Source organism: Apteryx mantelli, chromosome 8 (assembly GCF_036417845.1).
Source record: "Apteryx mantelli isolate bAptMan1 chromosome 8, bAptMan1.hap1, whole genome shotgun sequence".
In the NCBI taxonomy this organism is placed as follows: domain Eukaryota; kingdom Metazoa; phylum Chordata; class Aves; order Apterygiformes; family Apterygidae; genus Apteryx; species Apteryx mantelli.
The window spans coordinates 16,562,695-16,684,590 of record NC_089985.1 but is presented as its reverse complement, the minus strand read 5'-3'; the positions used below and the strand labels follow the sequence as shown (position 1 = coordinate 16,684,590).

General features: G+C 38.0%; 1 protein-coding gene across 1 annotated transcript; it reads right to left on the bottom strand.

The window, feature by feature from the left end:
• Positions 1–5,338: 5,338 nt before the first annotated feature.
• Positions 5,339–86,065, bottom strand: CRB1 (crumbs cell polarity complex component 1). The gene is made up of 12 exons (XM_013961197.2): positions 86,050–86,065; positions 85,255–85,839; positions 77,574–77,769; positions 74,755–74,894; positions 73,299–73,481; positions 45,902–46,855; positions 41,773–42,314; positions 41,244–41,409; positions 36,395–37,301; positions 33,315–33,443; positions 30,767–30,893; positions 5,339–5,690 (listed from the first exon to the last, which is right to left on the bottom strand). Exons 1-12 carry the CDS (start codon positions 86,063–86,065, stop codon positions 5,475–5,477), a joined length of 4,161 nt encoding a protein of 1,386 aa, XP_013816651.2. The 3' UTR covers positions 5,339–5,474.
• Positions 86,066–121,896: the final 35,831 nt, after the last annotated feature.

The window sequence follows — 121,896 nt, the reverse complement described above, 5'->3', positions numbered from 1 at the left end:
TATTTAAACTTCTGGAAAACAGAAAATTAGACAATTACGTATAAACAGCTAATGATCTCTAATACAGCCTGTGGGAGTTCCTCTCTGTGAATATGTGATAGGGTAATTTTGATTGATATATACCTAGAAAAAGAAGAGAGAATAATTCCTAGATGTGGTGTGTTTGGATTCAACGAAATGTATCCTCCCATTTTTGGTGGGGGTTGGAAATGCCGCGCTGGGTTTGGAATGGCTGTACTAGGTGGATCATGGGCTACCCGTAGTGGAGTCCTGTAGGTCACGTTGCAACATGCAAAGGTCTTCATTTGTCCCCAAAAGGATCATGTCTTGCTGTCCCACTAAGCTGTATCATTTGTGCACAATTAACTATTTTTGCTGAGAGGATTTGTAGCAGTCTGGTTATCTTTGTGGCAGCCTCGCAGGGCTGAGGGGATGCACAGATGACCCTCCCCAGAGGGTCAGAGAAAACAGGTTGGATGATGGCAACTCTTCTGCAGGGTATGTGGAGTGAGCAGAAGTGAGAGGGCTAGCTGGCATTCCTTGGCTCAAAGCACCTTCTTACTGCTGCTAATGCTTCTTCTGACTGCTGCCTTTTCAATGCTTTATATTGTTTAGAGGAATCAGGTGCTAAGATAGCCATTGGGGCAGGGGTGGGCGTTGCTTAAAGGCAAATGAAAGTGAAGAACAGTATTTGTGCATGTCTTAATTCTGTCTTTCCCAGAAGTGCCGTGGGAAATGCAGCTATTGCAAGCTGGGCTGGAGGGGAGTCTTGGTTTCCAAGGTTATTGATTTTTATTATAAGCAACAGAGAGACTATCGGGGCGAGCAGAATGCCCGTTGTGAGAATTGGACTTGTATGAGGTGAAGAAAACTCTTAGTGCTCTGCCATTTTTCTGCCTGAACCAGAGCATTTGAGTCTGTCCAGTTCTGTGCTAAATCCAAGCAGGAAATGGTCATCCACAGTGCTGGAAAGACCCTGGTAATTTAAGAAATAGAGCATGAGATTCTTGGCTTGTATAAATTAGCTCTAGTGAAGCTGTGTTGATTCATGCCACCTTAGGACCTGGCACAAAACATCTGCCTTTGATAAGCACAGCGCAGTCAGTCAACATGGATGTAGTCAGGGAATGCTGCAAATTAAAAAGCTGAGGCTGACAGCCTTGGACCATAGCAGAAAGCACTTTCATCTCATAGCCATATATGGAAAATGTTTCTTGATCACTTGATTCCAAACAGCAAATATGTTGACTTTTTAAAGTGCAAATATAGATCTCGCCTGGGGATAATTTTCTTTGTAAATGCCTGATCAAATAATCCTATAAAGCAAAAATATAGGTTGCATATAATTTGATCTAATTCCTATTTATTGGTCATTTTGATGCTGTACAGCTAAATAGTAATCTGAACGTACCATCTAATCTATTAACATACTATGCACATATAGATAGGGAACAGGTAATTTTATATAAGACAGAGAAGGCACATAGTGTAATGATACACTGTAATCCTTTGGGGCTGGAATAATTATATTCTCTCTAGTCTAAATCTTCCTGGAATTGTGTCTGAATGTACTCCTTGTTGTTTAACAGATGCTGGATTTCACTTCTTTCCAAGGGGAAAGTGGGGAATGGAAAAGGTAATAGGTTGTTTCGTACTTGCCATGCTTCTGAGTATCTTCAGAGGGATCTGGTACAGAACAGGTAGTGTGCTCTGACTGAACACCTTCTCTTTCTTTGTAGAAGAAGGCTGTTAGAGATGAAGAGAAAGTCCAGATGTTCATGGTTTGGGAGCATACCGTGCATTTATTTTTTGAACAGATAGGCTGCAAGTGGTCCTTAACAAATTGTTCTACTTTTGGCTTTTGAGAAATAGCGAAACAGATTTAGCAGATGTTATATTTTCAAGTACTTTATATATTTTCAAGTACTTTAAGTCTTCTGCATGTCCATATTGTCATCAATGCTTTTGGGGAAACCAGAAGTTCTCTCTCTCCTTTCTCTATAGCCTCGGTGTTATGAAAACCCAGCTTCACCCTTACTGCCATTTGAAAGAAGCGATCCAGATTTTACCTCCACATCTGTCAAGAGTGTCATCTACTTTCATTTCCTTATTTCCTCTGACTTTCACATGAATTTTCACCACTATTATTTTCACCATTTCCTCTCCACTGATACCAGTCACTTATGACCTATTCTAATCTTAGTTTAAAGATCTTTCCCCTGCCTTCAGTGTTCTTGACTTGTCTTCTTTACAAACCACACTCATATTTTATTGTGAGTTTTTCCATTTCTTGTGCTTTTATGGGTGTCTTTTTAATTCTTTAGAACCTTTAGTAGTATATTCCTTGAGAGTTCTCTTTGGTTGCTATCAGCACTCTTCAGGTTTTCATCCTCTCCGTCTCCTCCTGTCTCTATACATTTTCCTGGCTGTCTGGCCCAGCCCTATAGATTTCCTTGTGTGACAACACCTTCTCAAGTATTTTACTACCTATGTACAAATTTTTTCTATTGTCTCTAAAATTTTGTCTAGAAATCCAAATCACTGAGCAGAACAAAATGACCTTTCAGCCGCTTCCTTATTCTTGCTTTATCTTTCACTGTGGTCAATAATACTTTCCTTCAGGTTAGTTGTCTGTGCAAACTGACCTCCAGCTGCTTTCTCTCTTTTGTCCTTTGCATCTTTATCTTAGGTTCATATAATAATTTAGGTTGGAAGGAACCTTTTGAGGTCATTTAGTCCAGCCTCCTGCTCAAAGTACAGTTAACTTCAAAGTTAGATCTTTATTATATCCTTCTACTTCTTTTTCTGAAATGACTTCATTTCTGTTTTTCTTTCTCCATCTCTGCTATTCACTAAAATCTCTATCAATTTCATTTCTCTTTTTAGTTCATGCAATGATTATCATATCATTGACCTGAAATCCAAGAACATAAAGCAGTTGTGTAGAAGCATTTTCCTTGCTTCTGCTTTACTAGTTCAGTGCCACTCTACTCCTTGCTCCCAATTCCTGCTTCTAGATTTCCCCTCATTTTCAAAGTTCTCTTACCCAAGGCTATCCTAGCCTGCATCATTCCAGCTTTTTTGTCTACTTACTCCTTGCTTGTCCTCTTATTCTCACAGATTACTGAGCATCTTTGCCCACTTTGCCATCTATTCCTAGAAAGTGGCATGGTCTTTAGGTCTTCACAGCTGTTTTCAGTGAACCTTAACAAAAATATGCAAGAATCTGTACAAATCACTCATGCTTCACTTACAATCTCTCTTCTCACACACCGTTCTTTGCTGTCTTTTGCTAAGCAGTATCTACCTCAGACTGTACGCTCTTTGAATCAATTTCTTCTTTCTCAAATATATGTGTATCTTTCCGGAAATAATCATGACTAACAAACTTCAGTGTATCTTTATTACCCATAGCAGTGTGTCATAAGACAAATGCTAGGCTAAACTAAGAGTTTCAATTATAAGTTACTACATCTGTTATTACATGATGCTATAATTCACAAAGATCTTCCCTAAATCTCTGAATCTTACTGTCATGTTTTTGGTAACTTTTTCTTTCTGTCCTTAGTTGCTCTTTGAACTCTCTACATTTAAACTGCAACTGTAAAATAACGATTAAATTCAAAATAATAAGCTTCAGTAGGAGAGCTGTAAGTTGGGCTGGAATAAAATCTGTTGTGCATTTATTCTGCTTTTTTAACATTCTGCTCTTTTAACTCAGTTTGAATCCTACCATCCACTCATATTTATTATAGTGCCTTGTTTCGAAAGATATCTGTAAGGACTGTAAAAAAAACAAAATGTGGTGGTTATCGTAGTTACTGCCTAATCATCTAATAAGGAAATAAATGTGAGTGAAACTGATCTTCAGTAGTCCCCTAAGGAGTTCTATCAAAATGAATTATGAATTGATCATTAATTAAAATGATCCATTAAATTCTTGGATACTTAGTGTATGTACCTTATTATGCTACTCCAGGAATAACCATCTGAGGTTTGATGCATATATATCTGGGATGTTACACAACTGGAGGAACATATAGTCTGAACTGCAGGAAAAATAAAATATCATCAACTTTCCACTGTGTTGCCTCTGTTCTGTGGGAACAATGCTTATGCTTTAATTTCTTGACTGCATGTGAAAATTAGATGGGTTACTGCCTGCAATTTGCCTCTACAATTGAAAAAAACCGTGACCTGGGTGTATTTTTGGCACATCCTTTTCTACTGTAAGTATAATTGTTAAGTCCTCATGATTTTCAAAAGTCTACTTCATTATAAGATTTCTTCCAAATTTTCCCTGTTATTCCTTTATCTTTTATAAAATTGTATCTTTTTGAAAAACTAATTGCAACCTTTTTAGAAAATAATGAGGATTATGAGGTAGTTAAACAGAATTATCCCTGTTTTAAAAGAGGAAAACTGAGGCACAAAAAATTATTTGCCCATGATCATGAGAAGTCTGATCTCCAGAAACAGCACCAACTCTGTTGTCAGTGTTGAGACACTTTCTCATTATTTCCAAGCCTGTGCTTTACCTGCATGCCACCTCTTCCTCTTCCCTGGTATTTTACATGGACTTTGGGAAACACATTTATGAGTATGATTGCTGGTTTGGCAGCCAATATATATTTGCAACGTAAGAAGCAATAGTTACATAAAATGGACCATCAGGTAATACTGTAATGAGGAAATGGCAGTAATGTAGGTGCTTGGAATTTGTTTAGGATGTTTAGATTTCAGACCTTTTGAGAGGTCAGGTTGTGTCCACTGGGCATTTTGGAACGTAGTCTTTTATACATGGAGAAATGTGTCTCTCTTGTCAGAGGTGGAAACTGAAATTCTTTTCAGTAAAAAGTGGTGGAGCAGTAGGTAAAATGAGAGAACTGGAGGAAAGAAAACCAATTAAATTTGAAACATTTATTTTGCTTCATGGAGAGTTTTTTCATAGCTTCCTTTTAATCCCTGATTAAAGAATGAAAGTAGATATGCTGAGACACAGCTCTACTGCTAAACCCTTTTGTAACAGAATTAAATTGTCTTTAATGTACAGGCTTATTTGATTTATCTTCATTGTCTACAGCAGTGATTGCTACGCAGTCAAAGGAAAACACAAATGAGAAGCTGTTATTCATGTTGCATCTGACAGGCAGGCACTTACATGTATCCCAGAAGCCACTACTGTTTGTAATGCCTACTGCTCATTACCAAGGCTGAAATTTCCAGTGCAAATAAAATTGTCCTTGGACGTGTTGGTCCAAAACAGTGATAACTGGCATTGCTTCACTTAAATACCAAGAGAATTCAAATGTTGAACTTAAAATGAAAATGCTGAACTTAAAAAAATATTGGAAGTCCAAAGTCATTGCAATCTTTAAATGAGTATTCCTGGTATCAGAATCAAAATGAACATATCTAACATATATACACTGTCCTTGCTTTAGCCATCTTCCAGGATGGAGGAATGCTTCCTCCTAAATCAGTCTTTCCATTGGTGGAGGCTGCACCATGTTCCACATCTCTACACGGGATCCCTCCTTCTCCTGCCGGCTGGGGCTGTAGGTCCCTTGAGTCGCCCGTTTATTGGCAGCGATGACTGAAACCACAACTGCCAAGAAGAGGATCAATAACAAGGCCAGTGTTACTGAGCCAATGGAGGTGAATATGTTCGAGATCAAGTCAGTTGTCAACTAGAAGGATTGAAATAATTGCAATTTATTTCATGTTAAAAGAATACTGAAACACACTTGAGGTACCATGATAGGAAAACAAAAATCATTCTAGGACTATGCATGAAAAAGCTACTGTTGAAGCACCATTTATTGGAAGTAAATTAGCCCTTCCAGATTTTATACTTTGGACTCTGCTCTAGTGCTGTTTAACACACAAGGCAGAGCTGGATGAATTTCATGTAATGACTCATTTCATTTGACAACTTCCTTTCTGTCTGAAAATCATCTGTGAGCTAATATGTCTGTAGACCATTGTAGTAATTCAGCATTTACTTGCTTAATCATTTTAATAATAACTCATTGTCTATGGTTTGCTGGGGAACAGGTTATTGCTAGTCTTTACTACTGCAAGTCAAACAAGCTGTTTTGACTGGATTTTAGTCAGTCAAATTTTGTTTCTCTTGCTGGAGGACTCAAGTTTCTGGGAATACTTTTACTTACATATTCAAAATTTGCTTTCTGTAAATATTTTTGTAAAACATACTATTTCTGCAGACATTCCTGACAGTAAATATTTGCCTGACTGCAACTGAAATCCATTTAGTGAGAAATCAGTATATTCTTATGAATATGTTTTAAGATATTCATCCAGCTCTTCTTCTATCTGTAGACTTTGTACCTTAATCTGCAGAAGCACACCCAGTACAGAATGAACGTAAGGATGCTTTTGTCATGTAGTAGTGGAAAATGTGATGATGTCAGAAGTCATGATGTATAAACAAATCTTCCATTAAAAAAAACTTTAGACCAGAGAAATCTTATAGTTAGTAGATGATTGCTTTGTACATATCTATACATGTGCTTTTATATGCAAAAAATGTTTCAGGTGATGGAAGCCAGATGGAAGTGATGTGGTTACTGTGGAAAAGTGGTCACTACAGACAGAATGACCCTGGAAGGAATTGAACTTCTGGGCAGATTCTGCCATCATCTTTTGATTTGTATTACAAGTGACAACTGAACTGCCATAGATGAATATGTGCTTGAGGCTGAACTTTTAAATACCCAAATATTTAGAAACGGGAAACAGCAGCTCAAACCCCATTTCCTGGTTAGATACATGTTACAGAATATTTAAGTGACCTGCTTACTTGACATTTCTAAGAAAGTGCAGGTACAGTCCTGAAAATTATGATGATTTTGCATACAGCAATAATGTACTATAAGTGGACTTTATTTCTGTGGAATTGCCCTGTGTATGTTGTTTGGACACACACTGCTCAGATTCTTTTCTGGTAGAATGACAGTGCCAGAGGAAAAACATTAAAATGATACTTCCTCTTTTTTTTTTTTTTTTTTTTCACTCCACCTCCCCACTGATGTAAAAGGTCCTGCTGTAATATTAAAAGCAAGTTTGGCTCAGGGATTCTCTCTAGGGGATGCATGACCGGCTATGGTATTTTCATCTGTCCTTGATGGCTGAATATATGGTTCCTCTGATATTTTTAAATATTTTTTTCTAATAGAAATAATCTGTGCCAGGTGACATGACTCTAACTCTCAAACAAGGTGACATGAAACATGTTGGTCTATTAAATTGTATTGGATTGGGAAGGTCATTTCATCCTGAGATAGTGTTACAAGCTATATTTGAGATACAAGTTTCTTTCTACATATTCTGTTAGACTTTAGGACCCTTTTTCCAGTTGTCTCAGACAAACTGAAAATCTTTAACGGAAATTTTATTCCTAGAAGCTGTATATTATTTTTGTCGTATACTTTGGGAAACTGAGGAACAAGATAGTCTAAGCTAGCTGTTCCAAGAGTTGAGTAGAACTTTTGTGAACAAAATGTCCTTCTACAGGCAAAGGAATGATATTTCAGAGTCTCTTATTTATGAACTTTTTGAACTTATCCTTCCTTTCTTTCAGTCCATACTCTTGTAATTCTGTTGTAAGTATATCTGTATCTATGAAGACATTTTCATTTATAGTATCTTTCAAATTCATTTTATTTTATTGTTAAAGAGAAGTTTTATGCAAAGGAGATGGGGAGAAAAAACAAAAACCTCTGAACTTTTGAAAATGCAATTACATATCTGAGCCTCATTCTCAAGTTAAAAATCACCATAGCAGGAAAAATTGTTGTTCTGCATTAATTACTTATTATTGAAATCTTATCTGTAGTCATCAGTAGTAATCCAGTAAACATTTTGTTGCAGTTCCCATTTCCGTTTAATAACTATTATGGAGGAGAAAACTTCCTTGCATTTGCTTTGGTCAGCCAGTGACCTGAACTTGAGAAAATCATTGAAAATTGAACATATTGCCTGTGTCTGCATTGGATAAAATATTTCCTCTTGAGCCTAGTGTATCAAAAAACTACACTTCTGATTAAAAACTACAAATTTTTTTTTTAACTATAATCAGATGCATGATGAACTTTGTTTCTGTGTTCACCTTGCTTCTAATTTCTAAATATGAAAAAATTGGTCCTTACACAGTCCTTTGGGGTGGGCTTTATTGATCCAAAAGAGCTACCCTTCATGTGCCGTCTCCCTAGTGTGTCAGCTCCCAGATTGCTGCCCAAATTTACAGTAGATGTAGCCCCTCAGCAGGAGCAGCGAACGCCTATAGAATTGCCAGCAGGCTCTGCAGTCTGGTCCCATCAAAAGCAACTGTTTCTTAAGTAACTGATTGTTGAACAGTTAATTTGGAAAATGAATTGGCTGATCTGGAGAAAGAATCTCAGAAGTTCCATCCCTTGTCATCTGTTCATCATCATATTTGGTGAGGATGGCAGACTGAAATAAAAATAACTGGTGATCCTGAAAACAGAAGACACTGAACAGCATTTTCAGAAACATATTGCTGCTGCTTAAGACATTGGGAAAAAAATTTTTTATTAGTGATCCTATGGTCACTATTTCTATTAGGGATCCTATCTTGCATAATGGTAGGGAGTGGACTTCTTGAATTCTGTTTGCATTTAGTGACTAGCTTCATCTGCAAAGGCAGGAGGAAATGCAAGAAAAATGTTTTGTCTTTTTATAAATCAAAGTTTTTTGGCTTGGGTAGTTTTGTTTCAAAGCTTTTTTAAAAAAAGTTTTAAAATTGTTAAATAAAAACAGATTAAAATTTTTAGATTAGGTTAAGTAAACCATTGGATAAAGTGAAAATTCATTGTAGGGCTTGGTTTTGCTTTTCATTTGGCTATTGAACTAGATGATTAATTATTTAGCCTTGATTCCTTGATTTGTTTTGTAGATAAACAGATGTTTGGATAAGAAGGGCCCAGTTCACAAATCAAAGCTCAGCAGCATTTATCAATCTTTCATATATGTTTCTTTTTCTGTGAACAAACCTTCTTCCAAACAGTAAATTTATGACAAGAGAATATTAGGGATTTGCCATATACAAACATTTCCACGAGTTCCAAATGTCAAAGGCAAGCAGAATAGTACGATGGAGCCAGCAAGATACAAGGGCAGGTATTATATGGCTCTTCCTCGTGTGTGTTTTACATCAACATGACTTTGCTGATCTAATCCTGCTTTGTGCCAGTATGAGGGATGAGAATTATGGCCCCAGGCACCAAGTACTGAGCCAGAGTTAAGGAGACTGAACAGGAGCTGTAGTGCCAGAGCAGCAATTGCTGTACGCGTGAGAGAGAAGTAACACGCACTTCCTCTGGACACTGCTACCCTGGCACTAGCTTTGCATGGGAGTGTGGCTTGGACCCAGGGCATGTGTCTCTGGGATGTGAAAGGAATTGTGTATTGCACTCTGAAAGCAGAAGCATGCCTCTGTTCCTGGGCACTAAGAATTAATCAGTCTTCATTTCAGCACTCCCATAGAAATATCCCTGATTCTGGATGTTTAGCAAGACAGAGACATCAACATGAGCTTTAAAATACAGGAAATTGCCAAGCCCTGGAGAATTCCCTTCTCTGTCACTCGGATGCTGTCTGTGAGTTTGGCAGCTGCTTGTGCGCACGAGAGCTTTAGCTGGCGAAGTCTCTGGATCCTGAGTCCTGACACCATTCATGAGGTTATCACTTCATTCACAGTAAGAAAATCTGATCCATGCCATCCAGATTTACTGCCCCCAAATCAAAACCTTTTGCTAAAGTAATGAGGGACGATTGGCTTGAGCGGTCGTAATCCATGTCAGAATTACTTTGAAAGGTTTGGGGACATATAGGGATAATTTGAGCAGCCGAAGAAAAGCCATTAACTTGATTAAAAGGCCTCTAGATACAGTGAGCATATTTCATTGAGGATTTACAACTGTCTTGTCAGAAAATTATTCTGTTAAAGTTTGAATTCAAATAAGAATCTCAGTTCAAGAAGAAATCCAGTCAGTCACACAAGTCTATTATAGTAAGATGCATTGGTAACCCTAGCTTGTGGGTCTACAGTTTATTTTCAACAGCAGTAAAGTGGCCATAAATCTATAGACTGGTTTTGTTCCAATACAGGTACCTTAAATTAGCAGCACATTAAGTTCCTTTTTCTGTGATTTTTTTTTTTCACCTTCTCAAGCAAGCACCTATTCACGTCCCTCACATCATCTGTAAAAAGTAGCTGCTCTGCGTGCATTAAACACCAGCCATCCGGTCCCAGGAGTCATATTGATTTAGCTGTCAGGCTTCTTATTTGGAACAATAATCCAGTTTGGACGCATTTGAACTGAGCAGATTCTTGTCCAGATGAGCCAAATACTGCACAGGCCTTTGGAAATTAGAAGCTGATTTTCTAATTCTGTATATATTAGCTAATTCCATTAACTGCTCACTTTTTATGCTTTTTATGCTTTATCCTGGTTTCAGTCTTCATATTTTTGTCCATGTGGGCACTTACATGATGAGTGTACTTTTACACAGTTATTGTTCAGGCAATTTTCTTTTATCTATACCAGTATGTACAACAGAGTATATGAATTATTTATTATATTATTATTATTTTATTTTATATTTAAATTATTTTATTATTATTATTATATGAATTATTTATTCTCTTCCACTTTGGTACTTGTGGTTGTTTGTACCTGGTACAAAGGAAGCAGTGCTTATGGGGTTTGTGGTGCACCATAGCTGATTTTCCACTGTTTGTCACTAGTGAGACCCCTGCTCCCAACTCTTTTTCCTTCTGTCCACCTTATATGTCTTCAGTGTATCTTGTGGGCTTTAAAAGTGCATTTTCTATGGCACTCACATTGGATAGTCATTCTTGCTGTGTCTTTGCCTGAAGGAAGTCATATTCCTGGAAAGTGTGATATTTGCTGTACTTTAAACCTCATGCCTAACAAGCTTTGGGATTATCTGAAAAAATAAATATTTGCGTTCTCTGAAATTGAGAAGCAGAGAGAGAAAAACCTGATCTATAAAGACAGCTGCAGGGTTGCTCTCTAGTTTTACCTTCTTAGTGAAGAAGAGCAAGAAGTTCAGCTCGTACAAGGACGAAATTCAGATTTGGAGCCAATATCTGATCAAAACCCTGGAGGCCTATATAATATAATATATATAATTGTCCTGATAAGGAATCCCTGTCTCACTGTCTGGTGATGCCCTCGAGTGGCTTGAGAGACCTGACATGGTCTTCTGCAGACCACAACCTGCCCGTCAGCGTGCTGGAGCTTCAAGCAGTCAGAAAACCATGGAAGGCTGTTGCAGCTGAACATGTGGGATCGCTACAGCCCAGCTATGACAGCCAGCCACGATCACCTTATCTAGAGCAACAAAGTGGTGCAAGATCCACCACCAGCTTTGCTGGGTATTGTTTTCCTTTGGACATAATGTACCAGACATATATTTCTGTTAATGAAATAGATCCCTAAATGTATTGGCAAATGGAATTATTTCATGCATACAAACTATGAGTGGAAGATTGAAGATGTTGTTTTACAGATCCTCTTTCAGTGGTGGGTATTTTCTGATTCTGATGTGTGCAGTAGATCCACAGTATAATGCATACATAGATGACACCCCTTGAAGAATGTTTTAGATAATTAATCCTTTTTTTTTTTTTATTATTTTTGATGAATATTTTTGCCCGAGTATTTTCTTAAAATGTCTCAGAAGAAACTATATTCACTACTGCCTCTATCTAGTATACATTTAATTATAAAATGTAGTGTGAATAGTTTGTGTTAGTTGAAATGTGACGGTTTGAATGAATTAATTCCTGGAAAACATCAACACTTAGCTTTCGTAAAATTGTTTTTGAAACCAAAGCATAAATACAGAGAGAATTATTGTTAGCAGATGAAGTGATAAATTGATCTGCATTGACCAGAAAAATGCAATTTGTCATGTCAAGGAGGAATTACTTTCATCTGTAGTGTCCTGTGAGAAAATGAAGAAGTCAGAGATGACTGAAATCTAGGATTAACTGGGCTTGCATGGAAAGGAGTGCTGCTTAAGAAATTCTGACAGCTTTCCTTCTTATATTTGAAATCACCCTATTGTGACACTGTAGAAGTTAATGAGGAAGTTTGCTCTAATAATAGTGGAGCAAGAAACTGGAAATTGAGGCTGGAGCTCTCTAAAATGTTGCAACTAATTGTAAAGCAGACTTCAGTTAAAACAAGGTCGTTATCCACATTGGCCTTGATCTTCTAATCAGATCAGCATACATAGACCTCCTTTTTTTCAAATTAGACTGCAAGATCACTCCTGGATCATTTGGAAACAGTGCAATGTGTGAATCAAAACAATTTACTCCATCAGGTGCTACTTGCAGTAGCAACTGCACTGCAAATTACTGCAAATTAATTGCAATAATATTCAGCTCAGGTAGCCTTCTGTTTACAGTATTAGTGTTTTGGATGTAGCTTTTCAAACTGAGAAGCTCACTGTTAGGAATTCATCTCTAAAGAACAGGCTGCATAGAGTAACTGTAATTTCTGTAACTACTTGTAATGTTGTTGTCTGGCTTATATAAACTGTTTAATGGAAGTGGTCCAGCCATGAGAACAGTGGTATTCAGCGGGTCTGAGATGGTCTGTCTTAGCAGAAGAAATAGTACTTTGTCTTTGGCTACTGAACTGAACTTGAGCTTAGCCATGGACATGAGAAAGCCCTTAGCTACATGCTTCATTGTAAACAGTCCCTTACACTCACCATTAGCTATTTTACTGGATCAGTATCTCATAGGACAGAATGAAATGCCTTTTCTCTGAGACGACTGTGGGATGGTTATCCACAGAGAAATGATTCGGCTGGCAGTTTGGGAGGTAAGCCGTCATTAAGCTGGGGGCTTTTAGAAGACTCCTTGATAACGTTTCTGCAACAACTGCCAGTGCTAATTTTGTAAGTGTGCTCCAGGTCTTTTTAAGATCATCATGCTGGTGCAGCACAGATTAAGTGTACAGCTCCAATGTGTTGTTATGAGATGCCTTTTAAAATTCTATTGACAGCCTCTGGTGTAAAAACTTAACCATCTGCTGCAATCTGAAAGGATAAGAGGGAAAATCTATAACTGGTGTAAACCCAGGCAAATCATGCTGAGGAGGAATTTGTCCCAAAGTTGCTAAGTCACAGACAAAACAAATAATATGACAGTGTTTTAGTAATGGTGTTAGTCTCCAGGGTGTATCATCCCTTTTCAGTCTGGGAAAAGCTTTGGGGTATCATATATAGCTATTGTTTGTACGTGGGTAACAGTATATCAGGTGTTGTCTCTCCATAGGGTATACCTGCATTACAGGTTTGAAACATGAGACTCTGTGAGTAAATCCTGGGGATGGTTTAAAGCCTTGCCAGGCAAACATTTTGGGAGGAAGGGCTGGATAATATTTAAAATCAAAAGATTATTGCTGTAAACAGTAACTTTCTATCACTGCCCTGTGTCTAGCTGTTTTGAGTTTACTACTTTCATATAGTTGCCATAATAGAAACGACTCCTGGAAAGGGGCTTGGAAGCACTCACAGCAGTGGCCTTTGAGGAGGAGTGTTCCTGTTGTCATGGGAAGAGAGAAGCGGGTGGAGGGTGTCAATGGATTAAACCCAAAAGCAGGAGGAGAAGAACAGGAAAAGATGCTACAGTGCTGAAGATTAGGGCAGACGGTTCCTGAGGAAAAGAGGTGAAAAGAAATTCAGTAGACAGAGTGAAATAGCTAAAATGATGAGAAAGAAGAGTGAATTTAAAAACTGCTTTCTTAATTGACTGTATAGGTGTTGACTAGACTGCTGTGTGAAGGATGATGCTGTAACATTGAAGACAGGGCTGATGAGAATGACGGCATTTGGATGTAAGAACTGGGCAGGGAATGATAACACATGCTATCAGTGTTATGCTAGGGGCGATACTAAGCCATTTCCAGTGCAAACTTTTGACTTTCTGGATTTTACACGTATTTTCTCTGTGATTCTAGATTCTGACCTTTTCTGTATTAGGGAAAAATATGAGAAAGTTTGCTGAGGTGTTTGCATCCTGTTGCTTAAGTGAATACCTGCATATTGTTTCCCCTCCGTACTGTGTATCCACATGCATTGTTTTCACCAGGCATGATTCGCTCGTTTTCTATTATGCATTTCGATTGACTTAAACGGAGTTGCACAATCTGAATTGAGGGCACAGACTTGGTTGCTCAGTTCAGAAAATTTCCAGTACTCAACACTTGAGCTAAAAGATCTCTTCTTTAATTAATGCTGTTAGTGGTAAAAGTTCTTTTATTTCCAAAATCAGATCTTTGAAAAAGCACTAAATATCTGTCAAAGACTAGCATCACATGCAGAAGCAGCCACCTTCTGTGGGCTGTGGTCCCCGAGTGTGGCAGTGTGAAGCCAGGTTGTCGATCTCCCCCTAATTTCTGCTTCTCTGTAACGAACTGGTGAAACTGTCAGTCCTGCCTCTTCCTGCTTTCTGTAGGAATAAGAAGCTGCTGTGTCCAACAGCACACAATAAGGGGGTCAGTGGTGCACAGTGTAGCTGGATCTGAGTTATGATTCCTGTTTTATTTCATAACTGCAACATACTTTGCATCCCTACTTCTCTGCTCATCAGCTAAGCTGACAATTTCCGAGCCGTTCCATGAAATCCTTCTTCCTATTTGGTGCTAAGCTTCTGCAAAACAGCCATGTGTTGCTACCTAGCATTAATATGATGCTGTCAAGTGGTGAATGAAGTAAGTAGCTATTTGGCTGTTTCACACTGTCAGACAACAAGGTATCACATCAACAGCTAGCCTTTGCTGGGTGCAGCACTTAGATTGCAGCCATCTCTTGCTTGCAACTAAATATTAATGGTGCAAGAAAGACCTTTATTGGCTACATGATACTTGCCTTAGCACAGTACATGACACTGTCACATTATTTAGCTAATTATATTCCTTGATAACAACTTTGGGTATGTTTTTATCCTGCTGGCTTTTTTCTAGTAGAAAGTTGATGAGAGAGCTATTATTACATTTAAGCTTCAGTAGAGACTTTGGAAGAAATGTGTACCTGAGAAGTATAAATGAAATTCTTAAAGAAACATATATATAACTCTACACCCATAACTATTCTTTGAAGCCCTATTTTAATCTTGAATCAGGATTTTGATTTGCCAGTGAACTTACTGAGCTTTGTTTGTCTGATTGTTTGTTTGATTGTTTGTTTAGTGTACCTCCATCTTGTTGATAGGAACATGTGGGTCTGTCTCTACCTGTGAACCTTAACTCTGTGCTTATGGATTCTCAGATCAAGAACTGTATACCCACTGTAGTATCTAGTCGTTGATTAACATTACCGGAATTCAACAGATTTGTGTCTGAATGTGATCTGGATGAAGCCTAATCTAATAATCCTCTTTGGATATCTGCTGAAGATGAAAGTAGTTTATGGGGTCTATTTATATGTTATAGCTGGCACGGTACATGAGGAAAAGGACTCAAAATGCTTTAGAGTAGTCTCAACTTTCTACTCCATGCTTTTACCTTACTGCCACCTAAAGATAAATATCAGAAAACACATTGTAATTCAGATTAGAGAGGTTTATTCTAATGTGCTAGGAAGTAATTGCAGCCTTGTCAATGTCTGCCTTTTAAGAGGATTTCCTGCGCTTTCAGAAGATTTTCATGAAGATTGTACTTCTTAAAGATAGGAAAAAAATCTTCTAGTTCAGCTAACTGGGCTTATCTCTGGTCCTCTAAGACAAGGCATATTGAGTAGGAGTGCGCCTCAGCTGTGATTCTAGCCAGATGATTAATTTAGATCTGTAGACTCCTCAGTACAGGAGGAACACTGAAACTAAGCATTTCTTACAGTGCGTGGAGTCAAGTCAAAATCCGCCGTTATCTGTGGATGTAAGCTATTTCTGCTACATCTCACCCTTTCAGTTCTGCCTCTCTCAGATGTCAGAATTATTGCCTGCTTAAAAAAGGCAGTCTAAACATTCTTCCTGCTAAGCTCTGTTCTTAATAGCTTCAGTCTTAAATAGCAGCTTTCAGTCTGGAGATCCCTTTTACAGCACGTTAATGTCCTTTGGTCAGGAAGAGAAACTGAAGCACACAATAGAGACGTGATGAGCTTATGATCAGTTAGGCAGCGAGTGGCGGAAATGGTAATTGGTTTTGTATCACACTGTCTCCATAAATACCTGCAGTCAGTCCCCAGTAATCATATCAGAGCAGTCTGGACCTACCCAGGGTCTAACACTCCCATTACGAATGAGAAAGCAGCAATGTCTGGCTTATGATTTATCCCCGAGTCTCAGTCTCTGGCAGCCTGTCATTTGCCTGATGCTGGTGCAGCAGCAGCTAGGACACTGAGGCCTGCCTGAGGCCCTGAGCAAGAAAACCTGAATCTGGTGCTCTTGCAACTGAGCATTTTTACTATACAAGATTTCTCTTTGAAGTGAAGTATCATCTTCTCTGTCATTTAAACTGCAAGAATATTGCACTTACTAATAAATTACTCATATGTACATATTATGAATTTACAGTCTGAACTTATTCTTAATCTCCCATTTCTGCAACAACTGAACTGTTATTTATTTTCTAAGCAACAGGACCTGTGCTCTGTCTGAGGCTGAACCAGTTGGTCACTGCTCTGAGGGCAAATGCCGTGGAGGAGAACAGTACTGCCTCCACTGGGCTGGTGCCTGAGGGCCCAGCTCCACACTCAGTGGGAATACTGCTGAGTAAAGAATGCTGAAGGGCCTTGCTTTGATTTTAAATAGTCTGAGATATTGAAATGATTTGTGTCCATCATTCTCATCATCTGTAATTGCCTCAAACCAATGACGACCCATTTCTTCTAAGTCAGTGTGTGCCTGCTTTCGAATCCTCAGGCAGTGGGGGCAGAGCAGGTGCCACTGTCCATCCTCGTGCACCTAAGATCATTTTGAAGTCTCCAATATTTTTGTTTTAAGGAGAATAATTAACCATGCACATATATAAACAAAAGGCATCTGACAGCTAGCAAGCTAAAAAGAGTGTGAAATTAAATTGAAACTAAAGGCTTCCCCAGACTGTAGCACAACTTGCTCATAGGGTTTATTGGATTTGTCTTGAGCACTGGAATAACTAGGAGTTTGTATAAATAGGGGACTTGTGAGTTTATTTGTGAACATCATGATACATGCCAAGAAATTACATGTTAACTAATCAAGCATTCAACATGAGGAATTAATTTTTGTGTACTTTTTGCAAACAGTGAAGTTAATTTTCCATGTTAAATTATTACATGATTAAAATCATTTGTAATTTAATGTATACTCAGATAAAATGGGTGTCAAGTTCATTCTCATTTGGAAATTAATAGAATAAAATTAGTTACTCTTTTTACTGAAAATCATAGTTTTAAGGGAGTCGAGATGCTGAAACTAGATTAAATCTAGCAACACTGAGCAGTTATGGAAAGATAGAGAGCTTCCAGATAACACACAAACTTTATTTAAAAGTGTCCATTATATTATGTCTGAGAAAGGCAGAACATATTGCCAATCAAATAGATGATCGTTCTGGTTATTCCAGACATAGAGAGCACTGGAAGAGCACTAGGAGAGCACTGAAAGGTACAATACCAATGTATGGTAAATAATTTTTAGTATTCATAGAAGTTTTCTTGATTGCTCCAACTTGAGAATGAGTTAATTTTTCACTTAAAGCAATAATCCTTTTATATATGAAGAACATCAAGATATGCCCACAAAATTAAAAGTGTGAGTGTCTGACTTATGATGTGGGAGAACCACAGCGTTGCCCGGGCCAAGAACTGTACAATGCAAACAGGGGTTGAGTGTGTTGAGCCCTGGCCAACAGGACAGTGCAAACAAGAACTGAGTGTAGAGAGCCTTGATGTGGACCATGGATCAAAGCATATCCATACAAAGAGTTCACATCATTTAAACTCATTCCTTCATGACAATTCCACAACGATCAAAAACTGAGATAATTGTGAGCTACTCAGGCACTGCAGTGAGCTGTATGGGCACCTGGGTGGAAATGTGTTATAATGGTTGGAGATAATCCATCCCTGCCATCCATAATCTCATACTGAAGTCCCACAGAGCTGAAGCTTTGCGCATTCTATTACTCTACTTTTTATACCAGAAATAAACTATTTAATTCAACTAATTAGTTATTCAGTGATTCCAAGATTCTTCCATATAGCACTGAGGAGCTCTTTGGATTTATACCCAAGTGCTTTCTTAAAATATTTCTGATCTCATATTTATTGCAAGATCAGTAAGATAACTATGTAATCAAGCAAGTTATATATAATTTTGGTGTAAGTGTCATACAGTAGCATTTCTTTCTGGAACAATACTTCTGGTTTCTCTCTTACAAGTGGTTTTGGAAGAAGATAAAGTTGTCATGAGCTAGGAAGTTTGGATTCAGAACTTTCTCAAGGTGAAATATGTTCTTTCAGGTTTCTGAGTCAGGCCAGTTATACTCAGATCAGGAAGCGTGCATGCAGATGTGGAGTCTTCTCCAGTGGCGTGGAGGTAGTTGAGTACTGAATAGAAACATTGGTTCCATGCTAATTCCATTTGGAGAAGTTTACCATGTCAGAGACTATTGCTTAGCAGCAGGTTATACCAGTAATGGTTTGTTTATTTTTTGAAGTGTCATGGTTAAAATATCCTGGGGTAATCTTTGGCAGATTGTGGTCTCTCTTCTCTCTCTGTATAGCTCCCGGTGGAGGACAACATAATAACACTTCTGTACCTTACAGATGTGCCATAAGCATTCACTTAAAATGATTAAGTCATTCTTACTGAGCTAAGATACAGTCCAGGTGTTCAGTACTGTCCTAATCTGTGTGATTTTTACAAATCCATTATGCTTAATTTTCCTACTTGCCTCATTTCATTTCCCTCAGCATCACTGTCTACATTCCTCTGCTGCCTTTAACTTTGTGCCTCCAGGATCCCCTCAGAAACCACCTTTTCTGGTGCCTTCAAGGAATGTTATGCAACACTGACAGTATTAAGGTTTTCTTTGGGAATCATCTCTGCTCTGGATTATTCAGAGATGTCTTCATGTATTACTGAGCTTCTCTGGCAGTATCACATACTGAAAATATGGGCAAAGAATTGTATGAAGATTATAATTTTCAAATGTGTAGGAAGTGACAAAATAGGCCAGCTTTTACTGGTGGTTTTAGGCCTATCATGAAAAGTATGTTTCATTTTCATGTGTATAAAAAGCAAGCATTTTCTTTTAGTCTGAATAAGTTTTACGTTTGATTAAAGGAAACAATAAAATAAGAAAGAACCAAATGGAAATTTCCGTGAGACACAGCACAGTGTGACTTGTGTGACCCTCCTGTGTAATGTGCTGCACCAACTCACAAAACGGTCATCTTTGAGATAAAAAAGTTACGACAGTTACATCACTATCTAAACTCTGTGGAGGAGGACTATACCTACATTTTCATTTCAGTGAGGGATTTGAGTCAGCCCAGATCAGAGGGCCAAACGTTTGGCTTTGACTTTTGTGAATACAAGCAAAAATTAGCCATGGAGAAGACGCAATGTTGCCAGGGCCTCTCGATGCCTACCCTTACTACTTCATTTATCCTAATTGTGAGATTTTTCTCTTTCTTTCCAGGTTTAGCAGCTGTGACTCAACAAGTGTCAGCCAGGTTTATTGTGTTCAGATCATACATCCTTTTCCTGGATAACTAGGAAAAAGCAACCGGGGAGAAAAAGGCTTGTCATAGGACTATCAGCAGGGCAACTGCACATTTAATTTTGCCCACAAACCATTACTACTTGGACAAGACAGAGCAGAGAGTCCTGTCCCTTGGAGGGATAAGAGCTATGCAGCACGTAAATGTTACAAACGTTATATCAGACAGCGCAGTTGTCCCTTAGGCTCTGAGCTTGTTTCTCTGAGTTACACTCTACAGAGCCTGCTGGGTTCAGAACTGGCTTAGCAAGTGTAAGTCCAATAGCCAAGATCCTGGTCCAGTACCCCCTGGAATAAAGAGGAATCTTTCCATTTATTTAAGTAACAGATAAATTAGACTGTAAACTATTGATGTGCTTGAGAATCTCCACAATTCCTATCCTAGCATTTCACAGTGTCTAGCAAGAGCCAAATGTGTCTACAGCAGTGCAAAATCTGCTCAAGCTAAATAATTACAAAGATTTTTAAAGGGCACAGCTGCTGATTCTCTTGTCCTTTCCATTAAATTACAGCAGTGTCACACTTTTTATTTCAGTGCTCTCATTCTTCTTGAAAAGAGAATAATCTGTTCTCCCAAATATTGTTTGAATAAATTTGAGGACTTGTTTTTGATGCACATTTAAGTACAAAGAAGCTTAGACATGTACGTAACAAGCTCTGCCTCTCATTTAATTGCTTCTGTGTATCAAACCAGATAAATATTCCTGATCATTTGAAACCAAAATATTTTTTAGATCCTCAAGAAAAGGAAATTCTTTTTATTGCTTTTTTAATGGAAAAATATTCTAGAAGCTCAGTAAAGTGTGCAAAATTTTTCAGACATTGTTAGGAATGAAATTTCTTAGTGAGAACTGAAAAAGGCTCTGCACAAGAACATGCTTTGCAGGTACAGTTCATCAAGAGATACATAGGCAGATGAACATGACAGCCTTGTTTTATATGGAAATATTGTAGTTTCATGGACCTTGGAGATAGTAATCTTAAGTATGTGATTATTTTCTGAGGTATTAATACTATCCTACAAGATGTATTTGTTATCCTGAGCTAATATGTTGATGGTATTAATGAGCTATAGAGCTAACACGGTATAAATAAAATAGTGGTTGGATTTTAGCATCATGGTTTCCATTTAGGCACCTGAATAAAAGTGGGTAGGTTTTCTGAAGAGCTTAAACTGCAGTACCTAGGAAATTTCCTTCTACCCTTACCTGGCATTCTTTATATAAAAACAGATCTAAGGTGCAGGAAACTGTTTGTCTTTCTAATTGTGATGGCAGTGAATAAGCTTACTCTGAAGCTACTTTGATCGTAATCCTCCAGGAAGCTCCATGTAAAGCCTCACCTGCATCTGAATTCTGGTAGTTCTGGTGAACAGGACAAGCATCGAATCCCAAGAGATTGCTGCCATCATGGTCTCACTATGAGTAAGTTACCTTTTTCTTTCATTCAGGTGAAAACCTGGGCCATATTTTTCAGTTTGCAGGTGAGGTTGCATTTTTCTTTTCTTTAGAAACTTTTGGTCAGTTAAGCTATTTGTGATTTATGGAATTAGAACAAATTTATAGTCTGGTTTCAGTCAGTGTTTAGTCAAGTTGTCCAGAAAATAAAGAGCATAGTGTTATGTAAAAGTGAAAGCACACAGGTGATTAGTGCTTGCTGTTGCGGGAGCACTATGTTTTGGTATTTTCAGGATAAACATCCATATTCATGAAAAAGTTCTGAAAATTCACCACTGAACATCACCTCACTGGAAAATACAAATAAAAGACTTTTTAATACTTGCAGCAAAATAATTTTCTCCCATATTGTATTTTAAAAAGCAATGTAAATGCAAACGTGAAGTTTGGGCATTAGATCACAGCAAAAGCCAGAAATGCCAGAATTACCAAATGTTGGTTCATGTTTGGATAGTCCTTAGGAAGAGGTCAGAAGTATACTTTTCATCTACAAAGATAACTGGAAGACAGAAGTATTTGTGCCTTCTCTTACCAAAAAAAAAAAAAAAAAAAGTAAAAATAGAGCATTGTTTTTATATTTGAGTTAATTGTTTTAAAGCAACTTCCAGAATCTTTTCCCATAGTTGCTAAGCCTGCCGCGTTACTGGAAAATAGAAAAAATAGATAAAAAAAGAATGTTAATTCTCATGAACTCTATGAGAAAAAGATGTAAAATTTAGCATCTGAACAATGCAGGCTTGGAGTACATGAATTTGTTATAAAGTGAGCAATGACTGAAGTAAATGCCCATGTGATGTGAATGTGAGCCTACAGGGAAAACATCAGAAGGTGAGAAAAAGGAAAACAATGCCATTGCAACATAAAGGATGGTGTACAGACAAAATGTGTTAGTCTGAATACTAAATGTGTTATGTGAATACTGCACTTGAGCTGATTCCTACACTGCAGAGTGTTATGCTGTCATATGTCATCTGGGCTCCCTTTTCTGCTTATTTTTACCATGCACATTAAATATTCAACTGCTTTTCACTGATGCGTGCAGTAATGCGGGCCTTGTGAGGAGCCTTCTTGTCTTTTCCTGCTAAGACATATTAGATAACCTTTTTGTCTTTGCATCCTAATGTTTTGACACATTAAATATGTTTCTTGCAATATCCATTTAAAATTTTTGGTTAGGTCCTGTGTTTAGAATAGAAGCTAATAGAAAATAGCAAAGGATAAAAAGGGGCTGTTCTGCTTTGAAAAACAACTGTAAAAATGGCATTGTGACATTTCCAATGACTTCCAGAGCAGAACTGCTCATTTTACAAATCTAAAAATGTTTCTTCTTGCTCCGCATTTGACCTGGCACAGGAATAAAGCTGGGTTCTTTCTGGCTCATGCCATCAGCGGTAAAGATTCTGCCATGATGTGTGATCTACAGTTATGTGAATGACATGAAAACAATAAATTCCAGGCTTTCTCCCACTCAGTTGTGCTGACTCTGCTAGGCTAATAAAAATAGGAAAAACTTATTTCACTCAATGAAATAAGATTATTTCAATAAACTATCATTGGACTGTAATAAGTCCATCTATGCTGAATAGTGCTTTTCCCCCCAAAGTTCCATTGACATTGTGAGAGTTTTCTTGTAGGAAGGTACTGCTGAGGATAAAACCAGAAGTATCAGAGAATACCCTTATATGCGGATGAAGCTGCCTGCTTCCTTCCCGCAGCCTCGCCCCTCGCTCAGTCTTTGGAGCATCAGGAAAGCTGATAGGCGAGAGCAGACTTCTGCTCCCTGGCAGCTCTTCTGACCCATGTCCCACACCTCGTTTGGGAGAGAAAAGTGGCAGGAATGCATCGTGGGCTGGAGGCACTATCATGATTGCTGAAGGTTGAGAGTGTCAGTTTTAAACAACAAGGATTCACTCCTCTCTTCTTTGGTCCTAAAGTACCACTGGCTTCAGTATAAGTACATAAACAAGAGTGCTTTTAAACATTTCTGATTCCATGAGGTTGTTCCATGAGGTTGTTATGGAGAGGCAAGAACCTCACTCCCAATGGAGTTAGCTGTGCAAGACAGCAAATTCTAGAATAATAGTTCTAATTCTGAAAATATTTTACAGTTTGTGTTAGTCTTTCTCAACAGGCTGCAGAGCACAGGAGAAGAAAAAAAAGTCATAGTAGATCCAAATGTGCTCATCCCTAAGACATCAACGGGATGCTGGCCGGTGGCTTGACTGCATCTGGCTGTCTGGAATCACAGACTGTTCAGCCACAGCTTTCACTAGGGGAAACTTGGAGCTGAGCTCTGCATGCGGCAAGACTCACTATTCATGCTGCAGACTGTAATAGCTGGGATAAGCTTTTCAGTGACCTGGGGCACCCACAGCTCCTTAGCTGGGGCAAGAAGAGCTGGGACAGTAGGTGAATGGCTGGTCTGAAAATCAGGACTCTAGTGCTTTTCAGCTTCAGTTGTCTTACCCACCTTTACTTCATCATTTTACGACACTCCCTGAGGCTGGCAGCTGAATATTATGGTGTTAAGGGTGTTCCCAACATTAAGCATTCAAACTCAGACTAAGAAGAAAAATCATTACATTGCCTTAAAACAATTATATTTGAATATGAAAAATATATTTTTAAAAATGTATGTTTGTTTTTGGTCTTCTATAGCTTTTTGATTCTTCTTCAAACTAGGGAGGGCACGCAATTTATCCTTTTAAATGATGGCTGAAATTGATGTGGTGGAGGACAAAACCCATCTTGGGCAGAATTGTTTGATCAGATTAAAGGTGTTGACAATATTGCTATCCTAGTTTCACAAATGAACAAACTCTGATAAAGTATTGAAATGCTCTAACCATACACAGCAGGAAAGAGTGTAAAATTCAGGACAGGAACAAATCTACACTGAACAATCACAAAGAGAACAAAGTTCTTTCACCAAATGCTTTCCCTTACAAATGTGTAAATTTCTTTGGGAATTTTTGTTTTTTTGCATTTGAAGAAACAGAACACAAATACTGCTCTTGCATGGCACCTATCAATATTGGAAATGTTTTCTGTTGGAGAGAAAAGGCTGGGCATGTTTTTTTCTTTTCAAAGAATATCCTAAAATTCTGCACAATTGTTTTGTACCCTCAAGACATAAATTCATGTAAGTACTGGTTCAGAACTGGTGCAGTGTGAAAACTAACCAGCTTGACTATATTTATCATTACATTGTTCTATATCTCTTGGAAAAAAAAATAGTTTTCATCTCTGTGTACATTAGCAAAACAGCCATATACAAGAGCAAGACATAAACAGAGATAAAGCCACAGTGAGGCTGGGAAAAAATGATGTAGTTATATAGCTGATGTCCACATCTTTCAGTCAAAATTATAATTATCCATTAATAGCCTCATAAGTATGAATATGTAAATAGTTAGAGAATGCATTATTCATGAGCCACCAGGCATTAATTATTGTAATTAAGTATCATTTGCTACATTCATATTACTAACCCTTGCAGTTAATGAATACATTAGCTAATCACTGTAGAGCAGATTCAATCAAAATTCTAAATGTCTCTGCTATGGAAGCCTGAGAGAGTTTTATTGAATTTAGATTCAATATTGAACATATTTTACATGCTTGTCAGTGTATTTTTAATAACATTAAATGTGAATCGTAACCTCCAGTGCATGATGCTTGTCCATGCACCCAAGAGGATGAAACGGTACCAGCTGGAAGAGGCTATGCAAGCAACATCAGTGCACATCAGAGAGTGTAGCAGCAGCTACCTTAAAGCAGAACTTTAATTCTGGGACATGAAATCTGCCTCCACTTTCAAGTGTCATGTGTATTTGCAGCTACAATAGGGGAGGGTGTGCTTTGTGAGGGAGTGCTGTCCCAAAGGCGCAGTTGAGGATAATGCTCAAGAAACAATTTGAAAGCCCAGCCTGAGCTGTTCGCCAGCCGGTGCGGGGCCTGGCTGCGCCTTTTGCTGTGCGCAGCACTGGCAGAACTGCTCTGAGCTTAATGGGGCCTCGGGGCGCTCTTGAAACACAAAGTAAAATGAACAACCAAACTGCGTTATTTTTGTTCTCTGGAGACCTATTACAGATAATAGTTATCTAAGTACCACAGACAGCAGACTTGCTGGAGATTTGGAGGGAGAGGCCTTTTTTTTTTTTTCTTCTTTTTTAGGCTGTAGTAGTTCATGGTTCTTGAAGTAGAAATTTTGAAGAATTTTTCACTGCAAACAACAAAAGTTTCCTCAGTTTTAGGGAAAAGTCACTAAATCAGAATATAAGAATGTGATTTCAAGTGCTAAAAATTAATACATAAGGTGAAGTGCCTTCTGTATTGAACTTTTGGCTGGCAAGCCAGGAAAAAAATTTACAGCTAAAAAATCTGGTTTCATCATTCTGGATTTGAAGCAGATTTTTTCCTTTTTTTTAGTTTCACCAACATACTGTAGTCACATGCTTTAAGTATATCAAGTATTAGATCTAGTTTCTTAAAAATTAAATGTTCTGGAGGCAAAGGAATGCACATAAGTATATAATATTCAAGATGATTTCAAATTCACGAACATATAAGCTCTTCGTAACTAAAATCATGGTACGATACTGCTGGCAGAGTCTGAGTTGCATTGGAGCTTCAGTAGGGGAGGGTCGCTCAGAACCTGTTTTTCAAGGGTCAGCAGTAGGAGCTGTTGTCAGTAGACCAATCCTGTCTTTTCCATTCTCATGTATAGTTCCTCAGTGAAATACCTATCTTTTCTTTGCCAACTCATTTAAAGAATACCTGTTCATTTTTCCCACAGCTGATGTAAATTCCTTTGCTTTCCCTTGCCGTACCTCCACTGCTGCTCTTTCCCCTCTTTTCAGAAATCTTACTTTTCCCTCAAGCCTTAACGCTGTTCCCTCTCATTACCAGTATTTCTGTGGCAGTTAGTCACTGGCATCTGAAGAACTATTTGAATCTTAAGTTCAAAATATAAAAATGGAGAGATCCATTTCTGATAGTATCAGTATTCAGAATCATAAGCCATACTTCCAAAAATCATGAACTTGCTTGTTTGCTTTCTTTTATTTGTCTGTCTCATATCCTTCTAATTCTGAGCATAGTGAGATCACAGTTTTCTAAGCTGTTCTCAACACCCCAAATCATATGATCCTGGTGTTTTGTTTGTTTTTGGTTTTGTTTTTAATTAATACTGAGGTTCTCACAAAATCATTTGCCTCTGGGAGCTGCTTTTTTAAATAAAAAGCAAATATCAAAAGATTACAATGGAATTACAAAAAGTGGCAACACTGGAGATGTATGGATGTCTTACTGTCGTACCTTTATTTTAAACCTGAATGAAGGCCTTTTGAACCCTTTAAATCCTAAAACAAACAAACAAAAAAACCTTTGAGATCAGATGTATTTGCATTTATTTCCTTCCATAACTGTATACTTTTAAATGACCTGCAACTGCATTTCTTTTGAAAAAATATTTTCAAAAAACTTATTTTGATTAATCTGGCTTCTGTTTCTTTACTTTTTAAATCAGAAACATCGAGTCAATTCTTCACTGGCTTGTTTGAAGACCTGTTCATGGGACAGTTCCAGCCTGTGGGCTGTGATAGCTCAATGGAAACAGATGACCTGTCAAAATGTTAACAGAGACCTCCTAACGCTCACCAACTTTGTAAGCGTTGACAGTAAATAAAGAAGAACAAAGAAATAAGAGTCACTTTAAACCATGTGGCTAAAATCCCTTTCTCTCTGAATTGTTGATTTTGGGACTTGTTTATTTAGTTATGCTGTGTGAGACACCAAGAGCTACCCGGGGGGGGGGGGGGGGGTGGTGGTGGTGGTGGTAATTAACCTTGATAGAGTGACACAGTATTGCAGCTAAAAGGGTTCCAGTGGCTGAACTGCTTCTTTTGGAGCTACATGCCTGGCCCTGCACTGTCAATAGGCCTGTAGAATAAATAAGGATGATGCAGCCTTAGCAGCCTTAATTTTTGTGTGGTGCAATTATAAAGTGCAAGCCTTCAGAAGTCATGGCACGCTTAAAGCAAATGAATATAGTCATTAGCAGAAAATGAGAAGTAGACATAAAGAGACAAAGGCAGAATGTTTATTTTGTGTATAAAGATAGGAAAGTTATGTACACATGCACAATGTAGTTGAGAATACAGATGTACAAAGAGGAAAGGAACAGCATTTCTGGAGTTAGAAGATGTTCATAATGACAAGGCATTAGCGGAAGGAAAGAATTCAGTTCAGTAACAGAGACTATTTTTTGTGGTGTGTATTCTGAAAAAAGAAAGCCTGAACGGCTGCGCTACTATGAATATATTCTAGATGAATAACATATATACCTTCAAATCCCTGTAAAACCTGTTTCATATTGTATGTACATTCTTATATCAAGTTTCTAGTATTGAAGGGAAGGAATTTTGGAAACTCTATACACATATATTCTTTGTTTTTTGTCTTTTCATATAGCTACAGCATGTCAGACACTATTACATGTATTGCTTCCTAGCTTTCTTCAATATTGATATCAGAATGCAATTTTTGTTTATTGCAGTATATCAGTCATAGACCTAATTCTGTTGTCTATCCATATTCTATAAACTACTTAAAATGTTTAATTTATGTAGCTGGGAGTTGAGCTAAAACCAGTAAGAAAAACCTCAAAATTTTATTTGTGAAATTTTGATTTTAAAAAGTCTTGGTTTGAACAGCTTTGGTTAAAAGTATCAGCTTTTGCATTAGAATTTTCAAAATTTGTTATTTCTTTGCTTTTAGTTAGCATTCTGAAATGGTAGATAGTTTTCATTTCAAATTATTCTGATGATGTTTTACTTTTTCATTTCAATAATACTGAACAAGTAACTTTTTAATAAAGAATGAAGTGGAAATTACAGTTTAGAATAAAATTTCCAAAATAATATGTTGTTTATTATTTTTAAATTTCTCTTTTAAATGAAGGCAAAATGACATTTTAACTCCAAACAAGGTGAATATTTTCTTTTAGGTTTGATTTACCTTGGTGTTTTATATCAAAAAACAAACATTTCACGCTAAAATATTGACTTGATTTAAAAAAAAAAAAAAGCTTTCCTCATATGAAATAACAAGTTTTGTCACACTACTTTTTCTAGAAGAAAAAAAAAACATTTTTCAAAAATTGTATTTTCATTGAAAGAAATTTGAAAATGCTGTTTGGTTTAGAGATATTGTGGTCTTGACCTGTGTTATGTTATTCAAATTATTATATGTGATTTCAGGTAAGATAACTAAATGCTACATCTAATAGGATACGCAGTTTTATTTCTGATACTGCTCCATTAATTTCATCCCCAGTAGTGGAACATACATTCCCATGCTGTATTTACTGCTTACTTACAAAGGAGAAAGGAGCTTTCAGCTGGGTAACAATTTTTATAAGAAATCAATAAGAAAATTATCCCAATCACTTCTCTGGTAAGATAAAGATAGCAAAGAAATTATCCTGGTGTAATACACTTATAACAAGTAAATGCGTTGCACTTAGGTTTCCATACCAAGACAGGTGCTTGAAACAGGAATATGTGACATATCACAGGAATGAATAATGGCATTTTCCAAAAATGTACAAAACTGATTTTTTTGTATGCTTTTTAATGATACTGGTGTTGCTGCAGTTATGCTCTGAATGGTTTTCACACAAATAACTGACTTTAGGACATTTCTGAAAGGAGGGAAATAAAAATAGAAGCTTGATTCTCAGGCAGTGACTTCTGCTGTATCCTACTGAGGCAAAATGGGAACCTTAACATGTCCATTATACCCATTTTAAGGTGTCTGAATGCAACTGCAGAAGTAAAGGTGGGATTTGCTCTTTATGAAAACTCAAAGTCCAATCCACAGAAAGTTGAGTAGGACTGAAGAAGCAGGGTCAGGTTTGAGGCAGGGGAATCTGTAACATCAAGGGGCTCAAGAATTTGTGCGAAAGATAAGCTGTTCTCTTGGGAGTCATAAAACCTCAGTGTATAATGTTAGCTTCTCTTTCCTGTAACTCTGCTACATGCCATATCACTTAATAACAACACATTGTCTTACACACGCTTACTCTTTTTTTTTTTTGAATCGCCAATACTTAAATGACTAAAAGGAGTACAGAATCTATACTAATATAATATGATCATGAATGCTGAAAGAAATGGTTGCATAGTTCATGAACGCTTTTTGTGTTAAAGCATTGTTCGGAAAAACAAAAACTCACTTTTTATGGTACTGTTTTGTATTTAACAACGTACTTCAGTTGCGTCTACACTCTCAAAGGCAAATACACATTCAGATATTTTCCTAATTTGAGTCTGGTTTTCCTAATTTTCATGCCCCTAATTTTCATTCTTTAAAGAATCCATGTACAACCAATCAACTGAACTACCTTGATTGCTTCCTGTGAAGAACTGCCCCCTGTGTTTTGTCTGATGGTACTCATATCTATTTATGGATAATGTAGATTTACTTCAAGTTGTAGAAATCTTTTGAGAAACATACAACAAATCTATGATTTTAAAATCTGATGTGCCTACTAGGCCTTTACTGAAAGAGGAATCATGCTGAAAGTGCCCTTGTAAGACAGCTGACTTTTTTTTCAATAAAATATATTGAAGGTGTACAGGCTACTAATGTACTGGTACAGGACTGGTATCAGTGCAGGATTGCCTCTAATTTAGATGAGTGTAAGAGTGCACTCAGTATGTTGCCAATTGTTAGTCCAAGCCATTATCTAATTATCTAGAATTATCATATGTTGTTTCACAAGCACGAGACCAAACTGCCAAAAAATAGTAATGAGTATGGTATGTGATACAAGGATAGTGATATCTGTAACATTTAATGGTAAAATTAGCCTCGCTAAAGCCAATGGATCTTTGCCACTCATTGCTGGGCTTGAATGCCACCATCAGTATATCTTACTGTTCTCTTTAATGTATATTGTGTCTTACCAGTGTGTTCCACTGTTGCATGCTGGCTGCGTTTATGTGGCAAAATGTTCTGGTGGAATGAGATGAAACATTTTTTAAGATCTGCTAGCATTTGTTCCAAAATTAAGGAAAAGAACCAGATCCAAAGTGATAAATGAAATAGGTAAGAACTTGGTCCTGAACATTTGCGTTACAAAGTTTTCACCGTTCACTTTGTTATATTATGTTGAAAGGAACATGCTGTTACCTAAAAGGTTTGCTCCCACATTTAAAGCCAGCGTTGAAGAATGATTATATAAAATTAAGCATTTCACATATGTTCAAAAAAAGTAGAAAATAATTTTTAACTCTGATATTTGTATTGCTCTTCTAAGCTCTTTGGTCAAGGCATCTTCTGTTGTTTCAATGGCTTTAAAATACAACATTTTAAAGACTGCTGCTAATCTTCCTGTTCACCCCATTCGACTGCTGGATCATCATCCATTCGTAGAATAAGATAGGAGAGAAGCTGAAAGAGATTCTGCCACAACAGTAAAGAGACAAAAAAGGAGAGGTCGCTTACATCTATCTCACAGCGGTGTCCAGCATAGTTTACATCACAGAGGCAGTGGAATTTGTTGAGAAGATTTTGGCAGAGGCCCCCATTCAGACATGGGTCGGAGCTGCATTCATCAATGTCCTTCTCACACCTAGAGGAAAGATTCCAAATAGTGAGCATCTGAAATTGCAAATAAAATGTATAAAACAGGCACATTTTAGTGGGGGGAGAATGTTATATTTGAATTCTATAGTATATTTCCACACATGCTTATGATTTTATTAACTACTTATCAGCCACATTTAAATCTTGAACTTCCTGTATTACTTTCGAGCACAGGTACTTAAGTGGGAGTTTCATTTCTGTAAAGCGTTTCATGCTAAATGATGCTTAGCAATGTAAAATGAAAGTCTGTGTATGATTTAGAGCCAGATCCAGTGCAAGTTCTGCTGAAAGCCTGTTTATCCATTTTGATTGTTACTGGGAGCTGAGGACACATTTTCCTTCTCAGTAACTTGGAACTAAGTCAAGCAAATATGTGCTTTCACAGCTGAGTGCCACTGGGAATGCTCACCTTCTTTTTTTCTCAATTAGAAATGCCAAAAGATGACCAGCAGAATCTGCTATCTGGTCTATGTGAGGAGAATTATAAGAATGTCAGGTGCAGAGTAGTAGTATTTTAGAAGCTTAAATAGATATCATTAAATGTTTTTGAATTAATTTTTATGAGAAAGGAAAGTTGAATTTTTGCAATTTCAAGAGAACCAATTTAAGAATGTGTGAAATTGCTTGAAAGCTAGAGTAATGATTTAGTGATTTTCTGTGATAAAGTTTCCCCTTAATTCTTGTCTCTTTTCTTTTTAAGTTATGCTAATGGTTAATCCTAATTTTGCCAAATAATTAGATCTGACTTGCTTTTGAAGAAGAATGTGAAAAAATCCATTAGAATTGTAAAGAATTGCTTTGTTTGAGAGTTTTGTTTTGAATTTTCTTATTAACTGATATATTTGAATTTATTCTAGAAAAAGAAGTCTCGTGTAGGGAGAAACTTTTTCATTTCATTTACTAAGATCTGCAAACACAGAAACACTACTAGTTTACAGTTTGGCAGCCTGGAGGAAAAGAGGATAAATAGTCAATTTTAGACAATAGAGAAGAATGCCTCACTGTGATGGTAAGTTAAAGTGCAATATGCATAAGGCAAAACTGCTTTTTAATATGAGAATCATGGGATCCATAAAATAAAGATTATTGCTGCCAGTGGGATGGATGTAAGGACGGCTCATTCCCAAAGCTGTAGTTAGCAAGTTGCCTGGCAGTGGAAGGAAGAAGGAAAACGTACTTTTCTCCTACCTTGAAGCCCGAAGAAAAATCACACCAAAGAACTGCTTGAGACTATGCTTTTATTTATTTATTTTTTAACCTTTTTTGAATAATGTGAGTTGGTATGAGGACTTTTGGGCTGAGTTAACCAGTACAACCCAGACATTTCTGCCAACTACACTGTGCATTCAGTGGGTGGAAATTTTCATTTCATCTATTACTTGCAGCTTACTGTACTGGTTCCATAAAGTCAGTAGGTTAATAAGTTTTTGAGAGAATGAAAATGTTTGTTGAAAATTGCTTTGTTTTTGCAGTGCCAGCATAGCTTAGTCCTGCTGAACTTTTGCATATTATACTCTTATGCAATGTTAATTTCACTTCGGGCAAAATCATTAGTTTTCTGTTTATGTACTGTATTTCCTTTCTTCTTATCCAGAAAGTTGCCGTACCTATTCAGACTAACCTATTAGGACTGGGACAATGTCTTCCTGTATTCCTGCAGCACCTAACACTGAGGCCATCAAGCCTCCCTACTCAGGAGCTGTTTGTAGAGAACTGATAAATGTTAAGTGTGAACTGTGACAATATACTACAAGATTCAGATTTGTCTGTGAGGAGGGATGATGGACCCTTCTGTTTCAGGCTAAACTATAACATGTAAAAAGTATTGCTCAACTTGTTTTTTAAATACTCATTCCATTTTCATATTTGGGCATTCAGTAAGAAAGTAACAAGCTACAATGCCACTGGGTATTTCATATAATACCATCCCTGTAGGATAATAGATTGTATAGTCACAATGGATTTGAGTTAAAATGAAACAGCTTTGCATATTCATGTATGAAGGTGTTATAACTGACTTATACGTGTGAGTGGAATGTGTATGACTATGTATGGCCATGCATAAAATGATAAATTTCTACCTTGCCATATATAAAAATAGTATGGAATCCATAAAATAGGCATGTATGCTGTCTAAGAAAAAATATCTTGCACTGGAGTTAGAGGTTTTATATTGGAATGAATTTTTCTGCATTAATTAGTGATTTTTGTCCAAGTAAAACACTATACTTTCAGACCCTCAAAGTCACTTAAGCAAGGAACTGCTGAACTTAAAAACTGCTTTGTCTCTGTTACTGTAGGAGGTGATACCCCTGTAGATGTTACGCTCTAGACCATTCTGGAACTGCTTTTCCAGGAAGACATTGCAGTATTGCACTACAAAGATCTGCTGGGCAAAGCATCTCACCGTTCTCCAGTAAATCCTGGCAGGCACACGCATCTCAACTCTCCGCTGAGATCGGTACAGTTGCCATAATTGTAACATGTAAGATTTCTCTCTTCATTCCCACAAATTGTATATGGTAATCTTCTGTATCTAGATAAACAGTAAGGCAATGGCAGTGGTTAATAACACTTTCCTTGTTCATTTCTGAAAGTCTCATACTCTCTCAGCTTTTTGTTTAACACTGGTCTGTTATTTTAGTGGCAAATATTTAGCCTTTCTATCTTGTAAATATTGTTTGAATAAGGGCAGAATCTAGACTGGGAATACAGTGAGCAGTGTTCCTGCTGCCAAACGCTATTCCATACAAGCAGGAAGAGCATCACGTCTTGCCTGTAAATGAACACACAGTTTCAGCAGCTGCGCGGGGATGCAGCACATACTTAGTGCCTCTCCTTGGTTCCCCCTCCGGGAGGAAAGCCGTGCACCACTGTGCCTTTACACACCAGGGCCTGGAATATGTGGGCAGTTCGCTGCTGCCTGCTTAATTAAGGAAAGGCAGCAACTGAACAGAGGGAGCACTGGAGGCACTCACTGGTGTATTGCCCAAAGGAAAGAAAGCAGGAGCTGAAGTTTAAGACCCACAGACAGCAGCAAACCTGAAGGATATGTTTTGTTTAATTTATTTGTTGAATTTGGTTTTGCTTTTCCAAGCATTTACTGGCAATTTAATGATTCATTTCTGAGCAAAACCCAAAAGGGACAACCCTGAGGCTAGGTTAGTGATCCTAGATCTATATGATACCTGGACAGCTTAGTAAAAGAGCTCAAAAGAGAGAATTAGAGCACAAGCTAGACCATGTTGGTCTTGTCATATAAGGTATCTTCAAACCACAGGACATTCCGACTACTCTCAGAACACTCAACAAAAATCAACAAATGACAACTGATAAATTTCAACACTAAAAGCCCATATGTCCTCCCACAGCCCCTTTGAGCAGCTCTGTGCCTGGTTTTGCAGTTCCCCACATTGCCCCTCTTCCTACTCCACGTGCTGCTCTCTAGTCCTCTTCCTTCAGGGTGAGACTGTTTTACCAGCAGGAAAGGCAGTGTCAGTACACTCAGGTCCATTACCAGCCCTGAGATCACAGCAGCTTGAGCCCTATCACAGTGCATGACTGGAGAGAGTATAGTCTAAAGATATTAAAAAAGGATTTTTTTTATAACCTACTTTCTATAAGAAAAATAAAAGTCTTTATAATCAGACTAGCATGATTGTGCAGTGAAAACAACCCTCTCTTGGTAATGGATCAAACTTCATTGTTTTTAAGGGCTTTTGTTTAAAAATGAAATTAGGGGACAGATTCTTAGCTGCAGAGAAGTCAGTGGAATTTAACTCCTTGTGGCCTATTCTGAATATCAATTTCAAGAGGAAATCTGAGCCAAACTGAGGCCTTCCAAGTATCTCAATTTTTGCAATTATCAGAGCATTTAGGAGATGATTAGTATGCGGTATATTTCTTTTTGGTGTAGGCAATACTCCTACTGAAGTCAACATTTGCTATGTAACAGAGCCATTTATGGGGCTGGAATAAAGTCAAAATCTAGTTTCCCTGTAGTTTTTAGTTCTGGATCATGACAATTCAAGAGAAAAACCTCTCTGAAATTATTTTAGCCCCATTGATCATTTGCCAGGAAACTAAAAACCTGTGTAAAACATCACTGATATATTTTCCCAAACCATCCAAGTGATTCAGGTATTCGACAATGTTAATTTTCAGTGTGACGTGGGTTCCTAACATTGTAGACAAACATTCAGTTCTAGTCAGAGCAGTTTAAATTGTTACTGCCTCTACAGCTGTTCATATTGTCCGCAGCACTCCCATGGTGGAAGGTTTGAGGGTTCGCTCTCCAATCCACATCATGCAAAAATCAGCCAGAGAGTTCAACTTACAAATTGAAATTGCATAAACTAAACCAACTGATTTTAACAGAGTTGATTTGGGGTCTGTGAGAGACAGGCCCTATTTTTTCTGTTCACAAAGAATTTGAGTTATTGCTCTATAAAATTGTAGCCTACGCAGCAGAGACAAGATTTTCTGTTTGCACCCTGCAGGGTGCAGCAGGCTGGGTTGGTTGGAGTCCTCTGGAGAAAGGGGTAGGATTTTGCTTTCTCTGAGAGCAACAGGGCATGTTCAGAAGGGAGAAGTTTATGGAGTGCAGAGAAGGGCAGGTAATGGACAGAGAAACAGGGAAAGAGCCTGCAGCCTTAGTAGATGAGTGCCCGAGAAGAATAGGAAGCAGGCATATAAGGATGTCTCAGAGTTGATAGAAAGAATGGACTGTGTGGTGTCTGCAACCACTAAGAATTGCTGAGTTGGGAGAGCAAGCCTGAAGGAAGAGACTCACCTAGGAAGGATGCTGTGGGTAGGGGAAAAACTTCTTTACAATCTCTTTTATTGTTATTTTATCTTATCCACCACATCTGAATTTCTCTACTTATAAAGTTTGCTCTTCTAGAGTATGTTCTAACAAAATATAGCTTTAGAGATTCAAAACCCTTATAAAGATGCAGCAGGTCTACCTCAAGGCTTTGGCTGACTTGTAGTCCTGTCACCAGAGAGCTTGTATGAACCAGGCTGGCAGAAGAGTTTGTGTGTCCCCTGTCTCCTTCTTGCACTGACTCATTGGTCTCTGTCTGGACTAGTGTCTCTTTCTGCTGTCTCTGTCCACATCTAATTGGTCTGTACAACTTTTTGTACTGCAAACTCTTTATAAGTTAATTCTGCAGCCATAATTAATGTATAAATAGATGCATACTTTTAATTTGGGGGCAAAAGAAACAACAAAACAATAAACAGCTGAGGTAGTGGGGTGAAAGGTTTCATCATAAATTTCCACAGCTGTTTAGAAAATGAATTTAAAGTGTGTTTGGCAATGTGTTGTTTGTTCTTACTGGAATCATCACTGTCTACAACTATTCCCGTTTCAAGAGAATCTAAATACAGGTCTGTAATGTCCAGTTAAATTGGAGGTATCAATGGTGTAATAATCTCTCAGAAGCAACCTGACAGAAACATAAGCACCTGCCTTGTTTTTAGTACCTGCAAAGTTTTCCAGTGAAGTTACCAGCACACAGGCAAGAATATCCATTAATCCCATCTATGCAAGTGGCTCCATTTGCACACTGGTGGCCACGGCAGCTGTCTATGTCTTCTTCGCAGTTTACCCCTGTGTAACCAGGTTCACAGCTGCACTCGTAGGAGGTGATCCTGTCAGTGCAGTTTCCATGAACACAGGGGTTTGAAAAGCATTCATCAATGTTGGTTTCACAGTGCTTGCCAGTCCATCCTTTGGGACATATGCAACGGTAGGAAGTATAGAAGTCTTCACATATCCCATCATGCATACAGGGAACTGAGCTGCAGGCATCCAACTGCAAACAGCCAGTAACAGCAGGGTTTGCAGATATTTTGAGAAATTGTTCATCTTGAGGCTTTTTAGTATGGACATCAGCATTTTCAAAGTATGAAAGATAAATGCCACCAATTTCTATGGTGCTCATACATCCTCGCAGGCCGTCCAGATTGTCAAAAGCCTTGTCAGCCACATAAATGTCTATCTCTTCTCTTAAAAAGTTGAGGCTTCCTGTGGCAGTTGTGCTAGTTGCAGTGTCTCTCTTATTGTCTATATCAATGTGCCACCTAGAGGCCTGGGACTGGGGTTCTATCATAGAGATTGTCACTTGATGCCACCTCCCGTCACTCACAGGTCGTGAACTAGCAAGGGTCAACTTATAAAAGCTGTTGCCACTTTGCAATTGAAAAAGTAATTTGGAGTTCTGAATACTAATGGTGACAAACTCGGGCTCCTTCTCCGCATACAGCAGTATAACATCAGTATCTGTAGTTCGAAAGCCAAATACGATATTTGTGAGATCTCTGCTGATTTTTCCGTTGCTTCTGTAAAATATCGCACTGCTTCGGCCACTAAAGGCTGCGTTAGCAAGACCTGTGCAAAGATAATAATTGAGAAACTAGGCCAACTTTAAACCAATACACGTAGAGCAATATTTCTTCAGTGCCCCATGCTCCCTGTCATTTAAGTCCTTTTGTTTCTGCTGGAAAACATTCAAATTCTAACCCTGTTCCAGTTAGCCTTGCCTGCTCTTTATGGCTATAAAAATTATAGGCCAGGACCAGTACCAAATTCACTGAAGCCAACAGAGCTGTGCTGATTCGCATCATCTGAAGTTATAACTCTAAAACTTCTGGTATGTTCCTTTCTAAGTTGGGAAGGGGGACAGTGACCTAGAGTATGGTCTTATTTACAGTTATGCAAATCAGAAGTATCTCTACTGAAGTCAATGAATTAATATAAGTATGTAATTGTAGTGAAGACCTGAGCCTCACTTCTCTTCATGATGAGAGCCCATCATGAACACTTAACAAAGAAATAATAGTAAAAGACCAGGTCTACCAAAGTCAGTGGGGCTGTACTGATTTATCTGAATTGCTGATGGGGCTTGATAGCTTTCTAAAGATTTCCTGCTATAGCCTAATCTGACTGATGAAACTGTACAGACAAATGTTATTTTAAATGGTACTTTGGCAAGAGGTTAAATGAATATATTAGTTAAAACAGTATATTATATTAAGAACCACAAAGACTTTTTAACTATTAGTTATTTCTTCTCATTGTTCACTCTTTTCAGTGGTGCCGAGCGACAGGACGCGAGGCAACGGGCACAAACTGAAACACAGACACTTCCATCTTAACATGAGGAAAAACTTTTTCACTGTGAGGGTGACAGAGCACTGGAACAGGTTGCCCCGAGAGGTGGTGGAGTCTCCTTCTCTGGAGATATTCAAAACGTGCCTGGATGCAATCCTGTGCAATGTGCTCTAGGTGACCCTGCTTGAGCAGGGGGGTTGGACTAGATGATCTCCAGAGGTCCCTTCCAACCTCAGCGATTCTGTGATTCTGTGATTGTAGTACTTACCTACAATATCATCTTCTGTATGCAAGTTACTAAACCAGGAAAAAATAGGTATGATTTGCCTGCCCTTCTCTGCTTCATTAGTGTTACCTCTTTTTCTTCTTTAGCCAAAGGGAAGAGGGGGACCATGATTGCAGGTAACTCTCAAACCTGAGGTTGAGAGGGTATTTCAAGGAAGATGTATTTGTCCTTTTTCTTATGTTCTTTGCCTAAGTACCAGCAACTGGTTATTCTCAGTGACGGAATCTAGACTAGGCAAACCTTTGTTCTCATTTCTTCTTTTCTTAGATAAAGCACTAGAGAGGTTTTTGAATGTATATGATTGATCCCAATTTACTCTCACTGATGGAAAAAGGACTAATTCCATTGAAGTCAGTTGACAAAAAGCCACTGCAAAATCAATGTAAGAAGAATCATCCCTGTCATGTTTAAAGCCATCTTCTCCTTCTGTGTACATACTGCCATAGTCCTACTGACTTCACTGAGACTCTGCTGGTGGAACTCAGAGGGTAGTAGAGTATTTGATTTATACTGTTGAGAGTGAAAATTGATGGGCAACATTATGGCAGTTTTATGGCCATCTTCACAACCATATTTGACGTCTTTCATTAGGATGGTTTCTACTAAAATGTACTAACTCACTGGACTGTAAATTTGCACATTCCAAGATTTATGAGGATTATAGATTGGGAGGAGAGACAGGAAGGAATGTCTTCTGTTTGTACTTCAGACAAATTTGGTTTGCAATATCCTAGCATTAAGATAAAGTGGGTTTCTGAACTATCTCTGGGCTCAGTAAATCTTGGTAAAAAGAGCCATCCTTGGGAGTTCCAGCAAGAGATTATTACTGGGGAGCAGCAGAAGAGAATGTGCCTTTCACTGTGACGTAAATACTAAGAAATCAATTTACTTGAAACCCTCTGAGGATGCAGACATAGACAGTAAGCATCATGAATTATTATATTGCCCAGTGACTTTATACCCTGACACTAAGTCGGTAGATGTATACCTACATTGCTTGGCACACCAAATGTGGTGCCTCTCTAATAGAAAATATGTCCCCAGAGGAAATGAGAGTAAAAAGGAACTCAGAGCTTTTCAAAATTATTTCTGAGTTTTTAAAAATTCCACAAAGTTTATTTTAAACTCAAAAGCTAAAAAACTCCTGCAGGAAAAAGTCCTGACAACAGCAGGGCATCTGGATGTGATTTTACCCTCAGTTGTGATTCTGATCATAAGGTTTCACCTTTACCTGATGCTCCCTGCATGAACTTTCTGTATCTGCTTTTTGTCTTTTTTTGCATAGTTGGAGCTCATGTTTTCCTAAAAGGGTTGCTAATTGTGACCATGTAGGTAGAACTATACCCACAGCTCCTAGAAAACAGCACTTTTTCTGGCTTAGCTTAAACCAGTTTCCAGAACATAAGACACCAAGTTGGCAAAGAGCTTACTGGCCAGTATAACTCCTTTTCTCTGACCATGCTCTATTGGACATATGTTGTCATCATCGTTCCCCCACACCCCTGCTCTGCCCACACATACTGCTCAATATGTTGGCAAAACTTACAAATATAGACCTGGAATTAGACTTTTATGATCCTCAAGGTGGGCTCTTACATTTCATTTTATGTGGTGCGCAGAGCCTAACACCTGGAGCTCAGCTGAAGTTGCTGCCCAGTACAAATGGTACAGTTACTGCTAAAAGTAATCTGGTTTAGCCCAAAAGGCCAGGGGCTAGGGGAATCAGTGGGAAGTTTATCTACAGAGAAGTCTATGTTTTGGCTCTGAAAAAACTAGTTAAAAATTCAGCTTTGTAGTGCAGGAATTTTTGAATACCCATTAGGGAAACCCCCTACCATTGCCACACAAAACAGCACTGAAATCTAAAGGCTGCTAACAGTTTAAATGGTCTTGATTTTAGTAAAAGGAAACAGTTCAATTACTTTCCTCTTCTCTGTATGATAGTTTATATTCTTTACTATAAAATAGTAAAGTTTACAGGAGAATATATTTTGATGTTATCATTAAAGACATGCCTATTAGAGAAGGTACAAATATTTTAATTTCAGTTATAAATTTTAAGAAGTGCTGCAGTACTCATTCTAGCAATCTCAACAAAGAAAGCATCATATAGGTCTGCCTGCAAATTGTCTATGCTAGAAATCTTTTGTTGACCAACTTTCTCATTCCTAAGGGTCAGCTATTCTAACAGCTTCCATCAGACTTTGTGTGAATTAACCCTCCTTCACAGCATCATTAGGGCTTTCTTTGATAGCAACAAGAAAAAAATGTAGCTTTAAAATCCTTGCTTGCTTTTTAAATTCCACTTCAGTTCGGGGAGGAAAAAGGAAGAAGGAAAGAGAATGAAAGAGATATGCAGGGTGGCTATTCTTAAGATATTTTTAAGATAGCTAATGGCCATCAATTTTCAAACTAATACTGCTTGCCATGCAGGTGCTTCTTATGAAGATACCAGTTTAATAACTGTACTGCTGGTATTAAGATGCCTAAGACTTTCTTCAAATATATTTAACATTTAAGAAAGTGGAATGATGCAATGTAGCTTGCCTTTTCAGAAGGAGAGAGAACACATCAAGGTTAATCCAAGACTGGATTTCCTTATCTCTTTGCAGTGGAAATATGTGGGATACAGTGGCACTCTAGCAAGGTAGTGATCTACTGCACAACCTTGACAACTTGTGCTGAATAAGTCAAGGGTAAGGGTCCTGTAAACATCAGTGACTGAGTCAGGGCATCTGGCTGAAAATTTCTTTTCTGTTTTTCATAGGGTACGCTATTTTCATTAATATTATTTACAGTACTAATGATATCATTATTATAATATAGAAATAGGATCTGATAGAACTTTAAAGGAGAGAATATTGGGTTTTAAGGATATGTTGATGAAAGTTTCTATTGCACAAAGGTGATAGGAATAACTGAAATATACCTACATTCAAATCCTTGGTGCACCAGCTGGCATTGTGCTTCATGAGGACAGGGCCCAAGTTCACACCACTTAACTTCCTCGCATGCTTTCCCTGCTGTGTTAGGGGGACATGTGCAAGTGAAGTCATCCCAGATTGAATAGCATACGCCACCATTGTGGCAAGGGTTAGACTATAAGGAAAGAGAAGACAACCTAAGTATGAATAAATGTTGGTGGAATCCCCCCTGTAATGATGTGGGACTGCTTGGCAAAAATGATAAAGCTTTAAAGTGCCAGCACCAAGACTGCATAACATGTTTAGTTACTGCTGAGCATCAGTATTTCACCCTTAAAATATTTTCATTTTCCCCTACGCCAGTATATTTTGCTATGCTCATCGTTTGTAGCACAATTTAACAAAATCTCCTCTTTCTAGCATTTTTGTATATTGTCTTAAGATGTCATTATCATCATATTGTATGGAAACATAAGAAAAAAACTTTAAAAGTCCCCATTATAAGTATGTCAAAATGCTCTGGAAATTGCGTTCTTACCTTGCAGAGGTTATCACCAGCGCAGCCTTTGGTGACATTGATGAGGGTTCTGTTGATATGAGAATTCAGTGGACTGGCGATAGGGAAGAATTCCAGAGGTTGGTTATTCAGTCTTACATCTTGGATACAGCCTTTGAAATTTATATCAGTTTCTCCATTATCTGGTAGGCCTCCAATGTAAAGAATATCCTTACTTTGGATAGTTAGTACCGGAGTAGAAATAAAGCCTAGGTATTGGAAGGACTGGAATAATTCCATCTTATTTGGTTCTATTTTTAATGATATTAAGTAAAAGTTTCCATCATTCATAGTGTATTTCCCTAATAACTTCATGGCATTTGGAGCTAACACCGTGAGTTTCCCATCTTCCAGGTAGACTCTTATGTATAGACAGGTACTGTTTCTCAAAGCCAGTAACAAGCCAGAAGATTTGCGTGTTCGGACAAACATTGATATATTCATATTTTCATTCTGAGTGGCATCAACAGAAAATGCAGCATACCCTGAGGAGTCTTCATATCCAAACCGGCCTGGAATATACTCTTGGGGTTAGCAATAGGGAAAAAAGGGGGGAAAAAAAAGAAAAGGGGAAAATAAAATGGTTAGGGCTAAATGACAAGGGAGGCAATGGAGTGATCAAATAGCTACTTCTGGTAATAAATATTTATTTCTGATAGTAAGATGTGCTGGTATTTATGGATGAATAAAGATTTGATTCAGCTGCAAATAGCTTCAATTTCAGAATTCCTGTTAGCTTCCATGGCTGTAGCATTAGGCCCATTACAGTACCAGATGTTATATTATTGGACATATTTTTCCCCTTTATCATTCTCTGTGTGATGCTGGGTTTTCAAATGGTTAAGCAAGCACAGATTTATACAGTTTCCTGGACTGGTCATGAGAAAGATCATTTTGAAAAGATCCTAGCTGCTATGATCCTCTGATGATCATGGAAGTTAATATAATTCTAGTATTTCATCTTTTTTTTTTGGCGTTGATTTCAATCATACAAATAGCCTAAAAAATGCTCAGTAAAACCCTCTTGTGTAAAACCTTCAAGCAGTGCACCCATTTTATACTGCATAGGCACTACATTTCTTCAACAGATTTTCTGTTTCTGGGACTTAATATGTGCTAATATATGTCAACTTTTATCCAGTTATGAATCCTGCTCATTCCTGTGTGTGCCCATAATGCTATCGCATCATGGGGGGGGGGGGGGGGGGAATGATCCAAGATCCAGTAAGCCTTTTTGTTTTTATCAATTAAAACGATTAAACCAAAAACATCTGTTTCTCTCCCTTGCTCTTTATTTTCAGTAATGATTTTCAGACTTGTAAGGATACAAAATATGTAGTCCAAACCATATTTTATTCTGATGAATCATCTCATTAAAGCACAACAAAGTGTTTCTGTTTTTGCATTTTAAGTTTCGTGATCTTGTCCTCAATAGTATAGACTTACTGCCTAAACACTGTCAAGGGCTATTTTTTCATATATCAAATTCATAGAAAGAATAAACCACGTTTAAAAAAAAGAAATGCACCCATAGCTAAACAGTTGGAGTTTCCTTTAGTGCAGTAAAACTCCTGGAGTGGGACCTCATGGTCAAGTTTCTACCTGCAGCACTACTTTTTTCTTTTTTTTTAAGACTACGTTATCAACACAATGAAAATAGGGGACTGATTATGAAGTGCCTAACAGACCCCTAACAACCGTATGTGTTACTAAGTGGCACAGTAATATTACTTAGTAACAGGAATAAATCCCTTAGTTGCTCCTAAATGGACAATTTCATAAATAAAGTTTGAAATACTTTAATTCTATAAATAAGATTACCTATATTACTTTCTTGATGTGCCTGTAAAAAATCTAGTATGTAGAAATAAATATTTGCTGAAATTAGTGTTTTTAGACATGAAACCTCTTTATGTTACACCTTCTCTGTAAGATGCTACTTGAGACTGAAGCATTTTTCATATGGTTAAAAAGAATGTTTCTTCTTGGATTAGGATTATACTTTTGCATTTCTAGAAGGAAGCATTACTCTTCAAAAAAAAAGATATTTCACATTTACAATTCCTTTGTTTTATTTCTTTGTATATATTTTTATATATATTATATACATACATATATATATATAAATATATAAATCATCAATCTGGCCTTCTGTTTGATGAGATGGCTAGCATCACCTTGGTCAATATTAACCTCTTGGGTCACAACATCTGGATGTTGATCAAAATGAGTCAACATCTGTTTGTTATTTTGTGTATGTAGAGAAAATATTGCCTCGTTGTCAATTAAATACTTGGCAGCAACTTTTCTTTAAAAAGACACTAGTATTTCTTATGTTATCCTTTACCACAAGTCTCCCCCACTCTGCCTTTTAAGAAACCTGCCACAGTCTTTTAAATATGGCATATATCTAGAACCTATGTATCAAAATGGCATGGTGCCATGATTTGCAGGGAATATTGTGGTCAGCAGAAAAAAAAAATGCATGCTTTCTAATCATTCTCAACAGTTCTAATGCCAGTATATGCCTCTCCTGGCCCTGACTGGTTTTAATTTCACATCATATAAGCAGGCAAACATATTTACCAGATGTTGTCCTATACTCCAAAGTTGCTTTCCAAACCTTTGGATAAATTACAGCTGAACTTCAAAGAAGTCTGTTACAATTACCTCTCAGACTTTGTCATTTTGCAATAAAAAAAAAAGGTATGTATTTGTCACCGATCATATTGATAACTCTTAAGTATAGCATACAAAATGAAATTGTATTTAAACATTTTGAAAGGTACTTCAAGCTACAGCTTTCTGCAGCCATACATCCAATAAGCCCCTGGGGCCAGTCATTCAGTCGATGTAAATCAATGTAGCTGCACTGGCTTCAATGCACCCATGTCAATTTACACCAGTTTAGAATCTGTCCATTCTAATTTGACCATGGTACTGCTGTTGCACTTCATTTTTTCCAATCCACTTGGCAAATATATATATATATATATATATATATATATATATATATATATATATATGTTTCTTCCTCCTTAAATGTTCCTCCTTAAAATGATTGAACATGTGTGGATGGTTAGTAACTGGGGCAGGGAGGGAAGCAGAGGAGAGGGCACTGAATGGAAGACTCAGGCAAAACTGCCTGTTTGAAATCCCTAAGGCTTTTGCTGAGGAAGGACTACAGAACTGCTCCACCCCAAAATGCTCCTGAAAGGTGCTGTATTTACAGCTCCACAGGTAAAACACTGTTATTCACACACCAGATGTAGTATACAGGGAGCAGTGCAGGGACCTCATGTTGTCTTTCCACTTTGCCTCAGCCTGCACTTGGAAAGATCATTTGTAGCAGGGAAAGTGCTACAGGCATCTTCAGCTTTTGAATTCCTGGTCATTGCTGCCAGTGAGGCTGTTTTCTGAGATGTGCTCTTGTGCTCACCAAGAAATGGACACATTCCACTCTGGCTGCCGAACCGCTGTCTGCTGATAGCAGCCTTTGTTATTGTCCAGAGCTGCTCTTGAATCAGCTGTAGGGTGACTCCTACATGAATGGGCCCTATTTCCAGTCTCTGAGACCCTGCCTTCTCCCTAGGCTAATCAGATTAAGTTAATAGTATAGGCTAGTTCGTTTTTAAAAATTGGAATCTGCTTTTTTTAACTTGTGGTACTTTTGTTTGCCCTTCATTGCCTTAAATGAGTTTCTTTATAAAAGCCTGGAGAGCTTTGAGGATAAAATTTTCAAAGAATGCTTTGAAAATAAGATTTAAACTTGATTGCTTTCTAAATTTTTACTCTGAGTGCATAACCTCCAATGAACTAAGTTTTCCAGAGTTTATGGAGTGTTAATGCTAAGAAGTTTTAAAAACTGAATGAGCAGAATCCATCAGTTTAGCCTGACTTTTCTGTCTGGCTGAAAAGTAGGCTTCCTAGAAAAGTAACTAGAAAATAATGAACACATGCTACTACTAACCTCTTGTGTTTTCTCACCAGTTGACAATAAGTTTCAGAGATCTTAAGAGCCATGTTGTTTCATCACAGAGGTAAACAGGTTTGTTTATGATTATACTTTCAGCAACCACTTAATATACTAATGCCAACAGCATTAGCTTACCTGTTGAGCAACTTGGCCCTGTGTATGGCCGGTAGCAATCACAATGATAATTCAGCCACAAGTTGATACAGCGTCCCCTATTCTGACAAGGGTGGTTTTCACACCAGTCCTTTTTAGTACATCCTGTCTTGACATTTAAAGATGATTCAGGTGATACATTCTGTGGAGTAATAATATTCAAGTCTATTTCAATGTCCTGAAGACAGCCTACAAATGAAGGTGCAGAATGCATATTATAGATGTTAAGTAGAGAGTTGCTGCTAATGTTTCCCACAGGTAAGCTGCCCAAAAATGTGCTCTGAAATGCAAGCATCACGTGATCATTATCTATCACAGCAGAAGTTTTATTGACACATGATTCTACACAAGAACTGTCATGTAAATTTAGAGTAACAGCTCTTGCCAAGGTTACCTCCACTGAGTGCCATTCTCCATCACTGACATTATGAGAAATACACAAAAGAGCCTGTGGCTGGTTATTGACTTGAATGGATAAGTGTAAGTAGCCATTCCATAACTCCAACTTCACAAATGTATCTTTCTCCCCTCGGTAAAATAAAAAGGCTGTAGATTGCACAGTCTGAAAACTCAGGTTTATATTGTAGAAAGATTCCTTTTTAGGGGGTGTGGGATTCTTCAACCAAAGGAAACTGTTTCCATCAAAAGAAAATGTGGTTATGGTTTCACAGTGTATGCCGGTATATCCAGGTGAGCATATGCAGCTGAATCCATGTTGGCCATTTTTTAAATGTGGGATACATATTCCATTGTTTTGGCATTTTTGATCAGTACAGCCATGGAGAACTTCTGTACAGTTCCAGCCACCATAATAAATCCCTTCTTTGTCTGCAGATGGGCAATGACAAGTATAACTCCCAGGAAAATTTTCACAGATTCCACCATTTTGGCAAGGGTTCATGTAACATTCATTGATGTCTTCATCGCAGTGAATACCTGAAGAATAAATAAAGAATTAGACATTCTGGATTGGACAAGTGGAGCTTAGAATAGCATGTGCTTTTATTAAATGATCTTTAATTAGAGGGGAACATCCTGGTAAAGAGGTGACTGATCCACAAGACTAAAATATGTTAAATATGTGATACATTTTAAGAATACCATTCACAGGCCATGGTTTTCTTGTACCAAGTATCACACAAACACTTCAGTGGTAATCACATTTTGGAGGAAAGAACAAACCAAACAACGGACAGTTTAGAGATGGATAATGGTGCAATGAAATTGAGATCAACATCATCATCCAAAGATGTGATCAAGTAATTGATTTCTACCACAAAATAGGTGGGAAACTGGTATGCTTTGAGAAGAATTATTTATCACATATAAAAAGCCAAGAATTGTTGTTTAATTTGTATTCATACTACAGTATATTGATAAGCTAGAGTATAGACTGCCGGTCTTTCCTTCTCTTTCTCTTTCATCATCATCATTCAATAGGATAAGAAATTGCACAGTAGAGATTCCTGGTTCTGCATGAAACATTTCTGAGCAACAATCTTCAAGTGAGAGCCACAGGGCTACAGGTATTATATCTATATCCTTATCTATAGCTGTATTATAGATCTAGTGGGACAATCTGACAAGCATGTGACCATCCCTGCAAAATTTATGTTGGGGAGCTAGTTATATGAAGAATGAAATTCACAGAATGGGCAGGGAGCAGCACGATATAACGATAAGAAATCCAAAGGAGAAGAGCTTATCTTGTTGAAGATTTGGGATAAAGTGAGATGCAGTATGTCCACAATGAATGTATAGTTGCCACCTTTCAAGGTTAGGTGCGTACTCTGTTTCTTCACAAATGAAGAACAGATCTCAGTTCTTCCAAAAATAAGGCAGCAGCGATTTTTGTTCTATAAGCCATAATCTCATATAGCTAGGAGCAATCACTTTGAAAGTGGGGAAATATATGTTTAAGCCAACATTCTGTAAATGCAAGCAGGGCCTAAACATTGGGTTTGGGGGCCTGCTTCCTCTTGTAAAAATAATCTGTTTATCCCTCTGCGCTATTGTTCATCTATAAAACAATGATTATAGTAACTTTTCCCTTGAGCACTCAAGTAACCAATATACATGAAATGGATCAGGGAAAATCAGTTTCTTATCTCCCTTGGAAGCCTGCAATAGATCCAAATTTTTTTAAAAAAAACTCAAGCAAAGTAAAACTCAGTATTTCCACTTCCCCTCATTGTTATTCTAGAGAATAATATGAAATATTTTTTTTTAAAATAATTGCAACGTATCTTCAGCATGTAGTAATTAATAGACACATTTTTGTCCCCCCTCGCAGTAAAATTGCCTTAAGTAGTTCTTCACTAGCTTACCATGTTAGGTGCCTGTAAATTATTTAATGAGGTGTGATGAGACTCTCAGTGTTGCAGCTAGGTACCAGGCACTGCACCTATCTTTACCTACAAATTCATATAGAGCTTTATTTTTATAGCAAAATGCAGTCATTTTTCATGGAAAGTTACAGACTAGTATTCAGCCACAATGAATAGCTTCAAATAGTGATAGAAAAATGTAGTTACTCAGGCTAATTCCTTGCCTGTTGACTTTATTCAATCACAATTGTAACTAGACCCACCTCAGAAAGCGGTAAGTTATAGGAGAAGCAGAAGGGAACTGAGAATTGGTTGAGATTTGTTTTAGAGAAGAAACAGAGTGAAGTGGTCACAGCAAGCCTATACAAGGCCCTCTTAACAGTGATCCTCCTCATTCATCCTTCTTCAGTTATGGTATGTAGTTTCCACTTGAAACTTCAGATTATCAAATACAGCTAGTGCTATCTCTCTAGTCTGACAGTGGGTTTTACAGCAGAAGTCTCTCTGTTTTCCAGCTAGGCTTATATTTATTCTAGCATGAGATGTCTATGTATACCTTAACGTGTAGTGGCATCTGGCAGAAATATGAATCATTAGGACTGACTTTCTTAAAGTGAAGTGCACTTTCCAAACCTTTACTGACTGGGGGACAGAACAATGTCTGCTTTACTCAGTTTATGGCAATCTCTGTGTTAGTGACTTGTCCTGCTTTTTTATTCTGGAAGTCAATTGGATATATGAAAAGTGAAGTTGCAGTGAGCTCTGTCCTATTTTGGCCAATGTTTTAGTACATCTCCTGCCTGATGTTGCCCACTTTCCTGCCTTTAACATAGAAAACAATGTGTCCATAGGTCTTATATGTGACTCAGTCTTGTGTGTCTGCTATAGAAATGTGGATTTCACTGTTTTTTTGTGGCAGAAATAAAAGTGAATGTATGAATACAGTATAGAAGCAGCAGGATCAGGTATGTACTTGCCCAGGTCAAGAGCTATAGCGTCTCAGAAGAGTCAGAATGAACTTAAAGAGTTATAGATTGGAAGCTCTCATTAAACCTTTTGTAGAAAAAAATCAGCCATGTGAATGGCATACTATAGAGTCTCTCTAGATACTTTGTTCCTCCGTTTCCAGTGCTATGCAGTTATTCTGTGCATATTTGTTAGTTTATTATCCAACAGCACCTGTGAGGCATCATCTTCACCTTGTAGTTGGGGTCTGAGTCACACATTGCATTAGTGACTTGCCTCCAGAAAGGATGAAGCAAATGTATAAGCTGAACCCAAGTTTGAGATAATGTTTAGTGTCTGTGTTCTCTACCTCGCTTCCCCTTTCCTTCATGAAATTGTAGTTATTTTTATAGAATAGAAATCAGAAACTCCCTGAGGCATGGATTTACTTTCTGCTGCATTTGGACAATATGCTATCATTTCCACAGCACTTGGCCCTTAGATACAGCATCAGTTACTAAATGCAAAGTCACAGAGCCACTTAAATACGTATCATTTCATAAGTGCTTTGGTGTCTGAATACAAATGTTTATTTTTTAAATAATGTTAATGATATGTTGCAAATAATGACTTTTTGAATATATAAATATACATACATACTATTCTGTAATAAGATTAGCACAAACATAAATATAGGCCACACTAAAAGACAAGTAATAAACCATTTCTTTTTTCATATCAAGGATAAACAAATCAGCTATTCTTACTAGCGGTAGCTGATATTGCTTGTTATTTGCCAATTGCTGTGCAAGCAAAGACCACTGTCACTCAAGATAAAAGCACTCTAGATAAAATGATTAGTCAATATTTATAGAACTGTATAAGCAATTCAAATAGCTCAGGTTGGAGGAGAAGTTATGTAAAAAAAAAAAAAGTGTTCTGAAAGGGTGTAAGACATACCTAAAATAAGTGCAAGTGTGAGAGGGAATATTAGTTTTCTTTTCAGTGGTTATAAGCATTAGCTCAGCTAATAATATTTGTATTAAGTAATATTATTCAGGATTATTTTCTCTTCTAAATGTATTACACACCTATCTAAAATGTCAGATTTCAGAAAAATAATCTGAATATTTTAATTGTATTTCTCTCCATGTTCAATGATTATATTTCCTCTTATGAAGTTTAATTTAAAACAAAGATGAAACAGGCTCCTTTGACTCTCTTTGGCAATACCACTCATATCTTTGTCTCCTTTTGTCACTTAGACATTTTTACTATAGGGTAACTTTTCTCTAACCATTAACCTCATAGTTAAACTATTTGTTTCAAATTTAACAGCAGATGATTTCTGCAGAAATGGAAGGACAAAAGCAATTATTCAAGCATAATTCTGCTAAGCACTGCTAATTTTCGGTTCCATCACGCAGTTAAAAGTATTATCTAAATTACACTTTTTATACCCACCTTTTTTTAGAAATTTGTTTACAACCTTTCACCTTTCCAGTTTCTTGACACCTTATAAACATCATACAAGTACAAGCAAATAGTCTGGATAGATACTACATGTTCAATACCCTTTGAGTGCGCATAATATTTTACAAAAAGAAAATATTTACCTTTAAACATTGTCATTAAAATGATGTAAGCTTGTATCCTAGTTGCAACCATCTTTTTCTGAAGTAAAAAGGATGGTTAGTATTTATGCAGTCCACAAAATAAAGTTTCTGTAAAACTCAAAACAATTCTAGAAACAAGGACTCTTTTCCAGGATTAGCTTGCTCCACTTCTGTACCTGCTGATGTCACCTGATGGTATATTTTGCCCAAGCCAGATCAAGAAGGCTTAAAGTAAGACTCATTAAACTGCTTACGCAGTAGATATGTGTTCTACTTACATTCTTTTTCAGAACATTCTATCCAAGTGTGATCATACTAAACTTTCACTGTGTTTCCACAGTAAACTTTCACTGTGTTTTCATAGAAAGACATATTTTTAGGATCTCTTCAAAACTGATTTGTCACTTGTTATGATTCCTTTTCCTATTACAAGAATGATTTTTTTAAAGGACTGTATTTTCTTTAATTTTCAAAAGGGTTATTAATCCACATCAACTTCTTCACAGTCATTGTCATTCAGAGAAACTGTGTATCTCAATAAGCAGATAGAAAAGACATAAAACTGCTCTCATGTCTTTATTTTTTGAATTATTTTTCCTCTATTGGCTTTCATTGTGCTACTTACTGGAAATTTACTTTTGTAGATTTTTGAGTGTGTTGAAGACAGAAAAAAATCATTTATTGAAACATGTCCTTTTTCTAGCTCCTGAGCAAGAAAGAAGTTTTGATTTAGGCCTAATTTAATGAAAGGAAAATAATTATAGAGTTCAATAGATTGAGGTACTTTTTATTTCTGTGACAATGTAAACAGTGGGACTTTTTTTCTTTTCATTATATTTTATTTACATGATGAATTGCATAAAATTAGATCAATATCTCTTTGTGTAATTAGTGAAATGCGAGAGCAAGAGACCCTTTCCAGGGGCTCGTATTTATACCACCCAGCTGGCATAGGGCAAACTCTCCATTCAGATCTTTGTTTTGTTAGTTTCCCATTTTAAATCCTTGGCAATCCTGAGGTCCTGAAATTTCTCTCAGTCTGTCTTGTTGTATTTCCTCCACATTACATAAATAATTTCATCAGTCACTAAAAGAGAAATTAACTCCATGGTCCAGTAGTCAGGGCTATGTGAGGTCCTTCTCTAATATATTTTTTCTTCTTGATCAGGACAGTAGCTCCACCAAGAGACAGAGCTGCTTCCTAGCTGATGGTCCCCTGCCTGGTCAGGGATCTTGCAAGCAGGGTAGGTCGTGAAGTTCATATCTCTGTTTGGGCAGTCCTGTGTGCTCCTCGGCAACTCTGGATTCTTTCTCAGTTTTCATCCAGAAACTGCATCCTGGCCCTGAGAAATCCTTCCTGACAAAGGTTTAATCAAAGCATGAAAGCTCCCCCCAAAATGTTGATTGTTGTCAAAAAGATGTTTTCCAATTCCTTTTCCTCCCACAACTCATTCATTAATTGGGAAATTCCTGACCTTGTGCCAAATATATTTTTTTAGGTTCACCAAGAGACTCGTACTGATGATACAATTTGGATTCAGTTAATCAGCATTAGCAGACTGTAAAGACAGTCTCACCCTATCAGGATTTGATTCACAATTATGCAATGTGCAGTTGTTCGTATCCTGATGCTCAGAAAACCAGCTTCTTCCAGCCTATGCTACAGACATAGAATGATTATTACTGTAATAAATGCAAATACTGTGGGTTAAGAATGTCAGTCAGACTCTTTGAAAGGTAAGCAAGGTAGCTTTAAACAAAATAGCATTCATGTTGATAAATTAATATGTATTTACTTTCTCACTAGTATTTATCTGATGTCTCATGCTAGAGCTTGAAGTTTAAAATGCATTTTCATTCTGAAAATAATGAAAAGTCGGAAGTTCTCAGTTATCGTCACTCCCTTTACAATAGGACTCTGATAATGGTTCTGAGGTAAGGTTGTGAACATATGTGTTGTCAGCAAGTTGGGGTAGACGTATTATTACAGCTCACTGAAAACAGTTGATGCAAAATCTCTGGGTCACCCTTTTTATCTCTGTTAGTACTGACAAACGTAGGGGAAGTGGCCTTAGCCTTGTCTTGGTCACCACTACCTGAAGTTTTAACAAAAATATAGTAGGAACAGATCAATGAAAAATGTGTTATCTTGCATGAGTGTTCTGAGCAGGGCTACACGTTAAGAACCTTGCATTGAGAGCCAATGTCTCTCTCCCCCAGTATTTGTTAAGGGTGACATCCTCAATTAACTCTACAGTCTATTCTGATAGTGAAGCATCTTCTCTTAAAGTCAGTTTTTGGCTAAGTCATAGATTCTAAGCATCTAACTATAGATAGAGAGAGTCTTCAAGTTTATCAGGAACACATTTGAACATGACATAAGCAACATGGCAATTAGCCTGAAGAAAAAGCAAAGATCCGAATATAAGGCTTTTGCTTGAAGCTAATGGTGTAACGAATTAAATCTGAACATACTCCACATTTGGGAAAGCTCAGATGTGTGGGTCAAACACCTAGTTGAAGAACAATTAGAGTCGTGAGGTCAATCCATGGTAAAGAGAGTACATTCAGACTTCAACTTCTTAAGAGCTCATAGGGGGCTTTTGGTTTGTGCCTAAATAGAGTAGTAGAAAAAGACAAACCAAGAAAAATAGTGGTCTGCTGCTCAATGACGTCAACAGCTATCAATCAATGGCATGAAGATGAAAATGTTTAATACCTGCTTCCTATCAACCTCCGTATCAACATCCGAACAGAAGAGTAGTCCAATTAATAGCAATGATAGAGGGATAAGATCTCCATCTGCAATAAGTGACAGAATGGGTTAGAAGTTACCTGGATTTGACGAACTTCATCCTAGGACATTTGGAGAACTGCTTGAAGCAATCTCAGAACCATTAATGGGTTTTTTGAACAAACCTGACAATTACAAGTGAATTACAGCAAACTCTACTTACTTGTAACTTACTAGACTAAGGTTTTGATACTGCCTTTCAGAACTTTCTCATGTACAGAACAGGGAAGCTGGTCTAAATGAAACCACTATAAAGTGTGTATAAGACTTCTGTAATCCTGCCCAGAAAGTAATTTTCAGTAGCTCACTGTCAGACTGGGAGGCTGTATTGAGTGGAGTTTGGGATTGTCCTAAGTTTGTTCTATGCAGTGCTTTCATTAAAGCCGTAGATGATGGAATCAAAAGTATGCTTATTAAGTTGTCCGAATATGTAGAGTTAAGAGAAAATTTGAGTACATTAAAGAACAAGATTAGCTTTACAGCTGATCTTGAGAATTTGGAGAAATGGTGTGAAAAACACTGGATTAAATTCAGCAAGGACTAGTTCAGTTTCTATGGTCTTACGCCAGTAATTGGTAATAAACAGTAATCAGATGGAATGTTTCTACTTTACACATCCTCGGTCACACCTAAGCAGGAATACCAGTCCGGTTTTAGGTCTGCATTGCAGGGAAGATCTGGATCAACTGGAGAGAATTCAGAGAAGAGTGATGAATAATCACAGGTCTAGAAAATATGACTTGTGAGAAAGGACTAAAAAGGGGCTGTTTATTCTAAAGACAAGAAGAGGAAAGGGAACATAACAGTCTTTTAGTACATAAAAGAGGACAGACTCTGAGACCATAGTAGACAAGTGAAGAAGTCATTGCTTTGAGCTGCTCCATTTAAGATTCACGTCAGGCTTTAGGAAAACATTTCTAATGATGATGCAGTAACAAAGTACTGGTATAAGATATCCTCCAGTAGCTGTAGAATCTATTTTGGGTCCTTAAGAATAGGCTAGAGACCAAAGCGCATGGTGTGACACAGGTCAGCTGATTCTACAGTAGGCACAGGGACAGGCCAAATGATGTCTGTCCCTTCCAATTCTATTTTTTCTATGATTCTGTGATTTCCTAGAATAGAATAATTCCCAGCATGAGTTGTAGATGTGTAAAACTATGCATATGTATATATATAGTGTGTGTGTATATATATATATATATACACACACACTGTGTACTGTATATATGTGTATGTGTTTTTGCAGAAACACAAACACATATAGATATAAAATGCGAGTAGGAGTTAACCTTGGACAAAATTTAATTGTAGCATGCTCTTTAGAATATGCTTTGTGGACGAGGGAGAGAGTTTGCAAAAATGCTTTCTCCACCTATCTTTTACAGTTTTTGGAAATGTCTGTTACAAAATGCTACCTCAGTCAGAAACAAGTTTTCTTCAAGGCACTCATTAATCCTGAGGCCAGTGGAAAGATCTGGCAGAGCATATATTCTTCAGGACTCCAGATCTTAGCAGATAATCATGAAAATTCTAACTTTGCCACATCTGTGCTGATAATTACAAAGAGATAATTACTCTTTGCTGGAAGGAGGAAATGCATGTTCATGAGTGAGTAAGCGCAAGGAAATAAATTGACTATCTTTATGTCATTGTAATTAAAACTCATGCTGCTGGGTATAAATCAGTTGTCATGAAGGTCAGGAAGGAGGCTCTACTCTTCTGTACATCAGTGTAGAGCAAGTGAGAGGTATTTAAAAGGATTTTTTCTATTTTCTTTCAGTAAAGAACTGGCCTATATTGGACACTGAACTTAATGTGACCAGTGATCTGATGGGGTATGGCAATTTTTGTTGGTACCTTAGCAAGTAAAAACTCATGTAAAATGAAGGACAGAATACAGAGCAGAGCTGGAGCACATGGCAAGTTGGATACAGTTTAAAATAGCAGAATAATAAGCATTTACTTACATTAGGATAGTTTGCACATGATACCTTTCACATAGAAATCTAATTTTGTAAAGCTGTAAGACCTTGCTATTCATTGCTTTATTGCAGACAAATTCATTATTCTGCTATTTTTCCTCTTGCCATTTGAAATGTACATATTAAGTTAATACTGGTTAGGAAAAAATATATATAAATAGAGTTCAGCGACTTGGCTTAATCATTAAATATGTCACTCTTTCTGAGGAATATGGAATTCATAATGTGCTACATTCACTATGGTATGCTGTAACTCAATCTTTTTAAATTTTGCTGGCCTGAACCTTCATAGACTAGTTTGGATTTTCAGTAAAAATGGATTTTTTTTAAAGCAGTGAAAAAAAAAAAGCCCAATCCCTTAATCTCTTACATCATTAAATGTTTTTTGAGGGCAAAAGTACTTGGAAATTTTTTCCACTTGTTTCACATGTTTTGTCACACCTTGAAGAGTGTTCATTTGAAAGGGAATAAATATATGTACATGCTGTAGGTGATTAGTTGTTTAGTGAGAGTTGGTGTGTTTATTTTATTTTATAAATATTGGAAACAGCCGACTGATTTAAGCATTGGCTTCAGCTTCCGTGTAGATCAGCCAGCCTTTTTCATGAGGGTGCCTTGCAAAGCATAAGTATTCCTTACGCAAGGTTCTGTGAATGGCACAGCCAGAGGTCAGAAACATATAGCCTGTGAATGGCATGGGGCCATGTCCTAGAAGGGCAGCATGGCAAAACTGTTGCTTGTAGTCTACACCTTCATCCCATATTTTGATTAACACAGCCAGCCATGTGGATCCAATTGTAGGATTAAGGCCTGAATCTGGAGTAAAGAGAAACTCGGTGAAGAAATATGTCCCCTCATGGCACTCATTTTCCTTTCATTTCCCTACTCCTGGAGTCAGCTTTATATATAGGTAAAACAGCAGCTGCTGTTGTGGTTGGCTGGTGGGGGTAAGAAAATCAAACAATGGCAGCATAGTTTTCCCAGGCAGCATCCTCCCTGAGGGGGCTTTCTGCCTGCACTAACATACGTGTATGTAGCTATGGCCATATCGTTGATCTACGCTAGGAAGTGTCAATGAGAGGAAGGAGAGCTGTGAGAGAGAGAACACAAGTACAGGGTGGGATAGATTAAAGTGAAGAAAGATGACATTAAAAGAAGACTGATTAAAGTGGAGAAAGGTGATTTATGGAGGTGAGAAAGATACTGAGATACTTGCATTGGTATTTGGGGACAGCATTCTTGCTGGAAACGGAAGCATGCACAGGCAGGTAGTAAGAGGAATGAGTGTGTATGTGAATACATATAAGCATATAAAGGAAATGTGAGGGAATGCTTAGAAAGACTGCTAGACAGAGATAAGGTCTATACAAAGGTCTGAGCTAACACTGAGTGGAGGCAGGAGACCACAGAAGTGATGCCAAAGACAGAAGAATTAGAAAAAAGGAAGTCTTTGAATTTGTGTAATGAAATAGAGATAGCTTTATGAGATGAAGCAGAGAAGTCAATTCACAAAATGTAGAGAAGAAATAAGATAGAATCATAGAAGAATTTAGATTGGAAGGGACCTTTGAAGGTCATCTGGTCCAACCCTTCACTCAAAGCAAGGTAAACGTTGAAGTTAGATCAGGTGGATCAGGACCTTGTACACAGAAGAAATTGGAATGATTTCAGTGAATTTAATGAATTTATACCTGATTATAGACTAGATATGTGGAAGCTAAAGAAATATATTTCATTTTCTACTTTCAGTAGGTTCCTATTTTTGTGTTCCTGACTTAAAGTTGCAAAAAGACTATATAAAATTCAGGTATTTTTTATGTTTCACCTTTCAGGAAAGCCTGGTAAGACTGCTGAATTCAGAGCATTAATGATCTGATTTGCATTTTTTGTAGATTTATGAACTTGTACATACAGACATTGTGTGTGCATTTGAACTGAAGTGTATCCAGAGGGATCTTAAAACAATCAATACCTTTGAGTGCTTTAATTAGATCATACAAGGTCACGTTTCATTGACTTGAAAATCTGTTTGGAGCATATTATTCACTTTGGAATTGTAAAACAAATTAATTTTCAGTCCTACAAACACTTAAGGGCTTTTAAAGAGTGCTTACTGTTGATGAACACATCTATTGAGAAATGTATGCTGCTTCTAGTCTCCCCTAAAAGGGATTTTCTACCTTGTCTCTTGTTGGCTGTTTCCTGTTTTTTTAACTGAAGTAGGCAAGTACAGTCACTGTGCTGTCTAGTGTGAAATGGTCTCTGCCCAGGGAAACAGTGCTTTGAAAATATTTCAGTGATTTGCAAGATTTTTCATTTTGTTAAAACCAATGTGAGTCCATGCAACATATAAAAGTGACTATATTTACATAACTTCAATGTCAGTCCATATTAAAACTTAGCAAAAAAGCCAATAGGCTAGAAAATCATAGTTTTAATAGGGCATATAGAACTTATCTGAGAATGGAGTTCTGAGAATTGAAAAATATAAAATACATATGTGTGAACATACATAGCATGTGCATACTGTGGGTATTTTAAACTGGTATAAATAGCATGAATATGATCTGTATTTATGCTGGGTAAAATTATGTTCCTCTGTACACATAGTTAAAATTTGTTTTATTATCAATATAAATACAGAAAAATAAGTCCCTTTCCCCAAACTATCCATTTCTACATTTTTTACAGGGCAATTACTCTACCTGATGTATGTTTTCTTTACTGATGTAAATAGCTGTGATATGTTATAGATCAGGAACAGAAGATCATGGACTGTGGTCTTTAGAACAAATTCAATATCGATGTGAATGGTAGACCATCATACCTCTTTTGCCTTCAATAGTAGCGTTAATTTCTCTCATTCCCTTCAATGTTAGTTCTTGTGCAGTGTGAAAACTCATCCAAAAGTTAGGTTTGTTTATCCAAGATTTCATATGCCTAACAAAGCTTGAAAAGAGGAAGTGTGACTGCAGCATATGCAGGCAAACCCAAGCAAGCTTCACGCTTGCTAGGTCACATAACAATCCCAGTGACAATGTGATAGCATGGACTTCAGCTGAGATTATACATGCACGCCATGGACTTCTGGCTGTGTTGTTTGGGGATTACCTGGGTCATACGAGGGGTATATGATTTAGCTGGGTTAAATCTAGCTTTTGTACATCTTACGTATTACAATTACACTTCCTACTGCTGTGCAGACGTATCCATAGTACAGCATTTAAATAGTTTTCTCTATTTGTTACTATAGCCAGAGATTGAACCTTATATTCTGACCTCACATACAGGCCTAATAATAAGGATTCCTAACCCTCTTTGTTAAGAAAAAACAGTGCCTACATTACAGAGACTACAGCCATAATAATATTGATCTTTATGATTCTCTAATAGTATCATAGTTGTTAACGCAGCCAAACTCTAAGAATTATAGCTGTGGGAGAGCAATCTGAATCACATCCACTGAATCTATTTCTAGCAGTTAATTATCAGCACAAATTATCCATCTTTGCTAGACTTTTTTCCTCTGTCTGAGACTGTTTGTCTTCTGAAGTGCAAAGTTCAGTGTCAGCAAGGGAAAGAGCATGCTTTCCTTAATCCATTTCTCCCTAAACAGTCCACGAAAGTTCTTGTCCAAGTTCATTTAAATTTTTTTTAAAAAGGGATCAGCACTCAGATGGTCAGTAAAAGGCTATCTTAACTTCTTTGAACTTCTCCTTATACCTGAAAAAATCAGTCAGGGTATGTAAACAGAAACAGGTTGTGCCTCCTTATAGTCACCTTAGTATTTATTTCAAACAGTTCAAATGAGCAGACATAAAAATATTAATTTTTATCACTTCTGTTCCTCCTACTAGCAAACACTGGGTAATTAAGAGCTAGATGCTACAGGGAACAATTCATGTAAAAGAGCTTTTATGTAGCACATAAAATTAATTTTGGTGCTCACGTTATCAGCTTATTTTTATTATTTAGTGTCCAAACATACATTTTGTGTTCCTGACAAGACCTTAGACCTGGGACTCATCAGTGATAATTAATTGTCAGCAAAGTATAAACCTCCTGAGTCCAATTCAAGAAAAGCATTAAAGTGATCAGTTTTTTGTTGATGGTGGATTAAAATTGGAATTTTATACAATTATACATGTAGGTATACAAAATTGGAAAGAGTGATGGTACACCAGATGGTTGTACTTTCATTCAGGGGGACCTTGCCAGGCTAGAGAAAGGGGCAATATTCAGGAACCTCATGAAGTGCAACAAAGGGAAATGCAAAGTCCTGCCCCTGAAGAGGAGTAGCTCCCCAGGCACCAGTACAGGCCGACTGGCTGGAAAGTAGCTTTTCAGTAAAAGACCTGGTGGACAACAGGCTGAACATGGGTCAGCAATGTGCCTTGCAGCAAAGGCAGCCAACAGCATCCTGAGCTGCATTAGGCAGAGCGTTGCCAGCAAGTCAAGGGGGGGTGATCCTTCCCCTTTACTCAGCACTCGTGAGGCCACATCTGGAGTGCAGGATCCAGTGCTGGTCTCCCCAGTAGCCCAGTAGACATGGACAAACTGGTCCAGCAAAGGGCCACAAAGATGATTAAGGGATTGGAGCATCTCTTGTAAGAGGAGAGGCTGAGAGAGCTGTAGCTGTTTAGCCTGGAGAAGAGAAGGCTTGGGGGGGATCTTATCATTGTATATAAACACATGATGGGGGGCAGTAAAGAAGACAAAGCCAGACTCTTTTAAGCGGTATCCAGTAAAAGGACAAGAGGCAGTGGGCACAAACTGAAATACAGGATATTCCATTTAAACGTAAGGAAAAACTTCTTCAGTGTGAGGGTGGTTGAACACTGGAACAGGTTGTCCCAAGAGGTTGTGGAGTCTCCACCCTTGGAGATATTCAAAACTTGACTGGACACGGTCTTGAGCAATCTGCTCTAGTTGACCTAGCTTTGAGCAAAAGGGTTGGACTAAATGATCTCTAGAGGTATCACCCAATCTCAATGATGCCATGATTCTGTGATATAAATATATATATACACATAGAAAGCTATGTGCTTAAGAAAGGATGGTGTTTCTGGTCCACACCTTTATTGAGGGGAGTTGAAAGGAAAGTAAATTTTAAAGGCAGGAAGTAAGCTTTTCAAAGCAAAAACCAGTTCACCTGTTCCTTCCCCTTGAAGAAGTTTATTTTGCCTGATCTTGCTAACATGATTCCTTTCATGTATACAATTCTACTTAAGACCTGACCACATAAGCATGAGGCCCAGCTTTAGTGATATCCTGCTTTTAAATTTAAAATACTGTATGTTGTTAAATAATCCTTTATAACAGGTACAGATGGGAAATCTGAGACATGGCTGTACTGTAAAAGTTAAGAGTATGTGGATTTTTTTAATGCCTTCACCCAGTATATCGCAAGTGTTAATCCAAGAAGATTTAGAAGATTACTTGTGCATGACAGCCCTGAGGATTTCCATCATTGTGATCTTCCTTCCAACTCTTTTTTTGAAGAGCGTAATGACCTATAACAACTAAGCTTTATTCTCTGTGGAGTCTGACATTGCTTCTGTTTAATGGATCAGACAGTTTGTGATACATCAGTACAAGACACTTTCTTCCCCACATCAGCCTAGGGTACCTCTCCAATATTTCCCATCTGTGCTGACCTGTGCGATCAAGAGGTCATGTCCTGAAGTCAAACCCAGAATCGAAACACTCACTTCTACCATGGGCCAGATTATTAATGTAACCCATTTAATTTACATCAAGCTGGAACTTGACATTCAATTTCTCAGTCAAGAAGCAATTATTTTTAAAGGAACATGCCAACAATTTTGCTTGGCTTAGAATAGTGAAAGTTCAAAAGGGTAAAAAACATTTCACACCATAAATAAAAAATTGATTATACTTGAAAACAAAGTTTGTAATTACTACTGACATTTCTGAGCCTAGATGAGGTGCCTTTTATGTTTTAAAAACTCATGCCATTTATGCCACTGGCATTATGGGAACCTTATGTAAGGATCTAAACTAGTCCTTTGCTGGTAGTTCAAGGATCAAGAGGAAAACATGAATATTTTGCATAACACTTGAGTAAAACACATATTTTGTTGAGTGTAGGTGCAGAATTCATTGTGTGTGCTTAGGCCTTAGCAGGACAGGAATTCTGCTGCCTCCTTCCACCCAAATTACTTCATCAGCAAGACCACTCGCACAATCAGCAGAAGCCAATACTTTGGGATAGAAAGATTATGTTTTTTTCTTGTATGAAAGCCAAGCCTCCAAGGTGCAACAGATTTTAACTAATAGTAGCCCTGATTTGGGCTATGAGATTACTCCTCCATACTTAAAATTGTAGTGCTATTTTTTTCTACAACTCTTATAGCTCTGAGTGAGCTTCACGTGATTGGCTGAAGACCCATATCCCTAAGCTTCATGTGGAAGATGCTGCTAATCAAACTGTGTAGTGCTAAAGCCAAATACTGATATTAAGAATTTGGATCAGCAAACAGTGTTCATCAGAAACTCTTTGAGCAATAGTATCTTCCAGATTAGACTCTAATGACTGTTTTGAAATGCTGTCAACTAAAACTAGATTTTTGCTCATGTGTAGCAGATCTTATACATACACAGTTTTTTATGCTTACCCTGCTGGCTGGAAGGTCAGAAAGAATACAGAGAACTTTCTTACAGCTCTGCAAGTAGTAAAATGGTGATGCTAGTTCAAAAGAAACAGGGAGTTGTCACATCAATTTTAAGACAGAAATTTACATTGGAAATACAAAATAACAGAAGTGCAAGAATAAAAACGTAAAACGAGCAAAAAATATTCTCAAGCCTGAAGAAACTATTTCAGATTGTAGATTAAAACAAATTACATATTTTTACATATGAGGGCAACTTATACTTTTCTGTGGATAACACAAGTAGCAGTTTACCAAGTAGAGGCCTTTACTCAGGATGAAACAGAATACCAGCCCACCACTGTGGATGGTTTGAGGATATTTATTTTTAAGAAACGGCATTTCAGAGGCATCTAAAAATCTGTAAGAAAAGTTATATGCATGGAAACAGAGTAGCTGAGCTGTATGAAAATTCTAACTTCTACAAGAACTAAGTGATAAATGGCATTACAATATTTATATTTAATGCCATAGCAAGATAATAGTAATCTGCATACTTTAATCTTAAAAAGTATATGCCTGCATCTTGACTTTTTATCTGAATACAGGCCAGTATTGCTGGCATAACAAATATGTACAGGTTTGGCACACAAACATATGTTTCCCAGAAGCCACAGAATTAAAATAATTAATTAGTAAAGGAGACCAACATAAACTTCGGTTTATTAACAAACATAAATATTGCATGCTGCAAATCTTAAGAAAAGGATGAAGACAAATCTTTCATTCTTACCACAAAACCATCTAACCAGACAGAAGAGCGTGCACTTCAAAATGGAAAAAAAGAAGTTGTGGACCTTTTTAATTAGTGATCAAAGAAAGGCTTTCTATAAGGAGAGCAATAAAGTACTCTGAAGGGGCTGTTATGTGTGTGCATACATGTATTTATAGAGAGAGTGTTTGCATATGTGTGTGTGTGTATATACACACATACATAAAAAATACATACATGCATACAAACATATGGTTCAGAACTACTTGCCCATGTGCTATTTCTGACTGTACTCCTCCAGCTTCTCTAACGTCACTCCTGATTTCTTCTGTTATGGAGTGAAAAGAGAAGTAATGCCTTTTAAAAAGTCTGGCTGTATAATTTACTGAATTTCCAATAAACTGGATTTTAATGGGTTTAACAATGGTGAGATTATTAAGGTTGTTTTCAAAATCATCTGTTGAGTAAAACTTTGAACTATTAAATTAGGTCATTTTGTTTATCACTTGACATTTGACCCTAAATATTCCATTAATTTGACTGTATTGAGGAAGAGAAGTATATTAGTCCCATAGCACAGGTCTTCATTGGCTACTTGTTAAGCACTTTCTCCAGATTTGTGTAAATTATATGATGTGTAGATTTAAAGAAAGTTTGTTTCTGTTTGGAGACCAGGTTGTGCATCTCCTTGACTTAGAAACCTGATTGTAATTTGACCAGAATGATGTAGGCTCATACAATACAATGCTAAAAAGCACAGGCCGTAATGTAGCTTTGAGCTGGAGAATCACTTTTGTAAAAGGATGAGCAGAGTTCTGCTGTCAGTTTAGTATGTGCAATACCTTTGATTTCACCAAGGTTTGTGCATGATTATACCATAGACTACAACTTAACATTGTAAATTCATTAGTGGTTAGCTTTTTGTATATGTGTATATCCAATATATTTTTGTATGTGCATGTGCAAGAAACACCTTTCTTTAGAAAACATATAGGATAATCTGTAATGCCAATGTGCAACAGACATGTAGACCTGACATTAGCATATATACAAGCTGGAAAGTACACAGCTGTTTGTGTTTATATTAGGGAAAAGATGATCACTGTTTTTTTAATAACAGGAAGGTCACAACATGAGTCCTATGTTTAGTTCTAGTTTGCATAACACAATGATGAACTGGGGCAAATGGAAACAAGAAATGCAAAGGCTATAGACTGCTTTACAGGGAAAGATGGAACTAAGTGGATTCACAAGCTCAGCCAAGAGGTAGCAAAACTAGAATGTAAGAGGCTGTAAATATCTGAGGTATACCAATCAAAAAGGATAGGAAAGGTTTATTGCTAGCATTCAGAAAGAAATAAAAAAGGTAAGTAGGAAGGACCTGAAGAAAGCCCCAGAGGGAAATTTCTTACTGGAAATTTGGAGTTTTGTAACTGGAAGGCAGTCATGTGGAGTGTATTCCTAATAGGAATGACCAGCTAGGAGTGGGTATCAGGAAAGAAAAGAGGAAGTGTATTTGGAAAAAAAAATACATGCTTGAAAAGCATTCTTCCTACTGCTGAATAATGTACAATTGTCTTTCTTTTAGAACACTTTCTGTCAAGTAATGGACTTACAGATTCCTTAAATCTAAGGACGTTACTTATCTGTGCGTTTCAAGATCTGGGAGCTTATGGCTGAGAAGCAATTCATCCCCTCCTTCCATCCTTCTCCCTTTCAAGGGAACAAGCTTTCCATGCTGAAAAGTGTTTATGTGCAACAATGTTTAACACAGAGAGATGTGCCAGATTCAAAATACCCACTGCTTGCAGGCTCTGTCAATCACATCAGACTACATTATACAACTTAACATAGCAGTGTAACTAGACAAAATAGATCATAGTAGTGATGGATCAGCTATGAAATTTTAAAGGGTAGAACTCAGTAGATGTTCTGAAAATAACATTGGTAGTGCCTTCCTAGGGTTTTAATTTCCTACATTTCTAACTCATACAAAAATGAACATTGATATTTGTGCATTCTTTTGGTGGTGTATAATGCAGAAGTGATGGCTGTGAGCTAATTGAGTTTCCAGTGCCAACTGCAACAAGAAGGGGAGAGATACTTCTCATGTAATACATATTTCCAATGAAAAAATATGCACAGTTATATCAGGACCCTCAATGTCATTTTCAGAATTGCAAACCAATTGTCAAGTCTAGGGACTAATTCTGTAAATTGCTGTCATGAAAAGTTCCAGAACTCCTTTCTTAATCATCAAGGTTCAGCTTTTACATAACTCTGACATAGATCTTAATTGCCAGTAAAGATACTTGCTTTTCTATCAAAAAGTTCCTTTGTAAACAGGACTAATAGGGGCAAGCTGAAGCTTTTAACAAAGCTGAATTTTATTTCATTAAAAGGGGTGCTCTGCATAGTTAGTGCCTATGCTAGCTTCATGTTTTGTATCTAGGATCTGAAACTATTTCAGTCTCAACTTATAGCATATCAAATACAGGTAACTGGATCTGATAATTATGTACAGATACATCCTCAGTGGGTTGATGTGAGACTCCACTGTTTGTAAAGTACTGTGACATCCTCAGGTGAAAAGCAGAGGCAGTGGGGCAACCTTGTTGCTGTGATCATATTGGACCTTAACCTTTTTATCTATATTTCTAAAGTGGGGATAATATTTATGTACTTCACAGTGATTGTATGTGAATGAATTTGCTTGTATTTATGAACTGTTCAGATTTTAGGGAAGTGGAACCCAAGTTCCTGAAATACTGAGGTAAATATAGAAACATCAGATGGTATCATTTTCACTTACAGAGGTACATGCTGCTGTCTTCTGAAAAGTCTTCCACTAAACCAGAATTCTTTAGCCTGATAAACAATGGGTAGCCGTTACAAGGCTCGTTCCATTTAAACAATCACTCTGTCAGCCCACTGCCATGGAGGAAGGCAAGTTATGTCATAAGAAGATTAATTTTTGTGAGAAATCTTAGGCTTTGACAAAGTATCTCAATATTAGGAAATTAGGAAAGAGCTGGCATGAGTTACACAAGTCAGTCTTAGCCACTTTGGTGATTTAGATGCCTGAGGAATGTAAAAATTAAACTTTCTTGCACTAAATGGTATTTCCAGAGTTGTACAATCTCTCATGGTTGTTGAAGAAGAGCTCTAACTGAAATAGAAATCAAATGGAAATGTCCCATGAGCTCTGGCAATTTCTTAACTTTCTCTAGATATAGCCAAATTTTCAGTGCTGCCATCGATGTTTTGAGGTATGTTTCCTGTGTATGGCCATTTTGGTACAACAGACTGTAAGTGCGACTTCAGCTTTCTCTCTAGGGAACTTTCCAGAGGAAATCAAAGGCTTAATGATGAGTTTGTTCTAATAGCTGAGCACGTAAGAAATGATCAGTGCTCATTGCAAAGAAAGCAATTTGACAAACAGTGAATAGAGAGGCAGGCAAGAAACTGGTGAACATGCATTCTTGTATTCTGAAACCCATTAAAAAAGCTGTCTACCTCTTTCCCTGGAGTTGTGCACAGGCCAGGATTAAAGGACACACTCCAAAATTCAAAGAGAATGTCCTTAATTCTAAGAATTAAGAAAAAGAGAGGAGATGAGAAAACTTGGTGACAAAAGTAGAGAAGGGAAACTTGAATCAATTCAGCATAGGCACAGGTGATGACAAAATGAACAACTCTTTACAAGGATGCTACAGATTGCAGAAAGGTTAAAAAATATTAGTGAATAGAATCATTTAAAGCCTGTCCAAATGTTCTTTCAAGATCAGAGGCTTTAGGAGAGATGGAAAAAGTACATTAAAGTGCTAATTGTCCTTTTTGCGTAGTTTTTACAGGCAGTAAGCACCTTCCAGGCCCTGAGGACATCCTGTGTTGATATAGCACTTGCATATACTGGTCTTGTAACTAGTCTGGCTGTTGGTAGGGACTGGCTGGGAGCAGTAAGACAAATTCCTTCCTCTTCCTTCTACCCCGTGGTTTTGAAACTGGAGCATGAAGGAGTTCACTTTCATAGAGTCTTGAACTGAGATGGACAATGCAGCATTATAGAAATAACTCTAGGAAAACAATAAGTGCTTGCCCACACTTCGAAGATGGCAACACTTTTCCATTTTTCACTGTAGTTTACTTCCCAGTGCCGGCAAGTCTCTTAAAGGCTCTGATTTTTCATGAGGGATCCTTTCATAGCAGTCTAACAGTGTAAAAGTGTAAAATTCAAAAAAAAAAAGAATTGAATTAGGGTGGAAAAAGATGTAGGTTTGCATCCCCTTTACAGCCTCTTTACAATTCCAGAATGGTAAGAAGCCTGTACATCAAGCCTTATTCTGTTTAGGGTGTTTAATATGTATTGTACTTAACAATATATAAATAGTATTTGTAATTTCTCCTTAGACCAGCTAACCTTGGATGGATGCTTGATAATAGCAGCATTTTCCTTCTTGAACCTTTGCTTGTATGTGGAGGCATCATTAGCTAACAAAAATTTTGAACTTGAGTGCTTGTCCTTCCTGCAGCGGCAGCCTGTGTCCTACTGATGAGAGATGCTCTTGACACCTTCCTAGCTTGGGAAGGAGACAGGATCATGAATTTATTATGCAGGATCCACTTTCCCAGCATAACTTTCTCACCCTGGAACAACTGGGTGTTGCCATGACCTACACTACTGCTACTCTTCTAAAAGATGCATGGTGGCACAGTCATAATCTTCCTCAGCAGTCGTTCTTGCTGACTTGCTTACTGGCTTCTTTGTCAAACTCATTGCTGAGCCATTCTCACAATCACTTCAGTAAAGTGCCATCTTTAGCTCCTGGGTTGTTTCTTCGTCTGACAAGAAGTCAATCTGGCATAAGGAGACATACTGATCATAATATGGGCAGGTCTGTGATCTGCCTGTCTATAGTGTTACTAACTTTGGCTAACTGTAATTGTGCATTTTTTGACCTTTACAAAGACTGGGAGAAACTGCAGCCCTCAGTTTTCATTCCTGATTAGTGGAAAAGCCTTCTTATAGACAATTAATTGCTGCAGGAATCAGAAAAGACCATCTCTTTTCCCTTAGGACCTTCAGGAATTTGGTGTCAGGAGGGATCACCCGTTATTATTTCCACAAAGGATGTTGGGAAGAGAGCAGAAAAAAACCATCAGCTCAAGCCAGCCCAGCTTCTCTCTCTTTTTGTCTCCCTGCGATTTAAAGATATCTTGGTTTCTCCCTATTTCTCCTCCTTTTTTCTCTTGATCCTTTCTTTTGGCATAGGAAAGGAAAGTGAGTGAATGTTCTCTGAATATTCTTGTCTTCTTCTAAGGCTTCAGAACTGAGAGAAAAGAGTCTTTTAAATGGTGATGATGGGCCATGAAATAAAGTGGATAAATCTCGTGTGATGGAGGAATGATTGGCTATTGTGGTGTGAACAGCTGAATGGCAGATGAGGAAATAAAGAAAAAAAATGTTGGAGTTTGGGGAGAAGATGAGAACTCTGTTATTAATCTGCTTAATTTGATCTTTGTAAGAATCACATTGCTCTATATGTCTATGATGGTCAGCAGCAATGTGATCATTGTACAGGCACTAATGGTTGAGAAGGGTGTTAAAATAATAAAATAATTAAGAAACCAAAAATATATATTAGTATTGTGAGCTTTCCAAGTTAGTGATAATGTACCTAGTACCCTACCCATTTCCCATAAATAATATTTAGGTCTGTATAATATTGTCACACACAGAAAGAATGCTAGGGGAGAGGAGTATGGCTGGCTGAGACAGTCTACGCAGTGTCTCTGCTGAGGTGGTACAGCTTATGCCAATATCTAAAGACAGGCAGAGAAATGGTAGCCTGATACCCCATGTGCTTCTGTGTTTCTTTCACACTAACTTGAGTTTAGAATGACAGTCCAAATGTATCAGATTTTAAGCCCTGGTCCCATGATGTTCATAGTTCAGTATCTGGATTGAGGTTTTCTTTAGTTAGTGTTCTCTCATACTGGCCATTTATCTGCCTCATCTTCTGGTTCCAGGAGACAGTTACTTCACACATATGCCAAGAATTGAATACACATACGACACCAGTCTGATCATATCATTTTCTCTTGCAGTGGTCCAACAGACTGGGAAAAGGACCAAGAAGATTTAAAAGGGAAAAATGGAAAACAAGACAAATGGACAAAAAGGCCAAAAAAACTCCCAGGAATTCATGATGCCAAAGCAAGCAACAGTGCTTGTGGCACAACTGGTAAATAATGGATAACAAGACACCATAAATGGTAAGGTCCTCAGCAGTCAGGGCTCATTTGTGTGTCACTAGGCAGCAGACACTCCGTCAACAAATAGATTAGTGGGCTCTGCTCTTCTTACACCCATTCTACTGAAGGAAAATGGATGATCTTTCTTGCTAGTGACACTGTCCCACTCATCTTGGCACCATTGGCAACACTGCTATAGAGGCCCAAGGAGCAGAACCTGACTCCCTTGCACACTCGCTCCTCCCTGGGCTCAGTTCAACGCTGGAATGTGTTAGCTTGATAGACCTTGCAAGTTCAGAGGCACGTTAAATTTGGCATGGTGTTAAATTTATTACAACCTGGTGAAATGAGTCACTAACAAATCCATAGCTCTGCTTTCCTTCTTTCCCATGTTTTCATGAAGGAAAGTGAAAAATTTAACCTTTCAATTAACAGTGTTCTTAAAAAATGTGAAATGCTAGAGCAATACAATATATCCATGATTTGAAAGGACAAAGTTTTAGAATAATTATTGCCTTTTGCTAAAGGTAACAAATCTCAAGCCCTTTAAAGAAAGCCCAAGTACTTTTGTGTTAGGGAGCCAACGGACCAAGGCAGTATCAACAATCTAGGGATTGCTACTGCAAAAGCCCTGAGACCTCTTGAAATTTGAGTATCCGCAGACCCTTTGACTTAAAAGGGAGGTGGTGAAGCTTAACCCTTTGTAGGACCTGCTCAGCAATCTTCTGTCTTGGATCTGGGATTAGGCAACTATCTAATGGCCTCAAAAAATTCCTAGCTGAGATAAATTCTCCAGGCTGGGATTTTTTTTTTTTTTTTAAGAAAGGAATTGTGTAAATTACTTTGGTTGCAAACCCACTTAGATGGTTTGGAGTTTAACAAATGTGTCAGATTTGTTCCTTCCAAGACTTTTAGTAGGATTACTGATTACTTTTCAATTCACCTGAACAACCACCAACTATAATAAGATACTGCCAGATAATATTTATTCCTTTCTCCCAGCTGGAAGAGGCAATATTTCATCCTGACATAGGCATATGTTTAGGTTCCATTATCTTCTGCCCTTGGGGCTAAAATCTGTAGTCTGAAAAGTAGGTATTCTCAAGTTTTCACTTGAAATACAGTAATTTGTTTGAATATTATCCAGTGATTTCAAAGAGGCCTTTTTATACTTGTTACAAAATTGGCAACTGTCCTCAAATTTAATGACATCTTTCCACTGATTTCAATGGCTTTTGGATTAGGCCCCCACAGTACAGGGTATGTGGATTTTTATTTCTTCCCATTTCCCTGAACAGTGAAGTATGGCTATAAATATTCATTGTTCTGCAAGTGCTTCAGTGAGACAAGAGCGTTAATAAAATATTGAATATGATTTATTAAAGAAAATCTTTGTCCTGTTTCGGTAGGAATCTGAGGTTTTATACATTGTACATAAAGCACATACAAATATTCAGGTGTTGAGGTTAGAAGAACTGACCTTCAGCTCCAGGAATGTAGGCCTTTGGCTGTCAGCGAGTTGTACTGATACACAGATGAAAGGATCTGACTTTTTGCCTTGTAGAAGGGCAGTTGACTGTTAGTTCATATATATCAGATAAGCATGTAATATACTGGGTTATCCTGATCAGGGATTCATCTGCAGTTTGAATCATACTACTGCTACTGACTAATCATAAGTCTTCCTTAATTCCCATTAAAGCATGTGGTTTATTTGTTATGAATCTGGCTATAATTGGAGAAATGATTTATCACCATCAGAAGTGAATGTTTCCGCTTCTCCTTAAAGGCTTCTGCCATATAAGGAAGCGGGGGCTCATTTTGAGCACTTTCTATTTCAAAACTACCTGGGGGAAGGAGAAAGGCCAGAGAGAAAGACTCAGGATTACTGAAGCAACTAGGGAGGTTAGCTATATTATATCTACAGGCATTGCTGAATTCCTGAGCTTTAGCAGAGCTGTTACTCCTATGCAAATCAGTCTCATAGCATTAGCTCAAACTCCAACAATTTTTTCTGTAGCTGATTGATGGAGCTAAATCTAGGGTCCCTAGGGATGCTAGGTTCCAGTCTGAGCAATACTACTGTTTTCTCTATGAGTACTTAAGTTACTTGTCTTCCTTGTATCTCACACAGGCCAGCAAGAAAATGGCTTAAAATTTAGGCCATGCTGAAAAATGGAGGCAGTGGATGAGTTGACAAGATTAACCTAGTTTTGCCATTACTTTGCAGCATGTTACTGAAAGGCATTTCACAAACAGCTTATCCAGCCATCCCTGGTAAACATTATGTTCTTCTTGCCTTCCACTGTCTGAGCATACAGAATAGCAATTTTGTTTTTTCTAATTAAATTTATATATAACATCCAACAGATATTTCAGTGACTAAACTTACATAAAGTTTTTTTAAAAAAATATAATGTTCTTATTTGCATATGAAGTCAGTAGGAATTTCAGGGTCTTCAAGACTTTTGTCAGCCATGCTATCTCTGGAGATTCCTGCATTTTGATTTAAGAGCCTGTCTATTGAAAATAGATTTAAGATTAATAGATTCATAGATTTAATAGATTCTGATTCTCTTTTTCAAACTGACTAGTCTGCCTGTGTGTGGTCCCACTGACTCCCTGGGGAGTAAGATAGTCCTCCACGTGGATAAAGCCAGAAGAATCACAGCCCAAATCAGGCAAACAAGACAGGTGAAGGCAATAGGTGAAGGCAGTTGGGAGGATAAAGAAGGATGAGGACTAAACAAGGGAATTTTTAAAGTTAGGGTGAGAGGGGAGGAAAAGAAGCCTGAGGTCTGGACATCACTGGAAGGAAGCAAAGAGAAAGAAGTGGAATTTGAAGAGGAATCCAGAGAGGTAAGGGTGCTTAGGACAGACTGAAGCATTTAACAAGCCTCAGTGGAAGCCTCATATTATACTCTCTGAAGTAGAACAAAAGTACAACAGCAACACTTAGTGACAGGATAGGGAAGGGCAGTTAAGGGGAAGGGATGGAACAAGAGTAAACAAGTCTCACTGCCAGTCTGAGGAAAAATTAATTGGGAATTCAGAGGGAAAATTTTGATCTCTCTCTATGTATCTGCTAGTTGAAGAAATCAGTCATACAACCTACTAGCAGACACAGGGAAGTTTAGAAGTTGCTCGGGTGACGAGTGGAATAAGAAATTGAAGACTAGTTAAACTCTTCCAACTATTTTTTTTCCTTCAGAATGAACAAGGGAATGGAATTGACAGAAAAGTATTACAGACGCAGAACCATACAATCCAAAATTAACTTCTTGGTGACCGTGCTAAATAGTACAGACTGTGTTAGGCTATGTTAAGTAATACAAATCTCAATACAACTTTTTTCTTATGATTACCTGTAATATTGATAGTGGTTTTTTTTGTTGTTTTGTGTGTTTTTGTGTTTTTGTGGGTTTTTTTAAGAACACAGCTATACACACAACTTATTTTTCCTTTAAGCTGTAGAATATCACCAACACACTATACTGTCAAATTTATCAAAAAAGTCTCATTATACTCATTGTGAAGGCGTGTTCCTGCCAATCCCCAGATGTTGCTATGCAGAATTAAATGAGGAATGTAGAGACAGAAATACTGAAAGCCTGGTAATGTTATTCCATGCTGGATTTATGAAAATGTTCTCTTATTATTATTGATTTTTTTCATTTATGTAGTACAATACCTGTGCACAGTGCAAACACATGATAAAACACCTGCTAATAAAAGCTTATGGTATAATTCCAGCAAATGTGATTATGAATAATAAAGTTCTACAGACAAAGCTGTAGAAGAGACAACAGCTCTCTTTCTTGCTGTCTGGATTGGCTTAGGTGTCATACCTGGAGTCTGCTGGTATCTTGCTAGTTTCACAACTTGTGGAGCAAACTCATTTTATTTCATACATATTTCTATTGAAACATATGTATTATGACCACCAGAGGGACCCTTTGCACTATGACACCTTAAAACACAACTTTTTTTCTAAAGATTTATTTACAGCAGCCCTAAACAATAAAATATTTAGCATATTATTTCCTAAGCTTTTATCAGAAAAAGTCTTACCTGCAAATCCTGGTTTACAGCTACAAATATAGCCCTCTGCCTTATCATAGCTGAACTCTGATGGCAGTCCTGGAACACTTCCGTACCAGTTAGACCAAGACAGCTCTACACATTCACTCTCAGAGAGGCATGGATTACTGCTGCACTCACTTATATCACTTTCACAGTCGGAACCTGTATATCCTATGAACAGAAATTAGAAGAAGGTGTTTAATTGATGTACTGTCGATTCATACCAGATCTGAAAATATTATTGTGAATATATATTGTGAATATTAGGTAAATTTGGTTTGAAACTCTGTCATGTGCTCAGACACCTCCTGGACACTCTCTACTTCTTAAAGGTGCAAGTGTATCATTGCAACACTTTTTCTGGGCTAAGCAGCCAGATGCTGTTTTTCTGCTTGCTTTTCTGCCTGGGCTAGGTAATCTAGTCTGTGCTGTACAGACTTTGACTTTTACTAGGAAGTAATGTGGAGATCTGTGTGGATAACAAGGCACTGCGCTGTGTGGTGTAGATATGCTCTTAGCCTGTGCAGTGTTCTCCTTACCTTTGCAATGCCTCCCTAAGACAGAGGTGCGTGGGGAGCGTAAATTTTTTCATGTCTGTGAAGTGCTTTATCTGCTTGAGTTCAAAGTGCCACAAAACTCCCCAAGTTCCCAACAAGTGCTAAGCATTCTGCCTAATCTTTCTATTTCTAATGCACTTATAATATTGTGCTCCAAACACACTGTAGTAAATACTTTTAAAAGTGCACTGTGTTCCTGCATCCCCACTACAGACACAGACACTGACCTCGTTAGACGTCTAGTTAGTCTGCATGCTGAAAGGTTCACGAAGTCCCCTAAAAACATAGTGTCTGTGTCCACAGTGAGGATGTGTGAGAACTTTCCCAAACTCTCAGATATGCAAGCATTGATAGTACAGGAGAACAGAGCCCAGGGTATTTTCACCTGATGTTGCAAGACAGAAGAACTTGCATTGATGACATGAAGGAAACCGGTTTCTCAATATCACACCTAGTTTAATTTTATTTATAAATAGCCAATCATTATTTTGCATGGAAATGTAAGTTTTTAGGCTGACTTAAATGTCATGTTAGTGAAGAGTAAAAAAGGGATGTTAACAGCAGTGACATTCATGTATCAAATGGATTGAAGGATTAAGCATCCAGCTGGGAGGTGGATCTCAACTTCTAGTTAGGCTCCTGTCTTAACTCAATTATACTGGCAATTGCTCTGAAGAAGGCCTTTTCTTTTACTGTGCGTGGAAATCATTCCTTAGCAGGGAGAAATGAGTGACTTACCCATAGGGTTCTGGCTCATGATAAGTGAAGCCTATCTAACACCAAGCCCATAGAATATTTTTAAGTTTATGTAGTTTTATTGTATCAGCAAAGAATGAGGTCTTACTACAAAAGCAAAGAGGGCATTTACAGGAGAACTTAGAGCTTACCTGGCCAACAGTGACATGTATAACTGTCAATGCTGTCCTCACAAGTAGCATTATTGTAGCATGGTTGCGACCGACATAAGGGAATTAGGGTCTCGCAGTGTAGGCCTGTAAATCCAGTACTGGTACAGTTGCAACTGTACCTGCAACACAGAATGCCAGTGTTTAGGAAGAAGTCAAGATATCTGGCTCAGTTTCTAAATCTACACAGGCTTCCTATTTAGCTTTGGGTAACAGCTTGCACAGTTGAGTCCAGACTTGAGAGCACCATCTGGTGTTCTAGGAGAAACAAAAGAAATTTAGAATGGACAATGAGCCTTTTTCCTGAAAGACATGGTTTTGTTTTGGAACTACTTGTGAACTCAAATTGGTTTTGATAGGTAATTTCTTCTAAGAAAGTGATTTAAAAATTTTTTTTGAAAACTGTTTCTGTCACTTCTAGTGCAATTTTTGTAGGCTTAACATTATTCACAAAATGGAAAGGAAGAGATTCTGAGGAGAGAGAGAGAGATTTTCTTTGAAAAACTATTTTTTGTTGTTGTTAGGTTTCAATATAGAAATGCCAATTATTTGCATAGTTCCAATAATAACAGTAATACTAACTTCATTTTGATAGCAATACTACTATTGTGGGGTTAGAAGTAAACAAACTAGTATACATAAATATGAATATTTGAAATAATGAACAATGTACAGATAATGTCTGCTTTTTCTCAGGTGAGCTAATTATTACAAAATACATAAGACCTTGTGATTGTACTGTGATCTATCACAGCTCTTATGCTTAGGTCATGATCTAATTAAACACCTAAAGCTACACATGTCATAAGAAAAGACAGGCCTCTGCAAAATGACTGTGTTAAAATATGCGTAGCTGGATAATCTTTTCCTAATAATAATCAGAATCAAAAGTAAATTTAATTCTTATATGGCTTTCCTTTACATTAAAATGATACACTAGTTATTGTACAATTGAAATCATGGGGAATTTTGCTGAACATGAGATTTCTGAGTTTAATATCAGCGTCTTAGACTTGGAGTAAATATATGGAGGGAAAGCTATATTGCTGAATGTAAGAGAACGTCAGAGGACAACTGACTACTGCAGCCTAACAGACCAGCAAACGTAGACATTTTACTGCACTGTTTAAGTGTATACAAGCAAAAAGTCCTGGCAGGCCAGTTTATTACTAGTGTATGGATTATCCTTAAATCAAGATCAGAGAGGAATTAGGTCAGTTGGCATTTGAATTTAGGATATAAAATGTAATCAGGAAGATGTGAATTAGTAAAATTACTTTCATTCTGAAATATATTCTCCAATGGAGTTTTTTTTTGTTGTTGTTTTGTTTTTAGCTGTTTTTTTCACATATTTCCTCAATGTGCCTTCAATTTGGTGCTGTTCAGTTTTGTGGAGGAAGAGTTTGTGTCTTTTTTCCTTTGGTCTGGAATGAAGGAACAGTGAGGAATATTCATAACTGCTTAAATTGAAGCCCCACTTGTGTGCCCTCTTTCTGGCATATTTAAATGTTCCATGTTGCTGTGATCCTCCAGGAGTTCTGGAGGGCATCCTGCTTGCAGGCAGGCTGTGACTGAGGATTCAGTTGACTTAGTTAATTAAAAAAGTGAATCAGGGAGGTGAAAAGTCTCTGACTTATCACTCAGGCATACTAGAATGTTTTCATTTCAGGCGCATGGTGACCTCTTTCTCTCACTGCAGTCATGCTTTAGCAGCACTGGAAAATAGTAAATTGCTTTGTACTGTTCAGAGTCATTCAGTACTTCAGAAAAGAAATTCCACAAGGTTGTTGTAATGTCATAATACTGTACAAAAGCCCACTTCTAGAACATGATCTCTGTCCCCCTCTAAATTCAAGTTGAACATGCCTCTTGCTGACATGACTTTTCTGGCTGATTTTTGTGGAGTTAGTATCTTCAAAACTGCTTTATAAAAACTGGAAATGGAACAATACAGGACAAATCTTATACTGGTAACTTCAATGCCTGTATGAATATACTCATCAATTTTTTGGCTTTATTTTCTATAATGTACACTTTATGCATATATAATTTCTGGGTTTTAGAATCTCGTGCTGAGTATGCAAAGTGACTACCAAAGAATGAATGCCAGAGTTCTGGGTGCCCAGACTGCCCTTAGATCTCTAGGTAGAGTTATTAGCATTAGGTGAAGAAACTTACTTTTCTGTTGCTTTGCAATCTCCCTGTCTGTCTGTCTTTTTTTTTTTTTTTCTCCTCCTCCCTTTCCCTCTCTCTCTTTTGTTCATGGGTTGCAGGTTGTTTTGAACAAGGAGCTGTTGTCCCGTATGCCTATAAAATACCTGGCAGACTTCCTAATGACGTCTATTACAATGGTAACTACTATTTATGTTTTTCTCTGCCTTTCTCTTCTAATGTTTCTGTCTATAAGTGTGGACAGCTGCCTTTGGCAAATTCAATTTTGTGCACGTTCACATCTCGCTTGGAAACTAAAGTTTGATGGACTATAGAAAAAGAATTGATCTTTAAGTGATAATTCCTCATGGCCAGATAAGCAACACATAAATATTCAGAAGTAAAAGTACAAATGTAAAAAATGTACTTCTCAGTTAATCTTTGCCATAATTTTTTTTTTTTGTCCTGCTGACACTGACACCAGACTTGCATTCTTTAATCCTTTCCAAATTTGAACTGAAATCAGTGCAGGATCAAGAAATGAAATCAATTTGCAATGAACTCAACTATCTAACAATTTAGGTTGTCATAGGACTTCAGTCTGTAAATAGAAAAGTTAAAAGCATGTCACATTATTGCAGAATATGTACCCATTGACACTGTCTGTACACTGTCCCCCATGGAGGCAGGGCTGACTGACACACTCATTGATGTTGGTTTCGCAGAGATCACCGAGGAATCCAAATGTGCAGAAGCAGGAGAAGCTCCCCAAGGAATCATGGCAGGTTCCACCATTTAGGCAAGGCTGTGATAAACACTCATCCATGTCCAGCTCACAGTTTGTACCTTCAAAATCAAAAAAGCAAGCAAACCCCAGACTTAGAAAAGAGTTAATTTTGGAGGTTTCTGCAAGGACTGTTTTAAGTGCAATATGCACATAATCTTTTTTTCAAGCAATTGCCTATTTTAAAAAGAAATTTACTCCTCAATGTGCACTGCAAGACTAGTTTTTTCTAGTTTTGGGAGAAGTTACAAAAGAACAAAATGGCTGTTAGTCACAAGGATAGATACAATACCAATTTTCTTAGTTTGAACATGGAAGCAGAGTGAACGAATTTTCAGATTATTCAAACCATGCTACTATCATATTTATATATTACAGAAGTGACTAGTCATTTAACGATCTTGGCAGAGTCCATTTAAGGCTGCACAGTTAATTGAATTAAACACAGTTAAAAATGCTCAGAGTAAAGATATGAGGCAGTGTCCCAATTAACTGCTTAATGTTTCTTAAGGTTTAGCAATGTGTAAATGAGGCCAGTCGATGCCATGCCGTGTTTGCAACAGGTCAGAATCTCGGAGCTGCTCTTCAGATATATTTGATGAGACTAAATCAATTCTAATATTAGTTTGCAACTATTTGTGATAATTGGCAGGTTAAGTCTACATTTCTTTTTCTCTGAATATTTGATAATTAATGCTTTGCAGCTTCTGCTCTGGGTATTCCAGGATTTTGTATGCTTATGCACTTATTTAGTATTTTGAGTAATAAACCATTATTTTTTTAATATAACTTTCACCTGCTGAGTCAATTTATTTTACCAACTGCAGTATCAGCCACTAAATGGATTAAAATGGAAAATTATAATGAAGAAGTTAGTTTTAAGTTGACTCCACTGTCTCTTATTTGGCTAACCAAAGTCATAGAAGTATTGTAAAGAGTTTTCAGAATTTCCTATTCGAAAGGGAATCTACAACACTGAGACTAGGGTCCTTCTTTGGAGAGATGAGAATTTTTGTACAGGATGATTGGACAGGCTCTCAAAAGATGAGAACAGACGCATTTTGATTTATTGGTATTATGTTTGCAATTAGGTGCTCACCTCTGAGCCTTACATTTACTGTTTTTACCAGCTCTGCACTACTTTGGAATGTGTACATTCAAATTAAGAACACTTTTCCCCAAAACAGTGAGACTGCTAATATTCAGTGCTGTTACTTGATTACTAATTTACTTTGACTGTTTCAAATGTAGCCTCTTCATAAAAATCTGTATTACAGATAAATATCTGGAAATATCTTAACATATCAAAACAAAACTTGGAGATGGTATCTCTTAATTATTTTGTATTTAAACATAAAAGTCCATATATTCTAATGAAGTCTTCCACCTTTCTAGTTATTATGAAATATTTTTACTGTAATTTTAGAGAATGGATTTTTATAGTTTCTTGAAACGACACATAAAAAAACCCTAGATCTCAATCCTGTGCCTCCGGTTCAAGGTTCATTGATTCAGCTAGCCACTACTTTCAGTGGGAGGATTCCATGAGACCCTAATGCAGGAACTCTTATGGTTTTGTGGTAATGTACATCACATCCAGATATAGTGAGCAATCCCTCTGTGGTCATTGCCCTGTGAATTCACTGTAATTGTAAACAATGTGTTTGCAGAAGTATGTGTAGTGACCGTAAATCTGCCAGAGCTTGTTAACAGCTTACTCTGAACACTAAAAATCCTGTGACAAAACAGTCCTGTTCAACTGATCCTCAGTTCAACCAAATTTAAAACTACAGGCCTGAGAACAGCCTGACGATTAACGTGAGAACACAGCGTTGTTTTGGTTCATGTCTTTAATCTATCAAGCCCAGTAACCTGCCTTTGGCAATGTTGCCTCAAAAGAAAACTCCTCTCCCTTTACAATGTACCTAGCCAATATGATATGCCATACAAACAGGGGGAATTCCTTCCTAGCCTTTATTGAATCTGCTAGCAGATTTTTTTTTTGTATGCGAAGAAAAGAGATGAAAAGACTAGACTTATATTTGCACCTCAGTCTAACATTCTGTCATAAATATGCTATATGCCAAATATCATATGGCAGAAAATAAAAAGCTCCAACAACCCCTTCCACAGATATTATGTAGGGCTAAGCCATTAAGAACGAAGACATTCTGTTTTAGAGCAGGCAGAGTATTTCAGCATATACTAAACCACACAAGTGGTTTGAATTGAAAGACTGAGAATGTGGATGTAGTAATATTTATAACTTGTGTGGATCCTTTGGAGAACTAGGATTATTTCTTATACGACTTGCTTTTTAAATAAGTACTACTGTGTGCTTCTTTGTACAGCCCCATTCAATTAAAGGTAAATGCATTCGAGGATGAAAGAGAAAGACAGCCAACATTTTCAGACTTGGCTACCTACAGATATTAAGTCACCTTCTGGTCAAAGATACTAGGGATTTGCAGACCCTAGGTGGGCCTGCACGTTCTTAGTACTGCTGGAAATCAGTAAGCCAGGTCACCCCTTCCACTCTTACGCATCTGTAGTGTTAAGCTCAAGAATGACAGGAACAAAAGAAAGTCCTGACATTCTACAATCTGTATATATTAATCTTAAGTGCCATCATCTGGATGGAGTGTGTCAGCTGTGTTATAGTCATCAGGTTTAAGAGGGCAGGCAGAGAGTTCATATCTCTCCCTGCATCAAAAATAAATAGAAAAAATATGAATAATTAGAAAAATTATTATTAATCCCAAATTAGAGGGAGAGGGTTAATTTCTTGGAGTGAGAATTTGTCCTGCACACAGATCTGTATTAACTACCAGTTATCTGTATGCATGAAAAGACAGAAGTGGTTTCAGGTAGACAATTCGTTAGGTCTTATAACACCGCAATATCCTGACATAACAGGAGGAAATCAATGGGGCTAAATCCAATCAAAAATTTCAGTGCCCAGAAGTTAGGAACTGCAATATGTATACTTTAGAGTATGTGCCCTCAGCTAGTATTTCTTTTGAAAACCCTTTGAAAGGTGGCCACTAGTGCTGGTCTCCTCTCACATAATAGCCTTGTGAATAGAAATATCAACAGCAAGCTGGTAACCTGCGCTGAATTCTCTCCTCAGGTTGGTTAGGGTGGGAAGTGGGGAGTGTTGGTTTGAAACTTGAAAGTCGAGGAAGGAAACTGAGGCTCTCCACTTTGTTGGGAAGGCCTTGATCTGCTAGGCTAGGATATAAAAGGATATACGCTCTTGGTATATGTTTTGTGAATGCATAGAATACCCCCTGGATCAGGCCCCTTGAAGAATGTAAGTGCTGCTCTCTGCCTCCCTGCAAATCCTGGTGCGGTCAGGCAAGATCTCCGTGTCAGCTGCTACACTGGAACAGTGGCATGTATTGCACAACACAGATCTGCCGGAAGCAGAGGACAATTACTGTTGGATGGACAATGGTATCTGGTATTAATATGTGCAAGTTTATTGTGATACCACCATGAATTTTCTGGGAAGTGAGCTCTGTACTTGGGGTACTCCATCCCCTGGGAGAGGCTGTTAAGTGTCTCTCTGGGTGGCAAGGGATTCCCTTGCCCTGTCTCTCAGAGCACAGATCTGTACTGACCCACCTTGGTACTTCCCTGAGGAGGGGGAGAATTGCTGCTCTGAGTGGGAAGGGAGAGTACAGCCAGAGCACTGCCCTCTATTACTAGATGGGAGAGACAATGCAGGTAGCTCTATCCCATTGCTGGGCAGCAAGGTGATGTGAGGTGGAGACAAAGGCACAATGAGGCTGAGTGCAAAGCAAGGCATGGGAACAGTATTTTTTGTGCTGGTAATTTGAGAACTGAGTGCCTAAATGTCTGCTGAAGTTTTCATTTAACTGCCTAAGGCTTAGGATGCATCTACTCCTAAATATTTGCATGGCATATACATTACTGATGAGAACACTGCATGAGAACTAAAGGATAGGTTTCATTTCATCAGGTAATATTGTACAGAATTGATCTCAGTTTTAGTTACACTGTAATAAAAGGTGTTGCGCAAAGAATGAATCTAGCCCATTATACCTATTTCATCAGTCACTGAAACAGCTTTTCCTGTTTAAAGGGCATGTAGATGCCTCTAAAAATGGCTTTTTGAACTGCCATGTGCCCCTAACAGTTTATACTAAAATGTTCACTGGCAATGGAGGACTGGCTTCAGCTGTGTCTAGCAAGGTAATTAATGTGACTAGCTGTGGGTAACTAGCAGGCTCTTATACCATGCTCTGTCGGGGTGAATTAAAATTAAGTGCAGTTAGCACAATGGAAAAATAATGCAAATACCTAAGGTATTCCAACAAAACTTGGACAAACCAATTGAGTTTCATTATTTAACAGCTGTATGACACATGTCTTGTAAATAATTTCACACATGCAGAGCATTATCATAGTAAACTGCAGATTTCATGCTAAATTCTCCAGTCTTTGGCTCTTGGTGCATTCTAACCTCTTTCATTTGTGTAAGAATTATGTGTGACATTTCTCAACTATTTTAAGAAGTGCAGCATACCAGTCATACAAAATAGCAGTCATAGTCCATGAAACAAGTAGCAACCAAAGCCTGTAACTCAAGCATTTGGTTAACATTACTGCTGTAAATTTAGTGTACATTCTCTGCCTGCATATCAAAAGATATAACCTTTTTAACATCTTAGGGAAATGAGATGAGGCTGGATGACTTCCCACAATAACTCATGGTGTCAGGCCAGGATAATAAGGGTTGGCAAGATCCCCTGACAGAGTAAATGTGGATTTTTATTACCACTGGGGACACCTTGGGACTTTCATTCAGTAATTCTTCTGGCTTGTGCATTTAACACAACTCACAGCAAGGTGCAGAAAATAACAGGAAAAATGCTTCTGATAAATCATTTGGTTAAGTAGCCTTTAAAAGCTGGTATTTTACTGCTGAAGGAATAGTCAGCTGCTTCTTTAAAGAATTATTATTATTAGCTGCTTTGCTGCTGGAAGCCCTGTCTGAGCTGTATGTCAAAACACTGAAATCTTTTCTGCTTTACATTTTAGAACTCTTTTCTTCCTTGGCGCTCTCATTTCTTAACTCTGCTTGTCCTGATTGCAGAGCACTCAGAGTGACACTGCTTGATTTTGGTGTGGCCAAAGAGCAACAGCCTGAAAAATAGAATTTTATGATAAAAGTGGAGTGACTCCAGCAGAGTGAGTTTCCTCCAACAGTTTGTGTTGATTTCAGTCTTCATTTGTTTTTGTTTGGGCTTCATTATTTTACCATATTTTCTTCTGCTTTGTCTCTAAGGTTCATATTCTGTCTTTCAAACTGAGTTCCTAGGCTATAGATCCAGTCCTGGACTCACTAATGGTGCAGGTTTAACAAATACAGTTTCCTGACTACAACAGGAGGTCTGAGTTGAGTCTGATCATTTCAGAGTAACCATGCTGACTGTTAATAGGTTTTTCCTTCCTTCTGCTCTTTGGCTCTCCTAGTTGCATAGTTTTCCCATCACTTGGCCTAGGCTCAGACACCTACCGGCAGCAGCAGGGTGGCAAGGAAGGCCACAAGTTTCCCTCAAATAACATTCTCTTTGCTCATGAGGGATATTAACTGAGTGCTGGCTTCCAGCTGAATGCTGTGTCAGACACTGGAAAGCTGCTTTTTACCTCTGACTTCCCCTCCCTCATGGGGCTTTTGGGATGGGGTTTTAAACCACATGTCTTATTTCTTATTCATTTGCATCAGTTGAAGCAGTAGGTGTTTTTTCCCAATATTTTTCTGCTGTATGATTTTTTTTTTTTAACCTGATGGCAATCTGCCACTAAAATGTCTCCCCTTTTTAATGATTCAGTGTGCTATCTCTTGCAGTCCTATCCCTGAACAGAGCTTTGAAATTTGAGGGGAACTGTCTCCTAGAACTATTATAGGCCCTCCAGCAAAGGAAGTAGGCAAGAAATATCCTGCTCATGTCTTAAAAATGGGACCATACAAAATAGAATTTTCCAAAAATGGGCAGTTTGGAAACCTGATAATACTCTTTCTTCTTTTTAATTTATATAATATTCCAGTTTCAAATGAATATTCTGTTTCTGGGAAGGGCAGAGGAGAGGAGTAATAATTAGTCAAAAAGTTAAATTTACACAGGTCAAGCAATGAGTTCCGAGTATGTGTGGCCGCTGTGTGTGTGGAGAGATGGGTTTTGCAGACGTAGTGGCACACTTCTCACTTTCCTGTTTCTGTTTGGAAAGATAAAAGCTTGGCTGTAATCTCTGTTTTTCTCCATCAGCAGGATACATTTTTTCCCTAGTCCTTGGTGTTTTGCCCTATTCTGGTCTTGAAAATCTTTCTTACTAGGCTGTCATACCACGCTTATTGTTTTTGTATCTGAGTTCATAGTTCCCACTGATACCCAGACTTCTAACTCAACTGAGAAGTTCACTATATGGCACTCTAAAAGTTCTCATTTTTGAACTAAAAACCTGAAGAATGAGAAATGGGGTGTATAGGTAAATTTTTCTTGATTAGATGAACTGCTAACCTCCATTCTTGACAAATGTCCATTCTTCTAGAATGTCCAGCTGTAACTTCCTATCTCATACAAAATAGCCAGTGCTCTATAGAGGAGGAAGAGGTGCTTTTTTGAATGTCTAGAACCCACTGAAATATTGCTCCTTATTTTATCCCCAGAAAGAGCATCTAACACAAATTTTAGAAACTTAGTCCATGTCAAAAAGGAAGAACATTTACCTGGGGATTCAGTCAGATTGTTGATCAAGGAGTCATTTAGAAGAATAGTAAAAGGGGAAATTATGAGTTATATGGCATCAGTAGGTTATATAGCTTAAAAATCAGCACAATGAAACCAGAAGGGCATATCCATTTTTAGAACTGATGTTGAGGAAAAAGGATAAATTAATTTATTTTGCCTTAAGTTCCAGCAAAGTAGAAGAGGAAAGAGGCCTATTAGCTATAGTGGATAAAGGAAAGCTGACAGAAGATGTAGAAAGTCTAAATTAGGTGTTTTGAAAATCTCCAAACATGATACCTTTCCTCAGAAAAGGTTAAAAAAAAAAGGGGGGGGGGAGATTTTAAAGAAAAATGCTCCTGAAAAGCAAATGTAAAGATTTAAGAGTACAGTTTGTTGCGGTTAGAAAATCAAGCAAGTCTAAGTAGATCTAATCTTTAAAATATCACTGTCAAACATATATTTTGGTCCTCAGACAAAACCTGTGTATAGCATTCTGAGGGCATGTGTTTTCAGAATGTTTCTTTTAAGAGAAAAATTAACCTAGGCCTTGATCTTCATGGAACTTCTCTGTAGATTTTGGGAAATGTGAGATTTCTTTAATTCTTCTCTATCTAGCACTAGTTCACAGTGATAAGATAACCCATAATGCATCAACACCCACTAGAGCTGGAGCCAATGCAGTAATGCAAATATAACCAAATAAGTGGGAGGGGGAAATAAATCTTGGAACATTATGCATGGTTGTTCTCCATGACACACACACAAAAAGTTGTTTTTAATAGTGCTTACCCGTGTACCCAAGTGGACAGATGCAGTCATACCTTCCTATCTGGTTCAGACACGTTGCCCCATTCAGGCATGGATCTGAAACACATTCATTCACTTCCAGGTCACAGTGCTTGCCTTGATAGCCTGGGACACAGTAGCAGGAGTATTCATCAACCCCCTCCCTGCACACTGCTCCATTGTGGCATGGTTCAGAAATGCATTCATCAAAATCCACTTCACAGAGAGTACCTGTGTAGCCTGCATGACAAAGGCAGGTAGGACCAGCCAGGCCATTTTGGCAAGTGCCTCCATGTTCACAAGGGTTTGTGTCACACACACTGATGGCTATTTCACAGGTAGTTCCATTATACCCAGCAGGGCACTCACAAGTAAAGCTGAGGTTTCCAGCAGAGCTTAAACAAGTACCATTTTGAAGACAAGGGTTTGAAGAGCAAGGATCGTAGGTTTTGTTGCAGAGTTCCTCCACAGTGTCAACTGATGTGTCTGCACAACGGCAGGTATCATCTTTATCACCAGCAACGCATGTAGAGTTCTTTTGGCAAGAGTTTGACAGGCACCTGGAATCATTTCTCGTGCAAAGTGACTCTAGAAAGGAAAAACAAAAACCCATGAGAACTTCCAGAGCACTTGGAGTAAAACAGAAAGAAGTACAACCCTTACCACAACTTTGTTTCAAAATTAATAGTTCCAGTTGTTGGCTGTTGAGAAGAAAACAGAACTGATAACTGCATGCAGTGGGTTAATAAAAATAGAACAAATAACACTATCAAAATATGAGTAGGTTGTGAGTCTTGCCTCTTCCAACAGCCATGGTTGGTCAGGGTTGTAAATTCATTGCTTAACACAACAACACTGTTGCAGATATATCTGATCAACAGAGACAACCAACAATAGGAAATGTATTTAGGTATTTCTAAGACAATATCTTTTTATTAGAAGAAGGAGTTGAACCACTTATTTTCAGTTCAGTATCAGTTTGGTTTCTGGTGTGGTGGAAGTTGTTTTTATTGGAGTTCAACAAAACTGAATGATTCGGGTGCAGTTTGAGCTCAAGTGATTCAATCCATTATGCCCTTGGATTTTATTTTTGACTTCCTGATTAGAAGAGTATTTTGACATTTATATAGCACTTCTATTACAAAGGATCTCCCAAACACCTGAGATACAAAATAGTTTCTTCTTTGCTCTCTGAGTGCCATCAGGCTGGAAGGACATGGTGAACATGGTGTAAACATTTTCCCACACACACCTCCAGGAACTGAGGATTAAAGGCAACTTGGAGTTGCCTTGCTGCTGTAAAGACTGGCAGATAGTAATAATGGCTGTTTCTTACTTCCCAGTCAAGGGATCTTGACCAGACCAGAATTGCTCATAACCCACAATTGAGAAATGCTAATACAGTTAAAGTAGTGAAGGATGTTCTTTCCAGTCAAAGAAAACAAGAATTTTGCCATGAAACTGTATGATTTTTATCATGATTAATCATCTCCCTAACATAAGAAATGTCAGCATTCAGATGAAGTTATGAGTAGAGCACATGCAAGTATACATAAACTACTTCTAATTTAGTGTTAGGGATACCAAGCAATAGCAGTGAAGATGCCAAATACAGAGCATCTGAGGTAGGTGAATTGACCTTGGCTGAATCCTGCTACCATAGCTACACTGCCCATAGTATCAAGTGAGCTAGATTAAAGCTTGAATACATTTATATGTGCTGTAATTGGATCTCCCAGTTGCAACATAGATATAGGTGAAGAGTGCAATAGGGTTCTAGTGATCACTAACATCATCTCCTCATAATGTCATGTTGCTTCTGTCATGATATAACAATGTATCAGTATAGATCAGTGGAAATGGTGTTAATCATCATCAGTACACTTCCTGCAGCATTTGGGAATTTTGTCGTTCAGACATAACCTGATTCAAGGCTGCTGGAGATGGCAAGATCTGAAGAGATGATTGCAGACATGGTGTTTAGAGGCTAAACTTACGAATGCTTAGGAGGTACCAGTGGAAGAAATCCTGGAGTTGCCTGCAAATAGTTTGCTAGTGATATGAAACAACAGCAGATCAAATCTCATAGACACTGATTGCCCATGAATGGAGAGAAGTAAGTCAAGTGGTTATTTACTGGTATAAACCACCTAGAAGAGAGGGAGGATATAAATACTGATTTAAGGAACCAAATACATGTATGTATAGCATTTTAATTTGTACCGAGCAGACTGGAAAATCTGATTTAAAGTATAGTAAATAGAGTTTTATCCAGTACAATTTTTTCTTTTGCAACTGATTCCCCCCGTATTATAAGGAAATCCTCTACCATATAGTGAACATCTGAATACCACCACACTTCTCCAGTGATTATGCTGTGGCATTCCTCAAAATATATGAGCAGTAAAACTGTAAACAAATATTCTGCATACCACTAGAGGAAAAAATTTATGTTTGTATCACAGGAAAAAAAATGCAGTCATATCTTGGCTGAGACTCTATTAAATAAAGCAGAACATTTCCTCCAGAAAGAAGGTAATGATTCAGAAGGGAAATATTCATGTGGGCTGGAGAATGAAAGTTGTATTAAACAATCTGTATGCTAGTCTTCAAAATGTCCTATTTTCTTCTTTCAGCTTTTACATTTATTCTGGAGCCATATTTGGATATAAAAAGTATAGGTTTCTTCTATTAAATTAACTTGAAAATGGATGGCAGAATGGTGTATGTGCAAATGGGGTGTTGTGGATGAGTTGAACTTTTCAGAAAAATTCAGACCGATCTCCAATTTCTCTCCAGTTCTCGGGACTGAGAGTCAGGATACTGGACTCAATAGAAAAGGAGATGGGCATGAAAGAGAAGGAGCATGCAGAGACACTTATAAATAACTGGAGCTCGATCAATGCTGACAAAGCCGTGGGACAGAACCGTGGCTGACTGGGAAACTGAAAAGCCAGGATCGATCAGCTGAGAATAATAAACATCAACTGAGGATAGTCAGAGAGGACAAAATGAGTGATGAGGCCACATTTTTCATAATGTATATTTTAATATGTAATATAATTTAACTTGGTTCTAGTCCCAGGAAGGAGATGTAGAGGAAGAAAGCCTAAGAAGGCCTTATCGGCTCAGAAAAGACTTACACAGCTTACATAGATGTGACACTATGCTGATAAATATGGAAATTGGAAAAGTGAGTTTTGCTTCCTTCTTTCGGCTTCTGACTTGAGATGTACAGAATCACAAAATGGCTGAGGTTGGAAGGGACCTTTGGAGATCATCTAGTCCAACTCCCCTGCTCAAACAGGGTCACCTAGAGCAGGTTGCCCAGGACCATGTCCAGATGGTATGTACACATGAGCAATAGTGCCTCTGAGAACAAAAATCATCAATTTGAATGAACCTGGTGGTTGTAAATGCATACGTTCATTGAGTGAAGTACCTAATTAATATTTGTTCAAACAAGTTGAATGGAGCTTGATGTAGTAGCATAGATGGCAACAGTGACATCATGATTTAAAACAAATCAAAAATGGTCTTAAGGATTACATAGAAATATTATTTCTTTGGTGTTTTGGGGGGTTGCATGTATAAGGAAAACCTGAGAAATGTTTTTGTTTGACCTATTTTTAGTTGTTCTGATGCTCATATTTACCAGAGGTACTGAGGAGAAGTACCTAGAAAAAGGTATGATCTCTTCTAGGTAAAGATAATCTTTATTTAACACAGATGAAGATAGACCTCATTAAGAAAGAAAGCCAAGAATTGATTAGCAGATTGAGAGCTGGAGCTTTACCTCCAGTTATCTAAAGCAAAAACAGGAAAAAAAATAGTACCTCTAATTTAGCTCACTTTTAAAACACTTTTCTCTCATTTGTTAACATTCAGTTTTGCACTGAGAGCAAATATTGCATCCCTATGCTATGTCATTTGTATATTCCCCAGCTCACAGCACTTACTGAATGCAAAATTCAAGGTAACAGACTGGCCATGGGTGTAGATGACTTGCTCCACAGTCAGCAGTATCACAGACTTCTTCTCAGCACACTCTTATGTTCTAATACCCCGCTTTACATATATGTGTATATTATCCATGTATTTAGTTTCTTCTCTTTACCCTGGATAATCAAAAGTTGCCTGTATCTATTTTACGTAATCTATTATGTAATCTACTAATTAGAGTTAAAATGAGCTGGACTGAGTTCCTTAGGAAATTTTTCATCTTACATTTTTCTTGGGATTGAGCAACTTTATTTAAAGAGCTTGCCTTTCACACTATCTACTTAAAATTCATTAAAATTGCATGTATAAAATGCATCTGAAGAAATTAGACTATGATTAAGTTATAACTTTGTCTAACTACCGTACTTCGTAAACTGCAAGAGTTCAGGTCAATCATTCAAGTATTTCTTGAGCAGAACCACTGTGATATGAGAGGAAATTTAGTTAATTACTATTGTCCCTTCAGAGTTAATTTGCATGCAACAACTCAGTATGTTGTAATGACTGTGTATGAGAGAAGCTGAAGAATTTGCCTGTTTGCAGTTCTGATAGCAACATACTAGCTTTGAGCATTGGTACTTATAAAGTTTCAGAGTTCACTGAGGCATTAATAGTGGGTGGAAATGAGAGAAGAGGAAAGGAAGCCCTTAAAGCATAGTCAGCAGTGAAGGCAACCAATTTGTCTCCAAAGTGACGCCACAACGTGGAAAATAGGAAACAATAAGCCTTTCCTGGATTTTTTTTTAAACTAGTATTTTAACTTTTACTCATCTGGCTTTTGTAAAACAAACTTCCTATGCAGAAATTGTTGATGGACAATTCAATGTAAATGTGTTTGTTCCAATAGTGCCTGGAGGATGTTTTTGTTTGATTTGTTTTAAAAGTTTACAGGAAAACACTAAGGGACCTCTTGAGTTTTGTTTTTCATGTGCTGTGCCATGGGTTTTATTATTTGTGTAGTTCTTGAGGAACACGAGTTCTGACGTTCTTGGCAGAGATGTAATTACTGTTGAGTTTTAGCTTGCTCATGATTTAAAGACTAGGATCAAGAGTTTTTGTTAGGGATACCATACAGTAGTTTTGCCCCAGCAGCAAAGATGCATCTCAAAGAGGTAATCATTAAAGAGCATGTAATTATCAAGTATCAAGCTGTGGTTATCAAATGGTATGCATTTTACCAGGGTGTTTCTATGATTTTTTGGCAGGAGTCATGGTCCTAAATGACATGTGTATGTCAGAAAATCCTTGGACCTTGGATTCACAGTCAGAGCACCAATTTCCACCCACTTGAGAAAAGTTATTTACACTACATCCCTGCCTCCCAAAAGGAAACTCAGTTGCTCTGCTGCACTGGAGTAAAGTGGAAGGATGGGTTTGGAAACCTAATGCTATTCAGAACTACATGGAAATGGTAGAGGAAAAAGAATGTAATGTGGAAGGTGAACACCTCTATGCTCTGAGATGTGATGTGGTAGAGCATAATGGTGTCTAACGCAAAGGCTGGCTCAGTCTGAGCTGATGATTGAAGAATATTCTTTACTACATATGCAGAAAGAGATGTAAGAAAAGGAAATAAATGTTTCAGTGTTGTCGGGAGCTTGACTTTTGGTAACGTTGCATAGGGATAACCCGAAAAGGCCTCATGTTCTAGTTCCGATACACATAGGAGTCATTTTCATTCTTAAACAATTAAGATCACTTAAGCAGTGACTTGTTCTGACAGAGATTCTTAAAATTTGTATTTAATGTTAGAAACATTGAAACAAAATGCTGATCACTTTGGATTTACACTGACTGACATTTGAAGTAATTATCAGTCTCTTTATAAACATCGATACATTAATCTAATTACTGGAGGAATTAGTGACAAGCATTTTACCCCATGTTTACATTCTTTTGATATAGATGAGATGTTTGGCAGTATATTCAGAAGACGAAATGCATTAGATTTGCCTAGAGTTTTCTCTGCAAAATTCTTTGCAGTAAAGCTTGCCACCTACTGGAAAATTATCAGTACTACTACAAGTATGTCAATAGTCTATAGAGAGCTGACACAAACCGTTACATGTAACATCCAGAAAGAGAGGGTCGGTTGGATAAGCTTACTTAAGTTTATTGAAGTGATGTTGTTTGTACATGAATAATTGAGATCATGTAACTAATTAGCACTAAAAATGCACGATTTTGGTCTAGCAATGACTTCCTAGCGACCCAGAACTGCTGTAACGATGCAAAACAATATTGTTTATGATGTTGGAAGTGCATGACAATGACAATGTGCATGACAATGACAGCGTATGAGGGAAAAATTAATTTAGTGGTAAAGTTAACATATACAGGGCAGGAGTTCTGAATGGGCCAAGGCAATCTGGCACAGATGTTCTGACTCCTGATGAGAAGACTAGTGATTCTCAGTAAAGCAAGTATTTTGAAGCACTTACCCTCAAATCTTTTCTAATTGAGAATCCTGAGGATTTCTTCTAGATTCAGTTTGATTTGGAGAGCTATAGAATTCATGTAGGCTTTTAAAAGTGTTCTGCCATCTTAGATTCATAAAATCAAAAGTAAAGTAAATTGATGATCCCCAATTTTAAGAATCTGATCAGCAATCTTTGTTAGCATTCAAAGGCCATAAACAAAACCTAGCAAAGTTTGTTGGGCTGTTTTTGACATAAATATTCTTCAGCAAAGACTTGTTTTTTCTGGGCATGATTCTTCCTACAAGTTGGTGGAATATCATAATTGTCAGCAGGATTTTAAATGAAATTTCAATTACCACTAATCACATTATTATGACCTTGAGTCCACTTGAATCTGTTCATGTCTGGACTTTGCTAATCAGTTCAATATACCTGCAGGCTGCTTGTAATTGCAGTGCTATTCTTCAAATGTGCCTTTTTTCCCCTGAAGCTTTGAGCTTTACAGAAGCTCTCAACACTAACAGCTTCAGAGTCTTTTTACATAACCTGCAGAGATTTTTTTGACCTTCTTAACAGAGGTGGTCTATTTTCTAGAAAAAAAATTCTTTCTACCAGAAGATAACTAACTTCTTGATAGCCATATAGTCATCAACATTGACAAGTCTGCTGTGCTTTGGGAAAGGCTTTTTTTTTTCTTTTTAACACAGAGCTATTATTTCACACCTTTTTTGAATTAAAACTAGGAAGCTACACCAGGTAATACAGGTCACAGCAAAATCTGACATTTTGTTCTTAACTCACACATTTTGGAATCGAATGTACTGTATAGCAGAAAACCAGTCATGCCCTAGCTGGAGGGAAACTAAGGCAAGGCAACATCCTCTAACATCTAAACCTTGTTAAAGACACACATATTAAGGTACATGTCTGTTGCTGTGTCTCTAATCTTCCTTTCTCCTGCTGTAATGCATATGCTGGTCTAGAAGTTGAGAAATTAAACTTTAAAAATATTCCTAAGGAAACAATGATCAAATTAGGAAATAGGAAAAAAATTTGTTCTCTTTTAAAAAAAATCAACCCAGAAAATATGTGCTTTTTTTTTTAATGTGCTAAAATAACTGGTAATATTGATGTCTTGGTTGTTGTCGGTCATTTTGACAGACAAAATTTCACTGGAATAGATGAGGTAACAGTTGCTTCTCTTAGCGCTATTATTTCACTCTGTCTTCTGTTGACTCAGCAACAGCACATAGTATTTGTTCATAGGCTTGCAGTAGAAGGTTTACCTTATAACCAAATAATTTCACTAGAGAATGATGGTGTAACGTATTCCCAAGGATTCAAATAGCTCTGTGTCTGGAGTTAGAAGTCAGAACCTTCAATGCTTGTGTTCATTTATTGTCTAAAATTTGCCCCTGAGATGTTAAAACAAGTGTGTGAATCTGTGTCACTGAAATATCAGTCTCTGTGACTTTAGTGAGATCTTGAAATAATTAGCATTTAACTGGAAATATTCGAGTATTGCCCAAGGCATTTAGTGCTGCATTGAAGAATGGTTGGCTTTGGTATAACTAGGCATATCTCAGTTTATCTGCAGTGCACTGTGACATAGAGATACAGTTCATCACTATGACAATAACTTCCTTGCAAAGACAGCCTTAGAAAGTTGTGGGTGTGCATATATATTCAATCTTGAAATGTTACTTGATATATCTTGAAGAACCAGGGAAGAGATGAGCACAGCTGCATAATCTACAGTGACAGAAATTGGGATCAGATACCTTCACCATGGACTGAAAGGAAGAAATGCCATGTGCGGATCAGCATTTGGCAGATGGGAAAGAAAAGGACATAAGAACATGCCATTCAGGATTAAGCAAAGCCAGGTAAGGGCTATCTTAGCCCTCAAAATAGCTTTTCCATTCTGATTCTCTGTGAATAGATCATTTCAGTTTTTCCACACAGTTCTGATTTCCAAACTGAAGACTCAAACTTTTTAAATCTTGAACTAATGCTACTTTATTTCTTCCCTGCCCATCTTCCTACCCATTTGTGTATTGCAACCTTCACCCTAATTTCACTCATTGCTTCTCTGCTTTTCCACATTGTCTCAATTATTTAATGCAATGAGCATTTTATAGTTACTGTGGTGTCATTTCTCCTTTCCAACCTTCACCTAGAAGGGAAGTGCCACTCCCTAAGACCTGACCTGCTCTATACATAGTTTGGAATTATCTGCTTAATGTACTTGGGAAGGTATAAACATACTTCTGACAAACAAGCAAGCACTTGTCATTGTGGCTACACATATTGTGGTCATAAAGGGTTAATCTTGAATCTTTTTACTTCAGTTGTATGTCCAAAACATCCTAACATGTTGTTATAGAAACCACTTTCAGAGTTTAAATCTTGAATCAAGATTATTGCCATAGTAACCACCGTCACACACACACAGAGGCACAAAAGAAAAAAAGGCAGTTACTCAAAATATTCTGCTTCTGTTGAAAAGGCCAATTTTGTTCTCAAATACATTTGTACCAGCAGAAACAAGAAGAGTAAATTAGCTACATATTTACTGAAGCAGAAGTACTGTATACAGTATATTAGCATAACAACCGAATAGCATTACAATTTTAAAATATTGTTTAGGAAACACTTAAAGATCAAAGCTATTTGTGAGTCAAATTACAGAATTGGTTGTCTCCATTTCATTATTCTCCAATCATTTCAGCAGTCTCAAGCTAATTTGGTGCTACTCCCCAAGAATGAAGAATGGTACAGTTTGCTGTCATTTCCTTTTGCTGTCGTTTTATCTTTGTGCTGTCCCAGGCTTCCTTATCCTATGAGCATTTCAGCAAGAATGCTTACAGCTGCACCTACTGATTATACCAAATACAGCAACAATATGACAGGCTTTCCTACAAAACAGCCACACCATGCCTACCTATCAAGCCACCATGAAGTGCACTAGTTCAAAGGCACTCACTTGGCAGACACACTCACAGCTGCTTTCCCATCTGATTCAAGAATGCTGGAAAATGATGGGAATGGGTGCAGCTCATTAATTTGTGAAGTGTGTTGTCAGCAGTGGACACCTCAAAAACACCTCAAAAGTGAGGTAAATGCTTTCTTCTCATAGTCCCCTTTCGCTTCTATCCTTTGTTTCAGTGCAGTGAATTCTGCAGCTCTCACTTTATTTTGCGTTATACCATAGGGTCTGTTCTGGAAACAGGAAGAGAATCAGGCCCATGAGCTCAATAGGGCTGTTAAAGTGCCACAGGGGAGATTCACTAGCCAACAGCATCTCCCAGACCTGCTGGAGGCCTCACAGAAAATGTCGCAGCAAAACCCCTGGACAGATCGCACAGCGCTCTCCACACTCAGCTAGATGTTGGGGAGGGAGATGCCATGCATCTATGTTCTGGAATGCTTCTGAACACTGTATGTGCCCTATTCACTACTCTCTTTTTGTCCCATTTCTTACACCAACGCAGGTCACAGTTACTTCCTACTGATTGACTCTGAAAGACAACAGGCCCAGCTGGCCACTAGGGCATGGCCCTACTAGCAGTGTCATATTCAGTGGTAAACAGACTTGTTTCTGCTGTGAACAATACAGTACAGAGTTTACCCGCTTCTTTACCTTTATATCTGGCACTACACCACTGCTGTTTAAGTTGATGGTGCTTAGTGTTTGTTGCTGTGCTTTTATGCACAGATATTTTTGGTTATACGAGATGCAGGACAATGGCTGATCAGGCCCAGAAGGAAGTTGACATCCACCACCATAAATGATACAGGCATTGATTTGAAAAGCAAACTGATACCTGCTATGCAATGCCCACAGCTGTATATGCTCTATTTGAATGTAATGTTCCTCTTTAATAGTTTCAAAATATATCTGCACATTCTTATCTTCTAAGTCTGGAGAAGAGTAAAGACATGAACATAACTAGGTGTTGCATATTCCCTATTTAGAAGTGATGAAAATTCTTTTTAGTTGAATTCACGCAACAGTTTTTTCTTAAAACAATGGAATAGGATTCTTCCACACAGAGACATGGACAATAAATAGACAGTTGATCCACAACAACAATATATAGTGGTGGGAATCTGAGGGCAAGCTTCAAGTCAGCTCTTCTATCAGTGTCTCAGAGGCAAAGAACATGGATAATAATTGTGTTCAAAATTTGAAACAATTTTATGTGATGTTTTTATCATTCTGTAGGTTAAATGTCTTTGTTCCAAGAACTCAGTCAATACCTTTTCTGCCTGCACTGCTCTTGGAGCTTCATTAAAGGTGGGTACATCCTCAGCATATAACACAGGATACAGAGCCATGCATGTAAAGATCTCTCCTGTGAGATGAGAGTTTTTGTAGAAATGAAGAGATTTCAGATGTGAAAACCTAGGTGGTTTAGTTAGGGGGGTGAATTTTGTCAGAATCACCTCCTATACTATAAAATTTTATCATGCATTGCCTGTGATGAGAGAGGTTTTCAGCACACCTAAATGGACTTGTCCTGAGTATCTTGACAAAGGCAAGTGGATTCGTAAAACTCTTCTGAAAGGGGTTGCTCCTGCCTTGCTCCCAAGAATTACAAAAATGGCCTCAAGCCTTTTAAAATTAATGGAAGCCTAGTCTGGCATTTCCGAACCTGCTATGTTAACCCACTGAGGGGTGCAAATGCTGCTACGAGAAGTGGAGAAAATATATGAGAGCAATGCTTGCAGTTGGAAACACAGCAAAATGCTAATGCAAGTGGTAAGAAGGAACACCAAAATGTACACCTAGGAAGCAGACACATGGCAAAACAATGAAGGAAACACTGCCAGAGCCCAACAGGGTTGCAGAAAGATGAAATCATGATCTCACTTCTCTGCATCAATGGAGGGATTTTCAGAAATACAGAAATAGTGTAAAACTGTGAGTTTGGGTGAAATCCAGTTGCTCTTGGCTCTTGCTGAATAATGGAAATCAGGGAGTAAAAGAGCTGTTCTCCCTCATAGAGGCCAGAGCTTGCCTTGTGAGACTCAAGGTCTCACAGCTTCTCTGGAGTCTGGAAGCAATTTGTAGCATTTTGCCTCTGTGTAAGATAGAGGCTTCCTGCTCCTGTTGTGTTCCTGGCTCCCACTGAATTAAAACTCAGCAAGGAACTTGAACTGGGAGACCCTGCCTCTCACAGAGATGAACCTCTGCTGATCAGTGGCTCTTAGATTTCATGTAGGTTAGAACATGCTAGTAGCCATACTACCACTGTGCTTAACCACTAACTTGGGAAAGAAAAAATGGCCAGAAATGCTGCCAATTGCTGCTAACTCTTTGATCTGAGCTTGGAGTAGAGGAGCTGAAAACTGAGTACAAAACTGACTTTAGGTCCAAATTATATGTCCATCTGTTGTTTGCTTTTGAAAACCACGGGAAGGCATCCTCTTAAATTGCCTTTATCTTTGGCGCTATCATCCACTTCATTGCTTCTTTCCTCTTCTTAATATGAAAATGACATACAGCCATGATTCTAATATATTGTAGCATATAAAGGTGCAGTGATTTTAAAACATAGCCACAAATAACTCTAAAGGAGACCCAAGTGTGATTTTTTTTTCCAAGTCAAAATCAGATAGACTTAAAGCCCTGATTATTAAAAATGCACCAAACCAATCTATAACATGGAGCAAGAATTTCTCTTCTGGTGAGGGATGCTTTCACCTCCACTTTGCTAGTCACAGACTTCAGAAAATTTGATTTTCCCCTCTATTAGTCATGGTTAAATTTTGGTTTCAAGAAATTATGAATATGCTCATTAGTCAAATGTATTACACTAGTAGATCATAAGGAAAATATTATTGTCAGGACTCCTGCTTCAACATAATCTCCACAAACACTTGTTTTTATAGTATTCAGAAAACCAGAGGATGCCATCAAAGAATATTATATCATATGCATCATACCCTTCTGCACAGCCTAACCTCTAGCAAAAAATCATATTTAGAAAATGATATGTTTTAAGGTACTAGAACAGGGGAGAAAATCATGACAGAATGCATAAGGGTTTACACAGATCTGTTCCTTTTTCCAGCTGGCTTACTGTGCTCTGCTTTGAAGTCCATAAAGAAATGAATATTTTAAAGTTTCTAGGTGCAAAGCTGTGTACTGATGTGTGCAGATGTTGAGGAAGGATGGAGATTGCCTCCAGCAGGTTCTCAGTAACACAGCTGTGGACTAAATTTTGCTGAAGCCAACAAAATGAAGTAGAATAGCAAGGTCAGATCCAACTTTTGGCTAGCATCACACTGATATACACAGCCACAGGAGTGCAGGCTGTCCCTCCAGGCTCACTAAATGCATTGTCCTTCTCTGACACAATTTCAGTTTCATACCAAGTAACAGTACTCTTGCTTGTGTCAAAGTCATGAATCCGCTTCTCCTGACTCCCCAGTCTTTTAAAAAATAATCAGCCCTGCAGCAGATCAGCATTATTTTGCTGATAATTTAGTGCACTGTGATATAAATGTCACATGAATGAGAAGGAAGCCTCAGTGGGGCTACGATGCATAGTAAATACGGAGAAATCTAAGTTGTTTTTCAGAGTGTTAAACTTCATAAAGGACCTTTTACATTCCAGTGTAAAAAGAGTAATCAGCACAAGCCCCTTCTATTATTTACTAAATAATTCTTTTTCATAGAAATCACCTAGGATTTGTTCTCTGCATGAGCTAGTTACTAATTGAGATTTAGAGATTGTCTGGGAGAAGTCCCAGTTCTTATACTTTGGGACAGGCTAGAATTGAACAGAGGGAACTGGCACAACAGGATTTCCATCTACTCTCCTTCTCTGAGCTCCTGTGCTAGGAGAAACTACCAACTGCCTACCAGGGCCAAGATCATAACAAAGAGATTGGAGAAGAACAATGCTGTTGTCATGATCTGCACCAGTCGAGTGATCTTCACTGACCTCGTACAGGTAAAAATCACAAAAGGAAATGCCAGGCTAGTCTCAGTCCATAGATGACCATGGCTTTCTCTCCCCTGTTTTCAGGAACTGTTTGCTGATTAATGGCAGAACTATATATCCACCCCCAACATATTGTATAATCTGCAGAACTGTTGTTCCATCAAGCCCACCTTTCCATAAGAGCTACCACCATCTCCTTGTCCCTACTGCAGTCCTAGAAAGGATTGGCTAGGCTCTCGCTTGATGACACCTAAGAACTCAGTTCCATCCCACAGTAATGCAATGTAATTAAATGAAGTTGAATGGTGGAAATAAACAAATACCAAGAGAACAGCCAGCTGCAAGTCATATCTTTTTCCTGTCATATGAGGACTTGAATTGAACAGAGTTTGAGGGACAACAGAAATTATTTCCATGCAGAGAGATATTCATTAATTTTTGAATGTTGCTAAGAAAATCAGAATTACTGCTAAATTGGTATCTGGAGAACAAGTCCAAATTTGATACTTACCATTCTGCTCAAATCATGGAGCTGACTTTATCACACATGGTTATTTATGCAGCTCATTTGTCTGCCTTTCACTTTGCAGCAGAACATGATGGCTAGTCTGTGTAGTGGTGTTCACAGCAAAATGTACGGAGCTTGTGACACTGCCAGGCCAGACTGGCCTGGTAGACCTCCTGCACTCATCAGCCCTGGAATATTTTTATGTCATAGCACTTGTCTGACTGACTGAGTCACTTGATGACTTTCTCAGTGGAGGTCAAGGCAGTCCTAATGCTCTGCTGAGGTGACAATTTTCCTTCCTTGCCTCCTACGTAATGATAACAAAAAAAACTGAAAGATGAAGTTTATTCACAAACTCCCTTTTAATGCCTGATTTTGAACACCTAGACAAATACCAGTTCAGTAATGTGACACATCATCCCCAGAAGTGACAGATCATTGCTATTTTGCAATGATAATCCAGTACCACCAGAGCTCCTGTAAGCATTCAGAGGATACTTCTATGCTGCTAAATAAGAGAGGGCCAGGGAGTGGGCTAGAACACTGATTACCTGAGTGCTCATATTAATTAACTGTTAATTCAGTCCTTGGTCTGTTTTAAAAAGTCCCAGACAGATCTACAAAAAAAGGGTCTAATTTTGATCTGTGTGCACATGAGCCTGACAGGGCTAACTACTTGGTCCTGAGGCCAAGAATCCAAGGGTCCTTTTTCCTTTTTTTTTTTTTTTTTTTTAGCAGTACAGCCAGAGCCACAATTGTTTCTAAGACATTTTATGTCTCTGCAATGCAAAAGTCTCTATTCTATCTCTATGTATCAGGAACCTTTTCTAGCAGAAAAGTGTGATGTCAGACTGGCCTTTTATCCCAAGGTTCACTTCAGGGGATGGATCACAAGCTCATCTTCTTTTTCTTGTGGTTGCCCACAGCTCAGGGCACAGGATTTTATTGAAACTTGTTGCCTGCCAGGCCCAGAGCACATCCCCTCTCCTGAGCATTTGCCTGCCTGGGCTTAGGGCCAACTTTCATAGCACAGCTCTGTGGCCTTGAGAGTCCTCTTTCCCTGGGAGCTGCTTTTAAGGTCAGGCTCTCGCCCTTGCTATCTGCCTGGCCATGAGCCCCACTGATCTGGACCTGGGACCTGACCCATGAGCTACACCTCCTGGCTTGACTTCAGACCTGCCTCGTCACTATGGACTTGCCTGGTGATCACCGGACCGTTGCCTGACCTTGGTTACTGTCCCCAGACCTGATCCTGACTTGCTTGACCTAACTTCCTGGATTGACTTCAGACCTGCCTCACCACTATGGACTTGCTGTCTAGCAATCACTGGACCATGGCTGACCCTGGCTATAGTCACTGATCTGCAGGTACTGTGGGACTGTGTCCTTGTCTGCGAGGCCACTGCTTTGCTGGCTTTGCTGCTGCCCACAGCTCCCAGCTTGCCTTCCCTTACAGAGCAGCCCACACTTGCTGCTGCCTGGCAGTGCATCTCAGATGGAACTGATTTTCTTAACATAAAATCCTCAAGTTGAAAACCTGTATGTGCCAGACATGGGGAAGAAAAAAAATGATTTCTTTTTTAGATGTTGCATTGAAGTGTTAGCACTTTCAAAGCACTTTCCATGCTCAGTGCATTGTATAAGCATTCTATGCTTCAGAGTAATTACATCAACTGTATTAGCATGAGCCATGTAGAGCAGAAGATCTCTGCAGGGAATCTCTTGGTCTTGTAACATCAATCCCAGTCCCTATTTTCTACTCAAGTCACTCTAGCTAAAATTCAGAAGTGGAGTGGAGCAGGGAGAATGGCCCTTTACCACTGTCCCTTCTCTTTGCCTGAATTTCTACAAGCAAAGGAGCCAGTGGAGCCATCCCATCTCACTAGGAAAGTTGAAACCATCCTCAGACACTTCCTAGATCTCTGTGATTAGATGAGTCAAGAGGAGGGAAATACTCCATTATGTCAGGAGTAATGCCAGGAATATCTGATAGGAGGCCATTTATATAATTTTTTCCTCATTCTTTGCCTGCAAGGTGTCCTCTGAGAACAAGTGACTTGGCCCAGAGGAATAGCAAGAATAGGAACTGAAAGGCTGCTCTATAATTAGAGATCCCTTTCTCTGAAACCTTTGCAAGATGCTTCACTGTGGAAGTAAAGCAAAAACAGAACATTCACCAGTATCAATGTATGCCCAGAAGCCTTCCTTGGGGAACACTCTAGGTAATAAGCCTCTCATATTAGAGGAATATCACTAAAAGGCAAATTGTTTCAATAAGCCTAATGTGATGCTGTGCTTTAGAATAAAAACATTTGCCACTAGGGCATATCTGCTATAAACAGAGAACTGTAGAGGTATTCAGCAAGCCTTTATCAAAATGAGAGCAGTAAGAGTTCTGCCAGCAAATGATACAAAATTTAAAATCATGAATAAATAAACACTATCCAGTAGTAATCAATGCAGTAGTGTCTTTTTTTTTTTTTAATTTCCTGTTAATATTCTCCTCTAATTCCTCCCCTGAGAAAACTGCTTATTTCATCTAGTTACATGAGAGAGATTTGACCCCTTGTCTCTCCTTCCTTTCCTAATTCTTTCTTTTCCCTTTTGTCTTACTTCTTTTCCACGCATTCTCCTCCCCCTCCCTGCCCCCTCCCCCCCCCCCCCCCCCAAGGCCTGATCCAAAGCAGGCTTGGATTTACCGGGCAGGAAAGATACAACAACTTTGTGTGGCTGGTAAGTGAGCCAAATCTTCTTACAGTAATTGTCCCAACTCTCAGACACAAGGTCACTTATGGCACCAGCTCAACAGGGAGAACACAGACACCTCTGGACCAGTGTTGCAGAGCTCACACTCCACACAATGATTTGGAGGACAATAAAGCTGCTCTGGCCTGCTTTAAGCCCAGATACAAGCTTTAGCCATCCCTGCTGCAGTGACAGTGGAACCCTGTGTGCATACAAATCTGTACTATGCTCTTAAGATACAGGGAGAATTTGGGATGTTGGCAATATAGTAGCTGGGGAGTGGAAGATAAGATAGCACGGAGGAGGAGAGAACTAAAGCCTCATCAGCTTGCCTGCAGATATGGAGAAGCTTTCTTGAATGTCTCTATCAAAAGAAACTTTGGTGCCACACAGTGCTGAAAAAACAAAAATAATTCCTTATTTTGGGGGAGGGGACCTCTTTCAAAATAATACCAGTCCAGACTTACTAGTGCAGTACATTTTATAGGGCAGCAACATAACCCTACTTTGTATGAAATTGTGCTACATAAATACATAAGATCCATAATAAATGACAGGCCAGGAAAAGAATAAGAAAGATTTGATGTCAGTAATGAATATATGATAAATATCTAGTGACTGTATCTCACTGAGAGCATTTTTTCAGAGAGATTTTTTTTTTTTTATGACCAGGCTTGTTTTATGATCACAAAGGGCACCATATAACACAGCGTGCTAAAAAAATGCAGAACAGATTGAGAAGTAGTTATCAGTACTTAATACCTGAGGATTCTCAAAAGCAATTTTCTCCTAGGAACACATTTCCTTTGATATTTGGGATTATTAATTATAGATAGACGTGAACAGAACAAGGCATTCTGTTACTGTGCTACTAAAACAGTGTCTCATTTACAAGGAACAAACTATCTTATTTAATTAGAGGTTCAGCTGTGGTATCTTTCCAAGACAATTTGGTATTGATTTGACCATGGCAGCCTGCTGTAATAAATATAATGCCATTAATGATCAAGGGAGCTTGTAGGCATAATACTGTAGGATTGTTAAAATGTTTGTCCTTCAACTTGCCCAGGAAATTGGAGCATCACATCTCCAATGTGGCATTGAGGCTATGGATTACGTTAGTCCAAAGTGGTTGCACTTATGTGGAGTCCTCTCCTTTGTGTCCTGTCTGTATCTTAACTGCATCCCATCCTAGATTTTCAAGTGATCTATGGCAGCTGCATTTAAAGTTCAGTTTTTTCTCTGGATAAATGGGAACATATTATTTCTACTAATAATTTTTAGACTAATTTTGCCTCTGTTCTGTTTTTGACAGAAAACAAGCTCTGGTTATCCTGATTCAATATATGGCATTAGCCACAAAACTAATTAGATGATCATCAGTTTGTAATCTACATGCTCAGTTTATTCTTAGTATCATATGCTCATAATTAGATATGTTAATTTGTTTTGCTAGGAGGTTACATATTTAAGATACTATAATATCTAATTGCCATCATTGTTACACTGATTAAATACTACACTATTTAAATATTGCAAGTAAATACAAGAGAATTATCCACCTAAGAAATAAAACTTTAAAACTAGGAGTGTCCTTAATTTATTCCCCTCAGTCACTGACATATAGTAGCTTTGTAATCATGTACTATGGGTACATATAATAGTTGTTTAAAACAAATTCAACACTAAGATCAATAGAAAGCTTCTTTTAAAACAAACAGATCCTATCATACTACTATATTAATAACTTCTGCTAACCACCTACTGAACCAAAGTCTCACCTTCCAAAATCCCTCTTCCTCAGGTTCACAACTTGCTTTCATTCCAAATATACACATTTTTATTCACTATCAGCAAAAATTACATATATTGACTGTGAGGTTTGTTTCTCTAAGTTCTGGTACGGAAAGAAACTTTTACTAATATTTTCTTCATCCTGCAATCTTAAATATCTATACTAGAGATACATACATTTATTTTCCATGTATAGCATTCACAGATTACATTTGAGAAAACAGAAAGTTCAGTTCATGAGCAATGTGGGTCAACTTGCTGCTGAGGTTAAGATACGGAGCTAGCTGCAAGCTGACAGGTGCAGATCTGTCAGCAGGTTACAAATTAGCACCTCTGCTCCCCAGAGCCTCCTTGGCTCCTTAGGGAACTAGTAGTGGAGCCTAAGGTTTCTTACAGCTCTGGAGCCCAGCCCTGTATCAAATCATTCAGGTGCCCATTGCCAGGCTAGCCCTGCAATTTGGGAGACTTCAGTAAAGGACTTCTGCTCTGCAAAGAGTGGTTCAGTACCCAACTGCCAGGCAGGCCTAGTATCCCTAGGGTTAGGGCAGTCGGCCTACACTGCCTCCAGCAAGTCTCTACCAGGGCAATCTGGTGCCCCTGGAACAGGGTAGCTCCACTCTGCTGAGGACTGCAAGTTGTTTACCTGGACCAAGATGTCGGCCTTCTCTGACAAAGGCCAGGGGCTCTGCAGCAAAGGGAATGAACTTCAGGCCCTCCTCCCTCCCTAATTAACCTGGGGACAAGAGAGAAAGAGCTGCAGGAATGAAGCAGCAGAGAGACTACTGCACTCTTCCTGGAGAACCAGTGCTTGTCTGATCTGCAGGGAGCACTACATATAACCTACAGAGGAATGTAACCTGCCCTGCTGATGAGCTCTCTTTTGGCTTGTGATGGATCTGCTTTCTTTACACTTTTCAGGTAAGATGCTTCTTATAAACATGGAAATATGGTATAAAGTAATTTTATAAAGTGGTTGTTGTATTACCTAGGTATTCTTCTAAGTATCAAGAATTTGTATTAGTATCAGAGTTGGAAATAGACAGTGATTTTTTTTTTTTTCTGGGAAAAAAATAAAGTGGTTCCTAATGATCAAAATTTCCATCCAAATTGGTAGTAATTTCATCAAAGTGTTGAACCACAAAGCTTAACTTGCCACACACAGATGTGGAATCTCAGCACTTCAGTGTGCCCTGGCTACCCTAAAACAGTTAAGAAGTTGCTTAGAAGTTCAATTCAATGAGCAGGAACAGCAGCAATTTATACACCTTTGCCATAGCTGACCTGTCTGCTGTACAGATTTGGTTCTGAATTAGGCCAGGAGAAAATGGGCTGTCTTCCTTTTGAATAGCTGCATGTTTTCTCCTTAGGATAACAGAAGTGGGGTAGCTACATGGATATACTACAATCAGGAGGATAGCCTAATATTTTCTGTTGTGTTAGGGCAGAGGGCTTGTGCTATGTTTGTCTTTAAACCAGGGTAGAAGTAAAACACTCTCTACCCCTGTATTCTCTCCTACATATGGATTTACCACTACTGGGACTGCATCTGGGTCTCTCCTGACTTCGCCCAGACACAGGCAAAAGACAGAAGCAGAAGAAAACAATTACAACAGGGACTCTGTTGCTCTGAGTCACTGGTACAGGAGTATATTATCTGTATAGAACAGCTGTCAGGAAACTCCAGTCCAGGGTTTCTTTATGCCTGCCTCAGGTGGAAGAAAGGAGTGAATAAAAGTTACCTTGGAGTCAAGCATCTAGAGTTTTCTTGTAACAATTATTTAGTGGTAAATGTTTGTGGTAGTCATAGGCAACCTAGGCACTTTTTGCCAGTCCTCATATCCTCTAAGTGTAGGAATATTTGATGCAGATGTTACAAGTGAACTGAAATTGCCAAAATTAACGTCTATTAAGAGCACAATTTCCAGTAATAACATGTCATAGTACGTACTGAATAAAATGAAAAAAAGCTCTGCTTTATGAAGATGTAAAATTATATCCTCCAATCAGTTATAACTGGCTTGATCACTGCTTACTCAAATAAACATCTTGTCTGCACATATGCAAAAATCATAGTTGTGTACACTGAGGCGAGGTGATTTGCTGAACTGAAATCTATTTTATGCAACATGAAGTGACCTTTATGGAGGTCCAACTGGTCTTTTCTGCACAAAACAAATGGTGATTTGTAGGATTGCAAAAGACTCCCAGTCAAATCAGAATTTGGCCAGCCTAAGCTTTTTAGTGGCAGTGATGCTCAGCATGAAAGAAGCAATTTGATTCTGATTTCAGAATGAGTTTGTAGTGGTGATATCTTTCTTAAAAGATATTAATTGTTTTTATTTGTGAGCTGGGTGTTGGTTCTGATTTTTAATGAGTAAATATAAATGTGGACTGTCACAATTTCATTTGCTCTCTGGCCTCTGTGTACCAGTTCAATAGGAGTTGCTGTAGTGACTTAATTTTATTTCCAAATATAGGCTAATAATCACCTTCTTTCATTTATGAGGTGTTAATTTGCATGGACAGAGATGCTGATGCACTGGATATTGAGATCCTTTTGGGTTATTGTTGCTCATTCAAAGTAGTTTGCTTCCTCCCCTTCCCCCCCCCCCCAAAGATTCAGCACTTTACACTTGCTGAACTTACCCCACTCATGCTGGCTTTTTGCGTGTTACCACAATATTCAGCATGTGTTAGATTAATCGCTGTGGATCATACTCTTTTTCTAGGCTGCTCCCTTCTAAGTTGTGAACCAACACCATGAAATTCTATTCTATTATTAGCAAAGGGCAGTAACACTACAGCTAATCTGTTGTGAGTCTCTTCCTCCACTGCCACCTTCCTTTGCTGACTGTTACCCAAAAGGGCTTCCAGTTTGAATGGCATGCTTAGGAGGAAGTGTAGCCCTGACTGCTGGAGTGTTCCTTGAGTCATTTTGCAATATTCCAGCATGCTTCACTCCCTGGAAAGTGAGCTAAAGTAGGTCTCATGAAGGACCCAAATTCATAGGAATGAATTGTCACTTAGACAAGAACCTATGAAATTCAGGTACAGAATCCATAACTGTCCACTGACTTCTCTTTGAGATGCCTTGACTGAAGTTTTTATAAAGCAATTTTTGTTAGAGTTGCTTGGAATCTGGTTTCGAAAAGGTGAGACCTTGCTTTTACTAGCCTGTAATTCTTTACAGTTCCTTAACAATTTTCATAGCACTTTTCCTTTTTCTTCTCAGCATTGCCATGGCTGTTTGCTACAGTGATTAAGTTTTCATAAGTGTCAGAACAATGTCAAGACAATGTGAAGACAGTATCAAGGCAAATGTATAAGGGAGACACTGTAAAGGAGGGAAGGAGAGAAGAGCTGTCAATGCTCTGTAGAGTAATCTGTAGAGAAAATACTTCAATGATAAAACCATTGTTACTGTGAGCCAGGTGGGACAGAGAGGATAAAGTGAAGATATTTAGGTTGTTGCACCATGAGCATCTCTGGATGACAACTCAGCATTAAAGACTGAAAAAAAGCAATTTACAGGGATGCCTTTCCTACCGAACACTTGAACCATATTATCTTCTAGAGCATATTCCAGTTTCTAATGTCCTATCAACAGGAGACCATTCTGATTTAAGCTTCTGGTACATTAATTTGTGACAGACACACACTCTTGATAAATTCAAAGAAAAGGGGTTCAAAGTCCCATTCCCACTGCCAAATGTTTTTCTAAACAGTACACCTTGACATAGAACGATGTTCCAGTATCCATCTGCAGGAAGTTGGAGAGTTTGCCTACTTGACTTATTTACAGCATACTTTCTCAGTCATCACTGTGACAACAGCATAGAGTGCAATCTAATCACATTCAGAGTGCAGCACTGCAAGATGCTGAATATCTTGCTCCCATTTCAGTGCAGAATTCAAGCACACTTTTAATTCAGTCTCTCAGTGTATCTTTTTTCTGAAATATCTTTGGAAAAGAGGAGAGATGTTCTAAGGAGGGTGAATAAGGGCAGATGTACAGCTTGCATGAGGCCATATTCTGATACTAAAGCTCTGTAAGGCAGTACTTCTGTCGTAGTCCTACTGAAGGCTCTTGCAGAGTAATGTGCTGCCAACACTGAGAGTAGTCTTCAGGATTTAAAATTAAAGCATTGATCCCACAGCGAGTCTGTGAAGTTGTTCTTTATGCATGTGCTCTCCATCCTCACAGGGGTAGTGCGAATACAGGGTTTTCATAGTATTTCTGTCCTATTTCTGAACCTTGGAGCAAATAATCAGATTTCTGAGGGTTTAGATGGACATTAGTCAATGCCATTTCACATATGGAAAAACAACACTGTTAGTGACTTTTAAATATCTTTATGAATCCCACTGAAGAGGTTTTAAAAAACAAAACAAAACAAACTCCTGAACAATTTCCAGGGAATAGTGTACTTCAAACACCTCAAAATAATTAGTGGGTAGTATCTTCAGATATAGCTATTGGGAGTGAACTAATTTAAGGGTAAAAATGCTAAGTACTTCTTAAGTATTGTATTTATTTATCTATATATATATATAAAGGAAGAAGGCTGAATAGTTATCAGGTTTTCTGACATGCTGCCTACAAATGAAAACAAACATAGGATAACTTTAGAATAGCAAGCATTTCTATTCCTATATTATGACTATTTGCTGTTCAGGACAGCATTAATTCTAAAAACATCAAACTTTTTTTTGTTTTTTTAGGTGAACTGCAAATTTTATCTGTAGCTGCAGCAGAAATGCTGTAAGTAGACTACAGTCAGTTTAAACAGGATAAGTTATATATTGTTGGAGGTTGATTTCTCTCCCCCACCACACATACACCCTTCAAGTTTTGTTAATCTGAAAATAGTCTATCATTTTGAATCAGGCATCAGTTGGAGAAGACTGTCGTTCTTGCCTGAGGCTCAGATGCCTCCTGCCACTAGAGTTCACACCTCAGACATTATGTGCATCTAGTAATTACTGCAACTAACCAATCACCCTGAAGAAAAGTCTATAGGATGGCAAGTTAGTGACTACAAAGAGTGTATCATCTCTTTTTTTTTGAATTATCCTTGGAAAGGAGGAGAGGTCTCTAAATGAAAGAAGGCTATGAGTTATCAAATATAAGAAGGATTTCTATTATATAAAACTTCTTGTAATTTTATTATTTTAAAGAACAGAAAATTGCTACATAATGGATCTCTCAGTCTCACCAAAATTCTGGAAAAGGCACACTGATATGAAGTGAGAAAACAAAGATCTATGTTTAGTGGTTAAAACATGTAACAGGGAGATTATTTAAATTGTATTCATAGCTGTGCCATTGCAAGAGAGAGATTCACCTCAACTTTCTCTATTTCAGCATTCTCATCCGTAAAATTGAGACATTGCCTACTCAACTGCTATGAGGTTCAATCCACTCATGTTTGTAAAACACCCAATACACTTCATGAGAAAAACACTGAAGTTATCCACAAAATAACTTGTCTCTGCACCTTTGCAAAGAGGAGGAAGAATCCAAAAGCAGCCTGTTCATCCACACTTGCATGACTGTGCTGGCTTTTGGCACAATCACAGCTTTGCACTGTATAGGCTAACTCTGAAGTAGGTAAAAGTCTTTGAAGGAGTTTAAACTGATGTTTAAATCTGAACTAAATATACAACTGTAAGTGCTGGGAGGACAAATGAGTTTTACAAGGTGAAATGCCAGACTGACCTTGAATATAGAAAGCAAAGCCCTAACTATTAGCACAAAAAAAATTAGATTCCAAGACTTCACTTGAGAAGCAGAACTAATTAGAAAAGACTAAAAGAAATGAGGCGTGTAAGAGCTAGAACAAGGCATGACTGCAGTATGAAAGGCTGAATTGCTGGACCTTTCATCAAGGTCAAGATCCCAAAAATTACTTTTTTTTTTTTTTTTTAAAGGCAAGTGACAAGTTTTGCAGATGTTTCTGTGGCAGCAATGTTCTTTGGGTTTTTTTTGTTTGTTTGTTTGGTTTTTTTTTGTTCTACACACAGGAGATTTCCTTGTTTTGAGACTGCTTTCAGCCTTGATGTCTAGCTAAATTTCTGGGCATGGGTGTCTCATTCAAGACCGTGTTTAGCATTCCTGCTGCTCTCAGGGGGTCCTAAAGAGATGCATGGTCACCAAGTCTGTGCTATAGTGGCAACACAGTGGGAGATTTTGAAAAAAAAATTTTTTTTAATACAAAAAAGTAATTGATTTTTCTTGTCTGCATCTTTTTAAAATGGAGTCCAAAATACATTTTGCAGTCTTTTTTTCTCGTATTCTCCACTTCCCAATTTCTCTGTCACTAACCAGCTTCCCACAAACTCTTAGTTATCTATTTATTACTGAATAGCAATAAAAGTTCCATAATTGGTAGGGCAGTACTTCTGATACATTTGCTGATATAGGCTGCTATCCCAGCATGTAGTAATGGGCTTAGTTAAACCGAAAATGGTTCATATCATAGAATCATTGCATAGTTGAGGTTGGAAGGGACTTTTAGAGATCATCTAGTCCAACCCTCCACTCAAAACAGTGTTAACTAGAGCAGACTGCTCAGGATCTATCATCTGTCATGTCCATTTCTCAGAACTTTCCATAATAATTTCATAAAAATCCATTATTTTCCAGAAGCCAGCTTTATTGCACGTGTGTATTATTTGTCTGTGGTTAATGAAAGTACAGGTGCTCATCAACGATGGCAGAAAAGAAGCAGTCACCCATGAAGACATAGAATAAAGTTCTTCAGGCTGACTCAGAGCTATAGCATAAAAGATGTGCAGGGTCAAAAGACTACAGGAAAACCAGTCTCCCAGCTGTCTGCATGTTTGTAGGTATGTTAATAAAAGTAAGTGAAGGGTTCATCTGTCTGTAGAATAGATAATGCAGCACATCTCTATTAAACTGAGGTATAATTAAATAACATTGGCAAGTTCTCATGTGGGTTTCCTCTAGAACATGTTTCTATGTTAGCCCAAAGAAGAAATGATGCAACTCAGACTTGATACAAACACATTTCTAAACAGCTGCTCATCTGTTACACAGAAATCCCTATACAGTGTAATAACAGCCTCCATTTGCTTTTAATAGCAATGAGGAACACAGTCCCCTCAAAGTTTAATTTAAGAGGTGAGATTTAATGAGTGAAGATTATTGTGGCCAGGCAGTCAAATTCTCTAATGAAGATTAAAGAATATAGTCCTACTTTTGATGCATCTTCATGCAGAGAGAGTATCTCAAAGGATATTCTCCATCTACTTGAAAAGAAACCATTCTTGATTGCAACCACAAGCCTCCTGGTTATGTAAAGCAAGGACATGCTGGTCCTGGCTGGACATAGTACAGCAGCAATTTTGCTGAAGCCAGTGGACTTACGAAGTTAAACCAGAATAAGTAAAACTGGAATCAGCTCTGTTGAATGCTATACACAGTGTATCAGAGGTACCTACAACATATGTAACTCTTCCTGCAGCAAAATTATTGTCAGCTTGTGGATGAAGGTTGGGGGATACTGCAGGTCCATTTTAAGCCATTTTCCTAAGCCATGGGGCAGGGAGAATTCTTGCAGAGAACTTCATGAACAGAAAATGCCTATATGAATCTTTGAGCTGACAGGCTCTTCCTCAAAATGCAGTTTGAAGGATTTTTCACAGCTTTCAGGCTATAGTAGAAATGATAGAACAGATCTGCTTTCTCTCTGTTGTGTGAAAGTCAGAACTGCATCATCTTCCTTCCAACCTCCCTTCTTTCCATCACTGGATCATTGTCAGATCATTAAGTCAGTCTGTTTACTGGAAAGAAGATTTTTATCCAAATTCCTCAAATGTGTTCAGTGACAATCCTTCCTGCTCCTATTTAATCCCATTGAAGTTACGCACCTAAATACCTCTCAGTTTTATTATTCTTCACTACCATGGACAATGGCAGCAATGTCTACTTGATCTTCAGGAAATTCAGTGTACTTTGGAAACAGTCATTTGAATGCAAAAATATTGATTGATTTAGTCAACTTACTCTTCTTGCGCTTTCCCATGAGATCTAAACTGGCTAGATGTTAGACTAAATTGAATCAGACATGTAAGACGTACTCAAGAGGGAATAGAACAGATAGCTCTTATTATATCAAGCAGAAGGTGTTTTTACACAGACTGAGGCTTGCAAATGTTCAGTATGATTAGAATTGAATAAAGCATTGGAAATGTCAGCAGTGTTTAATGTGGAAAAAAAGAAAATCTCTTCAACAAATGGATTAGCAGAGAATGGGTAGGTTTTGCTATAAAGTCTGATTTGGTGGGTCCTATATGATGTTTTCTTTTTGCCCTTTGCGGTTGCACTGTAGAAGCACCTTTTTGTATTATGCTGTCATAGGATATGCCCTAATGTAGCTCTCCAAATAAGTATATGGAGCAAAGAGGTTTAGATTATCTTTCCCACAAACACATTTTTTCACATTCTCCTACATTTTAAGATAGGAATTAAAGTGGATCTTTCTATGTTCTTTAACTTCTGCATTTCAGGTTGAACAGGGACAGAAAGAGCCTTCAACAGCCCTATACATCTTCCTCCCATTCTATAGCTCTGACCTCATCTCTGATATACCAATGTCTTTCTCTTAGCTTCTTCTCTCACTGTCATTGCCATTCCTCCATTTGCTCAGCCTACAAGCCTTGTGCCTCTGCTATATCTAACCTATCCATAAGGCTAGCAATGGAAAATATCCATATCCATTTCCATCCATGGATCACTGGAGAACTGTGGGTACCGTTAGGACTGCCATCAGCTGTATCAGACCTCAGCAGTGTTTTTGGCCTTTTTATAGCTCTTGGAGTCAGCTGACTCAAAAATGAAGTACATGCTACATGGTCTATAAACTCCCCATTTTTAGCATTGCAATTGAATTGCATCTCATTTGGCCCATAATCAATGTTTCCAGAACCGTGCATGTAAATCTGAACTCCAGTTTACTCTTCCTCCTTACAAAACTGAATCACCAACTGGTTGCTCTGGGATATTTAGCACTGTGTGCTCCATATATTCACAGAAATACATTTAAGAGAGCCTGCAAAGATGCCTGTATAAATAACAAGACATACACGGATGGGTGCAGACAGAACTCCTTTTCCCATGATTTGAGACAGTGCTAATCCGGGTGCTCTTTAGCTGTGTTAGCACGACACAGTGCCTGAGCTAATATATTCTACCTCTCAGCATGAGCTTGGACTCAGCATGGTGCTAACACAACTAAACCATTTCTGAACCAAAGGTGGCTGATGTCCAAGCAGCAGCAGTGTGACATGCATCAGTTCCGACATGCTCTCAGAGGCTCTGTTTCCTGCTTTTAAGAGGTTGGTGAGTTATACTGCAGACTTTTTGCTGATAACAAACCCCAATCAAGTCTTTCAGCAGTGTGGACACTAAACTACATTCAGATTCCCAGATGCTTAAGCCATAGTGAGGCTTCTTTTTAAGCACAAACAAAATGTCACAAAGCTCTAACCTTTGCTTAGCTAAACACATTTGAAGCTACTGCTGTATGTAGATGGCTTTTCAAGGCTAGAATATTAAATTGAGAGTTTTGGAATTTTTGCTGTGATTAATCTGTTAATGCAGGTTATTTAAATTGCAGTTGCTTACAGAGTGATGACTGTCTATCTTTCTAAGTCTTTGCTTAGGCTCCCTGTCAAATTATGTTCAAAGTCCTCTAACTTGCATTTAAAGAAAAGAAGAAATGTGTTATGGTCAAATTCAGACCCAAATTCAGACCCCCTGCCTTGTGGGACAAAGAGCTAGCGAAATGCTCTGTACCGTCCCTGTTAGAAACCCCAACGAGGAAGAACAGGAACTGTCAAGGTAAGAGTGTGACCAATGTATGAAGGATTTTATCTACTTTTAGCTGCCCTGGCAGCTTGAATGTGAATTAGAGCAACCTTGAGTTTAACTACATCAGAGAGCAGACTGCCTCTGGTAGTCCCAGAATATAGGAGACATGACCCTCAGAAACTGAAGGAAAAAGAAATTTCAGGCTATTGTGTCCACAGCTGAGCACTTAGGTTAAGCCATGCAGGTTAGTTTGTTTACCCACAATCTGAATCTGAATCACTGTGACTGAGGGCACTTTGTAGGAATACATCCTGTTTGTAGACTCCTTGACTAATGCAGTTAAAGAAGCTTTGTCTGTCTCATTATTGAAGGAAAGGTTAAGGGAATAGGATTCCAGCATGCTCAGCCTTGGGCAGGCAAGCAAGAACAGTTAAAAAAAGGGAGGAAAAAAAAGGAGAAAAAAAAAAAAGAAAGGAGTTTCTCCGCAAGCATCCACTCAGGCCACAATTATTCAAGGAGAGTGCTGCTGAGAATAGGAGGCTGCACCAAGCAAGTCCTGGTATTGACTGAACCTTAGTTGTTAGAGAGGGGACACTGCATACAACTGGTTAGCAGCCTATGCCCCTTTTCTACCCACAGAAATATTTACCCCCAGAAATATTCTGATTCTTTTCCCCACTGATAAGACTTCAGGCAGGCAGAAGCTGCTCTAACTCTGAAGTTGCAGCAGCAACTGCAGAATTGCTTTGTTGATGCCTGGAGATGAACATGTTTTACTTCAGCCTGAAGGTGTCCTTTCAAGCTCCAGTCCCAGCTGCTTGGTATGTGTCACAGGATTTCAGGCTGCCTGCAGAGAAGTCTTGTCAATTGCAGTATTTGTCAAAAGACAGAAGCAATTTTCTGTTGACCCATTTTATGGGTGAATGAAATATAATCAATATAAAGTAAATATAAAAATCTAATTGTAAAAATGTCTCTGTTTTTTCTCCAATTTGCTGGACTGCAAAGCCTTTCATTGATTATGGTACTGTGAATAATTGAGAAAATGGAAAAGTACAGTGATATCTGATTGATGAAACATGTTTGTCCCTAAAACCAACAAATTAATCTAATATCAATCTAGAAAATAATACATGTGGTTTATCTGCTTGCTGCCTACTGTCTGTGACTCTAGACGAGTCAATTAGCTTTAAAGTCTCCCCTAAGAAAATAGTGTAAATATTGGGACATTTTTTCTTTCGGAACCAAGTACAAAAAGCAAAGGAAATAGTCAAGGTTGTCTAGAGATTGAGACATTGTCTCAAATGATTTTTTTTAATGTCAATAAGTGAATCATAAAAAATAAAAAGTAGAAGTATCTTTAAGAGGGGTTTGGCTCCAAACCCCTGTAGGCAGCAGGATCAAAGGTACTTAGGTGACTATTTCTCGAACTTATTTAATAGAAGGAACACTGCAAATCAGGGTGGGGGCGGGTTGGGCGTGGAACAGTATATCTTAGATGAAGCATTAAAGTAAAGAGTCCTAGAACAATCCTAATCATTTGTTGTAGCATGTAGAGAGAGGTTATATAAAAAAGATTCCTATGACTTTTTCTGTTGTGTGTTTTTGTGCAGCAGACCCCATTCTTGCATCCCTTCTCTATAGAGGGTGAGAAGATGGCTGTAAAACTTAAGATTCAGCAGGCATTTCATTTTTCATTTTTTGACCATGAAAATTATACTGTTAATAATCCATTTATTAATAATAATAATTTCTTGCATCCCACTGCCAATATATCAAATATATTCAATTTGCAAGGAAATGGTAAGTGATTTGACCTCAAAATCTGGAAATCAAACTACATGATTTCTTGCACAAGGTCTATTGATCCCCATAGTAATGAGTGCTTGTAATGCAGGACTGCTTATTTAAAGCCCAAGAAACCAAAAATCAAGAATAAATACTTGATGTCTCAAAGAATCAGAGTAAACTATTTTCTAACTGAAATTTAGATAACAATTTTGTTGATAATGCAAGAAGTCAAAGAAAAACTTGCTCACTATGCACAGTAGAAGGGACTCCAAAATAGCACTTTAGAAAAAAACATTTTTTTAAATTAAAAGTTCCAGTGTCATAAAAGGAGCAGCCTCCAAATATGTGCAGCAAACTGATCTGAAAAAGGTGAAAGGATATTTTAATAGCTGCTTTTTTTTCTCTTCAGATCTCATGTAATACAGCTCTGTGCATACAGAACAAAGGAAGCCTCAAGGAAACCTCCTTTACAGATGGGGATGTAGGGAAAACACAGCCAAGGAAACATAATCGCAGCCTTCATAGGGGGAAATCACTGACTGCAAAAGGGGCTTTCTAGCTGTCTATCCCCAACCAGAGCTACTTTCCTGAGGCTGGAGCTAGGTGGACCTTGCTCCCAAGTCTCCTGAAAAGAGAATCCATGTGGTCCCTCTCTTTGGTGTGGCACAGGGCCATGATTGCCCACAGCTGCAGGTTGTCTCTGAGCTGTTAACCCGAGATGCCCAGGTGCTCAGGTTCTTGCACAGGGCTTCCTGCCCTCTCAGCAGCTGAGCTGGCAGCCAAATACAGCATGTTCTTATCATCCACCCTGCTCTGTCCCAGCTGCTGAGCTAGCCTGCTGCTCCTGGCCTTGGTGGGGAGGACTTGAGGGCTGGGTGTAGGGCTGCCTTTGTTTTGAACAGCGGATAATCCCCAACCATTGTGCAGAAGAGAAAGGAGCTGTCTGCTTGCCTGGCCCAGGAGACTCAGTGCCACCACAGCCTCCAGGGGGGCTGGGTCTCTGGGTGAGTCTCTGGGTCTCCATCACTTGAGATCTCCACAGATCACCCCCTGAGGTGGTGCTGATTGCTGAGAAACAGCAGCCTAGACAATCTCTGGCAGATATTTATCTAATCTGTTCATAAAAAAACTTTTGATACAGAGATTTAATTATCCTTACAATTAGGAAAGTCCCATTAATGTTTCACTTAAATCTTCCCTGCTGCCTGAAGCCTATTACTTTGTAATATCTACCCTTCTGAAGGTCACGGTGGACAACCGATCACATTGTCTTCCTTGATTGCCATTCTCTTTTACATAGTTAGACTGTAATCATGTCCTCCCTCAGGCTTCTCTTTCTGTGGCCCTTCATCATAGGTCACATCTTTCTAAATGTCTTCCTATTTTTGCTATCCATCTCCAGCTTTTCTCTAATTGCCAATCTCTTTCTCACAGTAGTACTCAAAACTGGATATAGTCAGTACTGAATAGCGGATTGATTAGTCTCCTGTGTCTTGCATGTCATATTCCTGTTAACATATTACAGAACAATATTTGCCTTTTCACATAGTTTTTCAATATGTGACTGTCTAATTTGGCCATCAAGATTTCAGCATTCTCTAAATAGCCCTATTTTTTTTCTGAGTTTCCTCCTGAATAGAGGAAAAGGTGTATGGAATTGCAAGGGGACAGGACTTCCCAGGTACCCAATTCATCAGAAGTTACCCAGCAAAATAAAACATGACATTTTTATAATGATGTTGTATAAGTTCACATGGCTGTATAGCATGCTGTAAAACTCATAACAGTGACAATTACTTATACAAGTATGGTGCCGGCTAGCAACGAAACACTGTGTGCTTATTCAAACAATTAATTCAATTTTGCAGTACTTTGGAGGAAATAGTATCATTACAGTTTTAGAAAAGCTAACAATAAAACTTTCATTAAGTAATTCCTGGCATCTTCAAAACATGATTGCAGATTTCTGTCTCACAGTTCTGTAACTGAGACAAGATAAATCTCTAGCAGCCAGGAAAGAAACAACCTCTGCTTTCCATAGATATGCAACCTAATTACATTTTTTTTTCAAAATTATTTTTGATGCTTGCACTGGCATACGCAGACTGCAGACACCATTTGCAAGCAAGCAAATGTGTAAGACAGTGAACAATTTGCATGTTCAGAGAAGAAGCAGCTCCTGAAAAACTGGTTAGCAAATATTAATATCCCAAAGAAATACGAACCTTGTGAAACTCTGAACTTATCTCATGGATTGTACTTGCAAGTAATACCTGTTACACCTCTTCTACCAAAGACCTTTTGAATAGCTGATCTCTGTAACCTGGAGGTATATGAGAGGGTAGGAGCAAGACTTAGACATGTAAGTGTACTTTTGTATTAAAGTTGCAATTTCAGCAGTTCCAACATTATCAAGTACGTTGACAACAATATTGGCTTAGTCTGACTTCCAGTGAGATCAAAGATATGTCAGCACAGTCGATGCTACATGCCATGTAAACTTAGGTGAGCTAGCTATACTCTGGCTGCCTTTAGCAGTCTTAGGCAGACAGCCACAGCAGCCCAAAGCTCAGCAAGGGTGCCACCAGGGATTTTCCTAGCTTCTCAAATGAGGTTTTGCCACACAGCAAAACTAGAAGAGCTTGACTAGTTCTTCACATTCTGCAGTACAGATGTCTACTTAGGTGTCCACAGTAATTTTTAAAAAATTGGATGTAGATTCCTAAATTATTCAGGGACAGATTTTTAAAAGTTAAAAAAGACAGAGCCATCTTTAATGAACTTTCCAAATTATCTAAACAGATTGGTCACCAGCTCCCTCTGGCAAAGCAGCTGTAGATAGCTAGATGTATTTGTAAAGCCTGGACAGAGCTGAAAGTTTTATGTATATACTAACATAGTAGATTTATATCCACTACTCATACGACATTTTAACATTCTAGCATGGGTTTCTCCAGCACATTTTCTCTGATGCTGCACAGTATGCCATTGTTTCAAAATCACATGTGGGGTCTGTACAGGTGGTGACACATACCCTTCACCCAACCTCCTTTCTTTCCTGTCACACTCTTTCCTAATATGTCATTAGTCACAAACACCTGCTTATAGGGATTGAACAATGTTCTTGCTACAGAATTCCCTTTCTACTCCTTGACTTTCCTGACCCATGATAATCATTTGTATTTTCGAGTTGAACTGTAGATTTTTTTATAATAAAAAACAAAATGGAAGATAAACTAGGTACTGCTACAGGTTTTGTGAAGGTCTAAAGAGGTCTCAATAACGGAAGTTCACATTTGCATTTTCCTTTCACTACTGTTTTCGCTTTCATTGCTTGTTAGAATCAAATGTTCAGTGTGAATAAAAGTCGCACACATTTTCTTGCAAACAGGGAGAAAATATTTTCGAACATCAGCAAAGAACAGCCAAGTACAGCATTTAAATTGCTACCTCTCCCACTTATCCACAATTAAGTGATTTATGTCAATACATCATTCAGTGTTTATCATGTATTGCTAAAATCAATTTGAGAGCTAAATTTTCAAAAATGCCAATTAATTTCTTGCATTATGATTTCTGGGTGACTAGTACAGGATATAGGGAATGTTTAATTTTCAGAGGTTCTCAATGTCTACAGTTCCCATTTTATAAAGCATAGTGTAGAGATTGTCCTAGAGAGTTTAGTGTTTACTATTGTCTGTAACTTGATAGTCTTGTTCTGTTATTGGAATAGTAGATGTAGCATCTTAAGCATGCAATCTAAGAATTTTAATTTAAAGGTTCAAATACAGGTGTGGTTGGGATGTCTTTTAATTTTACTTTTATGCACTTGAATCAAGCTTGCAGATGTTACTTCCCTGTTTAAAAATTGTGAGACTATACTTTACATTCTTAGGATTTCTTTTGTTTCCAGAGATGGAGGCATTATCCATAATAAGGTATATAAATGAAAAGGGGGGAAAAAAAAGACCTTATGTATGACTCAAGAAGCTGTTGCTTTAAACTCACTTAGGATGAGGGCAAGCATCTGAAAGCTAAAATATTTCTTTTATGATATGATATAGACACAATCTATGACAGGTAGCACAGAGGGAAAGTCGTAGTGCTCCTCATGCTAGCGCTTAGACATTGCTGATTGCAGCTCTGACAGGCATGGCATTGGCATTCCACAGCTAACTAATGAGGATCTACTGAAGTACCATATCTATTATGAACTCATCAAATGTTCATTCTAACAATACTGTGCTGGGAAGCTACTTGCATCATCTGAGTGTGCATGAGGGACAAGCAGTATGAGCAAAACCACAAATCTCTTTACAAGTAGAGCTTTATTCCTAACACAGTAATTATGCATTAATTAGAAGTTTAGTGAGTAATGGGAATAGTTGCAAGAGATTAAAAGTGCTTGTCCATGGGGAAAAATTGCATAGTGCCAACATCTCAGAGAGGCAGAAAAGGAGTGCAAATACAGCTTAGATGGTTTGTTCACAATAGCAAACCCAAATGAAGCGTACTCTAACAGTAATTTCAAATGAAATTCCATTCTTAATTTATGTACATTTTGGGGAACAATTATAAAATCAATAGTAGATTTTTTCAGCTCTGCTAAAAGGTCATGAAGTCACTAAAATAGTGAAAAGTAGTTCTGAAATTAAAATATTTTTTCTAGTGATGTTTTGCTAAAAAAATGGATAACATTACATTAGTAATTGATATTTCATTATAAAGGTGATAAAAATTGATTAGGGAAACAAAAGATGTGTTGTTGCATGTTGGGTTAAGATATAAGATCCTGAACACTTGACCCTAGACAGAATCACTTCCAAAGCTGATGCTTAAATTATACCTATATTTGTCATAATTCATCTCTTTCCCTTTCTTAAACCCCTCTCTGCCCAGAGTCATATGCCGGCAAATCTGTTGGGCAATAAAATGGAAGCAACTAGTTTATCAAAGTTCTTCTGGATTTGAGACATACTTCCTGTCAACTACTGTGCGTAAAGGTTCATTGTCCCTCCTCATACAGAGCTCCATCTCTGGCTACAAGTAAATTTTCTGTAATTAGTTCATTTGTTATAGTTTGTGGAAATGAATTATGTACACAACTTATACACCGTACAAAACTAACTTATATTGAGGCCTTGCATATATAAAAGTACTTGTAACCATGGGCTACTGTTAATAAGGTTTAAATAAATCTGCAAATCTGTACCACTATCTTCACATTAAGGGAATGAGAAAAAATACTTCCCTGATGTAGGGTTTTATATGATTGCAGTTTTAGATGGAGTCTCAAAGTATCTCTGTTTATAGGGAGACTCTTGGCAAAAATAATTGGTTCTGTGTAGTCTGAACTCTGATTCATGTTTTGTGTTTGGGGGATTGTCAAAAAATGTAGGCAATCATAAAAAGAGACATTCCTGACATACTACTCATCTAGAAGAAGACTTGAGGGAAATTTTGAGCTGAAACCAATGCCTATCCTACTTTGAATAAGTTTTATATTCATATTTCTGCCTAGGTATATATCAGAGACTTGTCTAAATGCTCTGTCCACATCTGTCACTTAAGAAAAATCCAAAACAAGATTTGAGCATTTGTGGGCCTGGGAAACAATTAGGTATATATTAAAAAAAAGACTAGCAAAGGTGATTTGTATATTTTATCTATATCTGATTTAATTTTACCTCAATAAAATAAAATTTATCAGTTTCTCAGCAAAACAGAAATTTGTAACAGAGAAAGAGACACAGGATGTTTAAGAAAAAAAGTTAGTTTTCTTTTAATTGTCACTCATTTGGAAGCCAACAATAGACGGAACTAGCCTATGTAATGTGTGTTTTGCAGCAGACTAAAAGACATATAACTCATGAATCTGGGGGCTAGATTAGACACTTAGCCTGCACCTTTCCACAAGCTTGCTGTGTTGTGGCATAGCTGTGGTGATGATTTTCACAGCCAAAACCCAAGTGTCCTGCAGATCTCATTTCATCCATATGCATGATAACATTTCATTCTGTGACTTCTGTTGTATTCAGCTAAAATACGTAACTGCGAGGTTGATGTTTTTACCAACTACAAAAAAGTACTATAAGCAAGGTTTAGAGGCAGGGTCCTGTAATTTATTTGAGAAGTAACTAACTGAAACCACAGATTTCTCTCTAGATTGCTGACTCTCAGGCTATATATTTCATCTCCTCAAACCAGGATCCCAGTCCTGTTTCTCCACCTCACCCACTATCCTGCCCAGCTGCATCGCCCCTACTTTCCAAGTCCACCTTCTTATCCTCCAGCCACAAATCTTAACACTGTCTCAGGAAAGCATTCAGCTAAGCTATATCACCAGACAGCAATAAATGAAAGATCTGCTGAGATAAACCCAGTGTGCGAGTTCTGTCTGTATCACAGTGACTTCTAAACACCTGACATGCAGGATGCAAAGTCTGCACTCTGCAGCATAGAGGGGAGGGAAACTGAAGAAATCCCAGAAGTGCTGGGCTCAAAAGATTTGCTTGGATCACTCAGACCCCTGCTTCTGGACTGCATCGGAAAAGACCATAAGGTCCTTCCAGTTATAGGATTAATCAATATACC

What these genes read in the sequence shown, in the direction of transcription:
- CRB1 (XM_013961197.2), bottom strand. An exon ending in CTGTCCACTTGGGTACACGG is followed by an intron (nt 77,770 to 85,254) that starts GTAAGCACTATT and finishes TTGATTTTGAAG; the next exon opens with GTACAAACTGTGAGCTGGAC. An exon ending in CCAGGATTTACTGGAGAACG is followed by an intron (nt 30,894 to 33,314) that starts GTGAGATGCTTT and finishes TCTTTCCTCTAG; the next exon opens with GTGTGAGAAGGACATTGATG.